Source organism: Arvicola amphibius, chromosome 9, assembly GCF_903992535.2.
Source record: "Arvicola amphibius chromosome 9, mArvAmp1.2, whole genome shotgun sequence".
Taxonomy (NCBI): Eukaryota; Metazoa; Chordata; class Mammalia; order Rodentia; family Cricetidae; genus Arvicola; species Arvicola amphibius.
In genome coordinates, this window is record NC_052055.2 from 117150928 (window position 1) to 117267515 (window position 116588).

At 50.6% G+C, this 116588-nt stretch overlaps 3 protein-coding genes, 1 long non-coding RNA gene and 1 pseudogene across 4 annotated transcripts; 3 read left to right on the plus strand and 2 right to left on the minus strand.

The window, feature by feature from the left end:
- Positions 1-4062: 4062 nt before the first annotated feature.
- On the minus strand, positions 4063-34763 carry Slx9 (SLX9 ribosome biogenesis factor). The gene is made up of 6 exons (XM_038344008.1): positions 34549-34763; positions 32329-32437; positions 20866-20934; positions 14565-14712; positions 7712-7780; positions 4063-5530 (listed from the first exon to the last, which is right to left on the minus strand). Exons 1-6 carry the CDS (start codon positions 34684-34686, stop codon positions 5407-5409), a joined length of 657 nt encoding a protein of 218 aa, XP_038199936.1. The 5' UTR covers positions 34687-34763; the 3' UTR covers positions 4063-5406.
- Positions 31080-31662, plus strand: LOC119822607 (annotated as a pseudogene).
- Positions 34764-45359: 10596 nt separating the features above from the next.
- Itgb2 (integrin subunit beta 2) lies at positions 45360-75028 on the plus strand. Its single transcript, XM_038344072.1, has 17 exons — positions 45360-45378; positions 45503-45630; positions 55843-55903; positions 56250-56338; positions 59002-59182; positions 61045-61215; positions 62174-62415; positions 63407-63562; positions 64432-64527; positions 67789-67878; positions 68994-69134; positions 69606-69793; positions 71404-71648; positions 72068-72293; positions 72918-73120; positions 73955-74121; positions 74494-75028. The coding sequence occupies exons 3-17, from the start codon at positions 55846-55848 to the stop codon at positions 74554-74556; spliced, it is 2316 nt and encodes a 771-aa protein (XP_038200000.1). The 5' UTR covers positions 45360-45378; positions 45503-45630; positions 55843-55845; the 3' UTR covers positions 74557-75028.
- A 6733-nt stretch (positions 75029-81761) lies between these two features.
- Positions 81762-85349, minus strand: LOC119823080. Its single transcript, XR_005286901.1, has 2 exons — positions 85046-85349; positions 81762-82123 (listed from the first exon to the last, which is right to left on the minus strand). It is a non-coding gene; the product is annotated as an uncharacterized LOC119823080 (long non-coding RNA).
- A 124-nt stretch (positions 85350-85473) lies between these two features.
- On the plus strand, positions 85474-103009 carry LOC119822868 (PTTG1 interacting protein). The gene is made up of 6 exons (XM_038342484.1): positions 85474-85680; positions 90471-90523; positions 93239-93347; positions 96858-97032; positions 97948-97994; positions 101351-103009. Exons 1-6 carry the CDS (start codon positions 85569-85571, stop codon positions 101386-101388), a joined length of 534 nt encoding a protein of 177 aa, XP_038198412.1. The 5' UTR covers positions 85474-85568; the 3' UTR covers positions 101389-103009.
- Positions 103010-116588: the final 13579 nt, after the last annotated feature.

The window sequence follows — 116588 nt, forward strand, 5'->3', positions numbered from 1 at the left end:
CCGGGCTATCAAGGCCAGGTACCCTGGGCCCCTAACTTCACCCCCTATCCAGAGTCCCCACTTTCGGCTGTGGTTTTTTCTTCTACCTGACTACCACAGAGTACCTGAGGCGTCTTTCATCCCACCCCCTCACTTCCCATGACATCAGCAAGCACAGGAGTCAGACAGGGTGTCCCTGAAGGCTGTTTAAAGCCCACAAGTCAGGAAATCAGGTTCCTGTGGTGGCCATGGACCTGGCCAGCACATCTGTCTTCTGAGCTATGGATTGGTGACAATCAGTGGCCCTGGCTCAAGGGAACAGTTCCTTCCTAGCATCTAGAATGTGACTTACCTCAGGGATGATAATTTAGAGTCCCCTGAGCACTGACAAGCCCAGGCCCACAGTCTTCTGGTTGTCTATGGCCAAGGACAGGTCCCATGGTAGGCTTGGTACCTTCTGCCCACAGTAGAGGACAGGGTGGTCTCTGTGGGTAGGACTTCCTTCTCCTTGGCTCTCCCACTGACCCAGCCTCCCTCAATCTGGGAAGCATATTTAGCTCAGCCTTGGGCAGTGCAGGACAGGTGGACACTGCCAGTGGATCTCTGGGAAAGCCTTTACAAGGGACCACTGTAGTATTTCCTGTCCCCTTACCAGCTCCCTCTACCCAGTTCCTTCCTGCCTAGAGAAAACAAGACTATGTTGGCCTGGGCTTTTGCATCTGCTTCAGCATGACAAGAACAGGACTGACATCTAGGCTGCGGGCGACTGGGCAACCCTCCAGATTTCTCATTGACAGGAGCCCACACTGCATTTGGGGCACCAGATTTATGTGTGGGTTTCAAGCAGCTCACAGCAAAGACTGGTAGGTGACCAATGGAATCATTTGCTTCCTTGAAATTCCTAGATGGACTACATCTTAGCCTGCTTACAATTCAAATACCACAGGCCACTGTCTTGTCCCGAGGCAGCATAGAGCCTGTACCTGACCCTCTAGAAAGAGCAGCACAGGGCCCAGGCTCTGGTCAACCAGTTGCCCTCCTGCCCAGGGTCTCAGAGAAGCTGCTCGGCCTCCTTGTTCAAGTTTTCCTCCCTATCTCCCAGACTGCCCTGGAACTGGGTTTCATGAAGGGCTTGTTCACACCCAGAAAACATGGAGAACAGCTGTCCAGAGGTGAGGCCAGTCAGATGGTAAAATGAATGGGAGAGTTAGAGGTGACTCTGCAGACACAGAGGAGGAGCAGGCCCCGAGGACAGGCAAAAGGTACAGGGGCTGGTGACTGAACCACAGGGCATGTGCGGAGCCACTCCAAAGGGAAGATGGAAGCTGCTCCTTCCTGCAGGCCTGACCTGTGCCTGTGTTCCCGATGGGAAACCAGAAGCCAAGAGGAGGACTTAGGGTGTGTCAGGGGCTCTGTTAGTCAGATAGTCTGGACTACAGGGACAAGGAGGTCACTTGTGCTCCAGAGGCATGACAGACACTCCTTGGCCTCTGTGTCCGTGAGACTATGAAGAAGCAATTAGATTCGGGAATACAATTGCCATTTTAAAAAACCAGTTTACTAGAAGTGGCTCTTTCAAAGTTGTAGCATTCTTAATCATGAAGGAGACTGAATCCATACCATAATGGCCCTTGAACTGTGCTAGCCCATATTAGATTCGGAAGAAAAACACACTTGAACTGGGGCTCTATTTTAAAAAAAAAGGGGGGGGGGTAGATAGGAGATGGGGAGATGCTCAGTGGTAAAGAGCCCTGGCTGATCTCACAGAGGACCTGTTCAATTCCCAGCATCCACATGGTGGCTCACAACCATCCATAACTCTAGATCCAGGAAATCCAACACTCTCTTCTGAACTCCACAAACACCAAGTACACACATGATACAGATATGCATGCAAGCAAAATACCCCTCCACTTAAAATAAAAATATATGTTTGGGAAAAAAATAAAGTAGATAATCTCAGGGCCAGGGCTCAGGCCAGACACCCAAGAGTAACTTCAAAGAGGATGCGGGGGCCGCCCTGCTATCGCCACAGCCAGCTGGCTCTACGACATCCTGGAAGCACGCGCTGATAGTGCTCCCTGGAAACAGGCCATGGGGGTGGCTGAGAACCGGGAGGAAGGCTGGGGCCCTCCCTGCCCACAGCTGCCAGGCCATGTTCAGGAGCCACATATAGACAAGGCCTGGGCAGCAGCCAGCACTTCCCAGTGTCTCAGGGTGATGTTATCACTGTTCAGGGAACATTCCAGAAGAAACGAGCCTGGTGTTTATTCAACACTTGGCTTCTAAGCAGCACAGAAGCCTGTGGAGTGTCGGCCTGGGCTGCTGCACAGCCTGGGAGCCACGCATAAGCCTGTATCTCACACATCCCAGCACCCTCCATTCAGTCCGAGCCTCCTGGAGTCCCGTCCTTCACCTAACTTAACCAAATGAAGTTTACAGGTGCCCTCAGCCCAGGCAGCAGAAAAGGGGGGCTCCCGAGCAGAGGGAGGCTGTGGGCAGTCTGAAAGATGAGATGCCCTCCACCCATTTTTCCCATCATTCATTCATCCAATGACAGGGTGCATAAAGCGCCCTCTACCCACCGTCCATGGCTTCCGGCCTGTGGAAAAAGAAACAGCTAGTATAAGACAAAGGGATACCACAGGGGCGTATGTACAGCATGCCACGGATGGAAGACCTGGCCACAGCTGCACCCACAGACTGCTCCATTGTTCCCCTAGGCCCCTGGCTCTCCAGCACCACTGTCTCCTCACCTCCCACCCAGTAGGGCTCCAAGGACTGCTCATCTCAGAGAAAGGCTAAAAACCCGGGTGCCCAGAGAAACCGCACTCCCAGAAGAGTCAAAGGTTGGCAAATTTGAAAATGAAGTCAGGTGGGACACACCTGTGATGCCACCGCTTGGTAGACTAAGGCAGGAGGATTGCCACAAGTGTGAGGCCAGCCTGTGCTACATAGCAACTCGGTCTCAACAACTATGGCCAGAGCAGAGAGCCCTAAATCAAGGAACTGTTCTGAGCGCAGGCAGGCTCACACTCTCCTCTCCCCTCCACATAATCCCCAAATCCTGGGACCAGAGCAGAAAGAGCAGTGCGGGACAGTCTGTGAGCATTTGGCCTCTAAACTGTTTCATTATGCTACCCAGCTGGTACAGGGCTCCTGCCACACCACTGTGTGGCCACACCAACCTGATTCTATACTCTCAGAGCTCCATGCATTCTGATTATCATACAAATCGAAGTAATCTATAATTTATCCCAGCACACAAGGGTAAGCTGTGTGGTCTGCCCAGGATCAGGGAATCCTGCTTTAGCAGGCTGGCAGCACAGTAGAAATGTAAAAGGGACCCAAGGAGAGGACACACGACTGGGGAGCAAGTCCAGGCCACACTACAGTATGGCTTGTGCCTGGCAGGCTGCTGAGAGATGAGGTCCCTCAGTGTCCCAATCACCAGGACTTATGACGGCCTCCCTCCCAACTACCATACACACCCCAGGTCCAGTCCTGCTTAGGACAGAGGAAACCCCATGATCAGGGTCTGGGCTCAAGGGGATACTGCTTAGTTGGGAGTCCTTACTCTGGGGCCACTGACTTTTCTTCCTGTGCTGGTCATGTTTTGCTGACAAAGTACCTGAGAATAGACTTAGGAGGAAAGGTCTGTCCCTGGTGGCTTGTCCCCATGGTGGTGATGTCACAGCAGGCCTGCTCAGTTTGTGTGACTGAAAATCCATGAGGGTCCCAATGCACAATGTACAAGGGTATACTCCTAAGGATCTAGATTCACAGGGCCCCGCTTCCTCCCAATACAGCCACCAGCTTCAACAGAGGGTCTTTGGGGACAGTCACAGTAGCATCCCCACAGCCGCCTGTACCCGCTTAGCAGACAATCACCCTCAGAGATGTACTCCAGCTGCCTCCTGCCCCCACTGTTCAACTGCCCTGACCCTACCTTGGTGGCTGGAGTATCCTAAGTTGAGTGTGGCTGGAGAAGCCAGGCTCCGCCTCAGGGACCAAGGCACCGCTGTCCCTCAGGGTCATTTTATCTGCTACGTCACTTTCAAATCAGCACGAAAACCAGGGAACTGTATGTTTTCACAGAAATGTATTGCCATGTAATTAGTTCTATACAGATTAGGAAATAAAAAAGAAACAGCAAACTCCCATCACCCATGCAGAGAACTGCTTTCTTGGGATCCGCCTTCTGCGTCCATCCGTATGAGAGCATATGCTTTGCCTGAAGTAAAATAGGGTAACCACAGCCAACAAACCCCTGCCTGCCCACGGTGTGCAGTCTCTGGCCAGCTCTGCCACTTTGCTCTCACACACCGTCACCTCAGGCCACTCCTTTGCAGCGATTCCAAGGCAGTCCCAGTGATGCCTGCTTGACTTCTCTCCTGCTCAGTCCACGGTGTCCTCTGCTGGACTGGCCCTGAGCTGCTGCAACTGTCCTATACATGAAGTTGGCCTGTGGAATGCTCTCCCAGGTAGGACCCTGAAGGGTGGCCCTAGGTTGCAGCAGGCATCATGAAAATGCATTAGCAACCATGGCCAGACTGGGGTCACTTCAAGTCGTATCCCAGAAACCTCAGCACACAGAGTGTGAAGACAGGAAACGGTGTAAGAGGTACCAGCCATACACTTGCACCACTGGTGGGTTAAGGCACACACGGTTTCTCTTCAGGAGCCCCTAGTCCCCGCCAGCAAGGCAGCTCTGGTGTCTCAGCAGATGGCTGAAATGGGAAATGGCCTCTGATGAAAGGAACTTGAGTCAGTGTGGGTGATGGGATCTGTGGGTGCTGCCCTTGCCTTTCACATCCTGAGACCCCACAAATGTCTAATACAGTCCATCTTGCCACCCAGCCAAGCGACCACAGGGCTGGGCCTGCTCTGCCTCCAGGTGGGACCACTTATTTCCCTGGTCATTGTAGTAAAAGGCAGCGAGGAGCCTGGGCTGAGAGAAGCCAAAGCCACAAGAAGGTGTGGCCGGGGCGAAGGCAGACGATGTGAGGAGCAAGGCGGCCAGCTGGGCTGCCCTGTTGTCCCAGGGTCCCAAACAGAGTTGGGGAGGAGTGCCGAGGTCTCGGGGACGGAGCTACTTGATAGGCCCCATTTCACACTGGTGAAGCCCCTGCAACATGAGCAACCACAAAAGTCCCCCCCGACACCACTAGTGGGGGACCCTGGGTTTGTTCCCAGAGTCAGGTCAGCGCCGGCGGAAATCCAGGAGTGGCTGGTTCTCAGCGGGAAGTGAAGCCACAGAAGGCTCCAGGCCACAGGTCACTTTATTTGTCCTCCAGCAGCTCTTCCTTCCCCTTCCCTAGGTCTCAAGACTGGTCAGGCAGCCACGCAGGTACAGGACAGAATTCAAGAGCTGCTGGCACCTCTACCCACATGAGTCCCCGGATCTCACAGCACACACTGTCCTGGTTAGAGCTGGTTGCCACCTTCCAGCTGCATCTGGTGGGCCAGCTGCCGCCCGATGGCCAGCAGGGGACTGGCTCTGTAGGATGGACTGGACAGCAGCTCCCGAAACCGGGTCCTTTCTTCCTCACTGAAAGAATGGACAACAGAGGTCAGCACGGGAAGAACAAGAACTCCCAGGACCCACACAACAGGCCCGGGCCTAAGACTAGAGCAGACAGCAGGGGCCCAGAAGAAGCACAAGGTGCATACAGTGCCAGGGCCACAGGGCTTCCAGCAGAGGCAAGGGCACAGGGGCTGCTGAGTGCACATCAACCATGGACAGGGTCACCTTACCAGTGGGTCTAAGAGGAATGTGCTAGGGGCTGCTGCCAAGGCAGAAGCTGACAAGTGAGGAGCAGAGGGAGCTCACGTGCCCTAAAGACAGCCTTATATAAGAGGTGCCTTTCCCCCCAAATAAGCCCAGAATAGATGTGCACTGGACAGCGCTGAGCAATGGGGCAGTGACACAGCTATGCGCACAGGCAACTCCGGGGCCCAGCTTCCTTCGTGACCCTGACCTCTTAGATACGCAAGAGCCTTGGCTGCCAGGTCCTCTTGTCCTTTCTCTCACCTAGCAGTCACCTTCAGCAGAACCTGGAGACACAAGCCACCAGCCTGTGTGGCTTCTGAATGTGATGTCAGTCAACAAACAAGGTGTGGTGGTTAGAATGAAAATGGCCCCATAGGCTCGAGTTTGAATTTTTGGTGGAACTATCTGGGAAAGATCAGGAGCTGTGGCCTTGCTGGAGGAGGTGTGTCACTAGGAGTCGGCTTTGAGGTTTCAAAGCACACACCAGGCCCAGTCTCTTTTTCTGTAAAGCTCTCTGCTGCTGTCCCAGCACCATGCCTGTCTGCTTCCCACCTTGAGGATCATGGACTAAGCCTAGAAAACTGCAAGCCAGCCCCTAGTTAGAAGCTTCCTTTCATGAGTCGCCTTGGTCATGGTAGCTCTTCACAGCAACAGGAGAGATTAAGACAGGTGGGGAGGATGTCGGAGGTGCAGCAACAGAAGCTGCGGGGACAGGGCACCTTCCAGCAGGTAGAGCTACTGCTCATCCCAGCCACAGTGCAGAGGGAGCTGCCCTGGTCCAGCTGGGCTATAGCAGAGGCTCCGGGAAGAGCAACTGCCAGAGAGCAGTAAGGTGGATGCTCGCTCAGCAGAACTGTTTGCACTAGCTGCCCTCAGAAAAAGCCGCTGAGAAAGACGTATGTTCGCAGGGGAGGGAAACAAGAATGTGGCACAAGGTCCACAAGGAGCCAAGGAAGACAGATTGAGAGGTGTGGCGGAGAGATGGGGAAGCCTGAATGTACAATGGCGCTCTGAAGCTGAGGGCTGCGAATCGGTCTACAGGACAGGAATGTGGCTAGCTGGGCCTACTGCCTGGGCCTGGAACGCTAGCTGCTCAGAAGGCAGACACAATAGGACAGCAACTTCAAGGCCTCCCTTGATCAGAGAGCGCAAGTTCAAGACTAGCCTGGGTAACTTAGTAAGAACTATCTCAAAAACATGAGCATGGCAGTGGTGGCGCACGCCTTTATTCCAGCACTCGGAGGCAGAGGCAGGCGGATCTCTGTGAGGTCGAGGCCAGCCTGGTCTACAAGGGCTAGTTCCAGGACAGGCTCCAAAGCTACAAAGAAATCCTGTCTTGATTTAAAAAAAAAAAAAAAAAAAAAAAAAGGCTTTAACCCATACAATGAAAGGACATGAAGAGCTTCGGGAACACTCAACACCACTAAATAACAGGGGTTCTATACATAGACAAGGGGAAAAAAAAACATCATTTTGGAAATAAAAACAACAAATAAACAAAAAAAAAAATGTGTGGGTGTGAGATTCAGGCTGCCTCAGATTCCCTAAAGCCAGCACACCACTGCAGCCAAGTCTGCAGAGGCTAAAAAACGAGCCAAGAATCTCCTGGCCAGGCTCACATCTTAGTACAATGTCAGTCAGCCAATAGGACAATCCTGCCAATGGGACAAGGTGTGGGGTTGTGTGTGTCTAATCCACGGTAAGCACATGTCCCAGCCACCATTCCAGAGGCTCAGGGAAGGGAAAGCTCATACACAGAAGCTGTCACCACTCCCTGGAAGCACTCCAGATGGGCGCCCAAGGCCTAACTACAGGACCGCAAAGTTCTTGGTCCCAGCAATGTCTCTCTCATCTGGAGTCAGAAGCCAAAGCAGGACAGAGAACAGGGTAGAGGCTCGGGGTAAGGTGGCTGGGGTGTAGATAGGAGATCAGGAAGAAGGTGGGTAGGGCTGTACTCACAGGAGCTGCTGTCTCTGGGCTGTACTCATCCGGCTAAGCTCCACTGGCCTGAGCTTGCTGGTCACCCTCCTGTGGACACAGAGAATTCAAGTCAGTCTGACACCACATTTCACTAGGAAATCTGCCTCTGTGGCTCCCCTAGTGTCCACACTGCACACTGGCTGTGGATCTGGATGAGCTGTGGCACCTGGGTCCCATAACTGGCGTGGACAACCACGGCATCCAGGGTCTTGTCTTGATCCCTAAGATTCCCGTGTGATACAGAAAGACATCACCATAGGAAAACACATCACATCTGTATCCCGAGTCTGCTGCCTGCCCACCCAGAATGCAGAAGCCCGCTAGGCAGCGGCCTGTCCTGGGCCCTTTACTCCACTACCCTTAAAAACACATCGCACTTCCTGACAAGACACAGGTACGTGACATCTGTCCCCTGACTTCTGATGAGAGAAGAGAGAGCTCTGCTACCTGAGGTCTGCGGCAACTGTCACTCCAATGTGACCTTAGGAGCCAGACACGAACCCCGTGCCTGCCCTACTGATGTTGAAGTGCACTGAGGGACTTTCTAGGCCAAGAGAGTTTTGCCTGCTGACAACCAGACGAGGATACACTGAAAATAGTCTCAGAGTCTTCTAAGCCACCACACTGGGTCTGACATGGGGGTTAGTCTGTGAGTCTGGGGCTCAGTGCCAGGCAGAAATCTCCTAAGGTCGACTCTGATGGCTCCAGCCATGCCAGGAGCATTCTTGCAGGTCCCCAGGAACAGATTCAGTCTTTGAACTCTCTGCCCAGTAATGACAGAGGAGACAATCCCAGAGCCCACCACCTGACAAGATGATTTCAGAGGAGTCATGATGGGTGAGTGAGGTCCTGGGCGGGAGGCAGCAGAGGGAGGGCGGAAAGCACTGTGCCCTGGACCACTATCTAATCTAGACTCCTGAGCAGCAGACCTGTGCCCTGGACCACTATCTAATCTAGACTCCTGAGCAGCAGACCTGAGCTCCGTCAAGCTCCTTTTCAAACACGAATGCACAGCACTTCCGTCTTCTCGGGGCTCCTCACATCCTGGTCTCTGGTTCCCAGTCAGTTAGGATGGTGACCTCATGCCTGTTTGTTAGTCCTCCCAGAGGCCCCAGAATCCACCATGGTATGAGAAGATATACCTAAGCAGTGGGGGACAAGGCCTCCAGCCAGCCTGGACAGGAACACTGGCTCAGGTGACCTAGCTAGGGAGCTCCCTCAGCCCGCTGGCTGTACAATGCAGTCCGGGGCTTCTCTGAGGACGGTGGCTGCAGCCCAGGTCTCATAGACCTCTACGCAGAGGCAGAGTGATCCTGAACTCAGACACCGGGAGCAAGAACACAGCCTAACTAACCCTGTGAAGTTCTTCCACAGACAGACGGGGGAACTTCCTAGAGCACAGCCCCATATGGTGTTTCATAACTGAAAAATTTAAAACTAGTAGATTTCCAAACATACAACAGCCAAAAATAGATTCAGAAGCAAAGGCGAAATGAATCCAGGATGTTTTTGGCAGAGTTGGCCTGAGTTGCATCAAGCACCTTCACTGCAGCCTTGGTCCTGAATGCTCCCAGCATGCAATGCCAACCAGCAGTGCCTGACCTCTCAGCTCAGATTCAAGGCTGTTACACGGGAGCAGTGGCAGTGTAAGGTTTCTGGCTCTCAGAGAAGCATTGTGGTCGGCTGGGGAAACAAAGGCTTGTAATGTGTCCCTGTCAGTATCAAGTCAGGGGGTCTTTTGGGCTGAATTATAGAATCCTTGATTTAAAAATTTCTGTTTCACAACCTAGATGTCCCTCAACCAAGGAAAGGATAAAGAAAATGTGGTATACTTATATATGAAGTGATTCTCAGCTGTTTAAAAAAAAAAAAAAAAAAACACCAGGAAATTTGAAGGCAAATGAATGGAACTAGAAAAAAGTCATCCTGAGTGAAGTACCCCAGACCAAGAAAGATAAGCATGGTATGTATCCACTTATATGTGGATAGCAGCTGTAAAATAAAGGATAACTATATTATAATCCACAGCCCCAGAGAGGGTCCAAGGGAGGACATATGAATCTCCCTGGGAAGGGGGAATGGAGATTTTTTGAGTGAACTAAGGGTGAGTGGGGATGGGAACATGAGCCATCAGGTTTGGGGGGTAGTTACAAAGGGGGAAGAGTACTGAAACAGACTACTGGAAAGGGGGAGGATATCTTGAGGCCAGCTAAAAACCTGGCATAAGGGAACCTCCCAGGAATCCACAAGGATAACCACAGCTAAGACTCCTAGCAACAGAGGATATGTAGTCTGAACCGGCCATCTCCTGTGACCAAATTGGTGCCTGGCCCAATTGCCGTCAGAAAGGCTTCATCAAACAACTGATACGAACAGATGCAGATCACTGCCAAACATCAGGAAGAGTCTGGGGAATCCTGCAGAAGATGGGGACTAAGGATTGTTAGGAGTTGGAGGATCAAGGACATCACAAGAAAACTCACAGAATCAACTAACCTGGTCATAGGGGCTCAGAGAGACTGAACCAATAACCAGGGAGCCTGCGTGAGACTGACCTGGGCCCTTTGCATGTGTTACAGTTGTGTAGCTTGGCCCTCTTCTGGGACTCTCAACAGTGGGGACAGGGGCTGTCTCTAACTTAAGGACATAGATACTCTACATCCTTAAAAATCAAATGTACAGTCAGGATTTATTGGTTTTTTAAAAAGATTTGTTTTTATTTTTACTTATGTGTGCATGTATATGTCTGTGAGTGGATGCCAGGAGTACAGGTGCCCACAGAGGCCAGAAGAGGGCATAGGAGCCCCTGGAGCCAGAGTTACAGATGGCTGTGAGCCACTCGGCGTGGGTGCTGAGAACTGAACCAGGTATTCTACAAAAGCAATAAGCACTCTTGATCATTGACCCATCTCTTCAGCCCAAGATTTGATTCATGTTAAACAAGCATATTCGTCTCATCAGTATACAAATATGCTTTCATCTTATGATTTATTCTGTCAGTGGTTGATTTGTACAGCTACCTTATAAACCTATGTATTTGGAGCCATATAAAACCTTCCCAGGAGCTGGGCATAGTGGCACACATCTTTAATCTCAGGATGTAGGAGGCGGAGGCCTCTGTGAGTTCAAGGTCAGCCTGGCCTATAAAGTGAGTTCCAGGCCTGCCAGAGACCTTGTCTCCAAAAAAAGAAAGAAAAAGAAAGTATTCTCAGGTGTGATGAGGCATGAACAGAAAAAGCATAAGCCCTGTCGTAGAGGTCTCCTCTCGTTTTTATTGTTTGTCTTTTAAGACGGGAGTTCCAGGCTTCTCTGTGTAGCTCTGGGTGGACGGACAAAAATGTGATCTGGAGACCAGCCTGGCTTCAAACTCATAGATCTACCTGTCTCTGCCTCCAGAGTGCTAGGATTAAAGACATGTGCCACTGTGGCCAGCCTATTCTAGAGAATTTCATCTCTCATAAGTAGGTTGGTGGGTAATGGCACGGTCTACGGTCTAGTCCTTCAGGGTTCCTGCTCCATGTAAGAGTCTGCTAGACATTCTGCAGAACACAGAAAAATGTGATTGACAAACTGCCAGTATAGGCAAAACTATCTTTGAAATTTCCTCCTTCGTGGAAAAGTCTGCTGGATACTATGGACCTGTAGGCTGAAGATGGTTGCCCCCAACGGTACAGAAGAACTTTGGGTGACTGTCCAGGTAGCAAGATGTCTCTGTCAATTCTAGAATGTTGGAAGTTGCTTGCAATGCACCTGTTAACTTAGGTAATATTATATCCTTCTGGAGTCTTTGATGGAGTTGAAGAATAGATATAAATATTGTAACTGTAATTCTTGCTTGATACCTGTTTCGTTGTATGTAATTTTACTATGTTAAAGTTAAAACCTTCATTTTTATTTAAACAGAAAAAGGGAGGTGATGTGGGAGTCCCCTATGTGTGCTGTGATTACCATTAATGAATAAAGAAACTGCCTTGACCTGTTGATAGGACAGAACTTAGGTTGGCGGAGAGAACTGAACTGAATGCTGGGAGAAAGAAGGGCAGAATAAGACAGATGCCATGGAGCTGCTGGAGACAGACGTGCTGAAATTTTGCTGGTAGTCTACAACCTCGTGGTGATATACAGATTAATAGAAATGGTTAAATTAATATAAGAGTTAATCCAATAAGCTAGAGCTAATGGGTTAAGCAGTGTTTTAATATAGTTTTGTGTGATTATTTCAGGGCTGAACAGCCAGGAACCAACTAATGGCTTCCCACAACAACAGTCTACCTCAGGAATCCTGTAGACCCTCCAGCCTAGCTCCTGAAGAGAGAGCAGCCACTACAGGGGGTACCTGGAGTATATTGTGATCTTCCTTCCAGTCTAGCTCCAGAGAGAGAGAAGCTACTACAGGGGGTACCTGGAGTATATTGTGATCCTTCAGTCTAGCTCCAGAGAGAGAGAAGCTACTACAGGGGGTACCTGGAGGGTATTGTGAAGACCCTTAGGCCATTCTGACATGCAACAGTACTAGGCCATACCATGGACTTGCAGTAGATCCCATGGTAGGGGAGAAGGTCACAGGACTGTCCCACATAAAGTTCCTTTGAGCCTAGGACATGAGGGGGATGTTACTGGGAGGAGCAGAAAGTGTGGCCATCAGACATAGCATCTTTCTTCCCACTGTGAAAAACACTGCCCTCGACAGTAGAATCTAAGACTCCGCAGACCCTGCCCCTAAGAAGAGGGAGCATAGCTCCCCACCCTGGGCCCAGCATGGCCACGCCCTTCCCAAAGGCACAGAGTCCAGCACAATGGGCGCCCTGGGAAACACCTCCTCTGGGCGCTTCAGTGATGAGTTAGGCTGGCAGTGAGTGGCTAGATAATGACATGAAGAAGGCCCCAGTCTGCATGAGCTTCCTCCCGACAACCCAGGTCTTCTCTACCTGGGGTAGAAACATGGGCTGGGGGATGGTGAAAAAGGCCCAACTCACTGGGTGGTGGTAGCGCACCACTTTAATCTCAGAACTCAGGAAACACAGGTAGGTAGACCATTTAGAGGCCAGCCTTGTCTAAGAGCGAGTTCCAGGACAGCCAGTGCTGCACAAAGAAACCCTGTCTCAACCTCCCCCTCCCTCCCAGCTCTCCCCAATGCCTGCCTCAGTCTGAAAAGCTCACAGCCAGAGGAGCCTGAGGAAGCAGGAGGACCACATGTCAAGTCCCCTCCAGAAAATTACTATTTCCTTTTGTGGTGTGCGTTCACATAGGTGTGCTCACATAGGTATGCACATGTGTGTGAGGTATGCACTTGTGAAGGCCAGAGATCAACCGCCAGCATCTTCCTCAATAGCTCTACCTCATTTTACTTGGAGCTTATCAATTTGGCTAAGCCGGTCGGCCAATGAGCTCCAGAAATCTTGCTGTCTCCACCCACGTGGCACTGGGGTTACAGAGCCATGTCCAGATTTTGACATGGGTGCTGGAGATCCAAACTTAGGCCACCAACAGTGCACAGCAAGGACTCGACAGGCTGAGATGTTTCCTCAGTCCCCTAATTACTGCTTTAAATTTAGTGTGTGAGCAAAGCACTCAGGGCTGGGACAAGACGGGAACCTTCTCCCATCACAGCTGAAGCAGCCCTGAGCAGGCACACAGCCTCAACACGTTCCTCCCTGGGCTGGTAGAGCGGGCTGTTTATGCAGCTCTCCCCATTCTGGGAGCCCCAAGCACATTTTTCAGATGAGAAACTATAAAGAGGGAAGGGACCCTTGACCAGGGTCACATTTTTTGCTTAAGAACCAGGAATGGAATCTGCATCGCTGGCTCTGTTCAGCTCGAGTCTTGACCTTGTGTCAGCACCAAATCTGGCTTGAGCAGAATGAGTGTTCCATCTCGGGAAGCCACCCCTTGGCGGACTGACTTCACAGCATGCCATCCACCTGCCCCACGGTAAGGGCGAGGGGTCACAGATGAAGTGCACATAACCTTTGCTCTATCCCCAGATGAATTCAGTAGGAGAGAGGATTGTTTCAGAAGGTAAAATAAGAGTAACAAGCCTCTGGTGGCTCACACCCGCAATCCCATCACTTGCAAGGCAGAGGACAGCACTAAGTTCAAGGTTGGTCTGAGTTATGCGATGAGTTACAAACCCTCAAATAAATAAATAAGCAAATGAATGCATGAATGATAAAAAAACAAAAACCAATAACGACAAAGAAACACTGAAAGCCCAGCAACAATGAGACCAGAGAGCCCTGAAGCTGCTCCACCTGCCCATGAGGGCAGCTCTGCACTTTTGAGTGCCCCTTGCCCTGTGCCCATTCTTCATCCCTTCACTGCGCAAACAGGTTAGACACGCTTAGGGCTGGGTAGGTTCCATGCCCACTCACTGAGGTCTTCCCACAGAGTGCCCACGTACAGACACTCACCCTTAGTGGGGATCGGGGGACGGAGGAACACAGGCAGGTGGCAGGTGAAGGACTGAGAACGGGATGTCAGAGCTGTCTGCAAGGGGCACAGGAGGGTCAGTGGACACACAGCAGTGGCCACAAGGCCCATGTGTATGTGTAGGCTGGACACTGAGGCCAGTGGGGAAGAAGGCTGAGGGAACACACTGGTAGGCTAGCCAGGCTGCCACCAGGGTAAGTCTGGGTGCGCCTTTCATAACAGCCACCACACCCAAGGCTGAGGCTCTGTGGTTCCCATGGGGCTTGAGTGCTGACTTACTCACCTTTCAGAGATGGGAGCCTTCAAAGACCTCTTTCGAACCCTTCCTTCCCTCTGAACCCAGGGCTGTGGGATCCAGGGCTGACCACAGCTCTGGAAGAGACGGCCAGTACCAGACACTCACCTTCTGGTTTGCTGCTGTCGACTGGCCTCCAGTTCCTGCAGCTCAGGCAGGGCATCCCTCAGGGGGTGCAGGTCACCCACCACCACCATGGCCTTGCGCCTTCGCTCCTCCTTGAGCTTCCGCTCAGCCAGCTTGATGGCTTCAATTTCTGAGGGGAGAGACAGGAGTACATGCAAATTAAACCCATTCCCCAGCGCCCCCTCCCAGAGGCCACCAATGCCAAGGCACCCACTGCTGCATACACCCTGGGGCCTGCTTGTTCCCACAGAGCTGAGTGTTGTTTCCCCGTCACGTGCTCTGCACCCCTAAAGACTTGGGGGTGGGTGGGCCAGCTCTGAGTTATTTTTTTCTTCTTAATCACAGAGGCACACTTTAATTACAGGGCTGACTTGAGCTTGGAGCTGCAGCACAGGGGACATCCCCACCCCCCAAACTGTAAGGGGTACAATGCAGGGCCCGGGCACACAGACACCGGGCTGAGGGGGCCTACAGTGCAGGGTCTGGGCACACAGGCACGTTGCGTGGGGCTGCAGTGCACAGACATGGGGGGGGGGGAGGGGCTGCAGTGAAGGACGTAGATACAGACACAGAGGGTTGGCAGTGCAGGGCCAGGCCACACAGACACAGGGGGCTGCAGTGGGCAGATGCAGGTCCTGGGCTTCGTTTCCTTAGGTCTCTTACTGAGAAACCACAATATCCTTTTTATCCTGGGCAATCTAGAACCATGTGGCACCTCCCTGAGACTGCAAGATGTTGAGAAAATGGTCATGGGGAGGAACTGACAGCCACAGGGAACAGCAGGGAGCTGGGTGGGTGGCCAGGTGGCATGCACAGCACTAATGGAAGAGAAAGTTCACTGCAGGGCACAGCCTTGGGATTGGATTTTCTTCACAAGATGGATTTAATTTCAAATTGCTAATACGACAAGTGCTTAAACTTGCTATTTACCGCAGGTGGCTGTGGGTGTATGCAGTTCTGGGACAAAGCCTCACTCTCTCTGGGTGGCATAGCAACACAAGGACCTTTAGTCAGACACTTCAAACACGTGGTGGCCCTAACAGAGGAGTGAGGCCGCCAGCAGCTTCCCCCTTAGCGAGGTTTGGGTACCTCTGCCACCCACTCCAGCTGGGAAGATGCCTCTCCCCAGGCAGGTCAGAGAGGCCCACCCTGACCAATACAGGCAGGTCCAATACAGCAGGGGCTATCACTTCACCCTGAGGCAAAGACAGTCCTCTAAACCCTCTGCCCAACACAGCCTAAGAGACTTGGTGGATTTATAAAGAGACAATCTGGTGGGTTTTTTTTTTTCCAGGCTAGCTGGAACAGAGCAAACAATTCACTTAACACCCCATCACACCCGTCCCTCTCCCCTGAGCCAAAGTTTGAGGGCTGAACTTCCCTAGAAGAAAGAAGAGCTAGGGGCCACCCTCTCACACATACCTGGCAGACCCAGAGAAAGAAGAGCGAAGCTGAGAAAGACATGGAGCCCAAACACACACAGTCCAAGCCAGAGATGCCCACACAGGGCAACCCAGGGCATAAAGGGATAGTCTGGTGTCTAGAAGTTGTTGGAACCCGCAATGACCCATGGTAATGCTGGCTAAAAGAAAAAAACCCTGGTCCTTGGATGTGCCAGAAGAGATGTGGTAAAACTCACTATCTACTCATGGTAAAAGATACAGTGAATCCATAAACAGATCAAAGATAGTAAATATCTCATTTCTACTGAGCTCAACAAGATGGGGCCAACCGCAGTCTCCTGGCACTCGCTCCCATCTGGCAGCTCGCTGCTACCAGTGAGGCGGGGGCGACAGAGGCAGAAGAAACAGCAGGGAAATGGTGAGGGTCAGGGCAGACGTGCCCAGTCTCAATCCCTACCCCACATTTGCAATTGGACTTTAACCAAACTGAGCTGGGAAACTAATCTAAATCCTATTCTTGAACAAACAAAACAAAAACGAAAGCCTCAAGTGCCAGAGGCAGGAGGATGAGAAGTTCACGGTTTCAGAGACAGGAGGATGAGAAGCTCACGGTTTCCAGGACAGCCCAGGATGTTCAAGACCCTGTCTCCAAATCCGAAGATCTCAGAGAACGAAACATGACCGCAACAGAACAAGCAGGGAAGCAGAAAGAAACGAGAATGGAGTCCAGAGCACAGTCCAGACAAAGACAGAGAAGTGGCCACACCTGCTGCTGCCCCTCACTCCCTGGCCCGGAGGATGAACTACTTGAGACTCTAAGTAGAGAACCACCAAAAGCCCAGACACAGCACCGCCGGAATCCAGGGAAGGAAATCCCAGCCGTGAGATGCAACTTCTGAGTTGCCGAGCCTCAGATGGGCGCATCAGGTGGGAGTTAGCTGTGGGTAGCGTGAAGTGCAGTCCTGGAGGACACCGGAAGCAGGAGAGTCTGAGGAGGCCACAGTGTGAAGGACCATCATCAGACCACGCTTCTGCGCTCCAGGGAGGGAGACCATTCCTCAGGGGGCTGCACTGGGGAGGTTAAGTCAACAGGCCAAGTGGAGCAAAAGGGAGAGAGGGACAGGACAAAGGTAAAGTTTGGGACAATTCTGCACAGTGGTAGCCATAAGAGGTATTGTTAAAGGTCCCAGAGAGTCTAGTGTGTGTAGCTACCAAACCCAAGATGTGACCTTAGCAAGATCACAAAATGTAAGGTTATTTAAGAAAAAAAAAAATCAAAAAACTTGTACTTTTACAACTTTTAGAAGTTTGTCCAAAACAGCACGCACACATACACACACACACACACACACACACACACACACACACACACACACACACACACAGAGAGAGAGAGAGAGAGAGAGGGAGAGAGAGAGGGAGGGAGAGAACATCTATTACACTGATAATGAAGGAAGCTAAGAGCAATGATGACAAATGTCGTGCTCCTGGACTTGATTCGGTGCTGGTGGCAAACCCTCCTGAAGGTGACCAACAGACTCAATGTGACCCCAGTCACAATCCCTCTAAGCTGTTGTCTTTAAAGAGAAGGAAAAAGAAACAGTAAAATTAAATAGCTATGCTGATCACCAGGAACACCCAGAGCATCCTAAGACAAAGGAACAGAGGAGACCTGTGTCTGCCTGCTTGAACTATGGTGATCACCGGCCACAGCAGAGCATGGAACGGAGCAAAGCCACATGACTCTCAAAACAACAATCCAAAAATGAAAACAGTCTGCATCAGACTGTGGCGACCTACCAATTCACAGCAGACAGACACCACTTCTAAGGAACCACACCTAAGGACTAGCTAGGCTCCAGCTCCTTTAAAACAAGCATCTCCATAACTTCAGGTTAGATGCTCTTTGGGGTTTGTTTGTTTGTAATACAGAGTCTATTACACAGTCCTGGCTGTCCTGGAATTCACTATGTAGACCCGGCTGACCTCGAACTCACAGAAATCAACCTAGGCAAGGCTTTCTTAAACTAAACAAAATGTATTATAACCCTATGGAAAAAGAAATATGAGTTAGATCTTTTTAAAAATTAAACTCTTGCATTAAAAAAAAAAGCCAGGCAGTGGTGGCACATGCCTTCAGTCCCAGCACCCAGGAGGCAGGCAGATCTCTGAGTTCGAGACCAGCCTGGTCTACAGAGAGAGCTCTAAAACAGTCAAGACCACAGAGAAACCCTGACTCAAAAAGAAAAAAAAAGTTAGGATACTAAGTGGGCAAGACAGTCTAGTCTGCAAGGAATACTGCACACACGGCTGACCAGGACGAGCAGGACACAGCTGATCAGAATCAGCAGGTCTCCAGTACAGCGCAGCAGACCAGAGCCAGAGGATCCCAGCACACACAGATGACAAAGGCCAGAAGGTTCTCGGCACACACAGAGAGCACCCAAGCTCAATAATAAAAACACAGAGCAGCTTGAGAAAAATGAACCTCACTGAGGATGCACTGCAAGGGAGATGTACACACGACAGCACTCTTCCACAGAACAAAGATGTGTTAGCCCATGTCCAGGTACATGGCTGAAGACTGGTCAGCACGGCTGTGGAGCCACCGCAACTCTCACACTGCTCGAGGGGGGCACGTGAGCAGCTGCTTCAGAAGAATGTCTGGTAGTTGCTTATAAAACTAAACATACACCTGCCCTATGACCCACATTCCATTCCTAAGTATTTACATAAGAGGAATAAAAACATGTGCTCAGAAAGACTGGAACAAATGCTCACACAGCCTTACTCTCACCCCAGACAAGATGGGAAGGCAGATATCCATCAGCACCACAGGGCAGCAATGATGGACACGAACAGTGGGATGTCCCTCAGCCATGGGGCTGACCACTGCCGCGAGCAGTGCAGCATGGCAGGAAAGCTGAGCATGGGAGTGATGTCTCACGGCACCTCACCCTGGGCAGTCAGGTAGCAGACACAGCTGTCAGAAGTCACTGTTGTGCGAGGTAAACACACTCCTCACGAGAGAACAGAGAAGGCCACAGACAAGCTAAACACTAGCAGACCTATTTGTGGGCAGGTATACAAATGCTCCTAACTTGCTTCAAAATGTACTGAGAAGATGCTGAAATGTAGACAGGAATGGACCAATGAAAGGTTGTGAGATAAAGAAGTACAATGCTAACTGAAGACGCAGCTGCCACTGTACTTGGGGCCAGGGAGTCAGACAGGAGCTAACAGCGCAGAGAAAACAACAGGGCTAGTGATTAGCAGCCAGGATTCTTGGACTAGAGAGGAATCCTCTTAATGAATCTAAGCAGAAACAGCAGAACACAGATACAAACGACAAGACAAACTCAGCAGTGAACAGTCCTTCCTGAGGACCCGGGTTCAGTTCCCAGAACCCACAATGTAGCTCACAACCAACTATAACTCCAGTTCCGGGAGATCTGATGCCTTTTTTTGACCTCTGCAGGCATGCGGGCCAAATAGGCATACACATAAAAAGATATCTAATGAGAAAGCAGGGCTGGAGATGTAGCTCAGTAGTAGAACACTTGTCTAGCATAAAAAAGACCCTACATTCAATCCCCAGCACTGGGAAGGATTGGGGAGGGGGACAGAGGGAGGAAGAAGCAACACACAGCCTTTTGTGAATAATGTCTGAGATTTGATTAAATTAGACTATTTTAGAAGAAATCATGAGCAATCAAATCGATCAACCACCAGGAACGAAAAGTTCCACATCAAAGAGCACACCTCAGACACGGTCAGGTCCCACTGCTGAGCCGCAGCATTTACTGCTCCACAGAGAATATACTGCACAACCTTTTGCTAGAAACTGTGAGAAAGTGAAGAGACAGCCTATTTCTTTTAAAACCATCTATAAAGTAACAAAATAGAAAGCTAGGAATCACTAAGGAAATTCCTATAAATACTGCTTCCAAAAAAACACCCTTTTCTTTAAAGTTTTCAAGGAAAAAAATGAGAAATATTACCTTATTTTCAAGAAAAAATAAGGTAAGTCATATTTAAACATGCAAGTATATAAAAATGAAAATGTTCCAAATTAACTCCCAAAGTTGGCAGAATCACACTAAAAAGATAACAGCTAAGAAAAATAACTTACAAAGCATTCTATACAATTTTCAAGTAAACACAAGAAAACACTTAGGAAAAGTCACACATAATCAACATTATGGAAAACAAAACTACCTAGTACAGGAAGGGAGCGAGGGAGAGCTGCTCCATCTGCTGCAGATGCCTGCCGGAGACTGAGACCAAACCCAACCCCAGACATGCCAGGCGAGCTGCCATACTCCTGCAGACCTTCAGCTGCATGACAAAGGCACGGAGACCAGGAGTTCAAAGTCAGGTTTGTCTACCCAGGGAGTTAAGCCAGCCAGGGCAGTAGGACACCATCCTCAGCCAGACCTGGAGGGACCCACAGGCAGGCCTGACCTCTATGGGGTTTTTGGCTCCATAGATGTACGTGTCGCCTCTGTAGTTAAAGCTTTCATCGTGGCGTCCCAAACAGACCTTGTATCCAAAGGGACAGAGAACAACTTTCAAGATGGTATTCTACAGAAGAGGAAGCAAGGAGGTTGCAGGAGGCTCACACCGTGGGTCTATATTCACTCTGGAGACAAACTACCTCATGCTGTCCTGTTGCCGACTCCCTGTGCGTGGCCGTGTGAAGCCAGTGACTTAGTGCTGCCTCTAAGGCTTCCTAGTGAGCTCCTCCTGGATCCATCAGGGGCTGTGAGGACAAGGACACAACCAGCATCCATGGGGCAGAAGTCCAGCCATGTGGCACGGGTATCTGAATGAGGACGAGTCAAGTTTGGCTAATTCACAAGATGACGATATGAACTTACTCTGTAGCCACCGCTCATGGCGAAGCCTCAGTTTTTCCTTCTTGGGCAAAATGGTCTTTGGCTCTGTACCTGAGGAGAGAGAGCATATGAGTAATTAGTGAGGTCAGACAGAGTCTTTCAGCCCAGGTCCCTTCATCCCTGCAGAGGTTAAGACCAAGAACAAGCAGGCTGTGACCATGCCCTGGTGATAAACAGTCCTCATCCTCAGCCTCAAGGCTCCACGTAGCAGGAGACCCCTATGTTGGAATAAGGCTGTAAGGCTCTCCAAGCTCGGCTGGGCCCCCAGTCTATTTTGGGTAATGTGAGGTTGCCTTGCTGTCAACCAGGTCCTAGGCCTGACATACCTCCACCTTGCTTGCCAGCATTAGGACAGAAAACCTGAGAACAAAGTCCCCCGGAGACCTCCCATCACCAAACACCAGCGTGCAAGCCTCTCGTCTCTGGCTCTCCACCCTCTCTTTACTGGTGGTAGCTTCGCCTGCCTGGCTTTATCCTCTCCTCTTTGTGCTCCTGGCCTCAGATAACCCGCTATGGTGTGCTGGCACATCCCTACTGTAAGAGCTAGACTGTGTTCCAAGTCCATGTGCTGCAGTGCTAACTAACTCTTGGTTCTTTAGAATGGAATGGCAGGCAGCCAGGCATGGAAGTTCATGCCTATTATAATCCTAGCACTCAGGAGGCTGAGGGAGGAGAACTGCCATAAATTTGAGGCCAGCTTGGGCTACAATGTAAATCTCACCTACAAAACAAGACCTTGTCTCAAAACATTTTTTCAGAAGGAAAAGCAGTATGACTATCTTTGGAGACAGCCAGCGAGTGATGGGTAGTTCTGAATGTCAACTGGACATATTGGGAAAGCGGTCTCGCCTAGATCATGTTGCCCTGTAAGGAAAATTTCCTTAATTGGATTGAGGTGGGAAGGTGCACCTGAATACGGGTGGCACTGCTGCATGGGCTAAGCTGCAGACTGAAGGAAAGGAAAGCAGAGGGCAAGCTCAGCACTAGCATGCTCGCATCGCTTCATCCCTCGCTGCTCTCGACTGTGGGTGTAATGCGACCAGCAGCATCGAGTTCCTGAATAAGCTGTTTCAGCCAATGGCATAGCAGAGTTAAGCCAGGCAGGGAAATCTGGAGGGGGGGGGAGGGGGAGGGAGGGGAGGGAGGAGGGAGGGAGGGGAGAGGGAGAGGGAGAGAGAGGAGGCAGAGTCAAGGAGACAGACACCATGTAGCTGCAGAAGGAGAAAGACACCGGAAACTTACCAGTAGGCCACAGCCTCGTGGTGATACACAGATTAATAGAAATGGGTTAATTTAAGATGCAAGATATGAGCTAGCTAGGAATACACCTAAACTATTGGCCAAGCAGTGTTGTAATTAATATAGTTTTTGTGTGATTATTTGGGTCTGGGAGGCCGGGAACCCAAAGAACAGTCTCCACTTACACATACATGCAGGCAAAATACTAACACAAATAAAATGAAAACAAACAAAATCATTTTTTTACAAGCACAGGGTTCATATACAAAGGCAGTTTAAATAGAACGAGGTCCCCTTCACAAATGAGGTCACGGCCCTGATCTTACTGACTGGTATTCTTATGACGACCATGAGACAGGTGCACTCAAAGGGAAGACGCCATCTGCCAACCAAGGCTTCCCTGTCACAACTGGGTCTCGCAGTTCTAGCCTCCAAAACCACTGAGACAATACACATTTAAGCCACTGGGTCTGTGGTACTGCCAGACAAGACCATCTTCTCAAAAATGATGAAGAGCAACCAGCCAGGCAGAGGACTTGCATAAGTCCCCAGTCCCTGCTAGGCACCACTGCAGGCAGAGGGCCTCTCTGTGGCTGAATGTTCATTTGCCTGGGGACATTTAAGAACACCACCAGGAACCAGATGACATGGCCCCATTTTTCAAAGGGGAAAACCAAGGGTCACCATTGCATGCTCTGTGGTAACATCAGTTAGAGCCGTCCAATTAACCAGAAGATGGCTGACTGTAGAACAGAGACAATCAGGCTGTGTGAGCAGAAAGCACCAAGAACAATGAGAACACTGCGAGCAGGGCTTCCTCTTCTCTGAGAATGATCACAGTCCACTCTTAGGACAGCTGGAGCCAGCTAGGGTCACTACCCAGCCAGTGCAGCACCTCCTGCCTATAGTGAATAAGGAGGACTAAGCATGGAAAGCAAAACAAACAGACAAAAAACTGGCTACTGGGCTTCCAGAGCCCCACATCCTCAGGCAGCTGGGTGGCATGGCCTCTCAATGAGATGTGTAAGTCTATGAAATAAACCTGGAACCCCACTTGATGGAAAAACACCAGGACTGGAGGGTGAAGGGGGTCGGTTCACTGGTATCTCCGCTGCTAGTCTACTCCAGAACAACACAAGGATGGTCCGTGCCCTCTGCCTTAACTGACTTCCCCAGAGACGACACATGCTCCTAAGACCATGTGTAGGAAACACGGTCTCCTGACATCTTGTGCATGTGGATGTTCCCGAATAGTACAACAGAGAAGCTGCCATGTTTAAGGATAAACAAGAGACAAGTCCTGTTGTGAGAAACTGGAGACCCTGTTAAGCTGCCTCAGCTTCCATGAAGGGACCAGGCACAGAGCCCCAGCAGCTGGTGACTCAGGTCCTACGCACAGTTACAGGCAAAGTGTTGGAGTCCTGTGCCCCTGTTTCGAGCCTGGAGCTGACCTGCCCTCAGGTCTCCACCCCTAATTACTCATTTCCCACTAGAAGAAAGGGCTGGGGCTGCACAGCTTGATCTGAGATGGGGGCTATGGGGAGGGGGTAAGAGGGCCCAGGGCTCAGTAGCTGCTCCTCCTGTTGGTCTAATAAAGGAGCATCCAATGCACTCTACTGAACTTCAGTGTGCCATACCTAGGCAGGTGTCATATGACTGGATGCAATGTCAAACCACAAGGGGGGTGACAACAGGCCTAAATGTGGGGCGTCAAGCTGGGGTAGGACTTGGGGGTTATCTAGGGTGCAGGGAAACTTGTAAGAAAAATGAGCCTAGCACAGTAGGGAGGGGGGCAATATGGCCAATAGTAAGACATCCCAGGAGGCAGGAAGTAATTCAACTTTCTGTAATTCTGCAATTACTCTAAAGTAAAAATAACACCCAAGGTCAGCAGAGACCGGCCCGAGCATTAACAGGCCTAGCACCACCCAGAACGCAGGATGCGGGAGCAGGCTACCAAGAATGCTAGCTAGAATGTGACCCTCTTAGCCCTCCATGGCTCCGGAGAAACAGAACCGAACAGGCTGTTCTCGCAGATGCAAAGCATTTGGAATGCTGAGGTCATGCAGAAGCTGAAGCCCTGACAGAGCCCTCGGGGTCCCGCCGCCCTTGGCACTGATGCTCGCCCTCGCTTCACTGGACTCTGCACAGGCTGACGGTTACTCCCTGTGGGCAGAAAGACGGGCCCAGAACAGGCAGCAACCAGACACATATGAGCAGCCTCCATGATGAGCTGGCCTGTGCTGCTTAGAAGGGAACAGAGAGAGCTTCCCGGGAGCCGCTGTGAGAGGAACAGCAGCTCAGCCCTAGCTGTGGCCGGGACAGCAGGGCTTTGGAGTGTGGCTGCTCTAGGCTTCTCCCTGACGACCGCCTGTCACAGCACCGGCTACGGCCCTCACACTCTGAGGGAAGGAGACAGGGCCCAGAAGCACTTCTGAGGAGTGACAAAGTGACAGCAGTGATGGCCATACAGGGGCAGGACATCTCGGCTCCAGCTTCCTTACCAGAGAACCGGAACTCGGAACAGGTGCCAGGCTAGGCCCAAATGCAGAACCATGACTCCCTCTACAGCTTACCCTCAAGGATAAGCAAAATGTTTAAAATAAAGTTTGCAACACAGTTGAGAGCTAAACCAATCACCACTGACCGGGCTGAAAGCAAGAGGACCGGACAGACAGAAAGGAGCAGAGCAGCAACAACGTCGGCCAGTATCAGTATCTTCCTAGCATAGAGATGCCACCTCCTGGTCCTCCCCACAGCACCCAGGGAGAGGGGCAGTTTTTCACTGCTGTGACAGAACAGCTGAGACAAGCAGCACTGGTCTGAGTTCAAGGTCAGTGTGGACTGAGATGGGACTGTTTAAAAAGGAGGTGACTGGATGGCTCAGGAGGTGACAGTGCTCGCCGCCGTGCAAGCCTGCAATCTGAATTCAAACCCTGGGTCCTACAGCAGACAGCAAGAGTCAACTCCTGCAAGCTGTCATATGACCTCCAAACATACAAGGTGGCTCATGTACTTGCACATATGTGCATATACATGCACACACTGTACACACATCAGCATCACAACAATAATAAATTTTAAAAAGGAGGAAGGGCTTCATGTGGGGCTATCTGGATCATCTAGATAAGGTTAACTGAGGCAGGAAGAACTAAATACAGGTTGTACCAGTAGTTCCATGGGCTGGAGTCCCAGACTGCAGAAAAGGAGAATGTGAGTTGAACATTTACCATCCTCTACTTCCTGACTGTGGAGAGAGGCAGTGGCTCAAGAAGGCATCTGGGTAGCAATGGGCCACGAAAACCCTACGGAGTCACTGGGGCTGTCAAGGCCCTAAAGAGATGGCATCTCTGTGTGGAGTGTGGGAAATACACTGGACAAGGGTGTCCAAAGGGAGGCAGCCGGATCAAAGGCAGAGCCCAATAACAGGACAGGAGCTGCTAACCATAGAGCGACAAAGTTTTATCTCAACACCTCCAGCTGCCCTCCAGCCTTGCTGTTGGTGGGAGATGGGAGTGAGGAGCAGAAAGCCTCACAGAGCACTGCCAGTCAAGCTTCACAAATAGCAGAAAGATGCCGAGGACCCAAAATAGCCCCAGCTACTTGGTCCATGGTACCATGGTCCACGGCCTAGAAACAGCACCCCATATGCTCAGACAACATCCACTCTTGCCTGTCCTCCCCAGGCAAACAAGTATCTAAAACACAATACCCCAAATGGGATAGCACCCCCAAAGAGCCAAGCAGCCTCCAGTATCCCGTACCCTGGCATAAGACTGGCGGTAGGCACAGGGTTCCCCTCCCTAGAGGGTTTTGAAGCAACTGGGGACAATCTACAGGGACAGAAGAGCTCCTGAGTCTTCTGGTCCCAAACAAGAGCCATCAGGACATCTCATTAGCGACTGGGAAGAAATGATGTCATCAGGTGGGACGGCCTGGGACAAAGCAGAGTGATGGCACTCTGGGATCCCACAGGCTAAAGGACTAGGGAAAGCAAATGGGCATGTGGCTCCAGACAGACCACGGAGAAGGTGGCAGGTCCCCTGTGAACACAGGGGGAGTTAACATGACATTACATACAGAACCCACACAGGACCAGGTTCAGAGGGTCACCTCAAGGTAGGACCAGGTGTCTCTGCTGATGTTTCTTGGTTATGAGTCACTTTTCATAGAACCCCAGGTGGAGGTTGTGCCCTGATGGTCACAGGGCGGCAACAGTCCCCAAGGGCTGGCTCCATGCTTAGAGAGCCAGGCCTCTAACAGGAGAGGTCTCAAGACCAAGTATGCCAGGACCCCAAGAGCTCTACACAACAGATCCTGTTCCCTGGGGCCTAGAGATGCAGACCCCTCAACAGTCCTGGGCTTCAACACCACCACAGGTGGTAGTTCCTACCAGGCAGAGGTGGCACTCAACATGGTCCACCACAGAGCACAGGAAGCACCCAGTCAGCAAAGCTGTCCAGTGAGCCCACACCCACCTTCTAGTACACGTTCTCTCATAGTATCCTTAAGTGGGTTATAAGGCCTCAAATCCAACAGGTACCTTTAGACTGATGAAAGTGTCCCCTGTCATGCTACTGGGAACATGTTCCAGTCACTGTCACAGGTTGCTTTGTTACCAACTTAGGCCAGCTTCTATGCTCAGGCTCTGAAAAGATAATCTGATAGATCATGGCACCATATAAACCAGCCGGGCGGTGGTGGCGCACGCCTTTAAATCCCAGCACTCAGGAGGCAGAGGCGGATCTCTGTGAGTTCGAGGCCAGCCTGGTCTACAAGAGCTAGTTCCAAGACAGACTCCAAAGCTACAGAGAAACCCTGTCTCGAAAAAACAAAAACAAAAACAAAAAAGTAAAAATAAATAAATAAGCTAAAGCTGCAGGAAGGAAGTGGCAATGGGTAGGCCAGAGCTAGCCCTAGCTGGCTCCCTGCTGGCGCACATGAACACTTCCACGGCACACTCCACAACTAAGTAATGGAGGACCCAAGAAATGTCACTGGAAGGGACCCACAGCAACAGTCATTGGGCCGTGTCTGCCAACCCTGATTTGGTATCTCAACAAGATCTGTTCACCACTATGTCAGCCTAGCACCCCACAGAGAGTACTTTCAGGAGCGAGTGCCTCCCCTCCTGCTCTTGCAACGGCACTCACAGGACACCGCAGTCAACTCACGCTGTGACTGGCTTCTCAGCTCCTCCCTACAGTTCACTGGGCTGTGCTTCTGCTAAGTAGAAGCTGAGTAGGAACAAGTGAAGCGTGTGCCCTATGAGTCCTGTCCTAGCCCTGACTTAACAGCCATCTAGTAAACAAATTCCTGAAGAAACTCTCATCCGCCTCAGGTTCTGTATGCACCAGGAACTGCCTTCCAGTAGGTCCCCTAGGCCAGGACCTAAGAAGGAAATGAAGCTTTGCTGCCCTCTGCTGACCAGAATGTGAGTACACAAAGGACTAACATTCAGAAGGGGGACCCCGCAAAGTCACATTCACTCATCCTGCTCAGCCTGGGGAGGCTGGGGGTCTAAAAAGATGCAGCCACCTGAGCTCTGGAGCCTGTCACAATGCCTGAGAAGGACCACGAGTGGGCACTCCGGGTTCCCCACAACCCAACTCTGCAGCCACCTCACCCCGTCTAGAGCTCCTAACAACCTGTTCCCCACAACTCCGGGGGCCTTTGCGCCCAGCAGCTCGCTGACCAAGGGTCACTGACAGTGCTGCTCACACACTTTTCACAGCCTTCATTCCAGGCGCCCCTGCCCCACCCTGGCTCTTCTCTGCCCCATCCTGCCTACCTCTCAGAGACGGAATCCAGAACGCAGAAGGTAGTCTGGAAATGGACTGAGCTTACTTTCTGCAACAGTGAGAGGGGACAGGGAACTGGAAATCAAATTCAAAAATGTCCTTGTGGACTGTCTCCTCCGGATAGCTCGATATCAAGTTAGTGACATGCCCCAGTCAGTAAAGGCAGACAGCAGACAGCGCATCACGACCATGCAGTAGGCGGTGTCATGCCCAGGCTCACTGCACAGCTCAAGCTGACTACAGAGCAGGTAACACACCAAGTGAGGATGAGGTGGGAGGAAGGATGCTCACTGGCGTCTGCCAGCCAAAAGAGCAGGCAGGGGAGCCATAACCACTTAACATGGGGTTTCTGGATCCCACAGAAGACCCCTTAGCCCACAGGACAAAGCTGGGTTTATTGGCTGGGGCTGGGGGAGATCTCTGGATCAGCCTCACCCCTCCTCCCTGGGCAGGAGGTGAAGACACACAGATCAGGAGCCCCACAGCATATCTGCCGAGTCCAGCACCTCCCGGAGGCAGAGACCTAGCCTGTCACAGAAAAGCAAGCTCAGGGAGCAGGAGAGGAAGTGGCTGCTAAGACACCAACAGAAAGATGAGAGGTGACAGCAGCACAGCAAAGCACTCAGAGACAAAGGTGCCCCTCCTCCTGGGCTCCAAGCCCATGTGCTGTAGGACAGCCTGTGAGCGCACATGGGGGCATGGTAGTTGTCTATCCTCCTTGGGGCCCTACCAGCTGTAGCCACCTCAGCTCCTGGACCTGAAGTGTGGAATTATTTCTGGCCCAGTTCTGGGCAAGGACGAGGCATGGGAAGGAGGTGCTGCAATGGCACAGATAGAAAAGCACCCACAGGCATGGCTTGTACCTCTGAAACTAGCGGGTCACGAGCAGACTGTGGGGAGCAGACAAACTCCTGAGTGAAAGTGTACTGTTGACATAGGCACAGCCTCGGACCTATGGAAACGGCAAAGCCTTGCTCTGGTCCAGGCACAGTGTTTGCCATGGATCAATGTGCAAACATACCAACTACAGCTTCCTCCTCCCAGATGACTGCAACCGGAGACTGCTCCCCTACGCAGACCCCTTTTGCTGGCGAGTTTCATGCTTGACACAAGCTAAAGTCACCAGACAGGAAGTCTCAACTGAGAAATATGCCTCCATAAGATCAGGCTATAGGCAAGCCTGTAAGGCATTTTCTTAACTAGTAATTGATGGGGGAGGGTCCAGCCCACTGTGGGTGGTACCATCCCTGGGATCGTGGTCCTGGGTTCTATGAGAAAGCAAGCTGAGGAAGCCAAGAGGAACAACCAGTAAGCAGCTCCCCTCTACGGCCTCTGCATCAGCTCCTGCCTTGTGTGAGTTTCTGCCTTGTGTGAGTTCCTCCCTGGTTTCCCTCCAAGACTGAGATATGTAAGCCAAATATGCCCTTTCCTCCCCAAGCTGTTTTGGACATGGTGTTCCATCAAAGCAATAGGAACCTAAGACATTCCTGAGTTCCCAGACTGCCTGGGTGCCCTCCACCAGAGCAAGCACAGTCCGCCAGAGGCCACCCCACTCCAGCTTTCCCATGTGCGTGTCTGTCCTTTCTTCATTCCCTTGTTGCCCGCCACATTTTCAGGATCAAGCCATGCAGGACACAGCAAGAGACTGAGTCAGGACTCAGCTCCCTCCTTGACCCAGGCCACTCTGACACAGTCAGGGCCCTCCAGCTGCCTGGCCCAGAGAATAAGGCAGTCAGGAACAGAAGTGTTCAGCACTGAGAACAGGAAAGGTACCAGCAGCCAGGAGACGCCTGTGGAAAGGGGTCTGAGATGCAGACCTGGGACTCTGGGAGACCAGGCTCTGCATGCCTCAGCCAGGTAGGAATAAGATAAAGGACTGGGGATTTTCCTCCCTACGCACACGGCTGTTCTACAGGTATGACTGTGTCCAATGAGTGGCTGATCTTTTGTGCTACTGGGCAGAGACAGAGCCAAGTCTACCCTACTCCATCGAGACTCTGTGAGGTCTAACAGTCACCTACATCCAGCCTAAGGTTAACTGAGGACAGGTGTGTAACAACTGGACACGGACACAGCCAGTCAGAGGGGCCCCCAACAAGGTGGGGGTGGTCAGAACACAGATGACACGCACACCAGGGAAACTGCAAAGGAAAGGCCCTGGCGGTGTCTCAGAGACCACCCTTGGTCCCCAGGGATGAGTTCTGCATTCAAGATCACCTTCTCCTGGGACATCCTGAGTCCCAAACACATGCACTGAGACGTGCAAGAATCATGGGCATGGAGAACCAAGGCTACTCTCTGGCCAGAGCTATACATGACTCAGGCTGAGGGGCCTCCTACAGCCCCAAAACCCATCTCTGCCTCATGCTAAAACTCTAGACCCTAAGACCCTATGAAAGGAGAAGATATGGGAAATACACACAGCTAAGGCCAAAGGTCACTCTAGGAAGTGAGAGCTCAAATGTGATCCATTCCTTACTTAAGGTCATATGCACATATATGGGTATTCTTTTTCTTTTCTTTTTTTTCTTTCTTTTTGAGACAAGGTTTCTCTGTGTATCCCTGACTGTCCAGAAACTCACTCTGTAGACCAGGCTGGCTCAAACTCACAGAGATCCACCCACCTCTGTCTACTGAGTGCTGGAATTAAAGGCGTGCACCACCACCTAGTGGGTATACAGATTTTTAAAACATCATTATCTGAAGTATTCAATTAGATATAGTTTCTAAATTCTAATTAACTGTTAAGTAGTGGGGGCAGTGAGAGAGTGACTGGTGGTTCCAGGACTATCCAAACAACAGGACTTGACAGAGATGCTAACAGGAACAGGACAAGACAGAGCTGAAGGAGGTGCTGCCATTGCAAAGCCTGGTGGCTAAACAAGTTCTGCAGGGTCCAGATGGCAGGAAGGGGGCCCATGGCTCAGCTGAAGCCTAAGAACAACTCCCTGTCCCTAAGAAGGCCATACCGACTTTGTGGGAGTTGTCTAGCTGGGTCACCTTGCTGGGCCTGCCTCAGGAAGGAGCAAGGAACCAGCGTTTGCCGAATGTCTGGACCTTTCTGGATACAGTAAACTCGGTCTCTATAAGGTGGGTCTGTCACCATTTTTATATGCCAGGACTGACAGTTAAGACTGCCAAGTGTCTCCTCTACCTATGAGTGACCTACAGTCACTTGTAAAGAAGGTTCACTACTCTCTTGACCCAGAAAACCCTGCAAAATCATGCAAATCAAGAGGTTAAATCTTCATGTCCACTTTAATAACCTCTGTGAAACGGCCCAAGCCATCAAAGATCTGCATATCTGAAAACTACCAAATACATGAGAGATGTCACCTATAAGAAGCAGCGTGTGGCGCTCAGGCAGTATGATGGCGGAGTCGGTAGGTGCGCCCAGACCAAACAGTGGGACTGGACACAGGCTGGGCAGCCAAAACAGAGCACTGAGTTTTTGCTGCACATGCTTAAGAATGCAGAGAGCAGCGCTGGACTGAAGGGTTGAGATGTAGGTTCTCTGGTCATTGAACACACCCAGTGGAGGAGAGCACCTGAGATGTGCCAACGACTTACAGAGTTCATGACCGGATAAAACCGTACATGAGTTCCCCCCTGCCACACTGAGATGATCCTCATTGAAAAAGCTCAAATTGTCCCAAAGCCAGAAGAGGGGGGTGCACAAAGAAGGAAAGGAAAAAGGCTACCCCAGAAGAAACTGAAGAAACAAAAACTTAAGGGATAGGAATAAATTCAGCATGAAATAAACAGATAAAAGTTTTAAAAAAAGAAAAAAGAATGCCAATGGTAAAGCCAGACATGATATCACACACTTTTAATCCCAGCACTCAGGAGGCAGAGGCAGGCGGCTCTCTGAGTTCAAGACCAGCCTGGTGTACAGAGTGAGTTCCAGGACAGCCAGGTCTGGACAGAGGCAATCACAAAGCCAGCCTGTTTTCTGCCTCCTTGTCATTATATAAGCATAGCATCAGTTCTGTAGGTAAGTTCACCTATTGCAAGAGTACTTAGGGATGCATGCTGAAGAATTTATGAGTGAATTGCCAAGCAGTCTGGTACCTGCTTCAAAAGTACTCGGTGGGAGTACCAAGGGTGGGCATTTGCCACATGGAACTTCTCAACACTTCTTTCTACTTAGTATATTTGAAATTCTTTCCTGTAAAAGAAACATCACTTTTTGTTTTATTTTGAGACAGGGTCTTTCTACACAGCCCTATGTTTCCTGGAACTCGATACATAGACCGAGTTGGCCTCAAATGCAGAGAGATCTGTCTGCCTCTGCTTCTCAAGTGCTGGGATTAAGGTATTTGACACCACATCTGGCCTAACATCATTTTAAAAGCACAGGCAAGAGTCAGGCTGCCCTCTCACCTCTCCAAAGGTAGTGACTCACCTTTCTTTAGGGACACCACACTTTTCTGGTCCAGCTCCAGCCTCTGCACCAAGGTACTAGGGTCTATCTGTGTCCTGGCAAAGATGTCATTGTGAACCAATGTCCACTCCTGCAGTCCCAACAAGAGAAGAAAGAGGACAACACCAAGTTGGCCTTTAGTATCAGAGTCAAACAACGAGAAGATTCCAAGGCAAAAATCCTCTACTTATCAGCCAGAGAGGCCCTAGGAGAGTAGCTGTGTCCTTGTTCCCAGATCAGGCCTGTGCCCAGACTGCTCCTTCCTTCCTCCATCAGACTTGGAAATGATAAGTTACTTTATTTTCATGAATTGAAAGATCAAATATTCTTAAGAGGGCAACATCCTCTAAATATTAACTAAAACTATCAAATGTCTAAATCAAGAAAGAAGGCTCAGCGGGTAAAGACCCTGGCCATCAAATTTTACCCCTGGAACCCACATGAAGGAGAGAACTGAGTCTTATGAGCTGTCCTCTGTCCTCCACACACATGCCTGGGCACACGTCTCCACATGCAGACACAGTAATATAAAAAAAATTATAAAACAAAAAACTTCACACTGGATGTCTTGTGTGTGAAAAATGACTCACTGATGCTAAAATCCATAAGGGAATGCAAGAGACCCAGTTGGGGACCCAGAGAGAAGGGTCTGAGGATCTGTATTTCCAGAGCTAAAGCTGACTCAGAACCACTCTAAGTCAGACTGTGTGATACTGGCATAAGGATCAATGGAACAAAACTGAGAGCTGAAGCCAAGACTCTATAACCAGATTTTGGCAAATACCAGCAACTCCACTAAGTAGCTGGGCACCCTCCAGGATTTACTTAACTCTTAAATCTTATCTTGCTGTGCATGGTGGCGTGTGTCTTTAACTTCAGCATTTGGGAGGCAGAGGCAGGCTAACCTCTTCTGAGTTTAAGACCTGTCTGGGCTACATAGTGAGTTCAAGGACAGCCAAAACTACATCAAGATCCTGCCTCAATAGAAAAAAAAAATGGATGAAAAATGAGAAATGAGGAATGGATGGCTCAGTGATTAAGAGCACTTGCTGTTCTTGTAGGGGACCTGCCATGGTGGCATACAACCATCCCTAACTCTAGTTTCAGGGGATTCATCCACACAAGCCCTCTTTAGCTTCTAACAGCGCCAGATACACATAGTAAATGCATACATGCACACGAAACATACACATAAAAGATTTTTAAAAACTCATCCATCACAATCACAAATGAAATTGTGTCGGCTTTACAGGTGTGTGACACATGGCACACAGTAAATACTTGACAAGCATGCTTCAGAATTACTGATGGGAAGCCACTGGCCCCATGGTCCAACAATGGCCCCTCTGCTGCTCCTACGCAAACCAGAAAATATTGCCAAGGCAGCTGAAGGAGGAGCACCAGGCAAAGATTATGTGGATGTATCCTGCAACGGATGTCGAACTCTGACAATAGCGGGCTGCATTAAAGAAACCAACACAAGAGAGCACAATCTCCATTTACACAGACTGTCCACAACAAAGGCCAAAAGTAAATTCCTGCTTGCAAATATGGGTGGATGAGGGCATAGACGACTGTAAAGAGAACAGCGCTTCTTTTCAAGTCACCTAACTTCGGGAACCTCCTCTCCTTTACTGAAAGCGCGGTGCATTTTAAAGAGCTAGCTAGCGTTCTGTGCATTTCCAAAATGTGGAGGGGGACTCTCCTCCAGCAATGGAGTGTTTCGGGAGTTCCACACTTCAACCAAGAGGGCACACGATGAAGAGACAAGGGCTAAAGGTGGGACAGGGTCAGGACCCTAACTGGAGCGGCCAGAACCCACACAATGGGAGACGGCAACTCGGCCGTGTTGAACTCCGGTCCTGCAAGGCACCTGCTCTGCAAAAACTCCAGCCACGCAGGACTCTTGCTCTGCGGAGACTCCAGCCATGCAGGACCCCTGCTGTGCCGAGACCCCAGCCATGTAGGACCCCTGCTCTGCGGAGACCCCAGCCATGCAGGACCCCTGCTCTGCGGAGACCCCAGCCAAGCAGGACCCCTGCTCTGTGGAAACCCCAGCCATGCAGGACCCTTGCTCTGGGGAAACCCTAGCCATACTGAGCCCCTTCTCTGCGGAGACCCCAGCCATGCAGAACCATTGGTCTAACGGAGATCCCGCTCAGCGGAGACCTGACCCGGGCCGACCCACGCCCCGCACCTCACCTTTGCCCCAGCTCCGCCCGCCGAGACTTGTGGAAGGGCCGGCTCCAGGGCGCGCGGCACAGGGCCGGGCGGAGCCTCCCCGTCAGGCCTCACGGCCGCCCGGTGCACACGTGCCCGCAGCGCCCTCACTTTCCCCATCTTCACCGGATGATTCCACGGGGCAGAGACGCCGCCGCACTAGCACAAGCGCCTCTCGGAAGTGCTCCCTGCGAGGCGGAAATAGAAGATCTGACTTCCGCCGATCCCCGGAAGTACCGCCCGTCTTCTGTGCGCGGTTGCGGTGCTTACGGCCGAGTGCTGCCGCTAGCGTGTTAACTGTGCGCCAACGTTAACGTGTGTGGCTGCTGTAGGACCGTTGGTCTTGCAAAAAGCCAGGGAAATAAAAAGGACAGAGGCCTCGGGTGCATATGACGAGAAACGGCATGTTTCTGTGGGGCTAGCCTGGGGCAGAGTAAGGAAACAGGTTCACGCCGGGGCCTTGGTCATTATTACTTGGCTAGTATTACTCGTGCGTGTTTCTGTTTGGGCACATTGCGTTTCTTCCTCAAAACGGTCCTGGGAGTTGGGCTTTACTCGACCACTTAAATGAGGACCAGGCAGCGAAAGACTTGGCGGCCTCCGTCCTCCTTCCTGCACAGTCGGCTCCGTACCCAACAACCCCTGTGCACTCCACATGCATTGCTTAGGGAAAGCAGGGCAGGAGAGAGAGCTGAGTCCCACTGTTCACCCAGGTGACACCTGTAACAAGACCGGCTATGGTTGGGGCCACAAAAGAAAGCTGACCCAGGCGCAGCCCCCCTCGTCCTTTCTACTACGGTAGAGGGCGTCCTGGGCTGTCCCTCGGGCACCAGGTGCCACCATGGAGGTTGAACTGCTTAGGGGCACTCTTGTCCCAAACAGTGCTCTAGCCTGCTAGGGGGCGTCCGTTAATTCTTTAGACTCCTGTACTCCTTGTCCTGTCGCTTGAGGGCACTCGTGTCCCGCTGGCCTGGTTCCTGCCAACCTGGGTTTCCTAGTAGAAAGCACTATTGTCTCTGTAGCCCAGCCCTCCAGGCCCGGTACTTCATCAAACTCCCGGTTCACCCTACTGTCTTTACTCTGGAGGCTGGGTGTGGGTGTGCCAAAGCGCCTGACCTTGGGCACACAGCTGCCTAGCCAGCAGCAATTAGCGAAGTAACCTGGGTCCAGATCAGCTCCCCTGCCTTTATCCAAGTCATGGAGATAAAGTCTTGCCTGGCTTGTCTCATGGAGGAGGAATCCTTTGAGCCTCCCAGGGAGGTGGCCAGCCTCCTTTTTTGCTGGGGGGGGGGGGGTTGCCTCAGGTGAGTTTGCCAAGGCCTGAGCTTCCCAAGCCTCAGTTTCCCTGCTTCTACAATGAGGGGGTGGGATAGGCTAGGGTGCTTGTGAACTGAGAGTAAAGCAAGAGGAAGTGCCTACTGGCAGCTTGTAGCTGGACCTCATGGTTTCCCAGGGCTGGGCAGAAAAGAACCCGGTGACCCAACAGGGTGTTTGCCATGTGAAGGGCAAGTACCCAAGCCCAGTGCTGGCACAGGAACGCCCAGCACTTCCGAGGCCCAGGACCTTCTGGTGGCTGAACTAGTAGTGCAGAGTCCTAAACCTGGCTCTGACCTTACTTGCAAGGCAATAGAGCAACAAAGTGATCCCCGCTCCTTTATACCTCCCTGGAGAGGGAGGCCTTGCTGACCACCAAGGACTAAGCCCTTCCACCCACCTTGGTCAACCTACAAAGGACTCAGCCACTTCCTAGCAGTCCCTGAAGAGGAGACCTGAGAAAGATGTCCTTGGGTGCCCTCTTGCTGTGCTGTGACTTCCCACTGTTGTACTGATGCCACCGAGTCTGTGCACCCAGACTAATTAGTCAGGAGCCTGGTGCCATGGCCATAGAGAGGACTTCTGGGTAGGTGTTACTTCTGCCCTGGTGCCCTTTGACTTCTGGCTCTGTTGATAGCTGGGGTGTCTTCAGTGCTCCTGTAGCCAGGTTATCTCCGTAGCTGAGATATTTCTGCAGCCTGGGGTCCTCCGCTCACACTGGGCTCCTGAGACCAAGGCGGCCCCACACGTCTACACTCCAGGGGAGCAGGGTCTGGCAGTGGTCCAGGGTGTGTGTCCCCCCTGCCCGTCCTGTGGGAAACCCTGCGGTGGCACCCAGGGTGGTTCTGAGGAAGTGAGCCGGGAGACCCATGTCACAATTTAAAGTGCTGAAGACACAGGAGACCTGAGAGTCCCCTGGCATAGAGCCCTGATGCCCTTACCCTCGGGGGTTGGTTATAGGACTGAGCCCATCCTTTCAACACTCTCTCCCCATTGAGTCAGACCACTGAGTAGGTAGAGCTGGTTTTAGTGGAGTTGACTTATAATAATCTCCTTACTTACTATAAAATTAATACAGTTATCATAAATAAATTGAAAAGTAAAGAAGAGTCAGCTAAAAAAAAAGTTGACACTTCTTGGATCCTATAACCCAGAACTACAGTGTAAAAACCATTCAAGCAGCCCCAGCTGGCTCCTCCAGGGTCTGGGTGTCCATTCAGAGTCGATTACCGTCACCACTGCTGCTGTCTTTAGATCTTGACAAGTCAACACTGCCATTGTCCTTATTCTGTCTCTGAGCCCTAAGCTGGCCCAGCCAGAGAGACCACTACTACCAGTCTGTTTACTTGTTTTGCTTTTTTGAGACAGCCTCTCTAAGTAGCCCTGGAACATACTTTATAGGCCAGGCTGGCCTTGACCTCACAGACCCCCCTGTCTCTGCCTCCAGAGTGCTGATATTAAACCACACCACACCCAGCTCACCTACTGTTCCTTATACCCTGTTTCGGGGGAGCCTGTTGATCAGTTCCTCTCAGAGCTAACCATCTGCCTGCCTAACGCTACCCAGAGGGATGGAGGGGAATACTTGAAAGTGGAGGTGGTGTTTGGATTGGACCTTTCAGTGCCGAAAGGTGTGGGTGAGCAGGGGATGGGCTCAGGGACAATCCAGTGTGTTCAAAGGCGTGAGAGGTGACTATGTTTGACAGAAGCCAGAGTGGCGTGTAGTGTGTGTGGGGGGGTCTATATTCTGTAGGCCTCCCTGGTGTCCAGAGCAGGGATAGTATGAGAAACAGTCTCTCTATGGTGTTCATTGCTCCAGCTCTCAAGCTGCCCCTTCTTTGGGGGCAGTGAGCGGAGATGCTTCCCTGATCGAGGCCCCCAGACTTCAGGTCTTCCTCCATATCGCCCTCAGCTTACCCCCTTGCCCTCTTCTCTTGGAGAAGCTAAGATCTCACCGTTCTACATCCCCGGAGATTAGGGTTGAATCGTTTCATTCCTTCCGTTACACTCAAGGAGACTCACACAGATTCAGAAAAATTAGGAAGAATTGTCTGTATAAGTTCAAATGTAACCTAATGAACTATTCAAGGGCTAGGGAGGTCATGGACTAGAAGAGAACCTACTAGACCAACATAATTCCTTCCTACATCCTAAAACTTTTCCTTATACCCACAAGTGAGTGTAACTCTCACCCTTCATCAGGGATTCTTATTCTTTACATACATATATATGTATGTGTCTATATATGCATGTATAGCCAGGCGGTGGTGGTGCACACCTTTAATCCCAGCACGTGGGAGGCAGAGGCAGGCAAATCTCTGTGAGTTCAAGGTCAACCTGGTCTACAGAGCAAGTTCCAGGACAGCTAGGGCTATTACTATTATTAGAGAAACCCTGTCTTGAAAAAAACAAAACAAAACAGAAAAAAAACCAAAATATATATGCATGTGTATACACACACACACACACACACACACACACACATAAAGCAATAATTTAAAAAGGTTATTAATTTGAGAGGGAAAATGGGGTGACTTGGCAGTGATTGGAGTAAGAAAAATGATGTGATTATATTTTAACTTAAAATATATTACACAAAATAATAATTATTGTGGGCTGGAGAGATGGCTCAGTGGCTAAGAGCAGTGGCTGTTCTTCCAGAGATCCTGAGTTCAATTCCCAGCACCCACATGACAGCTCACAACTGTCTGTAATGCCAGTTCCAGAGTATCTGGCACACCCACACAGACATGTATGGAGGCAAAACACCAATGCACATAAAAAATAAAAATAGGGCTGGAGAGATGGCTCAGTGGTTAAGAGCATTGACTGCTCTTCCAGAGGTTCTGAGTTCAATTCCCAGCAACCACATGTGGCTCACAACCATCTATAATGAGATCAGGCATACATGCAGGCAGAATACTGTATACATAATAAATAAATTTAAAAAAATAAAAAATACGCCATTAAAAATAATTATTGTTTTTAAGTTCAGATGAAGACTTTCTACAAAAACCAAAGATAATTTTATCAGACTCCACAATCACTGATCACTAGGACTGAATTTCATCCATACACACAGAGTGAGGGATGGTACCTGGGACCTCACACATCCCCTAAACACTCTCTACCCACTGAGCTGCACCCACTCCCCCGTTTTGATTGCTTACAGCCTCGCCTGTTCTGAGCTTCTGCTCTGTGAGCCAGGCCTTTTGCAGGACCCTGTCACGTGTCCCCAGCTGTCCTCAAATGCTGGCACGTAAGGGGAACTGAGGCTCAGAGAAGGAAAGTCATGGAGAATCTTGAAGGTCTGACCACAGCTTGTAGGCCATACTGTGTCCTGATGCTACCTCAGCCAGTGTTACCCACCCCCCAGAAGAGCAGGAAAAGGACCCAGAGAAACGTGAGTGCAGAAATCAGGGTGAGAACACATTTGCTTGGAAGAATGCAGCCCGGGCCTTCTGCTGACGTTCTCCTGGGGATGTCAGTAGTTTTGTTCCAACATCTGTGGAAACCACACACTGAGCAGGAAATGGTAGCTTGGTAAGATCTGGAAAGAGAAGTGACACAGGGCAAACAGAGGTCTCGCCAAGGTGGGGCCTGGGTTGGGGCTAGGTGCCTCCCGTCTGACCTATGAACCTCTGCCTGTGCCATAGCATGGCCTTCGGAGTGCAGGGGATTGCACTAGTGGGAAGATAGTTTTGCCTTCACGTTTTGGTAATGAAAATATCTGTCCCTCCCTGTTTCCTCTACCCCACATAGTCCTATAGTGGTTTTTTTGGTTGTTATTTGTTGTTGTTGTTTGTTTTTGTTTGTTTGTTTTTTGTTTTTGTTTTGAGAAAGGGTTTCTCTTTGTAGCCCTGGATGTCCTGGGACTCACTTTGTAGACCAAGCTGGCCTAGAACTCACATATCTCTGCCTGCCTCTGCTTCCAGAGTGCTGGGATTAAGGCATGTGCTACCACGCCTGGCTTTAATGAATTCTTAGCCCTTTTATTGTTCTGATCACACAAATGTTGTTCGGTGTTGAGCTAAATTAATTATAGTTTTGTGTATGACTTTCTGGTTTTCCTCTAGAGTTAATACTTGCTTAACTTTTTTTTTTCCTTGCTCAACCTCTTCTGACTCAGAGCCACATTTCCCCCACTCCCAGGAAGGTCTGTAAAATGATTCTCAAAATAATGTCCACATAGTCCAGCCTGAAGATCAGTCTGTCTAAGGAGGGATAGGAAGCGAATTGGGTCAACAGTCCTAGGAGGGCCAAAGTCCTGCCCCTCTTAAATACTGTGACATCTTTTGGTGACTAACGGAAGCAAGAATTTGACTTCTTCAGCTCCTTCCCACAAAGAGAAAGACAAAGGAGAGACTGCATTGGGGGAAGTGATTGGGTGAGGAGCCATTGTGGTCAGGACTGGGAGGGCAAGGGAACAACCCTGCTTCTCTCCTTCTTCCTGTGCCCATACCTGGCTACCCTGCTCTGAGAGGGCTTGGGATCCCTTGTGCCTGCTTGTGTGGTTCCAAAGGACCAAGCAAGAGCGAGCCCAGGGCACTGCATGTTGCCCACAGGTTTCCTGTGTTTCTCTCAAAGCTCTGGCCTGCCGCCTCCTCTCACCTCCTCTGCCAGCTCCGCCTCCCACCCCTGATTCACCGCAGAGGTGCCCAGGGCTCAATCTATGCTGCAAAAGGAAGTCTCTTAGAGGAAGGAGTCAAAAAGGAAGAGGCAAAGATGGGGGCAGGGCATCAAAAGACCGGAGTTGGGCCAGAGGGAAACTTGAACAGGTCAGCTGGGAGGCACTGGGAGGCCCAGCGAGGCCCAGGGAGGCCCAGGGCTGGGGACGGTCTATGAGCGGCTTCTGAGCATACTCCCAGGGTGTATTAAAAAGACAATGTTCACCCTGCCTCAGTTCTTCCTCCCTTCTCTCTCTGCTGACCCTTGCTGGTGCCTACGGGCAGCTCCCAGCCCTCACTGACCAATCAGATTGGCCCTCCAGCATCCCTTCTGTATCAAGTGTGGACCACTCCCCAGAATCCTACTTTCCCCAAGAGCCACCAGCTTCATCTTGATAACTGATGGAAGTGGAGCTGGGGAGCATCTGGCAGTGCTTGGACAGCCAAAGGGAAGAATGGCACATAACGTGCTCCCTGTCTCCTGAGTCCTCACATCCTCTTCTTTCTGTCTTGTTTGTTTGGAAACACTCTTTCTATCCCTGGCTGTTCTGGAACTCACTCTGTAGACCAGGCTGACCTCAAACTCAGAGAAAGCCAGCTGCCTCTGCCTCCTGAGTGCTGAGATTAAAGGAATACAGGCTTGAAAAAAAAAATAGGAGCCGGGCAGTGGTGGCGCACGCCTTTAATCCCAGCACTCGGGAGGCAGAGGCAGGCGGATCTCTGTGAGTTCGAGGCCAGCCTGGTCTACAAGAGCTAGTTCCAGGACAGGCTCTAAAAAAGCTGCAGAGAAACCCTGTCTCAAAAAACCAAAAAAGAAAAAAAAAATAGGAATCTGATATAGGTGAGAATAGTCTTGAACTTCTGACCTTCCTGTCTTCATCTTCCAAGTCCAATATAGGTGAGAATAGTCTTGAACTTCTGACCTTCCTGTCTTCATCTTCCAAGTACTGGGATTACAGACATGTAGCATCACTCCTGGCGTAATGCTGGGGTTGAACCTAAGGTTCCGTGAATGCTAAGCAAGCACTCTGCCCACTGATCTGTAGCCCATCTTTCTTCCTGGCTTCCTTCTAACTCTTGCCCGCCAGGCCTGGATTGTCCTCTAGGTTCCCTGTGCCGTGTCCTGCTACTGACCTGCTTGTCTCTTAGCACAGCTCAGTGTTCTCTAGGGCCCATTGCTTGACCTCTGTACCAGGGAGAACCCTCACCCACCTCTGATGAGCTTAGTCTCCTTCAGGTGTGGTTGAAAAGGACGTGGATGGAACTTGTGGGTCTACAAAAGGGGAAGCCGGCGCCCAGAATCTAACTCCTGCCCTGCCCACCCCTCCAGCCTCAGGACCTGGCTCCTTCTTGGAGTAGTTCAGGAATGGCAAAGAAACGGTGCTGCATCTCAGCATCTTTGCAGGATGGAAGAATGGTCTTGCTCTCTGGGACCTCATCGCCCTCCCAATTTGGACCAAATACAACCAAAAGTCCAGCGGCTCGCCCACTAACTGCTTGAGCCCAGTGCCCAGCCGGGCATCTCTGGCCTCTGTTTTCTCATTGTGAAGTGAGAGGCTGGTAGCTTCCTGGTCCTCCCACAACTATGCTTTCCTCTAGGCATGGGCACGTCTGGTGCTGTAGATGAATTGCTTCCTGTACTTGCCAGACTTTCACAGAGAAAAGTGTGAATGGGTTTTGGTTTCCAGCTTTGAGGGCAGGCTGCGTGTCAAAGACACAGGTAGGTTTTGTGCAGAGTCAGAGGAAGCAAGCGAAGGCGCATGCATGCACGCGCATGCGCACACAAGCACACATGCGTGACAAAACAACCGAGCCTATCTCCCCTGTTGTGTCAACAGAATCTCCTCTGGCCCTACCTGTGCTCCTTCCACAGTCTTCCCAGCAGTCCTGCCTAGCCACCCATACTAGGTTCTCAAGGTCAAGCTGTGCTCTCTTCTCCACCAGCTGCTGCCGGTCCCCAGCTTTGCCTCAACGGGCTGCTTCCCCGACTCTGTGACTCTGTCTCCACTACAGGCTTGCCCATTCTTTAAACCCTCATTATCTGTCAGGAGCTTGGGTCATTTCAGTGCCTTCACATTCGCCAGCCATTCTTGCCCTCAACTGTGCAGTTCAGAATGCCAGTCTCATTTCCCCTTGATTCGCAAGTGAACCCTTACTGCCCTTTTCTTCTTAGTCTGCCCACATCAGCACATTTAGGGCTGGCTTCACATTGGAAGTAATGAGTCAGGCTATGTTTTGAAGTCCCACCTGCCCACATCTGCATTGAAGTTGATGCTACAAGCCCTTGGCACACTGTGTTGGCCTGAGCTCTGTGGCTTAGAATTCTATTTTCCACTGGTCTCTCCCATTTCCTATTTTTCTTTCCCCTTTCACTCTTTCCAGTGTGAATGTTTATATTGCAACATTTTTGTTAATGAATTTTGTTCTTGACAGTTTTTGTATAGATGTGACAGTTAACGTTTCTTGTGAGGATGAATATCCTTGGAGACAGACTTGGGGGTGTATGGATTCCATTTGTTGCTGTGCTAAACACCATGACCAAGGCAACTTGTAGAATGAAAAGACAGCTGGGCTTATGGGTCTAGAGAGAGAGAGACCTTGGTGTTGGTGAAGCCTGGCAGGCTGGGGGATGGACTGGGAAGCTGAGAGGTGACATCTCAGCTGTAAACACAGAGCAGAGAGAGTGAACTGGAAACAGGGCAGGGCTAAACCCCCTCCAACTCTATCCAGTAATGCACTTTCTCCTCTAGCAGGGTTCCACCTCCAGCACCTCCCAAAACAGTGCCACCAGCCAGGGACCTACTGTTCGCATAAGTGGGTCTGCGGGTGGCAGGGGGGGACAATTGCACTCAAATCACGGCAGCGTGTCTGTGAGTGGCTTTTCAGACTCAGCTGAGGATGGAAGACCCAGCCTGGACATAAGAGGCACCAGCCCATGAGCTGGAGTCCTGGACCTAATGGAAAGGTGAAAGCGAGCTGAGCACCAGCGTTCATCTCTGCCTCCTGACTATGGGTGCCATGCAACCAGCTGCTCACACTCCTGCTGCCACCACCGTGCCTTCCTGGCTGTGACAGATCATGTCCCTTCTTAAACTGTGAACCAAAACAAACCCTTCCTCCTTAGGTAGCTTTCTGTCAGGCATTTTATCAGAACGCGGTAAGAGTCAATGGCTGCTTTAGGGTGACAATCCACACACTGAGCATTTTGCTGTCTACTTAACAGGGATATTTTGTCACTTCAAATGAGATACAGAGACACCCTTCTCCCCCAGGGTGCTGAGAACCAGCCCAGTTCTGTAATAGTCACCCTCTCCCCACCCACGCACACCCACCCCGGCCTGTGCTGACCACTCTTCTACCCTTTACTTCCTTTTTTGTTTTGTTTGTTTGAGACGGTCTCATGCTGTAGCCCATGCTAGCCTGAAGTTCACTATGTAGCCGAGGCTGGCAATCCTCCTGCCTTAGCCTCTCAACTAATAGGACTATAGGCTTAAGTTCCCAAGCCCAGATTTGCTCTCTACTTCGAGAACAACTTTTAAGCCTTCCTGTAAATTGAGGAAAAAAAGAGGTGCCCTGTGTGTGTGTGTGTGTGTCTGTTGTCTGATTTATTTCACTTAACATAATGACCTCTATCCTCATCAATGTTCCTATAAATGGTAGGATCCTCTTCTACGTGCCATATATTTTTTACCCATTCATCCACCAATTGATTTCAAGTTTGATTCTGCTTTATGGTTCTAGCGGAGAGTGCAGAGGTCCCTCAGCACACTAATTTCCTATCATTAAGATATCTACCCAGGGAATATCAGTTCAGATGATAGTTCTATTCGTGGCTTTTTGAGGAAGTTCAATCTGGTTCTCCATACTGGACATGGTAATCAGCATCCCTACCAGAAGTTCATAGGAGCCCCCCCTTCCCCAAACCCTCACGGCATCTGCCATTCCACTGGGGCAAGAGGACCGCCCTCTCCTGTAGCTTTGATTTGCATTTCCCCCATCGTCTAGGGATGTTTAATATTTTTCCATATTGGTCGGCTACTTGTACACTTCTTACCAAGAAGCAGATGATCAGATCATTTGCATAAAGTGAGCTTATTTCTCCTGTTTGCTGTGAAACTTGTCTTTGAGAAGACTCTCACCATTGTGTTTTTTTTTTTAAATAAAAGGTTTATTTTTCTGAGTCTTAAGTATGCATACGCTTGAGGAAGTCAAAAAAGAGCCTTCAATCCCCTAGAGCTAGAGTTATAGCTGGTTGTGAGTTGCCTGGTGTGGGTGTCGAGAACCAAACTCCAGTCCTCTGCGAGAGCAGACAAAGCTCTTAACTGCTGAGTCCTCACCCAGCCCCTTGCAGTTTTGAGCTACACCATGCTACCAGCATTGTGACCCCATTATTAACCCATCGTGGAGGTGTGCTGGGTTTCTCACTGGGGGGTTTCTCTCCTGCTTGGCAGGGTTCTGGCTTTCTCCTTTCATGGTCTCCCTTCATCTTTAATTTTGACTTCCTCGTTGTTTCTGCCCCCTCTACTCTTGCAAGTTGTCACGTGGGGTTTTGTCCACCCTGGACTTTGTGATTTGAGTCCCTACACATCCCTCTGTACCCATCCCCCCTGGGGAACCTTCCCATAGCCTCCTTCCTCTCACTCACCTGCTTCCTTCAGGAGGCTACAGCCTCAGCCTGTGCATTTGTAGCTGGGTCTCTCAGTCAGCCTCTGCTCACTGGTCCCGGAGTTCCTACCTCTTCTCCACATGCTCGAGAGCCCCCCAGTGCCATCGATGACCGTTGCCTCCCACAGGAGCCCTTCCTCTCTGCAAAGCTTGCCATCACCTACAGGTTCCTCCCTCTCTCGGTGTCTCTTCCCTGACTCCCGCTTGTCGGGGGGCTGGGGTGAAACCCACATGTGGGCCAAGGAGTAGCACTGTCACCCTACTTCCTCTTGGGTGCTCACTTACAACAGGAAGCATCAGGCTGGGGCCTCGGTGGCTGTGTTCTCCAGACAAGGCCGCAGAGCCAGCTGGCAGGGAGCGAGCAGACATTGTCAGTCAGCCAGACCCACTGAGTGGAGGCCTACAGGAACCCAGAGCGGTGAGTGCAGGGCTCCTGGGCTGGGCTTTTCCCTCGGAATTCCTCTTCATTTCTCCAGCCCTAGAACAGGCGCTGGCGGCCCATCTGGGTCCCTCGCTGGGGGGGATCTCGCAGGAAAAGGTCTTGAGACCTTTTCTATATGACTTCTGGGTATCCAGACCCTCCTGACTGATGTCCGTTGGAGGGAGGTGTGGTGGGTGGCACCCTCGGGCAGAGTCACAGAAGCCCCAGGAACTCCTATAACCGGGTGTGGGTCAGCGGGCAGAGGACTGCGTTGATTCCCTGCCTGCGATGCTGCCCGGGTGCCTGGGGCTGAGGAAGGCAGCTATGACGGGAGTTAAGGAGATATGTGCTGTCACCTACCCGCTATGGATGGAAGTAGATCCCTGTGGTCGTGGAGGTGACTTGCCAGATCGAAGGCAACAAACGGGAGAAAGAGCGGCGGAGACATCCGTTGTCGCCCATCTGCCTTACAGTGAGAGCCTTGAGATCTTTGTGTCTTAGGAAAGAACTTCTCAGACTGCCCCACAAGTCTCTGGGACCTGGGCTACAAACGCCCAGCCTAGCCCACAGCATACCAACCAATGAGGAAGTCCTCTGCCCAACAATCCCACACACTGTAGGCCTGGGGCTAAGAACCACAGGGCCACATCCCAGACAGGGGCAGTAATGGATGCCTGTGGAGTCCAGCCCTGTGAGATTGGCTTGAGGGTGAGTGGGGAGGGGTGGGGACAGAGGGCAGGGTGGGCTATAGCTGCTGAGGGGCTGGCTGGCTCTGTGAAGTGGATTCCATGAGCTTGGGTCTCAGGTGGCAGACACCCTTTCTGTATCCAGCAGTGGATGAGTTGATAAGCCATCATTGATATCCGCCCTGAGCGGGAGTCAGGCCCAGGGGCCTCTGCCAAGGCAGGAGTCGAGTGAGCAGACCCTGAAGGTTAGATGGGGCTGCAGAAGTCCAAACTTCCTACCTCCACCCTTCTCCAACAACTCTGGTTTTCTCTGTTGAAGCATGTGGATACCGTCTTGTTAAAGGCATGCATTACGCCGCCGGGGTGAACTGCAGTCACTCTTGGTTTGTGGGGGCGGAAGAGTCATACAATTGCCCTTTACAGGAAGTTCTGCACTGGGGCTAACTTCGATATAGGGCTTGGGAGGAATCATTCTGCTTTCTGTGTAGAAAGGGTGTGGGCTGTGCAGGCCGCTGGACTCTGAAATGAGCGGGTTGACTGCCAGGCTTTGCAAACTCCAACTGTCTGCAGTGAACAGTGCCGCAAAATTCACTCCCCAGAGGATGGAGTGGGGAGTGGAGGAGGCAACCAGGGCTTCCACGAGCTCCAGCGTTGTCACTCAGGCACAGGTGGCTCTCTGCGGGTGGCAGGGCTGTGGGAGGGGCTAATTGTGTGGGTGGGGCTGCATGGAGCCCCAGTAGGGTGACTCTGTGGGGAGGAGCAGGTCCTGGATCAGCCTCTACCTTTAAATCCCTCCCCTTTTGGCCTTGACTCTCAGTCCTGCCTGAAGCTGTGTCAGTCGGGGCTCCCAAGTACTCTCAAGTGTACCCTGTCACCCAAGGTTACAGTTCTAGCCTCTGAGAAAACCCAGCTCAGGATGCCCCCTGCCTGGATGCTGCGCACCCTTAAGTGATGTTCAGGATATGCCCGCAGGCAGCCAGCCCAGCGCTAGCTGTGTCCAGCCTCCGATCTCTTTAGCATGAACGGGACCTCAAAATGGGAACGCTAGTTCCCTCCCAGATCCCATGGGTCCGAGCGACCCCCAGGCCCTGTGGAGGGGTCTCTGTGACACTTTGACAGTGGGAGGCAGCAGCCAAGCCGACATAGGTAGCCCAGGTGTGCTGGGTGGCTGGATGGCTGCTGAGCCCTGCTGTCTCTATGAAGTAGGTGTCTCTGCTGGCTGGAGTCCAGGCCTTGCCTCTGTATGTGGATCTCACACATAGTAGGTCTGACAGGATTTGCTTGGAGTCTGAGGTGAGCAACAGCTGAAGGTAAGGTCATTCTGAGCACAGGTGAAGTCTTTTAGTCCTTTCTTCAGGACCTTCTCCTAGAGCAGAGCAGGTTGGTGGCATAGCCAGAGTTCTAACATTAAGCCGGGGTCAGGTCCCTCATCATCATCCAGCAAGCCGTTCCTTGGTAAAGAGTTGGTCCCTAAGAGGTGATGTGAAGTGCTGGAGAGATGGTTCAGTGGTTAAGGGCACAGGCTGCCCTTCCAGAAGTGTTGAGTTAAATTCCCAGCAACCACACGGTGGCTCACAACCATCTCTAGTGGGATCTGATGCCCTCTCCTGGAACAAAGACATACGTGCAGATAGAGCACTCATATACATAAAATAAATGAATAAATAAATAAATCTTCTTAAAAAAAAAAAAAGAGGTGATGTGCCGAGATCAGATCAGGTCCTGGGTCCTGCTGGGTGTGTAGCCTGACGGCCTCCCCCCTTCCTAGAAGACATAGCATCTGGGCTACTCACAGTCCTAGCATCAAGGAGACCTTCTGCTGGGTCTCCCCTGGATCCCTGTGAACACCGACATCCACGAGCAGCCAGTACTCAGGTGGTCTGTGTAAGATAAGAGAAGGTTGGGACCCACCACTGCTTGGTGCTGATGGAGGAAGAGAAAAGCAAGGAAGCCCTTTGACTGCCCCAGGATCAGGTCAATCAGGAAGCTCAACCTCACAATACTGGTTGTTTGTTGGTTTGTTTTGTTTTGCTTCCTGAGACAGGGTTTCTCAGTGAAACAAGCCTGGCTGTTCTGTAACTCATTCTGTAGACCAGGTTGACCTTGAATTCACAGAGATCTGCCTGCCTTTGCCTCCCAAGGACTGGTATTAAAGGCATGTGCCACCACCACCTGGCACAATGCTGTTTTACAACATCACCCCAGGAGTGATGTTGGGCTTTGATTCAGGGTCTAGAGGACTCAGAATTCTTCACAAGAAATGAACCAACATGAGGCAGGCCCTTCAACTGGTAAGATGAGGCTCACTGCACTATGCAGGAAAATCTACTTTGAGTCTATGGACATAGAGGTTCACCCTGAAAAGGCCTGCCCAGTAACACCCAGCCTCATGTGGGAACCAGTGCTGGGGGCCTGTAGCTCAGCCACATAGACACATGAGAGTCACCCTAGCAGGGTCCTTTGCTTCCAGGAAGGGAGGAAATGGAGCTGCCTATGTGTGGCCCTACGCAGATGGGCCTATGTCTAGGATGTTCTGGGGGTGGGGCTGATGTGTTTTCCATCTGCAGCTGTGCCTGGCTGTGTGGCCTAGGTGTGTGAGCCTGTCAGAGCAAACCCACAGACTGAGGCCAGACATAGGCTGACAGAGACAAAGACTAACTCTTCGTCTCACAGGGGTACTGTGAGCAATGGAATGTCTGCAACATGAGGGCCTGCTTGTTGGGGTTTCTGTCCTGCCCAGTTCCCATAGATGATAAGCCCCCCAAAAATTACACAGAGGTCTATATTAATAATAAACTGATTGGCCCATTAGCTCAGGCTTCTTCTTAACTCTTGTAGCTTATATTAACCCATTATTCTTATCTATGTTAGCCACATGGCTGGGTACCTTTTTCACTGGGGTAGGTCACATCTTCCTTCTTCAGTGGGCAGGACTCCCAGAGGAACTTCCTTCTTCCCAGAATTCTCCTGTTTGACCCGCCTCTACTTCCTGTCTGGTTGTCTCACCTATACTTCCTGCCTGGCTACTGGCCAATCAGTGTTTATTTAAAACATAATTGACAGAATGTAGAATTGTCCCACACCAGAATGTCCATTGCTGTTTCTAGAGGACAACTGTCCACTTCCAGGAATTGGCCCTGACCCCAATGGGCCCTCCACAGCCCTATCCCTACCAACGATTTATTGCAACAGGTCACGGCCTGTAAGCAAGAGATGTGGACATGGGCATGAAGGTCTCTGTGATGCTCAAATATGGACAGTGAGAAATGCAGGGGCTTTGAGTCTCCCAGTGCTGCTGCTTTGGAAGCTTCTGGGGACAGAGACCTCTTGTCTGAGCAGTGGTCAGGGATCTCCCTGAGCTCCAGGGTCTAAGGATGCTCAGGCTGAGCACCAGGGAGCTGTCAACTGTGCTCCATGGTGCTGTTTAGAGCGGTAGGTGCTCTGGAAATCCAGAAACTAGTTGGAGGTCGAGGGGCAGGGCAGGTACTGTAAGGTGCAGGAACGACCAAGTCCAAGAATGTCTCAGAACAGCCTGAATGCCCCAGTCCCTGTCCCAGAAGGGACAAGCAAGCATTTGCTGGACGAATGACTGAGCTAATGAATGAAGTAATGAAGGACTGCTGAGCAGGATCCCATAGCAGTGTGAGGTCACCGCTTCTATTCTGCCCATTCTCCTCAGGGATATTGGCAGCAGGGACAGAAACACCAATAGCAATTTTACATAGTGCGTCTCTATGTGACGTCACTATGCACAATTACTACATAAACTGGAACATATAGTCAGAATATGGAGGAACCTGAAGTCACAGGACTTTGGTCCACAGCTTTTCCTTTTTCCTGGATGTTCACGTTCTCTGTGAAAATGAATTGCCCCAGCAGCTGTCTGCACCAAGATGCTACTGTGTCAGGCTCCACAGGGCGGGAGTCATGAGTGTTAAAATGTGTAACACCCGATTCTGTGTTACCCCCTCGGTACAGTTCGCACGCCACTGTACCGTACGCGAGTCGGACAAGGGCCTGGAGATTGAAAGAACACACAAAGAGACCTGGGTCATTCGAAAGGAGATCAGCCGAATGCCGTTTATTTAGCCTTGGGAAAAATCTTAAATACCCCACTCCTGCCCAAGGAATTCCACCCAGGCAGGTGGGAAATTACCATAACTAACTGCTGCACAAGGACTTCCACCTAGGCAGGTGGGAAATTACCATACCAACAATAGAGTCAACAATGCCCTACAACAAATCACCAGGCGGGGCAGAGGGAGCACAGGAACAAACAGGGATGCTTAGTCATCTGACCAAAAACTGTCCTCAAGATGAGCCCCAGGAACAAGGGCAGACCCGGGCCCTACAAAAATGGTAAAGTCATCTTCCGTTGGAAAGCTACTTCAGAAATGCCTATCTTTGGATGGGTATCCCATGCCCCTCAGCATCTGAGTTCTGCCTGTTGAATGACCTGCTGGCGGTCCATGCTCCTTGGAGATGCTCACCTTTTATCATTAACTTCTCAGATTTTGTTAGAGAGGAAGCACTGCAGCAGGAAAACTCTCGTGCACTAGCATGCCTGTAAGGATGTTTGGAGTTTCCCTCTGACTTGGGACTTCTTATTGCAGTGTTATATATTTGTTTGTTTGTTTGCTTGCTTGCTTGCTTGCTTGCTTGCTTGCTTGAGATAGGGTCTCACTATGTAGCTCTGGCTGTCCTGGAATTCACTACATATTAACAGGTTGGTCTTGAAGTCACAGAGATCCACCTGCTTCTGCCTACTGAATGCTGGAATGGAAAGCTTGTTCTACTCTGCCTAGCTTGTTGTAGTGTTCTTCAATGGCTTTAGAAGTGAGTTTCATTTAATCCTAGTTGGTCGGTTGCTGCAGCTCTTGGCATTTCCAGACTCCATCAGTAGTAAGCACCATGGGACTGTATCTTTCACTCACTTAGGAAGTTTCTTTTGTAGATCTGGCGGTTGTCTCAGAGTCCATGGGACCAGTGTCTTCCATAATCAGTGCTCCTTCTGGCCCCTTTGGCCTTTTGTTCCAAGTCTGCCTGGAGCTCTAGGACCCCAGATGCAGTATTCCAGAACCCAGCTCCTCCATCTGTTCCTGTGGGTCCCTTGTCCTAATTAGCTTTGTCAGTTTTACACAGCGTTAAGTCAGCTGAGGAACTTCCTGGGTCAGAGGGTCCTGTGGGTATATCTGTGTTGAAATGTCTTGACTATCAGACGATGTTGGAGGGCCTATACCACTGTGGGCAGCGCCATGCTCTGTGCAGGTGGCCCTGGGCTATCTAGGAAGCCAGCTAAGTGAAGCCTGTGGGAGAGTGAGCCACTAAGAAGGGTTCCTCTGTCGTTTCTACTTCAAGTTCCTGCTTGAGTTCTTGCCCCTAACTTCCCACGATAATGACTGTGACCTATATGCTGAAAGGAGCCCTGTCCTCCCTAACTCGCCTGCGGTCAGTGTTGTGTCACAACAGGAGGGGGACGAGAACATCCTTTGTTCCCCATGTTTGTCCTAGACCAGTGTCCCCAAGCCAGATGCTCCCTCTGTTTCGACTGCACCCTTGTCCTCTGCCCAGAGCTCCGGGACCCCAGAACCCCGTCCAGTACCCTGAGCCCATCTGACTCTGGTTCTCCTGTGAATGTGTGAGGACAGAGGTGACTTCATGTTGACACTGGACTGATATCATCTCTGACCATCACACGCCTTTATTTTTGTTTTCCTCAGACAAGGGCGGTCCTAGGACTCCCATCTACTCTCCCTCCAAACCACACAGGGCTCGGCCAGTCTTCAGCTACTTGATTGCCCATGTAGCTCTCAGTCAGGAGCCTCATGTGCTCTGGCTCAGGACAGGAAGCCACCCACCATTAGCCTTTTGTAAGACTTACCAACCTCTGCTGATTTTCTTACAACACTGCCCACAGGATTTCACGTGCCTCCAGTTGTCCTTGAACTCACTACGGAGCTGAGGATGACTTTGAACTTCTGGTCCTGTAGCCTTCACCTCCCAAGTGCTAGGATTATAATCGCCATACCCTGCCCAAATTGCCTTTTGTTTCCTCTTTTGCCATGTGCATTTCATTCTTCATGGGGACATGTATGAGGTAGTGACTTTCCTATCACAAAACCCAGGTCCAAAGAAACAGGGGTTTTGTTCACACCTCTGTGTAATGCCTAGTCCCCAGTGGAATCTTCGGGGAAGGACAACCCAGGCCTCACAGTGGGAGTGGCCTGCTGATCTTCACTTCCTGGGTTGGGCTAGCACTTGCCTAGCGGAGGGAGATTGAGGGTGGCTCTGGTGTTCTAGTAGCTACTGGGGTAGGGCTTTCTGAGGAGGCCTTTGCAGAAGGTCACACCTCGTGACTTGGCGAGGGTACCTGCCAAAGCTCCAGTGAAGCCCAGGAACTGGAGGAAACCTTCTTATTCAGGGCTGTGAGGTAACCATAGTAACCATGTGAGCTCTTCTACCTCCAGGCGCTCTTATTCTTGCCCTGCCTGGACTCGTGGTACAGTCCCAGGGGGCTGGCAGCTACAGAGACCAGGGGTCTCCCCATTTGCTGGCTGCCAGGCACTGAAAGCACTGAGATGCTGCATTCAACTCTGTCTTTCCTAGGGCAAGCCCCACAGGAGTTGGGCCAGCTGATTGTTTATCAGAGACAGGGCCCTAAGAGGAAGGGCTAAGAGATAAGAAGATAAAGATGGTAGGAAAAAGCTAGGGTCAGAAGGTCTTCTTGTTGACACTGGACTGACGTCATCTCTGACCATCACATGCTTTTATTTTTGTTTTTGTTTTGTACAAGCTGATGACTTAATACGGCATTAGCCAGGCGATGGTGGCACACACCTTTAATCCCAGCACTCAGGAAGGCAGAGGCAGGTGGATCTCTGAGTTTGAGGCCAGCCTGGTCTACAGAGTGAGTTCTAGGACAGCCAGGTTACACAGTGAAACCCTGTATCCAGAAACAAAAAAAAAAAGGAAAAGAAAAAAGAAGTACAGAGTCTTATAAACAGGTTTTAGGGGAGAAGTGTCAGCAAAAAACTAGCATATGTATGTATGTATGTATGTATGTATGTATGTATGTATTATAATAGGACTAAGTTGTAAGAAGCTAATCAAGCAATGTTGCACAAGGGGAATGTGGGACATCTCAAAGACAGCAGAGACTGAACACACAGATGGCCTTGGGAATAATAACCGTAGCCTCTTAGGGTTTCCCTTGTGCTGATACCCACACAGAGGCTGGCAGGAGCTCAGTGCCAGGCTCTGCTCACCTGGAGCTTGGCCTTCACCTGTCTACCTTCCAAGCTCACACCACTGTCATTGTCTGGAGTCCTCTGTGGGGCAGAGGGGGCCCAGGAGGAGATGACTGCTCTCAACAGCTCTCAGTTCTGAGGGCTCAGCACCTGGAACAAAGCTACCCTGGCCACCACCCACTTCCTGTGGCCAAGGTCAGGGCAGGGCAGTGTGGTCTGTGGGTTGGTCTTCTAACCAAGTTGAATACTCTCTCTCTCTCTCTCTCTCTCTCTCTCTCTCTCTCTCTCTCTGTGTGTGTGTGTGTGTGTGTGTGTGTGTGTGGTGCGTATGTGCATGCGTGTGAATGTATGCATAGATATAATGAGACACTCAGCCCTATACCCTGCTGCTGCTTGGAACTTCAGTTTTCCCATTTGAAGAACTAAGTTTGAATATTGACTGTCGTGGCTTTTTGTAGGGGGATATCTGTGGGGGCCTCTCCCCAAAGCATTATGCCTGTACCCTAGAAGGTCTCTTCCCCACTCTCCACCCATGGCAGCCATGGCCTCCTAAAGGGGACTTTGCTGAGGCTGACTGGATTGCAGTGCCTGCATGCAGATCTCAGGGACACGTACCAGGTCCCAGGTTAGCCAAGGGAGTTGGTGGACCTAGCAGTGTTCAAAGAACTCTGGGGTCTAGGATGCAGAAGCAGGATCAAATATAGCTGCCTCAGCTAGAGCTGGGTGCTCCGGGACTGGGAGACACAGAAACATTCAGAGATGGGATGGGTCCTGTGTAGCTTGAAATTCACTCCCAGCCTTGCTATAGTCTGCCAAACTCAGAAAGCCAGGGAGGAAATCTTGCTTTTCCTTAAGTGGGGCAGAGCGGGCTTTCATTTAACAACTCTGGACCCTGGAGGCAATCTTTCTTGGTTCACAGGTCACTTTTAGAAGGGTCAGAAATGAGGCTACACAGGGCTCCCAAATGGGGTGGCCCTAGAGGGTATTATAATTATCACAGACTTCAGCATGGATGCTGGTCTTCAGGGAAGAAGGGTGAGGTCAAGGACCACAAGCTGGTGTGCCCAGTACTCTGAGGCCATACAGAATACTAAGAGCCATCCTCAAAGCACTGACCTGGCAACACTGTCCCCATCCTCACTAAGGCTCCTCAGAGGCTTCAGCCTTGCCCTGCAGAGGAGCTGGTCATGGACTGGGAAGGCATGTTGATTTTTGTTTCTGACAGCACGGGCCCTGGTCACATATCTCTTCCTGCCTGCCTGCCACAGATCCTCGTGTCTTAGAAACTCAGACACAGGGGCCACCCGACCCAGAACATCACAGGTCCCAGGGGCTGAGTCCTGACCTCTCTAGGTCCTTCCAGGGAAAGGAGGGTGACAGTTAGGATCTAGGAGAATGACAATCCTGCCAGAGCCCAGCTGTAAGGAAGGAAGTCACATCCCAGGCTGCTTAGCATGCCCAGTCCCCAGCTGGGCTCCCTATTAGTTCAAGGCCATCAGGATCATTGATTATAAGCAGAATAGGATGCTGTGGTCCAGAAACATGGCAGCAGGTGGCCAGCAGGTGGGTAGTCCAGGCTATGGATGAGCTCTGCAAAGCCTATTCTCCGCTGCCAGGGACAGGGATTCCAATAGGGTCCCCAGTTCTAGCTCCCCCAGAGCAAGACTAGAATCAAGGCTCCAAAGAGTGTCTAAGACAACCAGAGAGAGGTAGTCTCTGTGAGTCAGCTCAACCCTGCCTCACAAGTACTCCAAGTGCATGACTCTACCTGGGCCCAGTTCTGCTGTCTGGGTCAACCAGGTCTGTGGGCTAAGCTCACTATGGCCTTGGAATACACAGGTGTTACAGGCCTGCTCTGGGCAGTGTAAGCCACTGCACTTGTATGGCAGGGATGGGGCTGTGTGTGGCATGCCTCTCTCTCTCTCTCTCTCTCTCTCTCTCTCTCTCTCTCTCTCTCTCTCTGTCCCCCTTCATCTCCTCCCTTCCTTCTCTGTATGTGTGTGTGTACACGCCCACCTCCTTCCCTCCTCTGTGTGTGGACATGGTATCCCCACAGAGGCTGGCTGCCTGCTATTCTAGGTACCTGGCCACCTGAGCCAGTATTCAGGCCTCCACATCCCCCTGTGATAACTGAGTGGACTCGTCCCTATGGGCCTTGAAAGCTATCTGTGCTGGCCCTGCCTGGTTCTCACACCCTGTGGCAGCAGGACAAGAGGCCAGCAAGAAAGAAGTCCTCAGGTAATCAGCCTGAAGTCACCTAGTCCTTCTCTCCACAGGACATGCTGGGCCCACACTTACTGCTGCTGGCCTTAGCTGGACTGCTCTTCCTGGAATCTGGTGAGTTCTGTGGAGTTGTCCCTACATATGACATTCCCATACAGCAGGCCCACCTCATGTCCCCTTGAGCATAAGGAAGGGCCCTCCTCTGGGAGTAAGTCTCAGGAATGGATGACTTTGGTTCCCATATAACAGGAGGTGGAGTCTGAGTGCTACTCAGAATTGCTACTCCAGAGTGCTACTCTGAATCCCACTGGGGTGACTCAGAGTCCTTCCCAGACCACATAAGGCTCTAGACACTAGCCTGTACCCTCCCCAGAGCCTCGTCTACCTTTACCTCTACCCCCACTCCTGAGGGCAACCAGCATGGGTGCAGGGCCCTTATCCAGCCTGTCTGTCTCCCCAGTCACATCCCAGGAATGTACCAAGTACAAAGTCAGCAACTGTCGGGACTGTGTCCAGTCGGCGCCTGGCTGCGCGTGGTGCCAGAAGCTGGTAAGAGCGGTGTGGGTCTTCTGACAGAATCTAAGCTGCCCTTCCCACCCCCTCTACTTTTTCTTAAGCTGCTGAGGGATGACTCAGCAGAGAAGCTTCTAGAAGGGAGATGAATGTACTGTGGTCACCCAAGCTGACCCAGGTACATAGGGGAGGTCAGTCCAGCTTCACAATATGAACAAAGAACAGAAGGAGATGAAGACCTACAGTCAGGCATGGTGGAAACATCTCACCTTGAATGGCGGTCCCTCAGTTCAGCTGCCCGTGCCCCATAGAGGGCTTGCCCATGAGACTCAACCTTTATCATACCCTCCTCCCAGGGTCCCCAGGCTGCTGACCCCACAGGGCAACCCACACATTACTCTTTCTCCTCAGTCACATGATCCTTTCTAGTGGAAGCTACAGATAGGCAACCCCTGTCCCTTCTTTTTCACAGGTCTTTGAGAATAAGGTATTTGCTTTTAAAAACCACTGAGTGTATTTTTATAAAAACATACTGCTGTAGTTATTCTTCTGTTGCTGTTGTAAAAACACCCTGACAGAAGCAACTGAAGGAAGGAAGGGTTTGTTTTGGCTCACGGCTAGAGAGGACAGCCTGTCATGGTGAGGAAGTCGAGGCAGTGGGGGTGTGGGGTGGGCCAGCTGAGCACATCCCGTCCACAGTCAGGAAGCCAAGTGATGAATGCCCACACTCAACTCCCTTCCTCCTCTCTCTTCAGCCCAGGACCCAAAACTATGGGTCAATGCCACCCACACTGGGCAGGTCGTCCCACTTCAAAGAACATAGTCACCACAGTCCCTCACAGTGTGCCTGCCTGGAGCCTTGCCTGTTGGGAGATTCCAAATCCTGTCAAGCTGATGATCAACACGAACCATCACATGCCCATGTTCATACTTGATCCTGTTACCAAACTCAATGGGCAGGCCGTATGCAAATCTTGCCAAATATTTATCTTTTTCCTGACTACTATAATCTGTGGACACATAGGATGTCATTTTACTCTCTTTATATCCAGAACATTCCCAGCTTTCTCCATCTTCTCATGCCTGTCCTGGAGCCACCAGAGGGGAATGTCCCTTGGTGCCCCCCAGCCCAGCATGTACTCTGCTGTACACTGGGGACACCAGACAGTGACTCATCCTTTGTGCCCTACATGAGGCACACGCGGTGCCCTCATCAGAGTGCTCCTGCACAAGTGATGTTTGTTAACGTGGCACCTGCCAGGCTTCTCCTCACTTCCTGTGTCCCCTCACAGTGAGTGATAGGCTCATCCATGGGGTGCTATCAGGTTGCTAGGATTCTGTCCCCACTAAACTAAGTCTGTGACCTTGTAGTCTGTCCACTGGCGACTCAAGCAGGCTCCATTGCCACTGTAGTGACTGTAAAATGGTTCTCTTTCTCTCTCTCTCTCTCTCTCACCCCTGCCCCCCGCTCTCTCTCCCCAGCCCCCATTGATAGACCTGCAGCTCTTTATTGTGTTCATAGATTATGACTATTATTTTTCCAATCTGAGGTTCAAGCTGTCCATGTCAGGCCCCTGGGCCTCTCTAAGCTGCTCTCGTTGTCATTCATTTGACTTTTTTGTGATTGTTGTTGTTTTGGTCATTTTTGTCTTATTCTGAGAACTTTTATACTCTGGACTCATGAGCTCTGCTAATGACCTCCCCTCCTCTGGCCCAAGAGTTACAGAAGACTCCTAGGCCTTGGTGAGAAGTGGGCTCCCAGCATTCCCCGCGACTTTCCTCACCCTCTCCATCCCAGAAGTCTTTTGACTTCTGTCTCCAGCAATCATGTCCACCATAGGCAACTCCAGAGCATTGCAACCTCCATCCCATGACTGAGGGAGGCAGTGTGAGCCTGGACAAGCCATTCTCAGGGACTGGCTTTTCTCTCCTTCTCCTGAGCCATTTTATTAGTCTGAAATGAACAGTCGGGCCGCTTTTTCTACGCGGATTACACGTTTGCTTCTCTTCTCTCTATTCTTGCTGGTCATCGGTGCTTCTTGAGGACTTGAGACATGGCTCTGAAAGCCAGCACGGAACAGAGGCACTTGGAAGGTGGAGTCTACCGTGTTTCTGAGTTGTTCTTCTGGCTTTACCGTCTGTGGGCAAACAGGCAGTCCCAGTGTTTTATGGTGCTTTGCAATTGATCCAGACCTACTTTGGATGCAACAGGCTCCAGTAGAGGACCAAGAACAACCAAATACTTCCTTGTCAAATCTAGGGGGCTTTTGAAAGGGACACAGTGGTCACCAACTCGTTTCCCCAAGCTCTGCCATTGGCAAGGGCTGTCACATTGGCTAAAGAGAGCATCTGCGTTCCCTTGGGAGACAGCAGCTCCCTGGGCAAAGGCCCTGCTGAAGAAGAACTAGAGGGCTCTGGCCAGCACTTGATCTTGAGGTAGAGAACCCCAAGTCTTTGATGATGGAATCAGTGTCCGAAAGATAGAGAAAAGTCTATAGTCTATGCTTCTGGTGACCTGGAACTCTCCAGAAGACTTGGAGCTGTCCGGGTGACCTAGGCTTTCTGGGAGTCTGGTTTTCCCTAGATGACTGCCCTGTCCCACAAGGATCTCTAACTGAAGTTTCGAGGGCAGGTTAGGAGGAAAGGGGGCCGGACCCCATGGTTCCAGCACTATGCCTTCTGCCTGACCCCTCCTCTAGAACTTCACTGGGCCAGGGGAGCCCGACTCCTTGCGCTGCGACACACGGGAACAACTGCAGCAGAAGGGCTGTCCAGCCGATGACATCATGGAGCCCAGGAGCCTTGCTGAGCCACAGTACGACCCACAGGGGGAACGGAAGCAGCTCTTTCCACAGAAAGTGACGCTTTACTTGCGACCAGGTAGGTTTGGACTCGGCTGTGATGGGTCGGGTGTACAAGGAAGGCGTCCAGGAGGGCAGCCTGTGCGACCTGTCAGGGATGACGGATGAGACGTGTCTCTGGGTTAGACAGTGAACCGGGCTGGTTGATGAGCCTCTCATGACAGAAGTCTACGCTCTAGAGCTAGTGAAAGGGCTCCACGTGTAAAAGTGCTTGCCACCAAGCCTGGTGACCTGAGTTCAAGTCCCCGGGACCCAAAGGGTGAAAAGAGAAAACCAAGTCCTGCAAGTAGTTATCAGACCTCCACGTGTGGAACGTGGTGCGTACAAGCCACCCTCCCATAAATAAACAAAACTGTAACTTTTTAAAAAGTTGCTTTACCCGGGCTGTGGTGGTGCTGCCTTTAATCCCAGCACTCGGGAGGCCGAGGCAGCGGATCTCTGTGAATTCGAGACCAGCCTGATCCACAGAGCAAGCTCTAGGACAGCCAAGGTTACACTAAGAAACCCTTTCTCAAAAATCAAAAAAAAAAGTTACTTCAAAGTCTGAGCTCTGCCCTGGGTGGATTCCCTCAGCCCCACTGTCTGCCCTGGATGTCTGGACCCTCTCTTAGCAGTGTGCTCTGCGCCTCGTTGAAAAGAGGAAGCAAACCGTTCAGAAATCAGCATGCATTTCCACTCTCAAAGGCTCAGGTACTCTTGTCACAGTGAGCGCACTGATTAAGTTTGACAGCCCAGGATGCAGAACTGCTTAAACCAGGCTTGCCCCAGGCATGCTTGGCTGGGTCTGACACAGTGAAGTGAGCACGGGTGGGACAAGAGACTCGCTGTGGGCAGACTTGATGTCACAAGGGGGACCAGCAAGTTGCCCTGAGAGCCGCTGGTGGGGACCCCAGAGGCTCGTCCTGGTTTCATTTCTGTTGCTGTGATAAAACAGCTTGACTAAAGGCAACTTAGTGGGAAAGAGGGTTGTTTTCAGCTCACAATTTTAGCTCACGGTTTACTGTTTCAGAGAAGACTAGTCAGCAGGAACTTGAAGCTCACATCCACAGCCAAGAAGAGAGAGAAATGACTGCATGCTTAGCACTAGGCTCACTTCCTCTACTTTTAATGAGACCAGGGCCCCAAACTGGGGAATTCTACCACCCACCCAGGCTGGGTCTTCTCACGTCAATGAAGTCAGTCCACCATAATTGCCCAAGATACACCCACGGGCCAACCTGATCTCCACAGTCCTTCAGTGGGATTCTTCCCACGTGATTTTACTCTGTGCCCAGGCTAAGCAGTGCCAGGATCTAGTTGGTGTCTGATGGGCGGGTTGTCAGGACAGGGTAGCAAGGAAGTAGAGCATGAAAGGCGGCAGAGAGGTGGCTTTGGGGGAGGGGTCAGCCTGGGGACATCAGAGAGCAGAGCTTGTCCCATGAGCTCTTGTGAGTTGGCAAAGGCCTTCTGCTCTGGGACCTCTACCCCTGCCCCTGTCCTTCTGACCCCTGAAGGGCAGTTCTGGCATGCTCACCTTCCTGAGCCAGGAAGTCCCAGTTGGCACAGGTGCAGCCCTCCTAGTGGAAAGAGAGGGTGGCTTTCTGGACCTTCTTTGTAAAAATGTTAGTCCTTTGGTTGGTTGGGTTCCACCCTGCTGGTCTGAATGCTAGCACCACAGTCTGGATGCTTAGGCTTCCAACTCATGAATTTGCACGGCACATACTCTCCACATTCTTGTACTTGGAGTGAGCCCACTTACCTGAAACCAAATCTGCCTGTCCTGTGTCCTGGCCCCAGGCTCTGCCAGGTCATAGTAAAGGGGAGGCAATAGGAATCTAGGGACTAGGTGAGGGCTGACAGACCACAGCCAGGCTCAAAGTGTCCCTTGCTTTCTTCTGACAGGGCAGGCAGCTGCATTCAACGTAACTTTCCGGCGAGCCAAGGGCTACCCCATTGATCTGTACTACCTCATGGATCTCTCCTACTCCATGCTAGACGACCTCAACAATGTCAAGAAGTTGGGCGGTGACCTGCTGCGGGCCCTCAATGAGATCACTGAGTCTGGCCGCATCGGTGAGGCCCGCGGTGCAGACATGCATCTCAACCTTGGGAACCCCCTGCTGCTGCACAGAAGCTGGGGAGCTGCGTATGCAGTGCGCATGGGGCCAGAGTCAGCCCTGCATCTCTACCACAGCCATGTCTGGTCACAGGCTGCTAAGACCCGTGGACTCCTCCAACCTTTCTCTCTCTCTCTTCTTTATATTTTGATGTTTAAAAGACAACAGCCCTGCAGTGCTGATTTCTGAAAAGTGTGTCTATCTTACAGTGACCACACCATCAATAGAGTAGTGGAAGCAAACTTCAGGGCAAGGGTCAAAGGGTGAAGGTTGCAGCACTGGCTAGCATCGGCATGTTCACCAAGCATGTGGGACAAGGGAACAGCACTTTGGCCTCATTGTCTATGTATGAGGATGCCCACATGCATACCTGAACTCAAGATGCAAGCAAGCTTCTACAGTCTTGTGTGCTCACACTCACACACATGTCCAGGATCTCACACACAAACACATTTGCATGCCTGTGTCCATGCCTAGTCACACATGTTGGACTGTAGACTTGCATATACATGACCACATGTATATCTACATGTACTCACATGCAAACACTCATGATCACACATGTACATGACTACCCACATACCTGTACATGCTCTGTCACACACACTCATGTCTGTACATGACTTCACATGTTCTCACCTACACATGACTACATACATGCTTGCACCGTAGGCTCATCCACACATGCTCCCAAAACCATCACCTTGCTTTCTTCCTTGTTTGGTAAGCTGAGGCTTGACCCTTACCCCACTGGAAAGTTCACTGACCTGCCTGGAGCCCTGCCTGCTGCCTCATCCCCATGACTCCAGCCTCATGCTGTATATTCTTCAGGCTTCAGGTCCTCCCTGTCCTGCCTAAGGGTCTGCCTTCTGCTCTGTCCCTTATCTCCCTGCCTCATGCTATGTACCCCTCAGGCTTTGGGTCCTTCGTGGACAAGACAGTGCTGCCCTTTGTCAACACACATCCGGAGAAGCTGAAGAACCCATGTCCCAACAAGGAGAAGGCCTGCCAGCCCCCGTTTGCCTTTCGGCATGTGCTCAAGCTAACCGACAACTCCAACCAGTTTCAGACAGAGGTCGGCAAGCAATTGATTTCTGGAAACCTGGACGCCCCTGAGGGTGGACTGGACGCCATAATGCAAGTCGCTGCATGCCCGGTGAGGTCACTGTCCCTGGTCAGCTCTTCCAATTTCCTCAAACGCAGAAGATCCACCAGTGTTGTGGGGCCACTTGCTCTGGTTGGTGGACCTCTTCAGGGACTCGCCCCATCTAGCCCCATGTTGTCACCCCAGGTCTTGGAAGGACAGCCTCCATGCCCCGGGTCCCTCCCAGCCAGATCAGAAAGCGAAGGCAGACTGGCAACATAGCCCTGAAAAACACATTTCAGCCTTAACTGATAAGCCTTAAGCTCTCCTGAGAGCCAGGCTGCCCAGCAGCGGGTCTTCAGAGTGAGAACTGTCCTTAGCTCCGTGTCTCCTCATCTACACCCCGGCCTGTCAGTTCCAGACTGTGCTTATGATGTCATCATTGCAGCAAGCCAATCCCACCCCAGCCTGGCTCTCAGTTCTCCAGCCTTGTTGGGCTCACGCTGTGGGCACACACATTCTACATGTGTGTTGGACCATGGGACAAAGTCCGGGTGGGTGCTGCATATGTGTGCTCCTTCCCTTGTTCCAGGCACTCAGCTCCCCTATGAACATCCCTTGGTCCCCTTTAGTGGTTGGGAGATGTTTGCCTTTTAGTGGATGCTGCTGTGTATCTTTCTCCTTCACAATTGTCACTGGGGTCCAGTTCCAGGTCTGAAGAAGATTTTTCTCTTTAGATTCAGATGTGTTTCAGCTCTCACCTCACAGTCCTGCAGGGCATGCTGGGAGCTGTTGGCTTAGGCACTTCCTGGGCACTGGTTGGGCTCCCTCTCTCTGTCTCTGTCTCTCTGTCTCTCTCTATCTCTGTCTGTCTCTGTCTCTGTCTCTCTCTGTATCTCTGTCTCTCTCTCTCTGTCTCTCTCTCTCTCTCTCTCTCTCTCTCTCTGTGTGTGTGTGTGTGTGTGTGTGTGTGTGTGTGTGTGTCTGTCTGTCTGTCTGTCTGTCTCTGGGGGGCCTGGCAGGGAAACCAAGGCAGGTAACCTCTGGCTGCCTTCTTCCCCAGGAGGAAATTGGTTGGCGCAACGTCACGAGGCTCCTGGTGTTTGCCACAGATGATGGCTTCCACTTTGCTGGTGATGGGAAGCTTGGCGCCATCCTGACGCCCAATGACGGCCGCTGCCACCTGGAAGATAACATGTACAAGAGGAGCAATGAGTTCGTGAGTACTCCGCCTGTCTTGACCCATCCTAGCACCAAGACTGGACAGGCCATTCAGGAATGATGAGAGGACAAGTTGAAAGCAGAGTCACATGCCTAGATCACTCCAGCAGAACCCAGACTCTTCCTAACACAAATAACAAATCACAGAGGAGTTCCCAGAGACCATGGTGACCTAATGAGATTCCTGGCGCTCACATCGGCCTGCAAAGCAGTCCTGGCCCTGGTCCTCACGGCAGAGACCCTGACACAGCACCCCACCCCGATCCATCTCATCGCCTCTATGCATGCCTGCTCTGCCCATAATAACCCTGTCCGAGCTCCAGGTCCCATCTCTGAACACTCATTGCCTTTCCTAAACTACCATGAAGAATTTTTGCGCCCCTGTACAGCAGGGACCACCTGAAACACACTGATATGGAGTTGCTGGCAGATAGAATCTGGGGGTACTGACTCCAGGCAGGAGCAGGGGTATCTTATATCCATTTGCCATACCCCTAAAGTTGAATGTCATGCCCATTTGCTGTACATCGTGGTGGTGAGGAGTGGGGTCTAAAATCTAGCCCTGGTGGAAACCCAGGGACTTCCCTGGTGCCTACACAGCAGCTCCTCAGGATGCTGCCTGCATTCAGGCTGCCTTAGCACCCAGAGTGCCAACTCCCAGGAGCACTGCTTACCTGACACTGACCAAGATCATTATCACAATTGTCAGAGTTCTCTTCTTGTATTTCAAAGTAGTTGGTTTCCTGTCAGTCCTGTCACACCAAGTGAGGCTTGCCCTGAGCAAGTGACAATGCCCTGTCAGCATGGATGCTTGCTCCCCCAAGGTGTCCTGGAAGACTTGTCTGACAAGATGTCCCCTTTCTCCAGGACTACCCCTCAGTGGGCCAGCTGGCGCACAAGCTTTCCGAGAGCAACATCCAGCCTATCTTCGCGGTAACCAAGAAGATGGTGAAAACCTATGAGGTAAGCAGAGCCTTGTGCAATGTGGGCAACGGGCCCCCTCGGCTGTGAGTGACAAGCCAGGCCCTGCCCAATATTGCCTCAGTTCTGCTTTCCATGTGGGCCTGTGGGTGGTCAGCCTGGCCACTGGCCACAGTTTTCTGGGTGTGAGCATCCTGGTGGAGGAAGCTGAGGCCGCCACTAAGCTACACAGTGTCCACGTCTTGAAATTCCGCAGTGCTGCCCGCTCTTTTTGTCTCTTCTGAAACAAATCAGCCTGGAACTGTCTCTCTCTCCTTCCCCTCCTCCCCTCTCTCTTTAGCTCAAAGAGAAGCCCCCTTTGAATAATCAACATTCAGATGGAGCCAAACTCACAAGTTGGGACCCCTCCTTCCTCCATGTGTTGATTAGCAACAAGCCTCCCCAAAGCACCTCAACAAGCAGAAGCCAAAACCAAAGCAAACAGGATCTCGGGTTTGCCATTGGCTTTAAAACAGTTGGTTCCTCCTCCTGGAGAGGACGCAGCCACCCTTGCTCCTTGTAGAGGCAGGCCTGAGGACGCCAAGGCTTTGCATCCAGAGAGCTCTCTCTGGTGGCCTCTAGAGCAAGGCAAAGTCCCACTCTTGTTGTCAGGAGACCCTTCAGTTCACACAGCAGGGATGTCACTTCCATCCGTTTATCTCTTAAGACAGTAGTAGTTGGAGCCAATGGTGTCAGAGCCAGAAGCAGCTGCCGAGCTAGACAGTGTTTCTGACGGTCGGGGTGGCTCCCTGTAGCCCCTCAAAATGCTCCCTGAGGTTCATCCTGTGTTTCTGCTGCTGTTGTCATGCCATCTGTGTGTCCTGCTTTGGAAAGGCAGCTGAGGAGCTGAGGTAAAGTCCTCCAAGGATGCATTCACACAGGCAAGATTCTCAGGTGTTGTCAGGCTCCTAAGCCTTCTCCCTGGCTTACGATTTGCTGGACAGGCCAGCAGAATTAAACAAAGCCACTAGGCTCCCAGTCGATTTGCCACGGTGTCGGGGTAAAAAGTCAGTAGAGATAAGAAACAGAAAAGGCAAATCTAGGAGCAAGATCCGGCTCAAGCTTCCGTGACCCCTCCCCTTTCAGGGCTAATCTCTCAGTTGACCAGGACCCCCAGCCCCTCCTGAGAATGACTGAATCTTTCATGGGTTGTCCTCTCCTCACAGAGCTGTAGCAGTTCCCGACTCTTATGATGAGTGACGTGGGTCACATTGCAGAAGACACTGAGGTGATGAGGGAGAAATCTGCAGACAGGGGACTTGAGTCCCAAGCCCACCACCGGCTAGGCTTTTTTTTTTTTTTTTAAAGATTTATTTATTTATTAAGTATATAGTATTCTCAGTACTCTTCCTGCAGGCCAGAAGAGGGCACCAGATCTCATTATGGATGGTTGTGAGCCACCATGTGGTTGCTGGGAATTGAACTCAGGACCTTTGGAAGAGCAGGCGATGCTCTTAACCACTGAGCCATCTCTTCAGCCCCTGGCTAGGCTTTGATGGTTGAATTAGACAGGGCTCTCTGGAGGAACCGAACTGACAGACTATTGTACAAGGTGATCCTTTAGAATGCATTGCAACCCATAAAAGCTGAATTGTGCCACCGTAGCTGACTGCCCTCTCAAAAGGCTGAGAGACTGGTAGTTGCCCAGTTAATGAAATTGGATGCCCAGCCTGGTACGGAAGGACTGAAGGATTCCTGGAAAGTTGCTGCTCTTTGGTCCACGATGGAAGATGCCTTGTTATGATGTTGGTAAAGGACAGCAGCAATGCAACGGGGCAGATGCGCTTGCTAGCAAGAAGCAAAGGCAGACAGTGACACAGAGCTGACAGGGTGCTGCCCACTCTGCAGGAGGGTCTTCCTTCTCCAATTAGCCCTTCCCGGAAGCATTCTCACAGACTGATCCAGAGGAATATCTTAGCTGGGTCCAGGTTCAAGCCAGTTGACAATCAAGAACAGGCACAGCAGGGGTCACAGGCCCTCCCAACCCTCTGTCCCTTATGTGATGGTCAAGAATATAAGGATGAGTGAGGATGGTCCACACTGGACTCTCCTCCTGTTCAAGCCTGGTCCCTGTGCCGGCGCAAATGAAGCGGGTTGCAGAGCCCTGAGGCGGTTGATGGCTGGGCTGTCATGGACTCTTGGAAGGGACAGACTTCATTCCAGAGACTCAAGGAAGGGTGCTGAGCCTGCGTGGCTTGGTCATCAGCTATGTGGAGGCGTGTAGGAGGCAAATGACCAGTCGCTGCTCATGAAAAACAGCACGGCCATGAACACTAGGGAAGATGTGAGGAAAATGCAGGATGTCTGTCCTTCGAAGGCTTTGTCTGACCGGCCTCCTCTGGGCAGCAGGCCTGTGCCGCTGCAGCTGCTTGTCACCGGGTTAGATGACAGTCACTATTAAATGAGAACTCTGAAACCCATTGAACTGTCAGGGCTTACCGCTTCCTGTGATCTCACCACATTGTACTGTTATCTGTTTAGCATGCTGATGTGGTAGGAATACTGTCCCGTGTGGCAGCAGGCATGTGCTCCCAGCTCGGAGATGCTATCAGATTTGAAGTGTCCACTGGGGACATTCGCACCTAGGAGTGTAACCTCCACTTAGGGCTTTGGAGCTGGTCTTTTTCCCTCCTCCCTCTTTCCTTCCTTGTCTCCCTTCCTTCCCCCCCCCCCTTTCTTTTTGAGGAAAGGTATCTCTACATAATCCTGGCTATCTTGGAATGTGCTTTGTAGATCAGGCTGGCCTTGAACTCACAGAGTTCTGCCTGCCTCTGCCTCCCAAGCACTGGGATTAAAGGCGTGCTCCACCATCTGGCTTTCGCCCCTTTCTTAGTCCGAATTTGAGATTTGAGATTAAGCCTGTGCTGGGAATGCTGTGCTGCTGGCCTCAGCCTCAGCCCTCTCCTCACTTTCTCTTCTGAGATGGTCTGACTGAGGAACCCCGGCAGGCCCTGAGCTTGTCATCCCCCTGCCTCAGCCTCCCAAGTATCTGGAATGAGAGGCCTGGGACACCAGACCAGCCAAGGGCTTGCTGCTCCTCAGCTGGGATGAGAGGCTGTGACTCAGGCTGCCGCACACACCAGGCCTGGCTCCTCAGGGTTTGAATCTGTTGTTGGCATACAGCAGCACACCACTGACTTACAGAAGAATGTCATGTGACCCATCTCATGAGCAAGGGAGGCCGTGGGCACCCATTACAAGCCTCGTGGCTGTGGAGGGGTCTGTTGCACCACGTGCCGGCTTGATCGTCTTTCTCTTCAACAGAAACTCACAGAGATCATCCCCAAGTCGGCGGTGGGGGAGCTGTCCGATGATTCCAGCAACGTGGTGCAGCTCATCAAGAACGCCTATTACGTGAGTCTCCGGCAGAGCCGGGCAGGCTGGCAAGGCCACCACGGGTCAGCGGATGAGTGGCAGGGGAGGTCACTTCATCATGTTGGGGTTCCTACTGGATTCCTCATAACGTCTGGACCGGAATAATAGGGAGAAAAAAGGGAGCGTGGCTGACCTTACTAGACCCCGCCAGCTAGTTCCTGAAACCCCAATGGCAGGCCCTTCTTACTGAGGCTCGTCCCTGCTGGATGACATGGAATAGTGGGGGATGGATGGCTGGTGAAGGCAGAATGATGCCTCTCACAGTGGAGAGACCCCAGAAATCATCACGGTGGCCTTGGGCCTTATGAAGGCTCCTTTGAGAGAGAACACCTCTTACATACCAGCCCTCAAACTTATTCTAACCCCTCATCCTTCATACTCCTTGATGATTGGCAGTTTGTTCAAGTGCATTCAGATTTGCTTCCCTCAGAGGCCCAGGGTCCCGGTGAACACCAGTGTGCACCAAACACACCGTCCAAGACCCCAACCAGTCACAGAAATCTACTCCCAGTGGCAGGTGTCCCTGAAGTTCTAGCCTGCATCCCGGTTGCTGAATGCCTTGAGGGCTGACAGCGCCAACTGTGTGGGAGGCCCTTCAATACCACTGTGGGGGGCTGGAGAGCAAAGCCTGGGGCCAGGCTGGGGAACCCTGTTTCCTTCTCCAGCCTTGTGAGTCCCAGAAGCCCCAAGCAGGCTCCCGCGCCTAACCACTGCCCAGTCATGTCTAGCTCTGTCTTTATAGGGATGACTCAGGTGGCACCATCATTGCCCACCCACCGAATGCCACCCGTTTTCCTTCTCCTTCCATCTGTGTCTTGTCTCTCACATCCCCTCAGCAATCTATTGTTCCTCCTCTGCTAACCCTGGGGTTCGACAGCCCTCACAGGACTCATGGCCTGTGCCTATGCTGGTCCCCTGCCGGTAGCCTGTCTCAGAGCAAACCCGTGACCTCAGTGTGCTGTCCCATCCTGACACAATCACTGAGCTCCCAGAAGGTGTTTGTGTCATCTGCTGGTGTGCAGAAGTATGAGAAGAGAGATGGACAGGGATGGGTGGACATGTCACCTCTGAGCATGACTGCTCTCTTCCCACAGAAACTTTCCTCCAGGGTCTTTCTAGACCACAGCACCCTCCCCGACACCCTGAAAGTTACCTACGACTCTTTCTGCAGTAACGGAGCGTCAAGTATAGGGAAGCCCCGAGGGGACTGTGACGGTGTGCAAATCAACAACCCGGTGAGCCTGGCCTGCTGAGGCACCTGGGGTTCCCGCATCAGCATGCTGGAGGGGTCTGGGAAGATCTTGGTGACCCACTCTCAGTGAGAGCTGGGAGGCAAAGGAAGATCACCGGGATAAGCAAAGGAAGGAGGAGACCACAAATGACCAGCAGCCTGCCTCTTTTCCCTTTACACACCAGCGAGGAGGCCAGATGTGACATCAGGGAAAGGGTACAGGGAGGGTGCAGGGACGTGGTCTCAGCGGCAGGTTCATATCTATCAATGTAACGAATGCCTGCAAATCCCTAGAGTGGCCCTGGGTGGACTGGCAGGCATGGAATGACAGCACCCTCTGGGGGCAACTCCTGGACATGCACAACTGGACAAGTATCTGGTTGGAATACCTAAGAGGCTCAGCAAGGGGACAAGAGCAGAGCCAATTACCCTGGTCACCCACAGTCCTGAACGGAACTCCACCATTCTCTTATAGGTCACCTTCCAGGTAAAGGTCACAGCTTCCGAGTGCATCCAGGAACAGTCCTTTGTCATCCGGGCACTGGGCTTCACGGATACAGTGACCGTGAAGGTCCTTCCCCAGTGTGAATGCCAGTGCCGGGACCAGAGTCGGGAGCAGGGTCTCTGTGGAGGCAAAGGTTCCATGGAGTGTGGCATCTGCAGGTGAGAAGTGTGCACGTGGCTCATGGTCCATCGGTCCTCGGGGAAAATGTCTGCGGATGAGGTGGACTTGGCCAGCCCATAGCATAGTGAGTCAGGCGTGGGTCACCCCACAGCCTGCCAGCCCATGAAGCAGGAGTCTGCAGGTGGTATGGCTGGCTCACCCAGGAGGTTGATGGCCTGCAAGTACTCCCACATCCTAGCTCTCTGACCTCAGAGCAATCAGGCTAAAGGCATGTAGCCAGAGTATCACTGGACCAGGTGGCTACTCCTGGCAGCCTGGGCCCTAAAGTCATCCTGTGAACAAGGGCCTCAGTTCAGGATGCAATCGAGGAGGAAGGGCGCAGTGTGCCTAGCAAAGAGGCTGTAGTTGGTGGCCTGGGAGCCAGTCATCCTCTCCTAACTGCTTGCCCAGTTTCTGATCTTTGGGGTGCTCTATCCCACACCCCAGGCCCACACTGCTGTATACCACCTCCCAGTCTATGATAGTGGTGGGTTTGGTGGCCGCCCCCTGACCAGCGGCACCTTGCTCTGGTCCTGACTGTGCAACCCTAGGTGGCCTCTTTGCCAAGCTGAGCTAACCTGATTGGAGGATTGGGTCATTGGTGAGTAAATTCTGCGACTTCCTCCCTCAGGAGGACACAGGGGGATGGGTCAGGGTCAGCTACTGAAGCTTTTGTCTCACTGAGCTGTGCACAGAGTCCCCACGTTCTTCTTTACCTAGTTCAGTGGTGAGGCAGTGCTGCCATGTCCCCATCAGACCCTGTTTCCAGGTCTAGGTTAGCAGGGACAGAAACTGGTTCCTTAGGATAGTCCATGGATATAGCACTCAGGAAGCTCCCCAGATGTGCTTGCCAGAGGTGCTGTGCTGGTTAGTGTGTCTGCTGCTGTGAAGAGACACCACCACCACGTCAGCTCCTACAAAGGGAAACATTGAATTGAGTAGCTTACAGTTCAGAGATTCAGTCCATTATCATTGTGGTAGGACATGAGGACATGCTGGAGTAGGAGCCGAGACATCTACATCTTTTTTTAAAAAACTAATTTATTTAATCCTTATGTGCTTTGGTGTGAAGGTGTTAGATCCCCTGGAACTTGCGTTATAGACAGTTGTGAACTGCCATGTGGGTACTGGGAATTGAACAGCCAGTGCTCTTACCCACTAAGCCATCTTGTCAGCCCCAAGACTTCTACATCTTGACCCACGGGCAACAGGAAGGGGTATGTCTCACTGGGTGTGGCTTGAGCATATATATATATATATATATATATATATATATATATATGAGCCATCCAAGCCCGCCTTCACAGTGACACACTTCCTCCATTAAGACCACACCTGCTCCAATAAGGCCACACCTCCTAATAGTGCCACTCCCTTTGGGGGGCATTTTCTTTTAAACCACAGGGTATCATGCTTATGGGACAGTCACCTATATGCCCACAGGGACTTCCTTGCCTAGGACATGGCACATGCTCAGGAGACCTTTGGAAGCAGGTGTGGTGTGCCATACATTCCAGGTGTTTGGATGAGTTCTGGACCAGGTAGGACAGGAGGTGTCTTCACGCCGAGGGAGGACCTAAGCGCGCACACCCCTCCCCTATTACACCAGGTGTGAATCCGGCTACATTGGGAAAAACTGTGAGTGCCAGACGCAGGGCCGAAGCAGCCAGGAACTGGAAGGAAGCTGCCGGAAGGACAACAGCTCCATCGTGTGTTCAGGGCTGGGGGACTGCATCTGTGGGCAGTGTGTGTGCCACACCAGTGACGTCCCCAACAAAGTGATCTTCGGGCAGTACTGTGAGTGTGACAACGTCAACTGTGAAAGATACGATGGCCAAGTCTGCGGTGGCCCACGTAAGTGCCAGGGGTTACAGGTAGCCATTTGTACCGCTTGTACCAGGATATATTAAGTGGGACATTTGGGACAGACAGGTGGGCAAACTAGCAAGCCTTCCCTGCCTGTTTCTGTGTCTATGAGGGTCAGCATTGTTCTGGGAGGGCAATGGACGTGACAGTCCCGTTCTGACCCAAGAGCTTTTCAGATACAACGTGGCGGCCCCATCTGGCTAAATGGTGGTTATATTGCTAGGGGTGCAGGACAAGAAGGCATCCCTGGTCCCTGTGTTTTTGCCCCGATGTCCTTCCATGGTTCTCTGGAGCCATTCCTCCTTGCAAGGCGGTATCAGACTAGGGAGCCAGATGGCAGGAGGATGGCTCCCTGTTCCTAGTCACCTGCAGGGCAGTGAGTCCCGATGACCTCGGTTGTTTTCCAGAGAGGGGCTCCTGCTCGTGTGGCCAGTGCAGTTGCAAGGAGGGCTTTGAGGGCTCCGCCTGCCAGTGCCGCAGGTCCACAGAGGGCTGTTTGAATACCCGGCTGGTGGAGTGTAGTGGCCGTGGCCGGTGTCGCTGCAACAGATGCGAGTGTATTACCGGTTACCAGCCACCGCTGTGTGAGGATTGTCCTGGCTGCCCTTCGCCCTGTAGCGAGCCCAAGCACATGTGAGTGTCCCCATGGCCCATATTGGTCTCACTGTTAGACGACCCGGGAGCCCTCCCCAGAGACACAACTGTGCCATAGTTCTCAGCAGGATTCAGCAAGCCTGGTGTCCCTGCCACCACCTACCTCCTTGCATGCCTGCAGGAGTCCTAGCTTCACAGGGGGTCTAGGCCCCTTCAGTCTTTGAACCAGGTTTCCCTAACCCTTCCAGACCCTCTTAGAAACATATTATCCCCCAACGTTCACATTGCACCGAAACCTGAGAGCTCCCCACACCCTGTGCCTGGGACTGCCTGGTATGCAGACAGCCAGACTCCTTTCACACTATGTATTAGACACACCTGCATTTCCTAAATCATTCCTGCCACCTTGTACAGCTCTACAGCGTGGTCCAGCCGTGCATCCTCACATACCAGTGTACCCACACACACACCTGGGCATCCTGGCACACCCGTGTGTTTTCCTTATTCACAAACCTTGACGCACCAGTGCACCCTTCCACAGCCATGCATCTCTGCGCACCTACGCACCCCGACAGACCTGTGCGTGCTTGCGTATCAATGCGCCACGTCACACCTCATGTCCTAACAGCCTCTCAACACCCACTCCACCCCACTCCTCCGCAGCGCTTGTGCCGAGTGCCGGAAGTTCGACAAGGGCCCCTTTGAGAAGAACTGTAGTGAGGCGTGTGCCAATGTGACGCTGCAGCTCACCCCTTTGAAGGGAAAACTCTGCAAGGAGCGGGACTCGGAGGGCTGCTGGATGACCTACACCATGCAGCAGAAGGATGGCGTGGACATTTACGACATCCATGTGGAGGACAACCTAGGTGAGGCTGAGCGGTGCCTGGTGAGCTCTGACCACGGGGTCTCTGCAGCGAGAGGACTGCAGACAAAATGTCCCTCTTCTGCGGATGCGGCTCAGGCCCAGCAGCAGCAGGAGAGCCACCCAGGATACCTGTGCAGGGCAGCATTGCGGGACAGGCTGCCAGCCATCCCCTTTCCTTGTCCTAGGGCCTCTTTTTCACTTTGCTCTCCTTCCCGGGCCCTGCATGTAGCAGGTGGTGTTTCCTGGCGGTAGCTCCAATATGTGTTGGGTGTGGTGCCATTTCAGGACCACACTGTCCAGCCGGAGCATCTCCCTCCCATTTGACGGGAGGATCCCGAGAGATGGTGTCTGTTGCTTCCTCAGAAACCCCCATGGAGAGCTGTAGGGAAGTGGAAGTGACCCCCTCCCCGGCACTGATCCCCCTCCCTCCACTTGTCTCTGGTCTTTGCCAGGCCCAGTCACACCTGTGAACTTGGAGATTCTGACCTGGTCTCTAGGATCACACTGAAGGGAAGGGGACACCTTCCTTGGCTATACTCCAGACACGCACCCAACACAATACGAGGCTGTAGCCATCAGTGAGAGGTCGCCTAGGTTTTCCTCATGTTGGCTCCTGGCCTGACCTCCCCTTCTCTGTGAACAAGGGCTATGCCAAGTGGCCTTTATGTATCATTTGGAAGCACGGGGCCTGGTCTCATCTGGTAGGGGTGAGGCTAAATTCCATCTTCTACTCTTGAGATGCGCAGAGGGTGAGCCTCCCGTGACAGGAATAGATATAGACCACTGGCCGCCATAGGGAGGGGCTGACATTTTTGGTTGTGTGCTTCCTCCTTAGAGTGTGTGAAAGGCCCCAACGTGGCTGCCATCGTAGGGGGCACCGTGTTGCTCGTCGTGCTGATTGGTGTCCTCCTCCTGATCATCTGGAAGGCCCTGACCCACCTGACTGACCTCAGGGAGTACAGGCGCTTTGAGAAGGAGAAGCTTAAGTCTCAGTGGAACAATGTGAGTGGCCTCGCTTGGGGGATCCGCATGGTACTCGCATACTCCCTTTCCTCTTTGACCTCTCACGGGGAGCAATTGGTACATTCTCTATCCCAGCCGTGCTTGGGAGGCCCACATAGAGGGTCTTTCCCACCTCTTACTCTCACAGCGGGACTGTGGCTGTCCTGGAGTAATGACACATCCCTTACCCCAGCAGCTTAGCCTGCAGGCTCCCAGTGTTGCGGTGAGCAGGCTTAGCCTGGGCCTCAGGCCCTAGGAAGGCTCCTTGTCTTGGTTGGTTCCTCAGAGTGACCTCTACTGATCTGGCTGGTGGCTTCTTAGAGTCTTGATACGCTCCCTGTCCTGACAAGAGCATGTTTGGTTCCTCCCTAGGACAACCCCCTCTTCAAGAGTGCTACCACTACTGTCATGAACCCTAAGTTTGCTGAAAGCTAGGGTACGAGCTACCAGGATCAACCACATGAGACCCTGAGACCACGCCTCCTCCCCTCTGCAATCATGATGTGGCTTACAGCTCACCACAGCACCGCCAAGGATCCAAAAGCCCACTCTGTTTCTCCCCACCTTTTACGTCAAAGCCGGCAGGCTTGCCACAAACCCATCCTCTCACAGGTACAATCTTGTCACCACAGAGCCTTAAGCATGTCCCAAGGCTCCGCACACACTTCCTTATATAAAGGAAGACCGCAGTCTCAGTAAAGGTGGCACGGACTTATTTATATTTAACCTTGTCAGGGTATGAAACCATATCCCGTTTTTTTATATTGTTAACACCCCAACCGTTGTATTATATATGGGTATGAAACTATATCCCACATATTATATTGTAATCGTGTATGTAAAAATAATAAAGCTTCCATCCATGCTGTCCACAGAATGTGGGCTTTGTGGGGTCCTCTTGGCTCAAGTGGCTGAGCCCCGGAGTGTTTTGTCACACCTGCTGATGGTTCACTCACATCCTGAGGGTTCTGGGCCTTGGAGTGGGAGATTTGGTTCCCTTCTTCCTTACCTGTGGACCTGTATATATGGACCTCTCCCAGACCCAGTGCTAAATCCTGGATGGCTGTGCAACAGGTGTCAGGTGACAGAAATGGCCTCCTCTCCTTTCCTCCTCCCAACTTCGGTCTGTCAGGTTCAGTACAGGAGATAGGGTGGTGGCCAGAACACAACCAGGGTTAGGTAAGAAGTTTCTTTGTGAGCTGTTTTTGGGGGTGACCTGGAAGTCACTGCTGACTCACATTCTAAATGAGTGAATGGACCCACATTGTGTTCAGTGATCATGGAATTCCTGGGTCTCTGAGAGTGATGAGCCAACATACTAGGTAGTTTTTCTGGAAATATTTGTTTTGCCTCGTGGTCTAAGGTGGTTCCCTTGCTTAGCCCCACCTACTCAGAAGAGCATCCTGTTGGGGGAGTATGCTATCCAAACTGCTTACCTGATGGCTTACTGGTGTGGGAAGTCCTTCTGCATATGTGTTTCTTTTATTGGTTAGTGAATATGTTTTATTACCATTGATTAATAAAGAAGCTGCTTTTGGCCAATGGCTTAACAGAATATAGCCAGGCTGGAAGAGATAGATATAGAGAAAGAAGATCTAGAGAAAGAAGTCACAAGAAACCATATAGCTCCTCTGGAGACAGACACTGAATGAAACTTTAATCAGTAAACCACAGCCTCATGGCAATACACAGATTAATGGAGATGGGTTAGTTTAGGATGTAAGAGTTAGCCAGAAATATACCTAAGCTATTGGCCAAACAGTATTTCAGTTAATGCAGATTTCTGTGTGATTATTTCATGGTCTGGGCAGCCGGGAACAAACAAATGGCCTCCCCCAACAGCAGACAGAAAGCAGAGGTAGACAGAATGTGGCCAGTGACAAGCTACACTAAGGACCAACCCCCAACCTTCTGGCTAAAGCTCCACCCCCTAGAGTTCCCAGGACCTTCCAAATTAGTGCCACTCACTAAGCACCAAGGCTCCAATACAGGAGCTTTTGTAGAAGGACATTTTATACCCAAAGATATCACACAGCCATGTAAATGGCTGCCCAGCTTTTGTGCCCAAGCCTTTGAGCAGGAAGGGCTGGTGTGGCCGGAGAAAGCCTCAAGGGCTCTCACCTTTAGACAGAGGTACTCACCTCTGGCACCGATATGGCATAGTGGCAGTAGGCTGAGCCATGGGGAGGATGCTTATAAGCAAGGGACAGTGAACCCCCTGGAGTGGACCACTCTGTTGGTAGATAGGTTTATGGGGACCAAATGGCCAAGGGTCTCTTGGGGGATGGAGCAGTTGTTTTTCTGTCGGCTTAGCGGCTGTCTCGAATCTGCTGATATTTTAACTGCTTCCAGCACCCTGCCACTCAGACCAGGGCCTGGCGGGATTTTCAGCCCCACCGGCACCAGCTTGCCCACTGCACCCCCACCCCATGTTCAATTCTGCGTGTTTACACTCGATGAGCGAAGTGTGCAGGTGATTGAGTATCAAAGTCTTCCCCATGTGAAACGTATTTTCTTATATTTTTGGTTGTGCACCTAGCCTTTTATGGCTGAGCCATCTCTCCAACACAATGAAATGTACTTTCACATGATATTTTGTTTTCATCTTTTCTTAAGAATGTAATTGTTCGGGCTGGAGAGATGACTCAGAGGTTAAGGGCACTGGTTGCTCTTCCATAGGTCCTGAGTTCAATTCCCAGCAACCACACGGTGGCTCACAACCATCTGTAATGAGATCTGGTACCCTGTTTTGGCATGCAGGTGTACATGCATGCAGAATACTATACATAATAAATAAATCTTTTTAAAAAAGAATATAATTGTTCAAAGTCCAGAAAAAGCTGTCATTGACTAAACAACCTATTCGGTCAAAAAGCAAATGTTGCCTTTGAGACAGAGTGGATGACACAGTGGATCTCCTCCGACCCCAAGGAGGTTCCCAGAACTCCGCCTGCAGGGGAAACCTGCATTGTCGTTTATTAGGGCCAGTGTCAAGCACAGCTGCTGGGTCCTCTGTTCTAGCGCCACCTGCTGGCGGTGCTTGCTGCTGTCTGCTGTGTGTGTAAACATTTGCTGCCATGGCCAAAGGAAGTCCCTTGCAAATCCCATGGGAGCTGCCCTGGCGGCAGCAGCAGTCAGCCTGGACATTTGTTCAAAGAGGCCTTGGAATTTTCTGGACAATGACCACTCCTTCGTAGGGAGTTCTACCTCAGCCAAGACACCAATCCTCCTCTTTGGGGCTTATTGCCTTGCTTCCCACCATGTTGTGAATATGGGTAGGTGGCCAGTCTTTGCCTTCTCCATTCTACCTGGCAGTTCCCAGCATCTGGCCACCTTTGAGCATCACTTCTTGCCTAAGACTCATCCTATAATGTAGCACAGATTCCAATTGGTCTTAATAAATAAAACTCGGGGTCAGAATATTAGGGGGTGAAAGCTGATGGATCAGCGAAGCAAAGGAGCCAGCGATAGAGTTCTTACCTCTACCAATGCTCAGACCAAAGGGGCGATCCTGCCTCTATGAATCCTCAGAGTGCTGCTGTCTCTACAAAACCTCATGCTGCATCTGTCTATGAATCCTCGGACTGCATCTAAGCTCCTGTCTTCTCCCGCCTGCCCAGCTATATCACCCCTGTCTCCACCTCCCTAGTGCTGGGAGTAAAGGCATGTGGTCCCAAGGGCTGGGATCCCCTTTGTGTGAGCTCTGTTTCTCTTTTATGCATATTTAGTCTCACATAGACTAGGGTGGCCTTGAACTCACAGAGACCTGTCTACCTCTGGCTCTCAAGTACTGGGATTAAAGGTGTGTGCTGCCACTGCCTGGTGGTTTAGCTCTGCACCCTGATCTTCAGGCAAGCTTTATTTGTGAGATCACAAATTATCACTACACTATGGTGCTGTGTGAATGTTAATGTCTCTCCCCACTTCACCTGCTGGAATTTATTCCAAAGACAATAGTGGTAGGGAGTAGGGTCTTTGAGAGGTAAACAGACCTCAGCGTGAAATTAGATGTGAGGAAGCTTGTGAGAGACGAGGAGCTATCTGGCAAGTAGAGCTAATCCTCGGCAGTCACCAAATCTGCTGATGCCTTGATTCCCAGCCTCTGGCAATGGGTTTGTGTCACATATAAATTGCTCAGCTTCAGGTATTTTGTTAGAGCCAAAGGAACAGACTAAAATATGCTTTACTTATGAATAAGTGTATTTTAAATCTGCCACGTGTGCTATGTGTTCTCTTTCCTGCCTTCCTGAGCATCGCCCAGGGCTGCTCTGTTTTGCATTGCCCTGTTTATTAAGTCTGGATTTATTAATTTGGTTTGATCTGGCCTATTACATCAGCAGCAGAGGAGCCCAGTAACGAGTACCTAATACCTAACAGATAGGAAGTTTGTTTTCTGAATTCTGAGGCCTGAGAGGCCCCCAATAGCATGAAGCAGGTCCCAAACCAGTGGAGCAAACAACCTCTCAGAGTGCAATTAGGGCCATCCCGCATTCCAGAGTAACACATTCTTCATCCTTGCTTAATCCAACCGTGGAAAATGGGTTTTGTCCCCAGGCACGGCCCCTCCTTGGCCCCAGCGATCTGCTGATCTCTATCTCCCACAGACAGACAGACAGACAGACAGACACACACACACACACACACACACACACACACACACACACACACGGGCACTTTGCCATCTCCCCTCCAGGAGTTCAAAGTCCCAACCAACCCCTCGAGCAAGCACCCCGGATGGAGCGGCACCTGCTGACAAATGTGCTGTGACCCAGGAGGAAGCTCTCACACTTTTCACGCTGTCAGGATGGAATTCTGTGGCTAATTGAGACATGTCCTCACACTGGTGAGAAACCAGTCTCACAGATACTACCAAACAAAACTGAAAATCCCCAGCAGGTGACTCAGGTATCAGAAGTTCTGATATGTGGCTGTGGAATTCCGATAACCGCTGGGCTGCTCCCCAGTTTTTTGTCTCCCTTGCCATGCTCTCGGCCACCCGAAAGTGTTGCATTTAATAAAACATGGGCGTTTTAATTTGGTTTAATTTGACCTGATTGGATTTCTTTGCGCCGGTGGAGCGGCTCATTTTAGAATTTTTCCTAACATGAAAACCGGCTGGGACCATGTGTCTCTCCTCCGGGCGCCCTCTTAAAATACCTTGTGAGAGTGTGGCATGCTGGGATTTGGAGTCCAGATCGACGCAACTCCCAGGCCAGGGGGCTGGGCTGGGCTGGATGCCAGGGGCAGCGGTGATGCTCCCAATTTAACTCTACATTTCAGATTCTTTGGATATAGGGGTGACAGGAAGTTGAGGTGATAATTATGACTAACATTTTAGGCTCTCTTTTGAAAAAGGGGCGTAGACTCAAGTCTGGCTACTTCCTGCAGGTATGGACTGACGTGGGAGAGGGGAGAGGGAGCTGAAAGTTGGCCCACTCATGCTCAGTGAAAGGTGTGGTTGTGGTGGCATTCAGTTTGCTGTAGTCCTCAGGCAGCTGCTTTTTGAGGGAGATGTGAAGGCAGGTAGCTAGGAGAAAAAGTATTGTTATTATTGGCCCTATGAAATGGGGCTAGCCATGGGATGGGATACAATAGCAGATGAAATTAGATTTTAGTTGGCAGGTGTCCTTGATCCAGAAGACTTTATCCTGCACCAGATGGAAGTGAGTCCTGCTTGTTAAAAGGTTCCCTAGCATACCAACACACTGGTGACCTTGTCCTTGAGCAAATGTGTCAGGGACAGGTTTCTTGTGAAGGCTGTGCCAGGCACTGAGTTGGCTCAGGTTTGGGACGCTGACCCTGGGCTCTAATCATCTGACCCAGGGCACCTGATTCTGTTCTGGTGTTTGTTTGCAGTGGCCACTGGGACTTTGAAACTTTGGTAGATAACCTGGTGGTGGGAAGGGGAGGAGCCAGGACTTGAACTCCTCACGTGTATTAGAGGCCAGTCTTCGTTCCCAGCTGCTCAGACCCAAAATAATCACTCAGAAACAGTATTAATTAAATCACTGCTTGGCCTATTAGCTCTAGTTTCTTATTAGCTAACTCTTACATCTAGAATTAACCCATTTCCATTATTTTATATTTTACCATGAGGCTCATGGCCTATCAGCAAGATTCCATCATATCTGTCTCTGGCAGCAGCTAGTGGTGTCTCCTGACTCCGTTTTCTCTCTGCCGCACACCCCCCCCCACACACACACACACTCGTCTGAGCTCTGTGCACTAGGGGCTGGAGGTTGAGGAAACACACACAGACACAGAAAGACACTTAGACGTCTAATCACTGGTACAAAGCCCTTCTTTAATAGCACCATGGAGGCTTAAATACCCAGCAGTCAATGGTCAACAGGTAAAAATCCCATCCTCTGATCCTCTAGGCAAGGCACAACTTTTATTTTTTATTTATTTCTTTAAGATTTATTAATTATGTATACAGTATTCTCAGTATTCTGTCTGCATGTATGCCTGCAAACCAGAAGAGGACACCAGATCTTATTACAGATAGTTGTGAGTCACCATGTGGGTGCTGGGAATTGAACTCAGGACCTTTGGAAGAGCAGGCAATGCTCTTATCCACTGAGCCATCTCTCCAGCCCCCAAGGGACAGCTTTTAGTAACTTCAATTAGAAGGCTCTAGCAGGGAAGAGCAGCTGAAGGCCTGGACTCCAATTGGTCCCAACACTCTCTCCTAGCATTCAGTTAGCTTTCCCCACCTAACTGTTCTTCTCTGCTATAGGCCTAAAGCAGTTTCTTTACTTGTTAACCAATAAAAGCAACACATATACAGAACTTTCCACACCATTCATGGCTTCATGGTGATTCAAAATGCAGACCTCAAAGGGAATGAGACAATTTTTTCTTGAGCCCATTGTGAGTGACCATAGCTTAGAAACACAGGTTGTCCTGAATAACGTGCTTCAAATTCAATAAAGTCCTTACAGTTACAGGACAAAAACAAAGTCATATATCAAGGCACTTTTCAAATATTTAATATTAGAGGAGACATCAGGTAGCTGGATTACAACAAAGCAGGGGGCTCTATGCTAGCTCTCAGATGTTATCCATGGCATTCAAAAAATTTGGATTTGGTGGAAGATAGTCTGCTATAAATGCATTCCAGAGATTGCACCTGATAGTAAAAGAGATATTAGGTCAGAGCCAGGTAGTGATGGTGAGCACCTTTAATCCCAGCACTCAGGAGGCAGAGGCAGGTGGATCTCTGTGAGTTAGAGGCCAGCCTGGTCTACAAAGTGAGTTCCAGGACAGCCAGGGTCACACAGAGAAACCCTGTTCAGAAAAAAAAAAATTTAAAAAAAAAGATATTAGGTCAGAGGTGGGCAATGATTGCCTAGTAAGGAAACTAAGAGAGGCATGAAAATTTGGTTCTAGGTCTGCTACATTCCAATTCTCCAAGATTGTCAATTCCAATCAATCAAGTGGCCTTAAGGAGCCTTCAGCGTAGCTGTGTTTCTTTTCTAGGAATTTTAGTTCACACCAGTCCCCTGTGAGCCCTCCTGGACTTATGACCACGTTTGGTCTGGTGTCCCATTACCACTCTGATAGGACTATTATTGGACTTGGGGTCAGGGAGATTCCTGGTCCACTGAAGAAGTAATTCATCAACAGATGCAGATGGGACCATAGCAAGTCAGATGTATTTAGCCAATAGTTAAATAGTATACTTCAAAGATGGCAGGAGCTGGCAAACTTGAGAAACGGCAGCAGTGAAGGACCTTGGGTTGGTCATTGTGCATGAGGTTTATGTCTATTCATGAGGTGGTAGCATAGTCTCACAGGGTGCCATGATAACCAAGCCAGGATCTCCTGAGGATGCAGACCTTCCACAGGGTACATGATACCATGGTAACCAGCCAGGATCTCCCGAGGATGCAGACCTTCCACAGGGTACATGATACCATGGTAACCAGCCAGGATCTCCCGAGGATGCAGACCTTCCACAGGGTGCACGACTGGGATGACCACCCTAGGGTCTGAGGTTCTGACACAGTAGAAAGAAAAGCACTTAACTCTAATAGGGTACTTAAAGACAGTTGCCATTTCCTTGGTGTGTTCGTTAGCTTCTTTGATGCTATGATAGAACACTGGCTAAACCAACTAGGGAAGGAAAGAATTTAACTTGGGTTACCCTTCCACATCACAATCCATCATTTAGGGAAGCCAGGGCAGGAGCTCCAGGCAGGAACTGAGACAGAATCTCAGAGACTCACTGCTTAGAGCCTTGTTTCCCATCCTTGGCTCAGCTTGCTTTCTTATATAATCCAGCACCACCTGCCCAGAGACGGCCCTCCCATATCGATCATGAATCAATAAAATGTTTCAGAGACACTCACTGTCAGGGTCCGATGCTAGCCCAGACCCTTAATTATTTCTCTTGACCAGACCCCAACATAAACTATCTCTCCCTGGACCTGCGTGGAGTCACGGGAATAAAGACACAACTCACATGGCTTTATCGGGAGGGAGATTTTTAGTGGTCCCTAATGAAGTCCTGAGTTCACATCCTGAAGAATTTTTCTCGTTTATTCTCCAGTCTTTATACCAATACTTAATTTAGGGGAAATACATTAGCATTCTGTCTCCTAGGTAACCAGGTGACAGGCTTTCAGTCACATCCACAACTACCTGTCTGCTGTGTATGCTAGCTGGAATGTAGGCTTGAATTAGCATTTCTATCAGGCATCCTCCAAATTACAAAGGAGCAACAACATCCTGACCTTTTGTTAGGTTGCAAAGTCCTGCCTGGTAGGCTACTTGACCATCTGCAGGTGAGGCCTATGGCTTTAGAGCCTGGCTGCCGCACCATATAGAAATATGGGCCTACAGCTCCCAGACCCGTCCAATGGAGGTAATTCCTTACTTGACTTTCCTCCTGCTAATATGACTCTAGTTTGTGGCCGGCTGCAAAAACTAACCAGCACACTTGGCTACCCCATGTCTAGCTCCTTGCCTCAGCTATCTCAGTGTAGGCGATGTGCCGCTGCCTTGAACATGGAGCATATAAGACACATCCATTCTTCTTACATCATCTAAATAGAGCCGGGGCGGCGGGGGGCTGGGAGAAGCTCCAATTGCCAGCTACTCCTGGAGCTGCTGCTATCATAATGTAAACATTTTTTAAAATTTTTTTTAAAAGTTTCCTTACTCATATTTTATATATGAGTGCTCCACATGTGCACCCGCATATCAGAAGAGGGGATCATGTTATATGAGGGATGAGGGATGTGAGCCACCATGTGGGTGCTGGGAATTGAACTCTGGAAGAGCAGCCAGAGCTCTTAACCGCTGAGCCATCTCTCCACCTACTTCCCTGTTATCATTGTCTTCTTAACACCTGTCCACAGGCACTTCAGATTATGGCCGCAGGACATGTGGCATAGGGCTGCAGAGCTGGTTCAGTGGATAAGAACGTTCAATCCATTACTCCAGTTGATGAGATCAGCGCTGGCAGAAGGAAGGTACAGCATAAAGGGGTTCATGACCCCCAAGTCCATGTTTGGGGCACGGACATTAGCTTTACTTTACTGGAGGGGGAGTGGAGCAGGACAAGGGGGTGGCATAATGAATAATCTTGGTCCCACTGTGGTCTGGTTGTTCGCTGTTTCGGTTCTGGTCCCTCAAGGTGATGTTTAAGAAGCCCTGGCTGCTGCAGGGGACAAGCTGGTTACCTGGAAGTGACTGCTCCTTCTTAGATGGGGCATCTATCCACCAAGCTCTGCTGTTTTTTACCTCTTGGGAGCCCACCCCACTCTTGGGAGCTTCTCTGCTGTTTCCTTAATATCTCTTAATAAACTGTTCTTACTGTTCTGCTGCTGTACCATGAACACACGCAATTTGGGGAGGAAAGGGTTTATTTCCCTCGCAGTTTCATAGAACAGCGCATCATGGAAAGCAGTCGGGACAGGAACTATGCTGCTTACTGGCTTGTTCCTCATGACTTGTTAAGCCTGATCTATTATAGAACCCAGGACCACCAGCCCAGGAGTGGTACCCACCCCCCATGAGCTGGGCTCTCCATCAATTACTAAGAAAATGCCCTACAGGCTGACCTCCTACATCCCACTCTTAGGTAGGCATTTTCTCAATTGAGGCTCCCTTCCTCTCAGATGACTCCAGCTTGTATCAAGTCGACATAAAACTACAAGACACAGTGGGGCGGTGGTGGTGCATGCCTTTAATCCCAGCATTCAGGAAGCAGAGGCAAGTGGATGGATCTCTGTGAGTTCAAGAACAGCCTGGTTTACAGAGCTAGATCCAGGACAGCTAGTGCTGTTACAGAAAAACCCTATCTTGAAGAAAAAAGAAGTAAAAAATTAGCAGATACAAGCTTGTATCCTTGTATCCTAGTTTGCTTACCCCTACAACTGTTGGGGTCTTTAGTAAGCCAAGAAAATTGGGAGCCGCTGTCCCACACTGATTTTGGTGTCCCTAACGCTAGGTCCCTGGTTCACACAGAGGAACTACCCTGCTACTCAAAGCTCCTGTATCTCCAAGTCCATGTTCTTCAATCACTGTGAATCAGGACTGTTTTGTTTCCTTTGAGCTAGGGTCTCATCGGCTGAGGAGGACCTTGAGCTTCTGATTTTCTTGACTCCACCTCCCAAGTGCTGGGGTGACAGGTGTGCTCTATCACGACGGGTTTGTGAGGTTCTGAGGATGGAACTACGGGCCTTGTGGGCCAGCAGTCCTACAAGTCAGTTTCATCCTCAGCTCTCTCTCAGGAATTGAAACGCCTTTCCATGACAAGTTTGAGACAGCTTGGATGCCGTTTGAACGTACATAAGTGAACCAACCCTCAAAACCTATGCTGTGGACACCCACGCGGCCCTGGGAAACAATCCCCAGGACTGGCAGGAGGCCTTACTGAGGATGGGTAGGGTGGTCGAGGGCATAGGTGACTTACAGAACAGGCGCCACCCGCGACTGCTGCTGCCAGAGGCCCTAATCAAAGGAGCTTGACAGCACTTGAAGCCACCGGCCCAGGCCACACCGCTTTGCGGTCATGCTCAGAGCCCTTCGGCGGTCCAAGGTCTCTCACTGTCCCCGATGGATCTATATGGAGCAGAGCAGCTGAACCTCAGAACCTGCCTCCGACCCCAACGGCTCCCTTGCCGCGCAAACGCTCTAGCAAGCAAAGGACAGCCCAGCCCGGCAGTCTACTGGGCACGCGCGGGTCTGACGCTCCGTTAGACCCCCTCGCGGCTGTTTCCATCGGCGCGCAGGCGCATTAAGCAACCTCAGCAGCGCCCGGAGGCGGGCGGAGGGGGAGGGGGCGGAGCGAGCCAGAGCCTGCGGCTGCGCACTCGCAGGCCCCGCCCCTCGGGCTCGCCTACGGAGCCTCGGCGGTGAGCCGTGGAAACAGCCTAGCTCAGCCTCCAAGTTGAGTCTCCCGAGGAGCTGCTGGCCGCGGACGCCACCGTCGCACCATGGCGTCTGCTGCTCTCGGCCTGACGCCGCGCTGGCTGCTCCTCAGCGCCGCGCTGCTGCTGCTGCTGCTGCTTCTGCCCGCAGCCTCCGCGCAGGAGCCTTCGGCAATGAGTAAGGCTCGGGGGGTGTCCAGGGAGCCTGGGGGTCGGGGAGGAGGGCGGCTGGTCGGCTCCAGGGCGGAGCCCAGCCTGCGGGCTTTGAGTCCTCGGCGCTCACGCCCTCCCTCGGAGCTGCGGGCGCGGCAGCCGCCTCTGGAGTTACGTCGTGCCCTAAGGCACGGAAAGACAGGCCCAGTCGGAACCGAGGCATCGGCACCTGCTCAGCGGCCGGCTGGTTGGGCTTCCACTCGGGGGGCGTCTGCGTTCCTGCGTGTGTCAGGTGCTGGGCCCGCCACTTTGAGGAGCTGAAGTCTTGCACAAAGCCTGACTCCCTAGCCCAGCACTGTTTCTTTTGGGGGAAATCGGGCAGCTGGCAGGTTGTGCCAAGGCCTGGAGAAGAGAGCGTTGACTTGGTCAGCTTCCTGACCTTTACAGCGAGGGCTGATGGGGCCCAGCTAGAGAGAGAGAGTATTTTTCTCGACCGTGTTAGCTCAGGCTCTCTCAAGGTGTCTTTACACTCTAGCCTGGCACGGTGTGTTTTCTCTTGTTGACCTTTTTCGGGTTGTGGCAGCTCTGTTTAAGTTTCTTATCTGCTCTCAGGTGTGCCCAGGGTCGTGACTTCCGCGTTCCGGGGAACTTGGGGCTAGATTCCCCAGTGAGGTCTTCACAACAGGCAGAACGCTGGAGAGCCCGTGCAGGCACAGGACCCCTTCCCAGTGGCTCAGGGGTCTGCTGCTGTGGTGGACCCCTCTCGTGAGGAGAGCACCCACATCCTCCCCCTCTTGTCACAGAACATGTGCTAGGTGTGATTTTTCTACGACTTGACATTTTATAAGAAGATGCCTAATGAAAACAGTTTCTCTTTACAAGGGTACCGCATACATTTAAAGAATATGTCACAGCGCCCCAAACTCACCTTTTTGTTGTTGTCTGAGACAGGGCTTCCCTATATGGACCAGGATGGCCATGAACTCACAGGTGTTTGCCTGCCTGTGCATCCCAAGGGCTGAGATGAAAGGTGTGTGCCACCTTGCCTGGCAAAACTCACCTTTTTAATATTTTTGTGTGCTTCGTTGCTGGGTGGACATCCGAACTTGCAACGGATCCTTAGAGGGAAATGCAGGAAGTTGAGGACACTTGGATAGGGCTTCTGGACCCTCCCTAATGGTGTGTGGAGTCATTATCTCAGAGCTTGGTCTTGGGGAAAACAGCCCCTAAAAGGACTGCAGTTGTCACCCTCCACAGGGACATTCAGGCACAGCGGTGGCTGATGCAGGTCACCTGGTCCTTACTGAACTCAGTCTGCAGAGGAATCTCAGATCCCCTCCCTCTCTTCCTGAGGAACCTGCCTGCCTGAGCTGTACTGAATGCTGCTCCATCCGTGCCTTTTGGAGAGCCCTGCCCCTCCTCCTATCCTTTTCTCCTCTAACAGTGAGGTGGCCAGGACTACTCCCCCGACATGACAGTAGAGGTGCTCTCTGAGTCCCTTCACCAGAGTGGGCCCTGAGCCCTTCCAGCTTTATTCTTCTGGGGGGGAGGGGCACAGAAGACGGCAGCATGAGCCCTTCTGTGCCACAGATTTATGATAAACAATGTTTGCTTTCTTAGTTTCCATCCTCTCTCTGCACATAGGTGTGCCCTTTTGTCCTGAGTGCCCTAGTTGACTCATCCGAAACGTCAGGGTTTCAGGTAAACTCAGAATAAATGAGTCACTATTTATTATCTTCCCATTTAATTATTAAAGTGAGTGAGCCCGAAAGTCTTTAGAACTGAGTAAATGGCACCTAAACTGGACTCTTAGTTCATAATGCCTCAGAGTCCGGATGTTCAAGATCAGCACTGAGGGAGCTGCAAGGATATCATTCTTATCTCCGGCATGTGGTTGGCTGTGTCCCGTGATGGGTAAGAGATACTGTGTGCACACTCCTTCCCCCCCCCACTGTTGCCCCAAAGTGTGATCTGGGGGGCAGCAGGTTGCCAATGTTTCCTTCCTTGCCACATGAGTCTGCGACATCAGCCAGGATGCCCGCAGCTCATACTTTCTGGGAGGAGGAAGGCTCACCCGCGGGGATTTAGATTTCCTAGTTAGTAATGGAGAGGGTGACCAGAGCTCACGATGTGTTCCTTGGAGCTCAGCTTTTTCAGTTCTCGAAAGCATAGTTACCAGAATATCCCGTAACAGAGATCCAGACCTCAGCATTACTGGGCCGCCGTGTCAGCTGATAGGAAGTAACACCAGCCTTTCTCGTGGATGACTTTGAAAAAGAGCTGGAGAGTGGATGTGTTTGACACACCCTCAGCTGTCACCAGAATGAGAAATATCTCCGTGGGGGGTGTGTGGGAGAGCTGAGGGGGCAGTACAGTGAGCTCATGGATGGTACAGCTCTCCAGAGTGACTGCAAGTTTGCTGACCACGCCCTCCCTCTCTGTGTTTGCTAGTGTCTTTCTTATCATAAAATATCTGGTAATTAAACATTTATTGCACATTATAATCTTACAGCTTGTTACTAATTTGACCAAATCATGGGAGTAAGTGGCTGAGGTGGCTTGTGCCCCTAAATTCTTCAGAAGCAGTTCCTCCTAAGAATGAGGCTATTCTCTGCTCAGCTAGAACATAGTTGCCAAAGCTGCGGTGTTAAAATGGAACTCAGACGCTTGGTTTACTGCACAGTCCACCCACAGCTTTATCAGTTTGTCCAGTGAGGTCCTTCCTTTTCTGCTTGACCTCTGACCCTACAGTCATCTTAAGTTGTTCCAGCTTTACAGTTCTGAGCTCCTCCGTTTCCTCTTAGCTCCTCGGTTCAGCTTTGTCTTCAGAAAGCCCGTTCATGGAGGACCCAAGTTTGGTGCTGCCCTTTCTTTCTTTTTCTTTTTTTTCTTTTTTCTTTTTTTTCTTCAAGACATAGTCTCAACTGTGTAACTCTGTCTTCCCTGGAACTCGCTCTGTAGACCAGGCTGGCCTTGAACTCACGGAGATCCCCCTGCCTCTGCCTCCTGAGTGCAGAGAATAAAGGTGTGTGCCACTGTGCCCTGCTTCTTGCCCTTCTAGTCTTTGTGGATAGATAGAGCTAGGACCAAGTGAGTAGTAGCACCTGGCTTGTCACTCAGGTCTGCCCCGAAGGGAAGCCCAGGAGCCACCCTACAGTGGCTGCTTGTGTCCCCACCACTTAGCTTTTTTTGTTTGTTTGTGTTTTTTTTTCCCCTCAAGACAAGGATTCTCTGTAGCTTTGGAGCCTGTCCTGGAACTAGCTCTTGTAGACCAGGTTGGCCTTGAACTCATGGAGATCCGCCTGCCTCTGCCTCCCGAGTGCTGGGACTAAAGGCGTGCGCCACCTCCACCAGGCTCCCACCACTAGCTTTGCTGATGGTCCTGTGCCCATTACCTGGCTAGGTGCAGCCTTTTCTGAGTGTAGCTCCAGGTCGGTGGCAGACCACCAGAGCTCAAGTATTGTCTTCGTCTCCTTCTGCCTTTTGGAGGCAGGATCTCTGTGTAACCCACACTGACAGGACCTCTGGAAACCCAGGCCTCAGCCCTCAAGTGGTTGGGGCTGGGCTTTTACAGGTCTGCTCCACACCAGTTTTTCCCTTTGGGAAAATTTCCTCCTGTGAGATTAGAAAGCTTAAACGTATCCCTGGATAAGTCTCCTCATGTAACCCGGCTGCTGAGGATGCAGACTATCCTAGTAAACAGTGAGCCCCCAGAAGCGCCTGTTCTCACCCCAGTGGGCGGGTCCCCATTGTGTAGAAGTGCTTGGCTTTGGGAGGTGATCTTTGGAGTGAGGCTTCTTTCAGCCTACATGCTGTTGCTCAGTTTCATTTATTTCACTTTTCTTTGTGGCTTGAAGTTGCTCCACTGTGTAGAGACTCCAGTCCGTCTGTCCATCCTTCTAGGAGTGAACATCTGGCTGTTTCCAGTCGGGTCTCTGTGGATAGAGTTGTGGTGAGCACGCCTGCACAGGGCTGTCTTCGGGTGTGTCTTCTGATGTCCTGAATAAGATACCTCGAATGCGCTTGCTAGCTGTGGGAGTGGCCATTTCTAAGAATGGCTGAGGCAACTCCAGATATGCATTTCTGTTGCTGTGTTCCTGGTTCTCCCTAAGTTCAGCCTTTCTTAAGCGTTCTTTTCCTTGCAGTTTTAATTTGCATTTCCCTGGCAGCCAGTGCTTGAATGCAGTGCTCCTTCCAAAGTGTGCTCGTCTTAAGGATGATGGGGAGAAGTAGTAGCCCAAGTTGGAGAGCATGAGAGATATTTGATTGATACGCTATTTCTGTTCCTTTGATTTGCTTGAGCTCCAGGGCCAATAGCTATATAGACTTTGGCCCGTTCCTGCAAACAGTGCTGTGGGTGCTGGCAGTGTGCCCCAGGTGCTCTGCATGCCTAGAGCAGGCTGATACCACCCAGCTTCTTGGGTCAGGGGACGCCTGCCCCAGGATCCTGAATTCTAGAGGTGAGTTTGTGAGCTTGGCTTTTCCTTTAGGCGTGTTCCCTTCCGGTCGTGCCTCCTGCTCACGAGCATGCTGGTGGCAGAAGTTCTCAGCATGTCAGTGGTTGCACAGTTTTATGGCTCACCTACTGCGGAGAGCTGTAACACAGGGCTGCTTGTGTTTGGAGTCTTCCTTCCCAGAAGAGTCCTTGCAGGGAGAGCTGGGGAGCGGCTCTTCTGGGACTGGCTTGCACAGGAGTAAGTTGGGTGCCATGAAGCAGGCTGGTACCAGCAGAGTCTAGATCATTCCTGGCAGAGGTTCAGAGCACCAGTGTCTTCTCTGCCCTTCAGTGATTGATGCCTTTGTCTCTCCTGGCAGGTTGTTCTGTGTACACAAACAAATCCTGTGAAGAGTGCCTCAGGAATGTCTCGGTGAGTAGTGCGGTCAGACCCATGCCCTCCAGTCCATGTGTGTTGGGAGCACACTGTCGTTTGAGAATTGTTAGGTTCTGTACGGTGGTGGTTAAGTCCTATTCCAGCTTCTCTCAGGCATCCGAAGCCTTCTCATGAACGGCGCAGGCTCCATCCAGCACAGCCAGTATCCATGACTCGGGTAGGCAGTGTGGAGGATATACCCTTCCTGGTGCTGCTTGGGACAGCTGGACAACAGCATCTAATATGTTGGTATTTGATGAATGGGACTTCTTGCCTCTGACGAGGTCTTCTCTAGAGGGTTGCCCAACCTTCAAGGCCTGTTGGGGGCTGAGGTAACAACTTATACGGTGACAGGCACTTTACAAGCAAGCACGGGGCTTGAATGCACACTCAAGAATGCCAGCATTCTTCTTCCTTCGTGTGTAGTGCTGTAGGGTCATCTTTAGTCTGTGAGAGAGCTGCAGGCCATGCAGCATGTTTGTTCTTTGTCCCATTCTTTAATTCCCGTGTGCCCTCGAGACAAAAGGTAGCTGCTATTCTGGAGCAGAATCCCCTAATCTTCTACCCTGTAAAGTGGCCTAGGGTAGAAGGTACTCATGAGTGTCATCCTGGGTTTTGGTGGGACAGACATTCATCTGCACTCTGGGATAGGCAGACCAGCAGTGGGGAAATGGCTTCACAACAGAGATCTCTAGATATAGCTCGCCTTGGGAACTCTCAGGGAGGAGCAGAAGTGGAGCAGCAGTTGATTAGAAAACAGCCCTCAGAGGCTTCCCCCTGGAGACTCCAGGGGGCCTTCATGGCATCTTAGGGCTGCACAGTTGTGTGTTCCTTCCTGACGGTGGGTGGGTTAAGGACAACCCAGGTCAGAGTGGTGTTTCTTCTTGGCTTCCTCCATAGGACAGTGGGAGCATCTTAAAAAGCAGCAGTACCAAAATAACCAATAAAAGTGTTATGAAAAAATAAAGAGCAACAGTAGCTTCTTAAAGTGACAGTAGTGCAGATCTGAGACGAGTCTTGTCACTCGGTGAGACTCCAGTGGGCGGTAGGGGCTGCTGACAAAAATACGCAGCTGTCCCTGCTTCAAGACTGAGACTGGTACTGCTGAGCCTACTCCTCCAGATGCTAGTGGTTCTTGACTCTTTTTAGGTTCTGGTTTTTTTCTTTAGGAGGCTGTTCCAGCCATAAAAGATAGCTTATTGTACTGGCCTTATAACCTCATTACCCTGAGTAGTGTATGGCGAGGACAGAGTCCAGAGAGGGACCCGCCCAGGTCACAGTGAGTTGCTCTAGTCAGGTAGAGCCTGAACCCAGACAACAAGGCTTCAGTCAGGTAAGGTGGAGAAGGCTAGCCCAGGCCCAGGGGCCTGCCTGGAGACAGGGTTCTGAGAAGAGATAGGCCCCTGTAGGCCTTCAGAGGACCAGTGGGTTAGAGAGAGGCTGTGCCACTTTTTGATGTTGAGAAGTTGTTGATGGGCCTCTTACTTAGTTAAAAGAATAGAACAACATGCCTTGCAAGGGCTGTGTTCTCATTGGAGCGTGGAAGATCAGGCCTTATGACTTGAGCCCTTTTTAAAGTGGAAGAGTAACCAGAAATAACGCGGGACAGAACCACTGGGGTGGGAGATGTTTTCCGTAGCAGGATCTGCGGGCCTCTGCCACTGTTTGCCATGCAGTGCCAGGACACTGAATGCACAGTGGGCATTGCACAGTAGCCCAGCGCATGCTTGGATGTTAGTAGATGTTATTCCAAACTGAGACTCAGACCTGGTCCTTAATCTTGCTGACATCCAGTGACATGTTTACTCTGAAGACGTGTGATCAGGATGATGTCCTCTAGCTCTGGCAGGGCCAGTGCTCTAGACAGCAGAATTCCTTTTCTCTGTGATGTGTATGGTCTTCCTAAGGACACCTTCCTAGGTCAGCTGTGCTGTTCGCCGGCCATCCTCAGCCCTGTCTGGCACTATGTGGTGGGTGTGGTGGGTCCTGCACTGAGTTCTGACATGAGCTGGTGTGGCAGGACTGTCTCCTCACTTCCATTCCCACCCCGGCATTTGAGGACCTTGGACAAGAGCCCCTGGGGGTTCTCCCTGCTCGCGTCCTCGGTTGTGCCATCCTCAGAAGCGGACACTTAGTGCAGCGTAAAGATGGAGGTCCAGGACCTCCTACGGTAGTGGCTCCCCTGTGTTGTGTCATCTGTTCAGCAAACCCCGAAGGAGCACCTACCTGCTGGATGCTCAGCTTCCCCTGCCTGTTTCTCTGGGTGCTCAGTGAAGGCCACGGTTATCTGACCTCCTGCACGAGGTGGGAAGTGCACTGTGCAGCATGAGGAGGCGTGCTGTGGGAGGAAGCAGCAGTGTTGTTGTCAGGGGACAGTGGGGACCTGGGTGGCTGGTGGCCGGGCAAGTCTCCTTGAAGATAGGAGGGAACCATCTCAGACTTGAGGAAGAGGCCTCTAGAGAAAATAAGCAGGCTTCAAAGGCCCTGAGAACAGGGCAACTTCCAGGACTGTGTGGCTCTGTACGGTGGACGGGAATGCCAGCCACTGTGTTGGACAATGACCAAAGGGCAACAAGGATGAGTGGGAGTATTTATGTGGAGGATGCTTGCTTTAGATCCATCCATGTTAGACATGTTGGCATGGGTAGCACTGGAGGCAGGGAGGTGGTCTTGCCCTGGTATGAAGGGTCTTCTGATGCTGGTCTCTTTCAGTGTCTGTGGTGCAACGAGAACAAGGCATGCTTGGACTACCCGGTGAGAAAAATCTTGCCCCCTGCTTCTCTCTGTAAACTGAGTTCTGCTCGCTGGGGCGTGTGCTGGGGTAAGTTGTTTTCATTTACTTCTTGCAAAATCAGTGGGTTTTGGTGATTCTGGGACTTGTGCTCAATCATCATAAGTTACTAGGAAGCTATGTCCTGTGACTCCCACGGGAAGAACCAAGGGGACCTGTGGTGGTCTGCTGTTTGGCAAGCAGCCAGAGACCTGGAGGGCTCCCATAGAATCAGTCATTAGCCACAGCACTGCACAACCGACGTCGTGGGAGGTGGGGAAAGGGCACATGTAAAGCCTGTTCTTATGTTCCTGAGTGTGATGTGGCACCTGGGAGCCTGTGTGGGTTCCCATGAGCCAGTAATCCCCAACCAAGGACCCTGTTAGCCCAGACGGCCGCCTGTGTGTTTGTATCTGTGTTGGTCATTTTCTTCCTTGAAGGACATTAGCCCTATGTGGTTCTGCTTGCCCTTTAAGTACATTTGTGCTGTATTTTGCTGCCTGGAACTCATTTTCCAGTAGTGAACTGTTTAACTTTGGTGGTGGTTAGGTTTGGGGGCTGCACAGGCCTCTCGCAGCGTAGTGAAGGAGCTAGTTTTTCTCAGAGCACTTGGATAAGGGAGTTGTTGATGGTTCCTTGTGTGTTTGCATCATGGATCCTCTCTGCCCCTTACATCTTGTTTAGTTATCTTTAAAACAAACAAACTTCAGGAAAAACAAAACGAAAAACCAGGTAGTGGAGGTGCATACCTTTAATCCCAGCACTCGGGAGGCAGAGGCAGGCAGATCTCGTGAGTTTGAGGTCAGCCTGGTCTACAAGGTAAGTTCCCAGACAGCTAAGGCTGTTAAACAGAGAAACCTTGTCTCGAAAAACAAAACAAAAAAAGACTTCAGGCTCAGAATCCCGTCAACTTCCACACAAAACAACTCAGCTACTGTAAAAGCCCAGGGACTCCAGAAAACAATGAGTGCTGACGCCCGTGTCTGCGCGGCGTCTCTGGTCATCCGTCTGTCCTGGCACAGGACAGCCTCTGAGGTCTCAGCACTGCCACCACTGCCCCTCCTGGAAGTGCTCCTTCCTGGACTGGGAGTGTTGGCTCTGGAGCACCAATTGCCACGCAGGCATCTCCCATGAGTGTGTGAATTCCAGAGTACCTTCTGGTCTGCGGGTTCTCAGAGGAACAAGGGGTTCAATTCTAGAGCTTCTGGAAGTGGTCCCCTCCCCAGGTTCTGGGGTGGTCTTCACAGAAGGAAGTCCTGCTTCGTGCTTTTTCCATCTCCCCACTGAGACTTCCCAGCCTGAACTGTTTCTTACAGCAATGTGACCTCATGTATTCACATCCCTCCAAGCATTGGGGGCCTCTGCCTGCTTCAGGTCCTTTCCGCATAGTGGGCGTTTGCCTGTTTCACCCTTGACTCATGTTGTGATGTGTGGAGAGCTGTGAGCATTTGCTCTGACTGATGGCTGGAGGTGTGGACTGTGTCAGGTGGTGGGTGTTCCTGATAATGGTCTCGTGCAGTGCGGGTCCCTCCCGGGTGACAGCAGCTAAGTAGCACTCCGGCACAGGACAGATGAAGTTGCCGGTAGCTCACCAGCATGTGTCATCACCGCATGCTGCCAGCAGCATAGGCTGGCGCCTGTGGGAGGCAGCCATGTGCTGGCAGGAGAGCAAGCAGGTCTGCCTCTGAGCCAGCGGGCACACCTTTGCTTTTCTGAGGGACTGGTGCCTCCTACATGCGAATATGAGCAGTTGGGCCTGGTCTTGTGGTAAGGGGGTTGTGGGACAGGGTCCATAATCCCCTGAGCTGAGTAGCATGTGAGGTTGGGCCACTTAGCAACTCTTGGTGTCACCATAGGTCCGAGTGGCTTGTCATGATTGTAGGCCTGCACCATGAACAGTCGGTTCTTACAAATAACTTTAGAATCCCGTAGGAAAATTGCTGTCATCTTCATTCAGGGTTTTAATCATAGTGACTTGAAGTGTTCTGTGCATTTGTAGAAAAATGAAGTCTTTACATGTTGATCTTTTGCACTGAGAAAGATGTCTCTCATTCCCGCCAGGCCATGTTTGCACATGAGTAGAAGCTGCTGAGTTTCCCTGTGGGGTTAGCAGAGGCGCTCACAGACGACTTTCCCATCATGACAGGATTTCTGTTTCATCTCTGACTTGAGTTACTTGTCAGAGAGCTGTGGGAGTAGATTGGATTTAGTTAGATCTAGCTGTCTTAATGTTCTCATTTTTAGGTTGACTTTTACAGAATTCTATAGTCAAAAACTGTACCACCTGCTGACGCCGACAAAGTCTCCTTTCTAACCACACAAGTTGCTCCTTTTTGCACCTCTGCACTTCGAGGCTGGGCACAGGCAGACAGAACACAGGCACCTGAGCTTGTTGCGCCCATTTCTGATTTTAACATGCTTAGAAGCTGAAGTGGAGCCTGGCAGATGAGAACAGCCCCTGTACTGAGGGAGCCCAGGAGCTGGCCCTCGGCCTCTCTCCTTTTGCTGCCCCGCTGCACGGGTGCCTCCCTGGCCCAGCAGAACCTGCAGCAGACACCTGCACAGCTGTGTGTTTGCACCTCCCCGTAACACATCTCAGGCTGTCAGCAGCCCTGCGGCTAGGGACTTTGCTTGTGAAGTGCCTTGTTGTAGAGTTGAGCCGGGTGACTGGGACATGTTGGCAAACACAGTGCCGGGCTCCTGAACTGGCTCTTCTTTAGTGGAATAGCAGAAAAGCCCTGACTGTTTCTTATTTTTTCGGTCTTTTGAGACAAGGTTTCTCTGTGTGGTCCTGGCTGTCCTGGAACTCCCTCTGTAGACCAGGCTGGCCTCGAACTCAGTGATCTGCCTGCCTCTGCCTTGAGTGATGGGATTAAAGGCGAGCAGTAACACACCCATCCCAATTTCTTTGACTGGTTTCCATTTAAAGATCTTGAAGAGAATAGCCGGGCGGTGGTGGCACACGCCTTTAATCCCAGCACTCGGGAGGCAGAGGCAGGCGGATCTCTGAGTTCGAGGCCAGCCTGGTCTACAAGAGCTAGTTCCAGGACAGGCTCTAGAAACTACAGGGAAACCCTGTCTCGAAAAACAAAAAAATAAATAAATTAATTAATTAAAAAAAAAAAAAAGATCTTAAAGAGAAATTCAGAAGAACCTTAAAATTTATTTTCAGTTTGTATTGGTTCCTGAAGACTGGCTGTACCAGCTCGTCACATCCATGAGTGACACTGATGAGCCATTTTCCAGGGCACCTGTGATGTTTGGATGTGCACATGTTGGTGGTCAGGGCACTTCCCCTTCCGTAGGTGGCTCTGAGGAGTCAGGAGGTCTTGAGAGCAGACAGGTGACATCTTTCTTTCTTAAGTAGGGAAAAGCGCTGTCTTGTCTCATTAGTTAGTTGTGGTTGATCTAAAAGTGTTAAGTTGTAGACATTGGCTGACAGGAGCCACGTGCCCAGACCCTGTGTTTAGGACTGACTGCTCCTGTGACAAGAAGCGGTGCCCTTGGGGGTGGAGGCAGGGCATATGTGCCGAGGTTTCAACTCTGTGCCTGGACTTCCAGTGAACTTCGAGGCCTTGATCATCACCATGTCAGTGCTTGGGGGCTCTGTGCTTCTGGGTATCACTGTGTGCTGCTGCTGCTGCTGCCGCAGCCGGAAGAGGAGCCGGAAGCCAGACAAGAGCGATGAGCGGGCCATGAGAGAGCAAGAGGAGAGGAGAGTACGGCAGGAGGAGAGGTGAGCCTGGGTTTGTTGCTTGGGAGCTTGCCTCTGAATTTGCAGCAAGGAGGCCATGGGGAGCAAGGGTTATGAATCCCACACTTTCCACATTGCTAGAGAGGTAGCATGTGTTTGTTGTCCAACATTTTCTGGGCTGTAGTTAAAAGGGAAGCTGGTAGGAGTCTTGTGGGTCGCAGGCTGTGTCTCTGACTGTAGGCTGCCTGGCCTTCCTCTTCTACTGGTAGGAGATTGGCAGAGCCTGTGCTACCATGCCCTGCACTGGCCATGCCTAACCTTAAGTATTGCCATTCCAGCCCCAGCCCCTAGTAATGAAGTAACCTGACTGCTCGTATAGACACTGTCTTGTGCCCACTAGTTCCCGGAGCTCTGAATTCTCCTAATATGTGCTGGGGCCTCGTGCAGCCCCTGGAGGTAGTGATGATCATGCTCTCAGCTCTGAATTGGGTACCTCTAAGCAAATGTTAGCAGTTGATTTTTCCTGGTAACCTATCTGCATTTTCTTTATGAGAACTTTAAAAGATCACAGTATTAGACATTTGAATTCAGTTTTTGGTTTCTTCTTTTTTGGGAGTGTCTCACTTCATAGCCCAGCCTGGCCTTGAACGCTGCATCCTCCTGTCTCAGTCTTGTGGGTGCTGGGATAACAGGTGGTTACCACCATGTCCAGTTAGAATTCATTTATGGAAAAGAATAGAAGAGCCATTAGAGCAGCCTCGGAAGACTGGCTTTGCAGTCACAAAGTGGTAGGTGTGGCCCGGTGGCTGCATTCATCTCCACCTTCTTCTGGGGGAGCTTGTAGAAAGTGCTACAGGAGCCCCAGCCTCTGCTAGAGGAAGCCAAGGCCTGGGAGTTTGGGGTGACCTTGCTTGTCTGCCATAATTTGATGCTACTCGGCTTTTCTGTATTTTTTAGGAGAGCAGAGATGAAGTCAAGACACGATGAAATCAGGAAGAAATACGGTAAGAATGAGAATTGTCTCTCTTGACTGGTTGGGATCTGGGCAGCTGCCATTTTTCCAGAGAACTCCTTCGCTGAAGACAACAGCTGTGCAGTTCCCAGGGTGCCACCAAGGACTGAGTACCCGAAAGGAGGAAGGCTTTGAAGGTTTTTAATCTCAGCCACACTTTTTCTTTGGCGATCATGGGGAATAAAAACTTTAGGACAGGTGTTCGTAGCAGTTTGTCCATTTGCCTTAAAGTGGGGTCTGCTGTGTAACTAGCCTTGGCTCTGTGAGTTCCTGGGCTGTCTCCAGCCCTTTCCCTGTGCGTGTCTCTTCTCCTTGTCTTCTGATGGGGTCAGACCACCCTCCTTTATCAGAACTGGCTGAGACTGAGGCAAGCCATTCCTCCCTTGCTGCTTTCTGGCTGCGTCATCTTGTTTGGAGAGACTCTGGGAGTGACCATAAGCCTGTGTGGTTCAGTTAAAGTGAGTCAGAAACCCAGCACGAAGGGTAATCGCTGTCTCCAGTGTCACACACTAGTCTGTCTCTGATCCTGGTTGGTTGCTGTTCCCAGCTGGTTCTCAGCTGGTTTTAAAGCTCAAAAACGGTACTGGAGCTTTCCGCCTAGACTTCATGGCTGCGGAGGTTGGGTGCTGCGGAAGCTGACCCCTTACCCACTTAGATGTGGGGCCATGGGGCTGTGTGAAGGCAGCAACTGTGAACCCACTTTTCTGATCTTGAACTGCAGGGTTTCTCTGTGTAGCCCTGGCTGTCCTGGAACTCCATCTATAGACCAGGCTGTCCTCGAACGCCAAGAGATCTGCCTGTCTCTGCCTCCCGAGTGCTGGGATTAAAGCATGTGTCACTACCACCCAGCTTGAATCACTGTCTTAACAGGAGAAATCCAATGGAGAAAATTTGAAAATCTTTCCCAAAAATACTCATTAAAGTTATTTCATTCATTTACATATATGTGTGCATGCAAGTGTACAAACGTGCAACCATGCACATAAGGAGGCCAGGGGATCACTTCTGGGAACTGGTTCTCGTTCTCTCCTGCCGTATGAGTCCTGTGGTCTTCAGGCTTGGTGGCAAGGGTTTTACCTATTCAACCCATCTCACCAACTCCTAAGAAATGCAATTTTGGGATCATTGTTTAAATAAGGAGATAGCATATTTGTGATGCTTTAGGATCTTACCCACTGGAAATACTACTTTACCACAGTGTGTGTTGGCTGAGACAAAATGCCAGAGTTAAACATCTATAGGGAGGAAGGCTGTGTTTTGGCTCACAGTGCCCTACGCTTCTGTTTAGGGGTCCACTGCCGTGGGTCTGTGGTGGGGCAGAGCATGGCAGAGGAAAGCTGCTCACCTGTGACAGCCATGACGGAGTTTGAGGAGACAGCAGCCGGGACAAGGAGAACCCTTTAAGGACCTATGTCCTCCAGCTAGGTCCTGTCTCCTGAGATTGCCATCAGTTTAAGAATCTGTGAGTGGAAGCCAGGCATGGTAGCGCATGCCGTCAATGCCAGCACTTGACTCAGAAACAAGTAGATCACTTAAGACTTAGAGACTAGCCTGGTTTACACAGTAAGTTCCTGGCCAGCCAAGACTGTGTACTGAGACCCTGTCTCAAAACAAACAACAAACAGAAAAGAATCCATGAATGGATGAACGCTTTGATTAACTCGGAAGTTATGACCTATCACAGAGCTCACATCTGAACATCTGCTTCATTGACTAAAAGATGACTTACTGTCTAAGTCATGATACCAGGGAGTTTCTGTTATTTGGGGAGATGGTATAGCAGAATCCACTTGCCCCAGTACAGCATGGCCTCTCTGGGTTTGAGTTGTTCAGATATTAAATATGCAAGTCTTTGGTCCCCTTCCAGGGGCTGTAGCAGTCCCATTGCTGCTGGTGTCCGGACCTGGTCACACTATGCACTGGGAACTGAGGAAGTGTTGTAGCAGGTGGGGCCTTCTTCCTCATTGCTCCTGCTTCAGGCTCTGCGTGCTGTGGCCTAGACTTGGATTTGGGCTTCTCTGATATCAGAAGATGTCACTTGACCCTGGCTAGCCCTTGTCTCCTTTCTGTTGATTTCTGTCCTGCTGTTTTGGTCTTGCTTCATCTTTGTGTCCATGGGTTCTGGGTGAGTCTGGAACATAGAGATACTAGTGTCTCTACCCTAACTAACAAAGCCTGAGTAGGTAGATTACTGCACTGGCCCAGGACAGTCTTGTCATACAAGTACGTTGTGGGGGCTGGGACAGTGAGGGCAGTATGAGACAGAGTGAGAGATTGCAGGGTGGTAGAAGAAGGGTAGAAATAAAGAGAAGAGTGGGTGGGTACCACAGATTGATGCTTAAATTCATATTTTATCTTAGGCCTACTTTAAGTCTTGATTGTCAACTTGATGGTGTGTGTTCTTATAATTTATAGTCTTAGTTCTCCAGGCACAAGCTGTGGTAAGAAACTCATGTAGAGCTGGGCGGTGGTTGGTGCACTCCTTTAATCCCAGCGCTCGGGAGGCAGAGGCAGGAGGATCTCTGTGACGAGGCCAACCTGATCTACAAGAGCTAGTTCCAGGACAGGCTCCAAAGCTACAGAGAAACCCTGTCTCGAAAAACCAAAAAGAAAGAAAGAAAGAAAGGGAGGGAGGGAGGGAGGGAGGAAGGAAGGAAGGAAGGAAGGAAGGAAGAAAGAGAGGAGGGGGGGGGGGGAGAGGGGGAGAGAGAAGAGAGAGAGAAGAGAGAGGAGGGAGAGAGAGAAGAGAGAGAGAGAGAGAGAGAGAGAGAGAGAACATGCAGGAACTTCCCTGACCTCAGCTGTGGCTTGTTTCCCAGGAACTGTTGGGATTTCTGTCCCTGATGGATTTTACTTCAGTTTTAAAGTCACAAGTCACGTGCGGCTCAGCTTCAGTGATGGTCAAGGATAGTGTGGGAGCCTGCTTAGCACTGAGGTTAAATTTTGAGGTAAACTTAGCTGAGGTCACTGCACCTACTGCTGGTTGTTTTGCAGGAGTGGGGTGAGCAGTTTTGTTTCCTTTTGTCTTTTTCTTTGTTTGGTTTGAGTTTTTGAGACCAGGTTCTGCTATGGAACTCTGGTTGGCCTGGAACTCTACTGGTAGAACAGGTTGGCCTCTAACTCACTGGTCTCTGCCTCCTGAGTGCTGAGATTAAAGGTGTGCAAGCCCAGTCTTTTGGTTTGTTTTTCTCTTTTAGTTTCTTGTTTTGTAACCCAGGCTGGCCTCAAACTCATTGCAGTCCTCCTGCAGTAGCTTCCCCAGGATCGCAGGAATACATCGCTTTCGTGAGTTTTGTCTGTGGTGGAGAGGGTGAGGTTGTAAGTCACGTTTGTTTGTTTCTCCCTTAGGTCTGTTCAAAGAACAAAACCCATATGAGAAGTTCTAGAGCAGCTGCACACACTTGCAGTTCCAGAGTTGCCTGGGAGTGCCGTCCTCAGCATAGCCTGCGGAGACCTTACCACTACAGCCACCCATGACCTGGGTCATGACCTGGCTCTTCCTTCCAGCCTCAGCACAGGCACCAGAGTGGCCTTGAGAGGACAGTCCTGCTCTTGTTCCCTCTATCTCTGTATGTAATCACCTGAGACGTTAATCTTGATGACGTCCCTTTTTGGGGGAGGAAATGTACTCGGGCCCCACACGCTACAAAGCTGGAGGCCTGAGCTGTTGACTGGCTGCCGAGTGGCCTTGCTGTAAGATTCACATTGCAACAAATGAAGTCATATTTACTTTGTTAGGGCAAGAATTGACCCACCATCCTTGCTTTCCCAAGGCTATGTTTTGTGACTGCAAGTCCATTTCTGTGACATGTTGTTGCTTTAGTTTGGGAGACTTTTGGAAGACACTGTCCTCACAAACAGTCTGGTACCCAGCTATATCCAGTGACACAGGAGCATATAAGGTCTTTAGTCCCTCAGAAAAGTCTTACCAAAACCTTTCATGAAAATTCAGGCCTCTTCTTGGATGACATTTTTCAGCTGTCTCTAATAGATGGAGAGCCTTTTCCCCCCATGGGAAATCTGAGTTGTGAGTTCATTTTGATCTTCCCGTTCATGCTGAGTTGCCTGCCTCAGGCTTCTCCGCTGTGGTGATGCGTGGAGTCACGTCCTCAGAAGGGCTTTTGTGCAGATCTTGGACATCGTCCCTCTATATGACAGGCTGCCCCGTTGGCCCTGCATGTATCATGGAGGTTGAACAGCTTGCCCACTGGTCAGCCCGTTGTGGAAGCTGAGTGTGTAGGACCCCAGCCCATACTGCCCACCAGAAAAACTGCCCGAGCGGACATACGCACCCACCTCACTCCACATCCTGCTTCCAGCCACGTCTTGGCTCACAGTATCTGACACAGAAGCTTGTCAGGGACACAAGGGTCCCGTGATGCTGTCCACAGTGCACATTTCTCTGTTGTATCACAAGCTTGATGGCAGGGTAAGAAGGAAAGATACTCCCCCTAGGAAAGCAGCCACCAGCAGATGAGGTGACCTTACTGCAGGCTCCTTCATTCCAAGACACCTCACTCAGCAGCTCGGTAACCTTTTCAACTCTGTCACTCTGCCCAGGGATTGACACCTCTCCCCTCCAATTTTCAGAAACTAAGGGAATGACCTTTAGCGCTCTCTTTCTGCCTTGTTAGGCATCTGATGTAATTTGAAGCATCGTCAAACATTTAAGTATTAAAAGCAGCCATTGAGATTTGCCTTTCTACTGTCTGCTGATAAAGGAGCCCTCCTTGCAGGCCTTGATGAGCGTTGTATAGTATGTAGCATGTATAAGTCACGCCTGTTAGGTTGCTGAGCTGATGTTAGAGTCACCAGCTGCTAAATGCAGAGTATTTACTTCTCCAGTGTAGACATGCAGCAGGTGCTTGCAGGACTGCCCTGTGCCCGCCTCTAAGCAGCACGAAGAGCAGCCACCTACACCTGAGACTACAGCCCCACACCTGAGACCACCACACCCAGTGCCTTACTTTTTAACCACTTTCCAATAAAATGGTTGAGTAAGACTGATTTCTTTCTCTGTGCTTTGTCTCAAGGGTGAGCTGGGGTGTGAGCTTTCCGGACGAGTTAAACTGGACTTGTCTTGTGACCTGGGTACCATGCCCCACAAGAGCTGAGTAGGCCAGTCCTGGAGTGGTCAATACTCCTGTCCTCATTGTAGAAAGGTCCTCATTGTCACCCACCCTGTCCAATCCCACCCCACCATTTTCAGCGTTCTGCTGTTGTCTTGGTACAGATAAGTCAGAAGTTGCTCTGCATGGCTGGCACTGGGCACCCTCCCATGGCAGGTAGCGCCTGGCTCCTTCAGCCCTGGTGTCTGAAGTGGAGAGGCTACTGGTGTAGCATAGATAAGGGGTGTGGGTGTCACTGAGTCTGCCTGTGACAGGCTGCTGGCTCCTTGGGTCCTCAGTCCCAGAGTTCACACTGGCTGCTTGAACTGTTCGTTATAGTAGAGGAGAAAGACACGGGGCTCAACTGACTCCTGTGCTTTCAGGTTAACACCTGAGTAAGGGACACCGGCCTGAACGTCCAGGAACCAGAAGTAATGATTCTGAAAGCTACAGCAGAAGGGAGGCTGACAGCAGTCCCTTTGCTCAGGGTTCACGCTGCAGTAAGTCTGCCGTCTTGAGGCGTGTGCCTGGACTAACCTGTTTCCCGCGAAACACAAGCCCTGGGACAGGTACACCCATGGAAACTCCGAAGTGTCGACCCGCAAACAGCATGCTGCCCAGGCTGCGTGACACAAGTGAGGACAGGTGGACAGGTCACCTCGCTGAGCAGGCGGGAGCCCACTCACCCAGCCTTGTCTGGAGGACAGGTCACCTCGCTGAGCAGGCGGGAGCCCACTCACCCAGCGTTGCCCCGGGACCACAGAACAGAGTAACATGTAGATTACTCTGGGCAAATGATGTTTTTAGCAATTGGCACCATAAATAGTAACGGGCTAGGAAATTCTGGGGGAGTGTGCGGAAGCCAATAGGAATTCCGGGGGTTCAGTTGGCAAAGAACCTTTAAGCGTTCCACAGGAGCTACATGGAAACAGTTCTAGGTCCAAGGACATCAGCTTGGGCTTTTATATACACTCGTGGGAAAATAGCACAATGTAGTTGGGTTGAAGAAAGATTTATTAGCAATTTCCTTTGTCTGCAGACAGGAGCATGCTGGGGTGGGGGCAGGTACATCAGTGTCATGATGCTGTCAGCGACTGTGTCAGGACCTGACCTGTCTGTCACCTGTAACCACCCCTCAGTCCCACACATGGTACTCAAAGAACAAGCAGCCTTGCACTTTGTTTTTTTTTTTTTTTTGTTTTTTTTTTTTTGTTTTTTTTTTTTTTTTTGTTTTTTTTGGTTTTTCGAGACAGGGTTTCTCTGAAAGCCTTGCACTTTGTAAGAGAGTCAGCTTAGGCTCTGAGCCCTGGTCCCACCTTTGGCGCTCGAGCAAAAGGAAGGAGGCAGGGTAGGCTCACAGCTGGGGTTCAGACAGGGTTGATCCAGGGCTGCAATGTCTCCTGCTCCACCTCACTGTTCCGGGAAAGGTCTCCCACAGACACCAGTGCCATCCACAACGAGAGGGAACATGGTGAAAGTGGAGAGATATGGGGAGCCATGCAGCCAGAGGAGAGAATAAGCAATGGCTGCTCAGCACTGGTCAACAGTGCACTCTGGGTAGGACCCACAACCAGAATGAGCAGCCAAGTCAGTGTGACCCACTCATCTCTCTGTCCTGGATTCCTCAGGGGAAGCCACTGTGTCTCTGAGCATGCTAGCCAGATTCTCAGCTGTTCTTGGCATTTCTTCATTTTCTGCCTCCCCTCCCCGCTCCACACACTGCAACCCTGAGAGACCCTCCACCCCAAAGACTACCTCTGAGGCCTTGTCCCAGCGTCTGCTTCCTTTGAACTGCCGCAAAAATTTACCGTCTGACCCAGGAAATGTGACTTAAGCAAACTACAGTGAGGGAAGAGGGGCTTGTCAAGGTTGATCTTTATGGACCACCTCTAACTGGGTAAGAAATAGCCATGGCTGCACATTCGCCAGTGTGAAACAGTGCTGGCTCCAAGAATAAGAGATCGTTTGTTCTGAGCCAGATATGCATGACCATGGCTCAGGAACATGGGTTGAGTTTGCCCTGAAGGACATGTTCCACCTTGGAAGTGATTGTGTGAATAGTCTCTCAGAAACTCCAGTGACATTCTTAGCCTTTAGGGCTGGTAGAAGCCAGAGGTGTGTGCTAAGTCAACACTTCCAAAAGTTTTCCATAATAGCCACAAAGATGCTAGGGCATAAACGAGAGCATGGGTGATAAAGGCAGGATAGGGCTCTAGATCTGCAGCGTTCCGTCTACAAACCAGGAGATCTGCATAGAACTGACTTCCTCAAAGAGCCTCAGAGATCCGGTGGGCACTCTTTCTGGATGAAACTAGACTTTGAGTTGGAGCACTGAGCAGAACCAATAGCCCTCCCAGTCTGGGTGGAGGCGGCCTGGATGTGGTCTCTACATGTCATGACTGAATTTGATCTGAGTTTATAAGTGTGTCTAAGGTCACAAGAGTAGTATATTGGGCTATGCTCATGGGTTTGGGTGTTGGGGACCACACTACATTATAGTTCTGCTGTAGGTCCCTTTGTCAGAGAGCCATGATGCATTAGGGCTAGACCCTTCCCTTTGTCAAGTCTACCAGCCATGGTCTGAAGGGCATGCTCAGCTCTCAGGGCTCTGTGTGCTCACATTGGTCCACATCTGTCTGCCCTTCAGCAATGACCTGCCAATACTTAATCTCAAGCCTCCTTCATTCCTTCCTTTCTTCCTTCCTTCCTTCCTTCCTTCCTTCCTTCCTTCCTTCCTTCCTCCCTCCCTCCCTCCCCCCTCCCCCCTCTTATTTTTTTTTTCTTTTTTGTCTGCCACGAGTGATGCTCGTGTTTGGCTTGTGTCTGGGTTTCAGCTGGCTGACCACCCAGCTGATCCCAACTCTGCGATGGAGTTGACGGTCCTGGCTCTGCAAATCATTAGTTCTTCCTCTTTGAAGGAGGGCAGTGCTCTCTCATGTAGTGCGGTCTGGGTAGGGACCACCCAGTGTTTGCACCATCTTCTCCCTGTCTGTAAACAGTTTGGATGGTAACCACTTCACACCATGAGCACAAGTGAAGGCTGGGGAGCTGCAGTTCATGTAAGAACCTTCCAGAATGCCCCTACATCGTTTCTATAAACCAGTCAAATGGGTTGAGTTTGATTGTTTTTTTATATAAATTTATTTTATTTATTATATACAGTGCTCTGTCTACATGTTTGCCTGAATGCCAGAAGAGGACACCAGATCTCATTACAGATGGTGTGAGGCACCATGTGGTTGCTGGGAGTTGAACTAATGACCTCTGGAAGAGCAGCCAATGCTTTTAACCCCTGAGCCATCTCTCCAGCCCCCTATTTCTAATTTTCTTGAGCTGATCCTAATTTTTTTCTTTTGCCAAACTTTTTCATTGAAACCGAATATTGCCACAGCAAAGTACATTCATAACAAATATGTTTATGTATTTAAATGCTCATCATTCTGTTAGCACCTAATACCTGTGTTCACATCTTGAGCCAGGCAAGGGCTGTATGTGGCTTGCTTCTCTCTATGCCCCTCCCACTCCCAATTCTTCTGCCTGCTGCATGTGATTATCTGGGATTTCAATCTTAGGAACTGCATTTTTTTTTTACAGTGTGCACCAGATGTTAAGCATTAAGTATAAGTTTTGCTTGCTGTCTATTTATGCCAGGAAACACATTGCAAAAACTTGCCCTGCTGGGTAAGAATGATGACTTCAGATTTTTTATAGTGTGCAGCCTACCAAACAACACACAGGTCTTGCCTGATTTTCTCGGTCATGAATTCCATTTGGGCTTTTGGCAGTAAACTGTGTGTGTGTGTGTGTGTGTGTGTGTGTGTGTGTGTGTGTGTGTGTGATGTTTATGGGTGTGCATATACCATTCTGGTCAGAAGACAACTTCGGGAGTCAGTTCTTTCCTCCTGACATGGGTTTCAGGCATGAAGCTCAGGTTAACGAGCTTGTAGGGCAAACGCCTTGCTAGACCATCTCATGGCCTTTTGATGACTCTTTGGCTGAGCGTCTGTGGGGTGTGGGTTCTGTGAGTGTTTGGATTTCTGAAAATGACCAGGAACTTATCTGCCCTACCCTCCACCACTTCCCTCACCACAGGACCTCAGTTGTCCCTGTTTCGGGTAAATATTTGCACTGGTTCATATTCTGCTTTTGTTTCAGACTCTGACTACTCTTGTCTATGTTATTGTCACTTCCCTTCAAAAGTACCCTCTGTGGTGCTGGCTCCTTGCTGTACTTCTAGGCTTCCCTGCTGAAGCAATCCTGTTATTAAATTTCCTTTGGTATATGCTCATGATGGTGAATTCTTGTGCTCTGCCCACTGCTGTGTACAAGGCTTTGATTAGTAGAAGCTTCTACATGGGCAACATGGCAGTTACTTTCCATCATTTGTGTTGAAAACTCGGATGCAAGTCTTTTATTTCCTCTGGAAGCACCGTCTTGCTTTGTGAACAGTGAACACCTTAAGCTCTTGGGCCATTACTTGGCAAATGGCAGCTGGAATGTCTTCAGCTTTACTCTTCTAACAAGAACTGTGGGTTGGGTTGGGGGCTTTTCTATTGGATGGATGCTCTCTCTGCAATCATGGTTTCTCTTTGGTCAGTTTTGAAAAATTCTCTTTTATTATGCCTTCAAATATTATCTTTTTAAAAAAATTTCAAGGCAGGATTTCTCTGTGTAATCCTGGTAGTCCTGGGACATGCTCTGTAGACCAGGCTGGCCTCGAACTCAGAGATCCACCTTCCTCTGCCTCCGAGTGCTAGGATTAAAGGTGTGCGCCACCACTGCCCAGCCAAATATTACTTCTTACACACTGTTTCCTCTCCCCCAGGGGCTCACTTCACCTTAGACCTGTGCCAGGGGCCCATGTCCCAGGCCTCTCATTGTGGGCTCTGCTGAATCATCCTGCTGCTGTCTGAAGACTTCCTTCTGCCCTACCTTCCAGTTCACTATTCCTCTCTTCCATTGGATCTAATCTGTTCTTAAGCTCATCCAGTGAATACAAGATGAATTGCTGCTTTGGATTTTCAGCTGGATTCTGAAATACGTTCCACTTCTCTGTGCAAGTGTCTGTCTCCAGATCCATTTCCTGGACATAGTAATCACAGCTATTATCCAGTCTGTCCTTTCAAGTCCACTCCCTCTCCTGTGCGCTTATTTCTCGCAGATCTGTTTCCTAGTCTGGGTCACGTGGTTTTCCTTTGTAAACTTTAGTTCTGGCTGTTGTGAACAAGCACACATCTGCTGAGTGGACTCCCTACACAGCACCTCCACGTGGCTGAGTGGACTCCCTGCACAGCACCTCCACGTGGCTGAGTGGACTCCCTGCACAGCACCTCCACATGGCGTCTCTGCCCAGATCTTTCTGTTTTAGGTTGGTGGGAAGCAGGAGAGGCAACCTTGACCCAAATTGTAACTGGACTGCCCGGGCTGGTCTTGGGGCTGCGAAGGCTGAGCATACGGCTACCCAGCCTCTTTCTGAGGATGTAGCTCTTGTTCCTCCAGGCTTGTCCTAGTTTCCTTTCACGTTGCTATGGCAAAATACCCTGACAAAAAGAAAGCGACTTAAGGAAGGCCTTAAGTTTGGTTCTCAATTCCAGGTCTGTCGTTGTGGGGATGTCAAGGCAGCATCTTTTCTTTCTTGAGTTTTTTTTTTTTCCCTTAAAGTCTCCTTGTTGGTAGCTACCTGGTATCTTTAAGAAATTTTTAATTTTATTTTTGTTATTTATTTATTTTTGGTTTTTCTTTTCTTTCTTTTTTTTTTTTTTTTTGTTTTGTTTTTTTGAGACAGGGTTTCTCAAAAGAACCTGTCCTGTAACTAGCTCTTGTAGACCAGGCTGGCCTCGAACTCACAGGGATCTGCCAGTCTCTGCTTCCCAAGAGCTGGGATTAAAGGCGTGCACCACTACCACCCCGGCTTAATTTAAATTTTAAATGTAATATTTATTTACTTACGCAGTAAGGCTAGCCTGGTCTACAGAGCAACCTTCAGGACAGTCAAGGCTACAAAGAAACCCTATCTCAAAACAAACTTTTTTATTTAGTTTGAGATATGGACTCTCGCTAAAATGCAGATTGGCCTCTAAATTCCTGATCTTCCTGCCTCCGCCCCAAGTGCTAGGACCACTTGTGTGCAGCAGGTGTTGGAGGCCGCAGGGTGTCCTTCACCGAAAGGAACCTTTGGAATCCATCTTTACACCAAGCGCCTCAGTAGCAACCTTCTCCTCTGGCTGTTTGCTACTTGAAGGCGTGTTCCATTTGTACACACAGATTTCTTTCTCTCGAGAAGTGTCTTCAGTTGTGTCCTGCCTCCTTGTTGTTTCCTTTCTCTGAAACTGCTGTCAGATGGGTACACCCTTGCACAGACTCACAGAGCTTCAACTTCCTTGTGTCCCTCTCTTCTCTGTGATCCCAGAGTTTGATGAGTTACCGTGGGAAGTTCCTTAGCCATGACCCTCCTACTATTCAGTGATGCTGTTACTGATTTTCCAGTTCTTCATCTTCTCGGGATGGTGTTCTTTGCCTTCTGCTGTCTCCTTGGAGGGGTGTGGCCAGGTGTGTGTGTGTGTGTGTGTGTGTGTGTGTGTCTGTGTGTGTGCAACCTCAACTTATGGGGTGTCTGGGTCTGCTCTATGAAGGCAGGCTGAGATGCCCTACTCCAGGCAAGCCACTATCCTCAAGTAATGAAAGTCATGCTAAGGTTCTGTCAATGCCCAAGGGACCTCTGAGGCCCATGTTTTTCCTGTATGTATGTGTTTATCTGTGTGTGAATAAGCATGTGTGATGCAGTACTCTTGGAGGCCAGAAGAGGGCGCCAGATCTCCTAGAGCTGGGGGTAACAAGCAACCTTGACATGGGTGCTGAGACCGAAACTCAGGTCCTTTGGAAAAAGTGTGTTCTGTTAACTGCTTGAGCACAGGCTCTGAAAAACACTCACAGGGGTGTCTTTTATCAGTGTTCACTTTTCACAACAGTAGGGTTTCAGAGTGTGAATGGCAGCCTCTTTCATACTGTAGCCCACTTAGATCCTGGTGTACATCCTGAGGTGTACATGTTACACTCTGATAACTCGGCAACAGACCACACAATTCAATTCCTGTATCCTCCAAACAGTAGTGCAACCCCCCACCCCCAGATGAAGTTTCTTGGTAGTCTTGGCTGTCCTGAAACTCACTCTATGACCAGGCTGGTCTCAAACTCAGAGATCTGTGTTGCGGAATATTTGAACAAACTGTGTAGAAAGATGTGTTGCAGTTTTACCTTGCCTGCCTAAGACACCTGATTGGTTTAATAAAGAGCTGGATGGCCAATAACTAGTCAGGAAAGGTTAGGCAGTGCGGCGAGCGAACCCTGACCAGCAGGGAAAGATCACCACCGACACAGGATTCTTCTCTGATCACACTTTAATGAAGCGCTGCTTGGTTGAGGGAGAGCTGGAAGCAGGGGGCCCCGAGCCGGGCTGGGTGGCGGCTTATATAGAGGAGGACGGGGCGTGTCTACTGATTAGGTGACGTGGCAGAAAAGGATTGGTGGAAACCTGTTGCCAGGCAGATGTGGCGCGAAAAGTTCGCGCCACATACTTGTTTACTTTAGCCCTCGGCGCCATCTTGTAATGGCGAATGTAAGTGCGGCCGCCACAGTTCCCCCCTTTTAATTTTATGAAATTTAAAAGACAGTCAAGGCTGAGGTCAGAGGACCTTACCCTGAAAATGTAGACATGTCCCGTTTTTCTCAGGGATGGGAAAAATAAGCGGGACTACCCATATGCATAAGGTCATGATCTCCTGAGTGGATCTACTCAGTGCACTCTTAGGTGCAAAACCTCCTGTCCAGGACAACACATCCCCAGATTCAGGGGAACCTCATCGATCCCTCTTTCCAAGTGCAATGGCTCAATGGCCTTCGGGTGCAAAAGCAGGGATTAGGGTCAGGAGTCCTGTAAGATGCTGATCCAAGCTTGGGGGGAGTTACCGGCCTCCAAGGCTGCGAGGGCACGAGCAATGGCCACCTTTTCCCGTTTCCTTACCCGAATCAGCCTTAGAATCAGAAACAACGCCAATATCACTCCCGAAGTTAATATTAATCCTAGCACGCCAACCCCTGCCCATTCCTTAATATATGAAAAGGTATCTACCAGCCAATCTGTAAATTCCCCCAGCGAAACCATAGTCGCCTGGGTTTGATTCAAAGCCAAAATCTTCAAACTAAAATTTGCTTGCAATTGTTCCAATTCCCTTGTCCAATTGCCATTTAGATATTGAGAAATCGCTCGGGATTCATTAAGGGTAGCAGTATAGGGGGTAACACACAAATGCTTAGTACGATCTACACAACCAAAGGTAACTATATCAAACATTTTTAACATATTTCTTTCCACCAAATCAACTCTCTTATTTAACAATAAAATACCTGACATTAATTGATGGTTAATCTTTTCTTGTATATACATAGCGTCCGAGGTTTTTTGAACCACGGAATTGATAAAAGTAACTGTCTGAACTTGATTGGCCATAGCTACTCCTGCAGTAACAGCTGCAGCAGCAGACACTGCAATAGCCGTCACAATAGTTGCTGTAATGCCAAAATCCCTTTTCCGGCGAACCAGGGTGGCTAATGGGAAGTTCTTAGGATTGGCTTTTACAGGCAAAAACACAAAGGTAGGGATGCGCATAACAATCGCACCTGAATGGTAGAAATTCCAACATTGTGACAGAGAGCAATTATCCTTCTTGCAATCAACTGCAGTATTATTTGAACTCCCTGTAGTATTAAACAAAAGCCAGACAAAGGGAGGATCCAGGCAAACTCTGGTTTGCCGTAGAGTAGTATTATGTTTTTTCTCTACACTAGTTATATTAATTTCTTTAGAAGTGTGATTCATAATCCCTGTATAATTATTTAACGTAATTATTCCAGAGCGAACAAATGTAGCAAATGGAGACAACTCAGTTATAGCTCCTCTGGAATTCATAAGTATCCACGGAGTAAAGGGTGATCCAACCTTTATCATAAGTTTTCTTTTAACCTTAAAATGGTTAAGATTCCTAAGAACCCATCCAGAATTATTGTAAAACTTATCATATCGTCCTCTGCAATCCACAAATTCAGGGGGATAGCTCAAATCATTACCAGAGCATCTAGGGACAGACCAAGAAAAAATATTATTACTAGTATGATTACTATTGCCAACCTGTGAATCACTATTATTAACCTTGCTAACCTGTACCCAATTGGGCGTTGTAAGGTTGCAACTGATCCCATAAGTGGTAACATTAACAGTATCATTGGAACCGAAATAGGAGCCAGATCCAGATTTAGCTCCAGATCTGACCTGAGGCAGGGCTACGCTAATGGCCTTTCTCAAAAAATTAGGGGTATCTTCTAAAAATGGATCTCTAGCTACAGTAAGATTCATAGCATCTAGCAAGATGCAGTCTGAGATAGAAGTGCTCTGATTTGTGGTAAAACATAAAGTTCCTGCTAGGGGCACTACAGTTTGATTAAATTTTTGTTCCTGAGCATCCACCTTTTTGCAAACTAAGTTCAATTGGCAACTATCAACAAAAAATTGTGGCAATATTGTGGACTCATTGTGAACAGGAATTGGAATGGGCCATGTACGGGCCACAGCCCAGAAATAAGATTCTTCAGATTCAACTGGAACCGGCAGGTTCACCAACAGGATCAGGAGCAGCAACATCTCCTTGCTCTTCGTCAGGCTGTTCCAGTGTTGTCACGATCCTTGTCAGTCTGGTAGGGATCCACACCGGATCTGGCCGATTCTGAGGAAAGACACAAACAGCTCCCCTTCGGGGAATCGAACCCCGGTCTCCCGCGATTAAAGCAGGTACCTGATCTTCCCTGCCCCCTGGAGACTGCTAGCATAGCAGCCGCTAGGCCAGCATTAGTTAGAGGGCCGCCTATCTCTCGGCAGGCCTTAAGCCAAGCATCCAGTCCTTTATTTTTCCATGGCATGATGGCTCTCTTACATTCTTTAGTAGCCTGTTCAAACACTAACTGCTGAACCAAAGGCATAGCTTCTTCGGCTTCACCAAACACCTTCCCTGCGGCTTCCATCATGCGAGCCACAAACTCCGAAAAAGGTTCAGTAGGGCCTTGAATAATTTTAGTAAGGTTGCCCGTCACTTCACCTCTTTTTGGTATCATTTTCCATGCTCTTGTGTAAATTTCATTAATTTGTTGATATACCTCCACTGGATAGGCTGTTTGATTAGCCGTCCATTGCCCTTGCCCTAATAACATGTCTGCATTCCAGGGAGCTCGATTTGGCGTTTGCGCATTTACTCGAGCCTGAGTGTGAGCAGCTTCTACCACTATAGATCTATAATCTAGATATTGACCTGTAGAAAGGCATGCTCTAGCAATTTCCCACCAATCTGTTGGTGTCATAGCTCTGGTGGTCAACCGAGTCAGTAATGTGCGGGTATACTGCGCATTAGCTCCATAAGTCTTTGCCGCTTCCACTAAATCTTTTAACTCTTTATAAGGGACTGGCTCATGATATCTTTGTTGATTTTGATCCTCAAAAACAGGAAATACCACCACTGAAGGTGGATAATGCACAGCTAACTGCGCAAGAGTGCCCCTGTCGATGAAATGGCAGCTACTCCTGGGCTGCACGTAAGGAGGGGGAAACTCTCTAGTGGGCACTTTTAGAGCTGGCCCATATCTCTCCTCCTCATAACGTGCATCTTCCTCCTCTAAGCTCTCCTCCTCTGCCTCTACCAGCTCCTCTTCAGCCAGCCGCAAGGCTGCGAATTCATCCAGCACCGGATACAGGGGAGGTGCTGAAGGTTTATTTATCTTAGGATCCTCTTTTTCTTTTATATCTTTCTTTTCTCCTTTTTTGTTCCTTATTACCGTGCACTTTTCTTCTGTATCCTCCTCTGTCTTTGAACCTGCTTCTGAAAGGCTGTCCTGGTGTCTTGCCAACATTTTCCTTCCTTCTCTTAACTCCTCTACATTTTTTCCGTCTTTCAAACAGGAGTGTACTAATCTCCAAAAAGGATAAGTCCCCTTCTTTAATTGCCCCTGTTCCTTTGCTGCCTCCAAATCTTTGCCTAGCTTTCTCCAGCAATGCAGATTTAGATCCCCAGACACCGCAAACCACGGAGCCGAGCGATCAATATCCCCGACAATCACCTTTATGGTGGATTTCGAGATTTTCAATCCTCTCTCCTGGAGTAACCGCTGTATGGGATCTACAAAATCGCATACACTGGAGACAGACTGATCGTTGCCCATCTTTGCTCACTTTTCTACAAGAGGCTTACAAAAGGGCAGAAAAATTGCCTTATCTGCCACGGACTTACTTTCGCTTTAGATGTTGCAGCAGAGACACTCCTCTCCTGGTCTATGACAACGGATAAAAATGCAAAAGGCATAAACCACTACAGCAAAAACAACCACTGCTAGTGCAAACCACAAAGGACTAATTCCTCCAAGAAGCATACCTAAGGATACTTACCGGCGCCGACCGCTTCGTGTGTAGAGTTCTGAATCCTTTTCGGCCCCCTGTGTGTGTCCGCCGAAGTTCCCGGGTTTCGGCACCAGCTGCGGCGAGCGAACCCTGACCAGCAGGGAAAGATCACCACCGACACAGGATTCTTCTCTGATCACACTTTAATGAAGCGCTGCTTGGTTGAGGGAGAGCTGGAAGCAGGGGGCCCCGAGCCGGGCTGGGTGGCGGCTTATATAGAGGAGGACGGGGCGTGTCTACTGATTAGGTGACGTGGCAGAAAAGGATTGGTGGAAACCTGTTGCCAGGCAGATGTGGCGCGAAAAGTTCGCGCCACATACTTGTTTACTTTAGCCCTCGGCGCCATCTTGTAATGGCGAATGTAAGTGCGGCCGCCACAAGGCAGGACTTCTGGGCATAGAGAGGGACTAGAGAGGAATCTGGGCACACAAGAGAGACACCAGTGAGATACAGAGGGAGCTGGAAAGACGGAATGGAGGAGAGGTAAAAATCCGCTTAGCAAAATTAGATTAGTAGAGACTGGTTAACTTAAGTTATAAGGCCAAGCTTTTCATAAATAAATAGTTTCTGTGTCACTCTTTGTGGGCTGGTGATCCCAAAAGAAAGACCTAAAACAGACCTGCCTGCCTCAGCCTCCTGAGTGCTGATTTAAAGGCCTGTGCCACTGCAGCCCAGCAATGCAACACTTTATAATGCATGGCATCCTGGAGCTGATCGTAACATGGCCTGTCCTGAGTTACTCAGCCATCCGTGGAGGGCGAGTGCGCTTTGCTCTCTAACTGCTTCAGCTGGACTGGTTTCCGGAGTCTCTGTCTCCCACACAGTGTGAGCTGGACATTCCTGGGATATGCTCAACTGTGGCTGACCATGGTCTGTATCTGAGGTCAATCCAATCCTTGATCTGGTTGGGGTGAGGGATAAGTTCCAAATGGATCTTTATGGGAAGACCTTGACAAACTTCCTGAAGAAGGTCATATGTTCAGGGGAAGGAGGCTGGACAGGTTGGGCTCACAGACACTTGGCTCTGTAGGGTTACCAGGAAATGGAGATCCTTGTCTGCCGGCCCATCTTTGGAACAGAAACGTACTTCTAGCATATCCAGAGCCAGTTCTCTGGAGGCTGCTGTCTAATTCTGGAACATGGTCACCAACCTGGGACTACTGTGGATGACTATGCCAGTCCTGAGTGATCTGTTTTGAGGGTGTTACCATATAGACACAGGGCAGGTGGACTGCATTCTAGGACACATTCCAAGATACAGGAAAGGATTCCTAACTACCCAACCAGTGCTCCCTGACTACTCTCCCGGCATGCCGCAGCTCATGCTCCCCACTAGAGCCAAGCTTCACTTGTCCTGCGGTAATTACCAAGTTGGCTCCTTGGGCATGTTATTAAACCTGTAGGTATCTTAGTGTCCTCCTGTGTAAAATGAGTTATTAGTGTGGACAACAACAGCATTCCAGAAGCTGGGCAACTGGTAGATCAAAAGGGAGGCCTCCTGTGCATGTCACTATGGCCCACTCCAGCCACCTGGTGGTCACTTTGGGACGATATGTAAGGAGGGACAAGGGTGGATACAAAGAATGCAGATGAGGCAGGTACCTCCTGGAGCCATCTTGGGAATGCCCTTCTGGAGGCTGGTCACCCCTTCTGGAAAGTCAGATGGAAAAAGATGAACCAGGAGTATGTGCTGACTTTCTGGGCCAACAGAGGTCATCCCTGTGCCTTTTCCAGACATGAGCCCCCCTGTTGACATTCAAATTCAAGGCCACAGGCCTGTTCCAGAAGCGTGTGGCCCATAAAGCATGCCTGGTAACCTCTTATTGGTCTTCCTGGACCATTGAAGGGGCTGGCCTGAAGGCCCTGATTTTCTTACCCCCTCTTCCCCAAATGTAGCCTGCATACAGGAAAAGTGACCAAACGTGGGTGGCAAAGTGGTTGCTTGAAGGCATCAGGTTCGGTTGGGCCTGAGCGTTTCTTTGGC

Excerpts from the sequence above, each read along its gene's own strand:
- Slx9 (XM_038344008.1), bottom strand. The coding sequence starts at position 34,686 with ATGGGGAAAGTGAGGGCGCTGCGGGCACGTGTGCACCGGGCGGCCGTG. Across the intron at positions 14,713-20,865 it reads CCATGAGCGGTGGCTACAGA|AAATTGAAGCCATCAAGCTG; the intron begins GTAAGTTCATAT and ends CTCTCCCCTCAG. Across the intron at positions 5,531-7,711 it reads GCCCAGAGACAGCAGCTCCT|TGAGGAAGAAAGGACCCGGT; the intron begins GTGAGTACAGCC and ends CCATTCTTTCAG.
- Itgb2 (XM_038344072.1), top strand. The coding sequence starts at position 55,846 with ATGCTGGGCCCACACTTACTGCTGCTGGCCTTAGCTGGACTGCTCTTC. Across the intron at positions 55,904-56,249 it reads ACTGCTCTTCCTGGAATCTG|TCACATCCCAGGAATGTACC; the intron begins GTGAGTTCTGTG and ends CTGTCTCCCCAG. Across the intron at positions 56,339-59,001 it reads GCGCGTGGTGCCAGAAGCTG|AACTTCACTGGGCCAGGGGA; the intron begins GTAAGAGCGGTG and ends CCCCTCCTCTAG.
- LOC119822868 (XM_038342484.1), top strand. The coding sequence starts at position 85,569 with ATGGCGTCTGCTGCTCTCGGCCTGACGCCGCGCTGGCTGCTCCTCAGC. Across the intron at positions 93,348-96,857 it reads TCGCTGGGGCGTGTGCTGGG|TGAACTTCGAGGCCTTGATC; the intron begins GTAAGTTGTTTT and ends CTGGACTTCCAG. Across the intron at positions 97,995-101,350 it reads TGAAATCAGGAAGAAATACG|GTCTGTTCAAAGAACAAAAC; the intron begins GTAAGAATGAGA and ends TTTCTCCCTTAG.